Genomic DNA, 118138 nt, shown 5'->3' with positions numbered 1-118138 from the left:
ATGGTGGTTTGATTCAGGCGCCACAATCCATGTTTGTAAGGACAAGTCCTTATTCAAGACATATGAAGAAGTGACTAATGGCCAGGAGGTACAGATGGGAAACCAAACATGTGCCAAAGTTGCTGGAAGAGGCAACGTAGAGTTGAACTTCACCCCCGGAAAGACACTAACTCTCCTGAATGTTCTCCATGTTCCTGACATTAGAAAGAACTTGGTCTCAGTAAATCTTATTTGTAAGAGGGGATTCACTTTGAATCCAACAAACTAATCATATCCAAAAACGGAATATTTGTTGGAAAAGGGATATGGTTGTAATGGTATGTTCAGATTAAGTATTAATGAAGGAAAAGTTTCTGCTTATATTGTTGATTCTTTCTCTTTATGGCATGATAGATTAGTACACTTGCATTTTAAATCCATAAAAAACATGAGCAAACTAGGTATAATTGCTTACAGTAATGAATCAATTGGAAAATGTGAAATATGTGTAAAATCTAAAATGGCTAAGAAACATTCCCCTAGTGTTGAGAGAAATTCTCGATTTCTATAACTAATCCATTCCGACATCTGTGAACTCAATGGTGTATTAACTAGAGGAGGCAAGAGATATTTCATAACATTTATAGATGACTTTTCTAAGTACACCTATGTCTACCTTATGAGAACTAAGGATGAAGCTTTTGACTTGTTTAAACTATGTAAGACTGAAGTTGAAAATCAACTAGAAAAGATGATAAAAATCCTTAGAAGTGATAGGGGTGCTGAATACTTTAAAAATGAGTTTAATTCTTTCTATGAAGAATTTGGAATAATACATCAGTGTTCTGCTCCTTATACCCCTCAGCAAAATGGCCTGGCTGAAAGGAAAAATAGAACACTTACAGAAATGATAAACCGCATGTTGTTAAAAGCTAATGCACCATTAAACCTGTGGGAGGAAACACTCCTAACAGCCTGCCATTTACATAACAAAATTGTTTCTAGAGTTAATAACAAATGCCCATATGAATTATGGACAGGAAGAAAACCTACTTTAACATATCTAAAAGTGTGGGGGTGCTTAGCATATTATGGAGTTTCAGATCCTAAAAGAACGAAATTTGGACTCTGAGATAAGAAAAGTATGTTTGTTGGATTTGTAGAACATAGCAAGGCCTATAGGCTTATAGACTTAGAGTCCAACATAATAATTGAAAATAGAGATGTTGAATTCTTTGAAAATAAATTGTATTCTGAACCTGCAGAAAATGAATCCAAAGAAAATGACAGAGAAACTCAGATCTCAATACCTGTTGATAATAATGAGATTGAAAGAAGAAATGACACAACTATAACACCTACAATAGGACTTAGAAAAAGTCAAAGACAAAGAATAGAGAAACACTTATGTTCGGATTTTATCTCTACTCAGTCAATTGTATTTTTGGTTGAGGCTGATAGAGAGAAGATTTTAAATAAAATACCCATTGTCCTAAACATTGAAAATGATCCAAAAACCTATAGTGAGGTCATGACCTCTAGAGATGCTGTCTTTTGGAAGGAAGCTATAAATGATGAAATTGATTCAATAATGTCAAATAACACATGGTACTAGTAGAATTGCCTCCAGGATCAAAACCAATAAAATGTAAATGGGTGTTTAAAAGAAAATACAACATAGATGGAACTGTGCAAACTTTTAAAGCTAGATTGGTAGCCAAAGGATTTAGCCAAAAGGAATGGATTGATTACTTTGACACCTATGCACCAGTGGCTAGAACAACTTGTATTAGAACACTTATAGCATTAGCATCCATTTATCATTTATTTGTTCACCAAATGGATGTTAAAACTGTTTTCTTAAATGGTGATTTAAATGAATAGGTTTACATGGAACAACCAGAAGGATTTGTTCTTCCTGGAAACGAGAAGAAAATCTGTAAACTGGTTAGATCACTATATGGATTAAAACAAGCACCTAAATAGTGGAATGAGAAATTTGATTATTGCATTTCTAGCTTTTGGTTTTAAACATAATAGTGCTGATAGATGCATCTACTCAAAATTCACTAAAAATTATGAAGTAATTATGTGTATTTATGTGGATGATATGCTTATTGTGGGTACAAATATGGTTGGCATAAATGAAACTAAAAACTACTTTTCCTCTATTTTCAAGATGAAAGATTTAGGAGAAGTAGATACCATCTTGGGAATAAAAGTTAAAAAGCATAGTAGGGGCTATGCACTAAGCCAATCACATTATATTGAGAAAGTACTTGAGAAATTTAAACATTTAGGTTTTAAAGAATATAGCACCCCATATGATTCTAGTATAATACTAGTAGAAAATACTAATAGAGCAATTGCACAACTTGAGTATGCTAGTGCAGTAGGGAGCTTGATGTATGCTATGCTTTGTACCAGACCTGATATTGCATTTGCAGTAAGTAAACTCAGTCGGTTTTACAAGTAATCCCGGTGCAGAGCACTGGGAAGGAAATTGGGAGAGTTCTTGGGTATTTTAAGAGAACCCTGGAACTTGGCTTGTTATATTGTGATTATCCAGTTGTACTAGAAGGGTACACTGATGCAAGTTGGATTACCGGTAATGGAGATAACAAGTCCACATCTGGATGGATTTTTGTCCTTGGTGAGGGTGCGATCTCTTGGGCATCCAAGAGACAAACTTGTATATCTCACTCGACCATGGAATCCGAATTCATAGCCTTAGCGGCTACTGGAAAAGAGGCTGAATGGATTAGGAATTTATTATTGAATATAAAACTTTGGCCTAGTCCTATGCCTCAAATTTCCATTTACTGTGATAGTGAGACAACTCTGTCAAGGGCCTACAGTGGTACCTACAATGGTAAATCCAGACATATAAGTCTGAGACATGAATTTGTTAAGCAACTGATTCAAGATGGAGTCATCACTATAACCTATGTGAGGTCAAGTAAAAACTTGGCTGATCCTCTTACCAAGGGTTTAGCCAGAGAATTGGTAAGAATAACAACCAAAGATATGGGATTAAAACCCTTTACTTAGTCACCTGTAATGGTAACCCAACCTGAACTGAAAATCCATTAGTATTGGGTTTAATGGGTAACAACAAGTTACAACAATGTGACTGTTAGCACTAACATTAAGAAATTTCCCATCACAACATAAACATTGTTGTCCGTTATGATGAAAGGTTGAGATAAACTCTTAATGAAGTTCTGAAATGTGTCAAATAACGAAGCACATAGTGGAACTTCACCTATGTGAACATAGAAGTGGTCCCGCTTCTCATGAGGGTTTGGGTTTGCTCTTGGGATTGTTCATGAAACCAGGAAAGAAGCACATGGCCATAACAGTGCTGAGCAAAATTTGAAACTCTTGCAGAGACTGAACATTTTTATGTGTATAGGTGTCTCCGGTCTGTCTTGAGAGTAGTTGGTTTAAGGTCTTACTACCAATAACTTTGACAAAGCTCTAAGATAACTATACTAACAAGAGATTTAAGTTGATAAACACCTTTTGTATGCATAACTATGTCATAGTAGTTTGGATTGAGAGAGAACTATGTAATTGATCAATCAATGTAGGGGATTGTTGGATTTTAATCTCATAAGAGATTAAATCCAATGGGTTTGATTGGTCAATTACATGAGAAATTGCACCTGTACACTTGTTTGAAAAAATCAGTTTTCTCTTACAAAAACCCAGTTTTGAACTTGTCCCACATTGGAAAATTATAAGTTTTGTTTTCAATATTTCAATAGGAGCTGATTTACACTCCTTAGAATTAGTAGATGAGAGTATGGGGATTCGATACCGTGCAACACGCGCGCATGCGTGTGCGTGCGTGTGTGTGGTGCAATGAGGCGCACTTTGCTTGCACCCGCGTGGCTTGCGATGGGCGGCTCTGGTTTTGGTACGTTGATGACCGTTGATTACCATTGATGAGATCAGCGGTCACGATTCGATCGGGTGTGATCAAGATGCACAATTCAAAGTTAACAGTCACCAACTGTTAACAACTTTTTAAACAGTCACAATGGTTGAAATTGTGATTGTTCAAGGTGCCTTCTCTAAACCAGCACCTACCTTTTCCTCATACCTCTTCACAAGTTATTTAAGGAGCATGAATCTGACTCCAAAAACAGAATTTCAAAATTCACTATCTCTCTCTCTCTCAGTCCTGTCTGTTACAGTCTCACAGAAGGTTTCTTAGGAGACTCTTCAATTTTGCTGGTTGCAGATTCTCGCCCAAGGCTCTGTTGTATCCTGGGAACGAATTTGCCTGTAACCCAACAGCAAACTCAGTAAAACTGAGTGGGGGCAAATAACGTTCTAAAGATAGTGTCTTCAGACGCGCCTCAGAGCTTCTCCTCCTAAGTTACAGTGACCCCATCTTCACCAACAACGTCACCATCGTGGTCATGGTACTCGGCTTTCTGAGCATCGGAGGTGTTAATGCTGTTGAGGTTAACACCAACGTGATTTCCATTCGGATCGTTGGTTCCTGGGGTGTAGCCAGAATCGAATTCAACGGCTAGGATAGGAGCAAAGGAATGCCTGGTCGAATTGGTAAATAGACCTAAGTATTGGTGCGACATGTCATTATCGCTGATGCCGCAAGAGGTAGAGTTGCAGAAAACGAAGGCAAGACCATAACTAGGGCTTGGACCAGTTGGAGGGAGTATGGAAAAAAAAAAACACATGACACATCCAACCGGTCCAAGCCCTAATTATGGTCTTATATTTAGTATTGTTGATATATTTTTATGATTTATTAAAACATTTATAATATTTTCAAATACATTTATGCTTATATTAGTTTTTCTATAATAAACATGTATATCCAAAACTTATTTTGATACATATCTTAAAATTATCTTTTTGATACATTTAATATTTCCGATCCTTTAAAATCATGGTTTAAATTCTTTGTTTCTTTTTTGACATCTTACTCAGAAATCGAAGGATGGATATTTAATATTTTTTATAGTCGAGATGTCAGGTAGAGACCATATTCGTGGATACATCTCTCTCTATCTGTCTCGTGTGTCAAATATGCAAGCTTCTGTTGCATCCATCCATCATTAACTTTCGTTCCCCTGGACGAGGAGGGTACGCGTTCACTCCAGCCTCTCCACTTGCTGGACCCAGTACAATTTCTTATTTATATACTTGTTTAAAAATTAAAACGGTACCGAAAAAGAAAGGACCCTAGTTGATGGGATTCGAATGATATTATTCGTCAGATTATAATCATTTGGCCAAGTGGCAAGAATTAGAAGACGTAACCAGTTGGGCGTGGCGAAAATTAACAAAATTGAGAACCAGAATCTAATTAATTAAATATATAGTTAGTTTCCTTTTGGAGAAGGAAGGAAGCTAGTCTTCTTACTTATACTTAGTTGATAATATTAATTGAAAAGGCTTATGTTATGGTGCATGGCGCCTCACTAATAGTTCTCAAACACCCTCAACCTTTCAAGTTTCAACCAAGTCCAAGTTACTTGGATGACTCAACACGCTACAGCTTAGTATTACAACCACCATAACATTTTTGTATTCCACAAATTACGCTCTCCTCTAGCGAATATTCTCTCTCTCACACTATCATCATCTAGATCTTGAAGATAATTCTATCTTCCATTTAAAGCCTGTAATGTCAGGTTGCAAGTTGCAGCTTGGAGGTCCAGCATGGCAATTCTAATATCTATCCTTCATAATCACAAATGAAAGAAAGAAAGAGCATTGAGTTTTGACCGCCACTACCACGTGGACTCGTAAATGTAAACTCCGTATTCTCTATGGCTCCCCATGATGGTAGGCGTAGGGCACTCATAATACGTCCGTCAATTCAGCTTGACGGGACTCAGGAGAGACTTACCACGTTAAATTTGAATTTTTTTTTTTTTTTTTTCTTTTGAAAATCCATGTAACATGGGCCATGTTAAGGTTCCTTTGGTTGGGTCACTAGTCTCTTGGTCAATACCATGTAATCCCTGTAACCAGTTCGGACTTCGGATCATGGTGTTTCTATTATATATATTGGATTTCCATTCCGTTTCGTGTGGATCATGTTGTTTTTGTCCATGTACTAGTTCCATCTTCCGTCATAATGTGGTTCAGTGATGCAAATTCGGACCTGGACTTGGATCTACTTATATTCCACCTCTTTCATTCTCGCAGTCATATTCGACTATTACACCGAAGGTTTTAAAAGTCGACCTGAATCGGAACTGTTCTGATCATTGGTTTTTGGGTCGATGATTTTACCATTCAATTCAAATGGGTGATTTATTTTAATTTAAAAAAATAATTAAAATAAAAAACAGTTATTGAATGGATTGAATGGATTAATGGTTTGATCACCTAATCAATGAATCACTAGTCAAATCAATGGTTTTTGTTCAAAGACCAGGGTTAGAGTGAAGTGAAACCTATTGCTAAATGGTTCTTTGGCTGAATGGTCTGACCATCTAAATCAACGGCAGTTGAAAAACGCTGATTAGACCAGTATATTATTGCATGTTAGGGGGCTGAGCTGGACGGTGCTATGTTTGATGAAAAGTCTGGACAGTCCAAATCAGCTGTTCAACAGTTATTTTTGGGAGTCCGAATCATCTGTCCCACCCAATAGAATTTGAACACGTCCTTCATTCGCTTGAAGCCAAGAGTTAACGGAGTCCGGGCTTTAACGTAAAAAAGAAAAATTAAATCTTGATTGTTTAATTGTTCTAAACTTCTAATTTCTTGCCTTGCCCGCCCAGATTCATTCCATCTCAAACCTCTCTCTTTCTCTCTCCTTTCTTTCCCCGGTCACCTCTAATTCCGCCCTTGCTATCGACCACCAGAGACCTCTAGTTCCGCCCTTGCCCTTCCCAGCTACAATTGCTGGAAGAGAATAATTCATAGTACTTTCTCGTTTCTTGATATTTCTTTTCATCTTTGGATATTTGAAGGGATGGTCTACATTTCCCACTTGAAAACGGAAGCCCTGAGAGGCCGGCCTCCTCTCCTTTTCCCACTCTCTTTTTTCTTTTTCATTTTTTCCCGTTATGGTCACAATCAATTGTGCAAGGTAAAAGTCACAGTCGAACTTCACACATTGGTGATTTCTGCTACTTTCTCTGAGTGACAAACAAAGCAGGTGCTATGCACTAGCTCGCTGAAGATGGTCGGGGCTGAATGACTTCTCCTTCTAGGTTTCAGTCTTCACCTCGTCATCAATCATGTATTTTCAATCTGTGGATCATCCTTGTTTTAATTCCAGGCACCTGTTTGGATAAATAAAATTTTCCAAATGGGTATTTTATTTGCCTTGTGATGACTGATGAGCCTCATCGGCTACTTGACTGACCATGCCACGCCCAGACATTCACCAATCGCATAGATAAATTGCTTGTCATCAAGTGTCAACTCCTAATTATTGCTTAAAACGAGTTAATTAAAGATAGTTAAGATGTTGTTGACTCCAGTGAAAAAAACTTGGAAGAAAACTGGTTAAAACTTGCCGAGTAATTGACTGTTTCGAATTCATCCCTTTACTCTGGTAAGTTAACTTGATTCCCACTCAACTGGATCAATTTTGCTGGTTTCCTACATCCAGCCATGTCGTTTTTCTGCAGAGTAAGGCCGCCATTCACGACTGAACTTGGGGTAGATACCACTTGTGCTCAGGAATAGGTGGTTCATTGTGGGAGAGAGTTTGCACACGCAATAAGGCCGAGTGAGGGATATAAAAAAACAAAAAAACAGAACTGATGAGTGCTGATTTGGCTCTCCAATGACATTGTGACACATGGCACATCGGAACAAATAGGTGACACCCAGAATCACTTTGGCAACAATTTGTCTTAGCTAAGTTGATGGTGTCCCACCTAGCAGCCTGGCCCTGACACGAGCTGGCAGCCTAGCATAGGCACCGATCTGGTGGCCTGACGCAGGCACGACCTGGCAGCCTAGCACAGGCACGACTTGGCGGCCTGGCACAGGCATCGACCTGGCAACCTAGCACAAGCGCGACCTGGCGGCCTGGCATAGGCACCAACCTGGCGGTCTGGCACATGCGCCGACCTAGCGACTTGCAAGACGTGCTTGCCGACAAATCTAACATGCATATCCAAACACTCCCACGATCCTTGGAAGTTGGTTCACATGCCGAACGATTTGGAGGGTGGTCAACGTGCATGGCGGTTACCTCCAGGAATCTCGGACTAGTTAAACACGACCTCCCGGAGATCTTGGGGGCGGTACATGAGCAAGGCCTATATAAAGGCACCAATCCCAATGAAAAGGGGCAAGTGAGAAAGCAAGCAAGTAAGCAAGTTCTAATTCTCGGACTTTGTGATTTTTAGTTCGCAATCTACTATAAGAATACTGACTTAAGCATCGGAGTGACCTCGTCGAGTAACCACCCCGGGTCCTCTGATATTTGGTTCCTTGTAGGTCTCTAAAGAGCAACGAACCTCATCAATTCAGCTCGCCACCAGGCAGATCGACACCTGGTCAGCCCGGCACCTCACAGGTAACTTGACACCTCATAGGCAGCCCTGCACTTGATCAGCCCGGCGCCTCACAGGCAGCTTGGCACGTATCACTTCAGCCTCTGAGTCATCGGCCACTTGAAATCAGACCAAATGACGAGATATTTATCCAAAAAATCAATACTTAACCAAAAATCGATTCATCGATAACCACCACCAAAGACTTTGGTCGGAGTAGACAACTCATTTGTTCTGAGAATAAACTTCTAGAAAAAGCTCGTGGGACATCAAACTGCTTTGTTCAATTACGACTCAGCTCCAAGGAAGCAGCCCTACGACTCAAGCATGTTTGAAATGCCGAGGACGAGAGACGAGAGGAAAGAGTAAAGAAGCAAAGTTTCTGGAGATAGAGAGAGGGAGGGGGGCTTGAGATGGGGAATGAACGGCAATTGAAACTTGAGAGCCGGCTGTTCCAGCAGACGAATGTACCGTGGTTGGGGGGCGCGGAAGAGGAAGGAGATGTATTTTTTGAGTTTCAAATTTGAACGGATTAACAAAATTTGATAAGTTTTGAATTCCGATCGCAGTTAAATACTTGACTCCGTTAATTTTGAATTTGGAATGAAGTGGTTTCGTGGATACTCCTTATTGGCAAGAACAGAAAGTTTTGTACCTCCTAGGGACAGAGGATGCAAGCTCTATTTTTGGGGCCGTCCACTTCAAACTTTTTAAATAGTTTATCTGAAGCGCATCAAATCTGCTGAACCACCCTGGCCATCAGCTAAGTTGATTCAGCCGCTTTGAGGCACTTTAGATAGGCTATCAAAAGACCGAGTATATGACAGTAAAAATTGATTTTTTTTGGATAAAAGAAAACTTCTATTGCAAACGAAAACACTATCTAGAAAAGGGGTAGGTTCAAACCACAATTCCTCCCTAACAAAAGACCTGGCCATGGAGGCCAAAGTAAGAGACACAGAGTTTTAAGTTTTTTTTTTTTTAACAAAAACAAAAGAAATGGAGGCAAAGTTCTTAGAAAGTGAAAAATATCGAGTATAGAAAAGGAAGAATTAAGAGAACAAGGTAAGGAATTGGGATGCCCATTGAGTGCCTAGGTACCTTGAAGACTATCTTACCACCGAGGGATAGGGCTGTCAAATGGACGGTTTTAGGATGGATCCAAACCGATTCAAATCTTTATCAAATCGGTTTTGGACAATTCATTATAATTATTGGGTTGGGTCAACCCAAAATAAAACCGTATGTATTATTATTGGTTTGAGTCAGTCTAAAACCAAAACCCAGTAGTTGAATCACCATCTTGCCAAACCCTACAGATTTGACTCAAAGCCAAAATCAAAACCATTAATGGTATTTGAAGATACTTTCGAGCTGTGCTCGTTTTTGGAGGTCTGCAGCTTTACTGGGACTGGAAGCCCTAACGAAATTGCTGAGAAAGGAATACGAAGAAGGGAGAGAAGAACCTCTAACGGCATTGTTAGCGGTATTTGAAGACTGTGAGGAGAACCCAAGGCCTTGTTTGAATCTAGCAGTGCCTTAGCCTTTCCGTGTGAGCTTGTCATAATATGAGCGTGTTATGGGACAGCGCGTAGGATCTCGTCACGGGGCGGTCCAGGGGAAAACTCTTAGCCTTCCCTTGCCCTTCCCTTTGCATGCTGGCCCTATTGTGGCGAACTGGGGGGTGATTTGTCCAAGAGATCACCCTAACTCTCCTAAGCTCTTCTCTTGATCGAAAATTCAATGCATTTTCATTAATTTGTGGCTCCTTAAATAAGAGATTACAAAAAGAAATTCCTAATTAAACTCAAACTCCAACTTGAAATCAAACTCCTAATTACCTACTCCTAATGGTAATACAACTTTTATTTAAGATAAGATAAGATAAGATAGAGTAGCTGGTGGCAAGTTGGCGAGAAGAGATAAGTGTGGACCCACCCTGATGAGCTGTCGTGTGGGTCCCGCTCTGCTGTTGCTGCCAGGCGGTGTGCACGTCTCACAGTGCTGCTGCCGTGTGGTGCGTGCCGCTGCCGGGCGGTGCATACTGCACGCTGCCAGGCGGTACGTGCTGTTGTGCGGCGCTGCCGAGCGGTGCGTGCTGTTGCGCAGCCTGCTGTGCGTGCCGCTGCCTGTGACTGCGCCGCAATGTGCCACCAGGCGGTGTGTCCATAACATCACACCCCTCCTGGACAACGAGCTTGTCCTCAAGCTCGAGAGCTGGGTAGACACTGTGAAGGTCGGTCCAGGGAATCCAGGTGGCCTCCGCTGAGGGTAGTCCTTCCCATTCTACGAGAACCTTGAAGGTACCCTGATTGATGCGTGACCAGACAAGAGCTCGAGGGTGGAGGATGGGTCTGCCATCCTTTAGAGGGGGTAGAGAAGGCACGTGCTCAGGGGGAGTCCCTGTCAAAGGATTCAGTAGGGACACATGGAAGATGTCATGGATTCTGATGTGCTCCGCTAGCTTGAGTTGATAGGCAACCTTCCCAACCTGCCGGAGAACCTTGAAAGGCCCGTAAAATCTGGGGGCTAGCTTGGGGGGGCCTTGCCGCCCGAGGGAGAGCTGGCGGTACGGTTGGAGCTTCAGCCAAACGAACTGACCTGGCTCGAAGGTGACATCGCAGCGGTGTTGATCGTAGGTTTGCTTCATACGCGCCTGCGCCTGCTGCAAGCGTAGGGATACTTCGGCCAGGAGGGTGTCGTGGTCTTGGAGACTACGATCTACTTCTTCCAACCGTGTGGAACCTGGTTCGTAAGATAAAAGACGGGGAGGGTCTCAGCCATACACAACCCGGAAGGAGGTCATGCCAAGGGAGGAGTGGTATGACATGTTGTAGTAGTATTCGGCCCAAGGAAGACAATCTACCCAGCGTCGTGGTTGGTCCCCTACGAAATAGCGGAGGTACATCTCTATGGTCCAGTTGACAACCTCCGTTTGCCCATCCGTTTGTGGGTGGTAGGCGGATGAGAAAGCCAGGGTAGTGCCCTGTAATCGGAACAGCTCCTTCCAAAAGGTGATGGTGAAGACTGCGTCCCTGTCGCTGACGATGGACTCTGGCAGCCCATGTAGACGGAAGATGTGTGTGAAGAAGGCGTGGGCCACAAAGACTGCACTGTATGGGTGGGACAACGTGATGAAATGGGCATACTTAGAGAAGCGGTCTACCACTACAAATAAGACTAATTTTCCTCCGATTTTAGGCAAGTCTTCAATGAAGTCCATGGAGATATCGGCCCAAATCTATGTTGGGAGTGAGAGGGGCTACAGGAGGCCAGCCGGGTGTAAATTCTCCCATTTTTGTTGCTAACATGTAGAGTAGTTTTGGATGAAATCCCTAACTGAGCTGCGCATACCATACCAATGAAAATCGGCATAGACGCGGTGCAATGTCTTCTAAATCCCTTCGTGGGTGGCGTTATGGATGCTGGCGATGATGGCTGGAATTAATGGGCAACCTGTCGGGAGATATACCCTCCCTTTGTATAGCACAAGTCCCTCATGAATGGACCAGTTCGGGCTGGTTGCACCTACTTGTAATTCTTGCACCCGATCCCTCCAAGTTGGTGATTGGGACAGTACACTCCTTAGGTTCTCCAATAGGGTAATGCAGGGCCGGGAGATAGCGCAAAGGTGGATCGTGTCTTCATCACACCTTGATAGTGCATCGGCGGCCCGGTTTGAAGTCCTTGCCTTGTGGTCTACGCGGAAGTCAAACCCTAGCAGTTTACTTGCCCAGTGCTGCTGGGGTGGGGTAGTAAGCCGCTGCTCTAGAAGGTACTTGAGGTTGTAATGGTCTATCTTGACGACGAACGGTCTGGCCCACAAATATGGCCTCCGGTGTTGGACGGCCTTGGCAAGGCCAATTAATTCATGCTCATAGGCGGGTAGCTTTAGGTGCCGGTCTGCTAGCTTGCGGCTGAAGAAGGCTATGGGGTGCTCTTGCTGCTGTAGCATTGCGCCAATGCCTATGCCAGAAGCATCACACTCAACCGTAAACTCCTTATTAAAGTTTGGTAGCTGAAGCACGGGGGTAGAGGAGAGTAACTCTCTTAAGTTTGTGAAGGCGGCGTCCGCTGCTTATCGCACTGGAATGCATTCTTCTTCAACAACTTGGTTAATGGGGCAGCCAGGAGTCCGTAGTCTCTTACGAACTTGCGGTAGTGTCTCGTGAGACTTAAGAACCCGCGGAGAGCCCTAGTGGACTGAGGCTTAGGCCACTCCCGAATGGCCTGAATCTTGGAGTCATCTACCGAGACTCCTTCCCTGTTGATTATATGTCCTAGATAAAGAACATGTTGCTCTCCGAATGAACACTTGGTTCGTTTTAGAAAGAGCTTATGTTGGCGAAGCAGCTCCAGAACTGTTTGTAGGTGACGAACGTAGGATCTCGTCACGGGGCGGTCCACGGGGAAAACTCCTAGCCTTCCCTTGCCCTTCCCTTTGCATGCTGACCCTATTCTGGCGAATTGGGGGGTGATTTGTCCAAGAGATCACCCTAACTCTCCTAAGCTCTTCTCTTGATCGAAATTTCAATGCCTTTTCATTAATTCGTGGCTCCTTAAATAGGAGATTATAGAAGGAAATTCCTAATTAAACTCAAACTCCAACTTGAAATCAAACTCCTAATGGTAAAACAACTCCTATTTAAGATAAGATAGAGTAACTGGCGGTGAGTTGGCGAGAAGAGATAAGTGTGAACCCACCGTGATGAGCTGTCGTGTGGGTCTCGCTCTACTGTTGCTGCCGGGCGGCGTGCGCGTCTCACAGTGCTGCTGCCGTGTGGCACGTGCCGCTATCATGCGGTGCGTGCTGTGCGCTGCCGGGCGGTGTGTGCTGCGCGCTGCCAGACAGTACGTGCTGCTGTGCGGGGCTGCCGAGCGGTGCATGCTGCTGCGTGGCCTGTGACTGCGCCGCAATGTGCCGCCAGGCAGTGTGTCCATAACAAAGCGGCCTTCTCCTCCATTGATGAATTTGGGAGATTGAAAAATTATTTGAATGAGCAGCATCTACAACCAATGCATAGGCTCATACATAAGGATTTGAATGTTCGAGGGTTTCGATTTTACAGCAGAATTTGTTTCACAAATCACAAATCAGGGTGGAAGAGGGAAGGCGCTGCGGTGAAATTTTGGAATTTAGCTCTGTGAAATTTTGTTACAGAGAAACTAAGCCATGATAACATTCATGCCTCCATTATTGAGGTGTTGTACTGATTTCTCTTACATAGAATTTACTTGTTGATCGCCTTACAGGAACCAAGCTTTCAACTGCAATACTTTTTAAGTAAACATGGTTTTCAAAGTATGTTTCGGAGGCTTGAAAGAAGAACAAAATGCTTTGGTGGCAACATTGATGTACCTTTATCATCAAGATGATCAGTGCCTTAGACTATTATGTCTGAGTGGGATGATCTGTCGTCCCAAAGCACAGCCAACGCAATACGTTTGATAGCTAATGAAGGATGATTTGACCTAACCTAGCAAGGGGGGACACGTGGATATGATCCACCAGCAAACTAACAACTTAGCGAGGAGAGACTCATCAGTAGGTCGGGAGCTCGGTATGTAGCCACTGTGGAATTAGGTCACCTCGGTGTCCCGACCAGTTCGCGACATAGGAGTCGAAATGACACGTAATCGGCTCTAATCGACTCCAAACCCCTCAAGATCATGCCACATGACGATAGACCTTATCCTCTCCCCATTCGGATCTGATGGTAACGATAAGGATCGTGAAATGGCACGATACCCTCCGGATAAAACAGGAATAGACCTCATCCATCCAGGCCGAATATCCCATAACTGTTCCGTAAGGTTCACGACAACTCTGTATATAAAGGCAGCAACACCTCTGGGGCCCAGGTACGCATAATATTATCTGCACAGTGGCACTCTAGCTCATTTTCAACTTGCAGTCTATCACAAGAATACTAACTTAAGCATCGGAGCGACCCCGCCGGGTTAGCCACCCCGGGTTCTCTAAACTCACTGTTTTGCAGAACAACCAACTCGTCATGCAACGAAGCTCTAGGTCACCCTACAGAAGGGAGCATCCAGTTCGTGCTCCATCAATAGCCTTCAGATTGAAAATTTGGAACAGGTGGTGGGACCCTCCAGCTATTAAAATTTTCAAATAGAATGGGGACTTATTGCTCGTTTGCTTCTATACTCCTATCCTTTAAGATTGAGATATCACATCAATCACTATTAATCCTTGGCTTGCGCATACAAGATGTATGAAGCCATTTATGTGACTTTTTCACATTTTTTGGATTTTCAAGTATTTTTTGAATTTTCATTTAGTTTGAACAGGATTGGACCCAATTCAATCCATTTGCATTTTAAATAAACTGAATCCAATCCAATCCAATCTATATAGATTTGGATTGAATTTGATCCAATCCATTTGTAAATGGACCAACGTTAGATCAGAGTCCGATTGACACCCCTACCGAGGGGGATTTAAGATCCACCACGAGGGAGACTGCCCTCTCTGTGGCCCTCAGCTCTCTCTATTCACCGGGCCATTCTTTATCACATACGATGCACTATCTAAAAATTGATTGATGGACAGAAAATTTGGGCTCTCCGATTTTTCATCAAATATAGTTTAAAGGCCATTTATGTAGGGCCCGTCTCAGAATACCAGAAGCCAGTGTAATAAAAATAAAAGATTTAGGCAATTAGCGGTGCGAACTTACTCATTTGGTAAGGCGTTCAAACGGTGTTTTAGCTGGCCGAAGATGCCACGTGGTCGTTTTTGTGATTGACAGCTTTGGACTACATTAGTGTTCATCTAAACAGTCATGCTGCTGAAGATTCCACAAAGAAGCAAAGTCACATACAGATAAGGAGATGCACCCCTGTCGGGGAAGGTGGAGCCTCCCGAGAACACCGGTGGGTGGTCTGATCCCGAAAACCCCGCAAAAAGCTTGTCTAGCAACAACATGGACATTCATCTATTTAAGGCATCTCCTCCTCAAGGTCAAAGATCTTTAGCTCCTTAACGCTCTGGCTGTCTTGCCACTTAATTGTTCTCTTCGGCTCACACCAATTCATCCTCTAAAGCTCGGCCCGACCAATTCCATCCTTTTACTATGAATTAAGCGTTGGAATACTTTCTCAGGGATCATTTCTTCGGGCCTCTAATTCTTTCTCTGCCTGTAGATCTCTTTCATGCATGACTTTATCCTTCCACTTCGGTTCCGTTTAATTGGTAAAATCTTACACCTCGAATCTTACTAGCTAGTAGTGTCAAATTGCTTATTTGGTAAGGTCTCTCGCTAGTTGTACTAAAGGCTTGGACCAAATCCCAATGATTAGTGGGATTATGGGTGCGGGGACTAGAGCTGTAAGTTAAGTGGGCTGGGTCAGATTTAAGCTCAACCCAAGACCAACCCTAGGAATTAGACCTGAGGTCCGAATCCAGAATGATATGCATATTGCGTTGCTGGGTTATGGACTCACTGCATGTTTTCTTTGAAAGAAAACAATCGGTTTATAATTTATTTGATGGTTCGGGGGCATCTTGATTTAGTGGTTTTTTGATCAAGAAAAAAAAGAGAATTAAATTGATGATTCATAGGGGTGGACACGAGTCAAACCTTTTATAAATTATTCGAGTTCGGCTTGTGAAAAACTAGATTTGGTTCAGCTCGATTTAAATCAAGTTTCGAGCTGAGTTCGAACCCAATATATAGACTCATTTGTTAATCGAGCACAGCTCAAACTCAATAAAACTCAGCTCATAAGCCTCGCGAGCCTAGTATAAAATAAATAATTTTTATTATATACATACATACATACATACATAAAAATATATATAATAATAATTTTATTATATACACAATAATATTTTTATTTTTCATGTATAATAATATATAATTTTACAATTATTAATTTTTGTCTAAAAAATTAAAAAAAATAATTTTATACATATAATATTTATTTTTCAAAAAAAATCAACTTATAGTCGAATTCGAACCAAGCTTCAACTTGCGAACTATAAATCGAGCTGAGCTCGAATATTCTAAGTACTCAACTCGAATCCACTATTGAGTAGTTAATGCCAATCTCCGGGGAAAAAGAAAATAATTAAACAAACTCTCGAGTCTCGTGCACCAAAAAGGATAAAACCAAAATACTCCACTTAATAATTATGCATCGACATAAAACAAACTTTTTTTTTTATCAAATGGTAATTGTCTACACCTTGTAAATCTTTTGCTACAAGCTCTTGGGATGTTATTTGTTGCTTTTAATCCAGAGGGGGGAAGCAATCTTCGGCGGCTCATCAAGGAACGGAGAACCCTCCATGAGTGCTTATTGATGGAGGGAGATTTGGCCCGATCCCTTGGCCACGCGACACGTGGAAACAATTGAGAGTGATCTGGCAGAAGTGCCAGTTTGACATGACAGCGGGCCTACAATCCGAGCTCCGAGAAGAGGAGTCTCAAACTCCCCCAAAAAAGGGGACCCACGACCCGAGCTCCCTAGGGAAGAACCCGAGCTCTCCCTTAGAGGTCCTGAGCCTTACAAGGAGCGCAAAGGGCATAAACCCGAGCTGACCCACCCCAGGGCAGTTCGTGCCACACTTCTATCCGAACTCAAGATGTCACCTCGCGCACCACTTCAGCTCCAAGTCACCTAACTGAACAATTGTACCTGACCACAAGGAAGCCCGTACACGGAGGCGGCGCGCCTGACTGATCAGGGGACCGACACATGACAGCTGCCCTCCAACGGCCACTTGCCACCGCCATCTCAGACGTGGCAGAGTCGGCCCTGACAAGGAAGACAGTGGCAGTTATGACACCCGAGCTGGCAACAGGCAGAGGTTATGACATCTGAACTGGCGTCTGGCAGAGATAATGACACCCGAACTGGCGACTGGCAAAGGTTATGACACCCGAACTGGCGTCTGTCATAGATGATGACACCCGATCTAGCGGAGGTGATGATACCCGATTTGGCAGAGGTATGGGAGAAAGTGTAGAGGGTGATTATAAAAGGCCCCCATCTTCCAAAGAATGAGGTATGTGATTCTTGTGCTTTCTGGTCTTAAAGTTCCTCATTTCCTTTGCCTTCTCTAGAGCATTAACTTGAGCTTAGGACTGTTCCAACCGGGTTCCTCCCCGAAAGTCTCCAATTTCTTCCTTATTTCAGGCACCTTCAGCTCCATCAAAGGCGAGGTAACTAGCAGCTAGGACCGACCAGATTGTGCATCATCAATTGGCACCGTCTATTGGAAGACTTAAAAAATCCTCCCCTAACCTCTAACTCTCTCTCTCAAAGAAACCTTAGCTTTCATGGCTTCCTCCAACAGCAACAGGCACAACGCCGACTTGAATGCTGTAGGGGAACACCCTCGACTCGCCACTGTATGCATCGGACAGTTCACCGTCCCCCTCTCGACGGACGAAATCCCCAGCCTCAATGCACCAAGCATGGTGGCACCTGTGAATGTTCCCCTTCTCCTCCCTATCGAGACAACTTTCTCTGAACCAACCGTTGTCCCTCTGGCGACCAGCTAGAACCAGTTTGATGACTTGATGCAGTGCATGCGGGCAATGCAAGCCTAAATGCAGCAGTTTCAGCAACATCAGCTCCATCAGCAGCAAGTACTGCACCACATTTCTCAGTGTCACTGTCAACAGCAGTTCCCCCAACTGCCTCTGAGCCAACCACAACTCTCACCTCGGCACCCCGCTCCGAAGCCAGTCAAGCCCTCCCCTCAGGGCGGGCGCCTTCACCAAGGAGAAGCCTCCCAACTTCAGAACCCCTCCAAGAGCCAGGCCTCATCCCCGATCATGAGGGAATGACTAATTACCCCCGCCTCGCAGCTCGCCGGTGGATCGGGAACCTCCTTACCAATCAAGTCAGCACCTCGGCACTCTAAGTTCGAGTTCCCGCTCACAGATAACCAATTCGGCGTCCTGGCCGCTGAAGAGATAGATGAACTTATCCGCGCGGGTACCTACAAAATTTTGTACAACAACAACAACAACAACAACAACAACAACAACATAATAATAATAATAATAATAATAATAATAATAATAATAATAATAATAATAATAATAGCAATAAGACAAGTCAGCAAGGAGAGCACAACAGAGACGCTCCCGAGACCAGCAGCCAGCCAGCATAACCGCAGAAGCAGCCCCCAGAGGAAAGACCAATTCGGGGAACAATCCACGTGATCGTTGGAGGACCGATCGTAGTAGGGAGCACCTTGGCAGTAGCCCGGCTATCAACCTGGGAGGCTGCTAGATAAGAACAAAATCCCCCAAAGCGGCATAGGACAGAAGACCCCATATTCCTCACCGAAGACGATGTGCACGGGGTCCACTACCCCCACGACGACGCACTCATCATAAAGATGAAGATCAACGACTTCGAAGCCCAGCGCGTACTCGTTGACTCTGGCAGTTCATCAGACATCCTTTTTAAAGCAGCCTTCGACAAACTCCAATTCCGAGAGAGTAACTTAAAGCCCGCGAACATCCCGTTGGTCGGTTTCAGCGGAGAAGAGATCAGATCCCTGGGAAAGGTCACAGTACCTATGGAAGTCGATACGTGGCTTAGCACGGTAAGATTCAGTCCTTGGTGGTCGCGACCCCCTCCCCCTACAATGCCATAGTAGGTCGGCCGATCACCCACGCTTTAAAAGTCGTGGTATCCACATACTATTTGGCCATGAAGTTCCCAACGGACTTCGGGATCGGGACAGTGCGGGGCAACCAGCTCGAGTCCCGTAAGTGCTACGTAGCCGCCCTCAAGGGAATGGCCAAGGTAACCGATGACCTCGAACTGGAGCGACCAGTGGAACAGAACGAGGAGAGAGTTGTGCCAACGGAGGAAACTGTTCCCATCCCTGTCTCGGTAGAGGACCCAACCAGATCGCTTTAGGTCGGTGCTTCCCTGGAATAGCCCTTGCGATCCGAACTGGTATGCTTCTTACTCAATAACATAGATGTTTTCGCTTGGTCCGCGACAGAAATGCCCGGCATAGACCCTAAGCTCATAACTCACAAGCTCAATACCGACCCTGTAGTTAGACCCATTAGACAGAAGAAACACAACTTAGCCCCAAAACGCTGAAGGGCGATCGATGAGGAGGTCGAGAAGCTCCTCGCTACAGACTTCATAAGGGAAGTTCATTACCCGAGCTGGGTAGCCAACCCCGTTCTGGTAAAAGAGGCAAACGGCAAGTGGCGCATGTGCGTCGACTACACCGACTTGAACCGAGCTTGCCCAAAAGATTGCTTCCACCTCCCCAGGATCGACTGCCTAGTGGACGCGACCTTGGGACACGAGTTGCTAAGATTCATGGATGCCTACTCGGGCTACAACCAAATCAGGATGGACCCATCTGATGAAGAAAAAACCGCCTTCATAACCGAGTTCGGCATGTACTGCTACAAGGTTTTGCCCTTCAGACTGAAAAATGCTGAAGCAACCTTTCAAAGGCTTGTGAATAAGCTGTTTCAACCCTTAATTGGCACAAAGATAGAATGTTATGTAGACGACATGGTCATCAAGACACAGTTTTCGCATGAATTAATACAAGACATGCATTCTGTCTTTCAAATTCTACGTCAATTTAGCATGAAACTAAAATCAAACAAGTGTGTCTTCGGTGTCACCTCGGGTAAGTTCCTAGGGTACATCGTCAACCGACGCGGTGTTGAGGCCAACCTGGACAAAATAAAGGTCGTTCTAGATATGAAACCACCCTAAAAAGTAAAAGAGATTCAAAGATTAAATGGTAGAATAGCTTCTCTGAGTCGTTTTATGTCTAAATCTGCAGACCATTGCCTGCCCTTCTTCAAGGCAATGAAAAGAAAAGGGTTCGAATGGAACCCGGAATGCCAGCTCGCGTTTGACGAGCTCAAAAGATACCTCGCCAGTATCCCAGTGTTGACCCGACCCGAAGAGGGCGATGTTTTAGAACTGTACCTCTCGGGAAGCGACGAAGTGGTCAGTTCGGTACTGAAAAAGGAAGCATATCGGGTCCAACGACCCATCTACTATGTTAGTAAAATATTGCAAGGAACAGAAACGAGGTATCCGGAGATAGAAAAGCTAGCCTATGCGCTGGTCATTGCGGCCCGCAAACTCCGTCTGTATTTCCAAGCCCATACCATCATCGTGCTCACCGACAAACCCTTGAGGCAAGTATTACTCAGGCCCGAGGTTTCCGGTCGATTGACAAAGTGGGCCATTGAACTCAGTGAGTACGACCTCCAGTATAAGCCACGAATCAATATCAAAGCTCAAGCCTTGGTGGATTTTGTTGCTGAATGCACATTTAGCTCCGAGGTCCTCAGCCCGGTTGAGCACGAGACCCCCGGTTCGGGTGAGCTCGATGCTCCCAAGCCGGTTGAGTTCGAGCCCCGTAAGGTCGCACCCAGTTTGGAATCTCTCCTGGTTAGGCCGAGCGAGAACTAGGATGAAGAGCCCTAGATCCTTCACGTAGATGGCTCCTCAAATCAGTAGGGCAGCGGAGCCGATGTAGTTCTCCATGGCCCGAGTGGCACGAAACTGGAGTACGCGTTATGCTTCGAGTTCGCGGGATCCAACAACGAGACAGAATACGAGGCATGGATAGTCGAGCTAGCCCTGGCGCAAGAGGTAAAGGCAAAACACATAGTTATCTGTAGTGATTCCCATCTTGTGGTCAACCAAGTTACAGGGGAATACAAAGTCCGCGAGCCAACTATGATCGCTTACTTGGCAAAGGTAAAAGAGGCTCTACTTAGCTTTCAGTCACACTACATCAAGCAAATCCCGAGGTTAGAGAATGTTGAGGCCGACGCCCTGTCTCGACTAGCCAGTACCAATGACAACACCATGAGAACTATGTACATAGAGGGGCCTAGCATTCTCCAGGGGGCAAAGGAGGTCGCTCATGTCGCCCAAGCATAACCGAGCTGGATTGATCCATTCGCGAGCTTCCTACTACACGGAACTCTCCTCGCAGGCCACAATGCCACCAGGAGGGTAGAGCGCCAGGCGGCCAAGTACGTCATAATAGACGGACGGATGTACCGAAAATCCAACACACTCCCCTACTTGTGCTGTTTGCGGCCTCCCGAAGTCGAGCTCGTACTCCACGACATTCATGAAGGCCTATGTGACGGACACCTAGGGGGTAGGGCCGTCACCCAGAAGACACTACGACAGGGGTACTATTGGCCAACAATGAAAATAGACACCGTCGGGCTAGTAAGGAAGTGCGAGAAGTGCCAAAAGCACGCCAATATTCACCACCAGCCCGCCGCCGACCTCAAGTACCTCACCAGCCCATGGCCCTTCGCACAATGGGGTATCGACCTACTCGAGCCATTCTCGCTAGCAACAGGAGGAAGGAAGTTCCTAGTAGTGGTAGTAGACAACTTCACCAAGTGGGTTGAAGCTGAAACTCTCGTAACCATTACAGCTCGAAATGTCTAGAACTTCTTCTGGAAGATCATAGTGTGCCGCTTCGGGCGACCTCAGGTGTTGATCTCTGACAATGGCAAGCAGTTCGAGGACATCAAATTCCAAGAGTCGTGCCAAGACATGGGGATCCGGCAAAACTTCACGTCGGTTGCGCACCCACAAGCAAACGGTCAGGCAGAAGTCACGAACAGAGCTATCCTCCGCGGACTAAAAGCCAGGCTAGACCGAGCTAAAGGGTTATGGGCAGACGAGCTGCCCAACGTCCTATGGGCATACCGAACTACAAAGAATACCACCACTGGAGAAACTCCCTTTAACCTCACCTATGGCATTGAGGCAATCATCCCAGCCGAAATCGAAATCCCCTCACTTCGTTTGGAAGCATACAGCGACAATACTAATAACGATGAGCTACATACCAACCTCGACCTACTTGACGAGGTGAGGGACCTCGCATACATCAAGACCGCAGCATACCAGCAAAGGGTAGCTCGGTACTACAACGCCAGAGTTAAGAGACGAAACTTCCGCGTTGGCGACCTGGTTCTCTACAAGGTCATGGTACTCGAGCCCGGCGTTGGAAAACTCGGGCCGAACTATGAAGGACCCTACCGAGTAAAAGGAGCACTCGGGGGAGCATACGAGCTCGAGACCCTGGAAGGTAAACAGATACCCCGGGAATGGAACATCGTCAACTTAAGACAATTTTACCTAGAAATGATCAAACTAAGCAGACCATGAGCCACGACCAGAGCCTAAGGGCTAGAATGTCGAGCTAACAAAGACCTCGGCACCATAAGGCACAAAATGCCGAGCTAACAAGGACCTCGGCACTGTAAGGGCCAAAATACTGAGCTAAAGATGACCTCGACACCTCATCAACGAAGCAAGCTGCATGAGTATAGATCCCGAGGTGCATTGCCCATGGCCCAATTCATCTTATGTTAACTAACCCGGGCAGAGAAAATGACTAACCAACACTTTGCCAAAAAAGGGGGACTATTCATTGCAAAATAATCTTGTTTACACTTCATCCAAAAAACAAAAAACAAAAAACAACAGCAACAAGCTCATAGGCCCGGAGGTCCCGCATCATCTTCAGAGTCTGTGTCATCATCAGCTTCGGTAGCCATTTCCGGAGTGATGCGTGAAGTGGTTATGGCGCTAATGTCGAGCTCGGGGCACATATTCCTTATCATCCATCGGCTCAACTTGAAACCCCTTCTGTACAAGCCCAGCATCATGTCGTCAAAGCGCGGCAAAGCGATGTAATCACTAACGGCCTTCACCTTCACCTCCTCGACAGCCTGAGAGAAGATCTCAGTCTTCTCTCTGATATCATCTTGAAGATACCCGACCTGATGCTCTAGGTCCAGCTTTAGGTCCGCCATGTGTTTCACCACCAATCCTAAGGCCTCGTTGTCCCTCCGAGACCTCGTCAACTCGACTCGCGCAGTGCAGGAAGCCTCTTTTGCAGCTTGCGCTCGCTTCAAGCCCCTCTCCGCCTGGATTACCAAAGTGTGGATAGAGGAGTTCACCTGCCAAAACGAGAACAAATCAACTCGGTAAAAAAAAAAAAACTACTTTGACTTACCATTATGGCGTGAGATGCAGCACGCTCACATATGGGATTCGTAGGAAGATCGGCCCACACCGCGACCTCCTCAGGGCAAGTAGCCTTCTTACTATTTCGGAGAGCGTAGGTCGGCGTCAACACGCTCCCAACCTCATCGTGACTTCCCTAGCCTGAAGGCACAGCCCGGGTATAAGCAGCATCGGCATAGGGGAACTTGGCTACTTCCTGAACTGGAGGGGCCACCTCGAGCTCCCCAGGAGGCTCCATTCTCAGTGCCTCGGGCTCCGTAACCCTGGAAGGATCGGCAAGGACCCGCTTAGCGGCTTGCTTCCTCCTCCTCATACCGTCAAACAAGTTCACACCTCAAGTCTTCTCTGCCTCCATAACACCTGCAAAAAAGAGCTCAATGTCAAAAGACGAGAATAAAAAACAACAAAAGAAAGGCACTGAATAAGAAACCTACCCGAACTTAGACTAACCTGGATAAGCTTGGCCTCCGATAGGTATACTTGGCATTTGAGTCCAAGTCGGGCCCAGTCCTGGAGGCCCTTCACATGTTTCTTCATCTAACGTGGCACCGGGATCAGGAACAACCAACCCCCACTCAGTAGGAAATGGCCACCCCATAGCACTTTGAACCACGAAGTAGTCCCTCTCCCATGTCGGGACTTTATTTGGAAGTTCGTGCAAGAGCTTGAACCTCGAACGAGGTGACAAGTAGTAGGCACGCCTACGCCCGAGCAGGGAACCCGCTTGTTTCTTGAGCATAAGAATGGCGGAAAAGATTTCCAGGTCCAAGGGAAGGCAGTGCTCGCAGCAAAGGGAGATGGTCCCGGCAAGGTTGCAAATGGAGTTCGGGTGGAGCTGACCTCGACGATAAGGGGATGGAAGGGAAGGCACAACCTAGCAACAAGCTGCTTTCAAAATATCACGATCTCGTCCGGACCGTGATCCCAAGGAAAGTCGCCCGAGGGTAAAATATAAGTATACTCCCCGGGCAGGTTATACTGAGTGATAAGAGACCAAAGCCTCTCGGGCATCATAGTGGAAGGCCCGAAATTATCTGGCACCCGACCTCAACAGGAGGTGGATGCCAAGCTACCCGAGGTGACTCGGCCTAAGCGATCGAACTTGAGCTCTTCCTCGAGCTCTACCTCGGGCCCCGCCTCGAACTCAATAAGGTTTTCAGGGGCAGCAGCTCGGTTCATAGAACCAGCATCGGACCCCCTCAGAAGACTATCTAAACTACCCGAGTTAGACATTGAATAAAAAAGAAGGCTAAGGACTCACCCGGGAAAAGCTACCGGACTACGAAAAAGTGACACGAGCTGACAACCTTGGACGCGAGCTCAATGAACGAATGCTGAAGAATGGCGAAGGAAAGTGACTAGGGCCCCCCCACTATTTATAGCCATTGTACTCGCGCATCAACGACCAAGATCAAAACCATCAAACAGCTCCCCGCAAAACCAGTTTTACGTTCAAAATTTTAAAATCGTTTGGCGTCCACGCAAGAGCTGCACGCAACCCGGTATTAACCCCTGGTCGAACTAAGCCAACCCTGATTGGGCCAAGAACACAAGCAGGTCAGGCCGGAGAAGTTCCAAACCAAGGCCAAAGCGTCACGAGGCAAATCCACCCGTCATCCCGTGAACTCCTCACGCCGGGTCAGGACCCTGGGCATGGGGAGTGGGGGGCAATTGATGGAGGGAGATTTGACCCGACCCCTTGGCCACGCGACACGTGGAAGCAACCGAGAGTGACATGGCAGAAGCATAAGTTCGACATGGTAGTGGGCCTACTATCCGAGCTCCGAGAAGAGGAGTCCTGAGCTCCCCCAAAAAAGGGGACCTGCGACCCGAGCTCTCCCTTAGAGGTCCTGAGCCTTACAAGGAGCGCAAAGAGCATAAACCCAAGTTGACCTACCCCGGGGCAGTTTGTGCCACACTTCTATCCGAACTCAAATCTTCACCTCGCGTGCCACTTCGGCTCCAAGTCGCCTAATTGAACAACCGTACCTGACACCAAGGAAGCCCATACACGGAGGCGGTGCGCCTGACTGATCAGGGGAGGTGTTGTCAGCTTGGCCGAACCTTCAATTTCCTCGTCTTCACCATCAATTTCCATATCTCCTATTAGTAGTTTCTGCTCAATCTCAGTTTTAGGAAGCATGGAGGCATGTCCGTAAACTTCATCCGTGGAAACTTCCGCATGAAGCTTGACGTCGACGACGCGGCAGAACATATGAGGCGGAAGATTTTAAATCGTCGCCGGAAATTCCGAAATATGCTCCAAGTGCCCCTACAGCAAGTAAACAACATCACTTCCTTTCTTCGGCAACGATATAAGCGTCCCTGCATAAGCATGCCAGAGCTCCAAATGGACACCTGCCAACGACGACAACGAACATAATGAAGCTGACGTGGAAGACGCCAATAACGAAGAAGAAGGCGACGAGAGCGAAGCGGGTCCGCTCTCCGCCACCACTGCCGAAGCGGCGTACTCGTCGTCGGTGACGGTGTTGAGATCAATAACACCCCCATGAAACTAGAACCTCTAGAAATCAAATGGGAGCAAGCAAAAAGCAACGGAACAATAGTAGTGGTGGTGGTGGTGGGTTGTGGGGAAGGTGATGGATAAGGCACCCAGACCCTGAGAGGCCGCTGCTAAACCTGCTCAATTGCCGCTTGAGCATGGAAAGTTCTCTAATTTGGATAAGCTGCAATTGCCGCTTGAGCAGTCTAAATTCTTTAGGTATTCAAAGTTCTAGGTGTAATTTCTGTTTTTTTCATTTTATGTATATATTTTATATTTTTCTAAGAAGGGTAAAATGGTAATATACTTAGTCCTTTAGTGACATGGTGAGTTTTAAATATTTTGAAAAGTTATAGTGAGTTTAAGAAAAATGTTGAACATTTGTGGTGAATTTTAAACAATTTCCCTTTATCAAAAGATTATGAGGTCCACTGCCCGCCGTAGAGATTATTAGGAAATAAGAATATCCTCAACAATTTACCGGGCTGCTAAACCAATAAGACCCAGACAAAACTAACAATTATAACGGGGAAAGAAGAAACAACAATTCCTAATATAGTTCCCTCCGAATATGATGCCTCTGAATGTAGAAGGTTCGGAGTGAAATTTGGCAATATCATTGTGAAACTCAAAAGAGTCTTTATCTATAATGGATGTAAATGTGAATTTCAATAAAGTATATACTTTTTTTTTTAAAGAATGAGGCCCATAGTCAAAATTTTTAGGCTTAAAGTATAATTGGGGTGGGTGCCAACTCGAAATTGACGCCATTTCATGGTAACTCTGCAATGGAAATAAAAAATTTCCATTGAGCCTGTCTTACTTCTCCCATTTTTTTTTATCAAAAGCCTATTTTTTTTTTATTAATGTACTTTTACATATTATTATCAATGTAAATATATATTGGTCTATCATTTGATGTAATTTTACATATTTTTACATCTTATTATCAATGTAAATATATATTAATTTATCATTTGTTAATGCAAAAATTGATATTTGACAAATACAGGCAAAAGTGAACCAGAATTCAAATGTATCCTAAACCGGGATTTACACTCTTTGTATGTTTCCAAACGCGGCCTATAGAATCCGGCCTTCTGAGTATTGGAGGTGTTCATGCTGTTGAAGTTGATACCAACGTGGTTCCCATCCGGATCGTTGGTTCCTGGGGTTTGGCCGGTATCGAATTCAACAGCTAAGATAGGAGCAAAGGCCGGCCGGGTGGAGTTGGGAAATAGACCCAAGTATTGGGGCGAAGTGTCATATAAAGTGATAGAGAGGAAGAGAGCAAGACCAAAACCAGGGCTTGGGCCGACTGGAGGGAGGATGGAGAAAACAAATGAAGTCGAGAAGGATAAGAGATTAGAGTTGTTTTTCATGCGGATTGGATGGAGTAACTCATGGGAGGCCTTTGTTAATTTAATGACAGAGGAATCAACTCGGGCATCCCCAACGAGTGTACGATTCGTTGTGTCATTGAAGGATTTGAAGACAAGAGGAAATCAACAGAGAAAGCGGAGGAGACGAAAAAGTGGACGAGGAGCAGACGGTACAGGTGCAACATCATCCGTCATTTCTTCTTCACCATTCACCAGAGAGAGAAAGAAGTCATTGGGCAAATTTTTATCAGCGTTTGTGAAGGGAAGGCATGGTTCATACATGGTATGAAATCAAAGTCTTCTTTAACATTTGGGTCTCTAGCCGTACAGATGTCAGGTATAGATCCATCGTGGTTGCACTTGTAGTTCCCCTCTCTCCCGTGCGTCAAACATGGAAGCTTCGGCTGCATCATTCGTCAACTACAATTTACTTGTTTAAATTGGTATTTAAGAAAGGACCTAATTGTTGGGATCCCAATGGTTGTTATTCATTAGATTGGAACCATTTTGCCAGGTGGCAAGAAAAGACGAAACCTATTGGACAAAAAATTAACAAAATTGTGAACCAGAATTATATATACTCGCCTTTTTTTTCTAAAAAGAAGGAAGCCAAGCTTTTAAGTCTTACTTAATATTTAGGCTCCGTTCACTTCTTCCTATAACTTTTCAAAATGTCTAAAATTCATCATGTCAGTAAGTTTTTATTTTCCAAAGCTCACATTCAGTTAGTGCATCGTTATTGATTCTTAATAGAGGTGTCCATGTCAGCATAAATAACAAATTTCATGACCAAATTATCCTTGAATGGTGAGTTAGAGGAAAAATGGTCTTTTTCAGTTTTCAATTTTCTTGTTTTTTTTTTGCATCTTTATGTTTTGTTATAATTTCTAATATTTTTTATAATTTCTGTTTTTTTTTTACATTTTTATTTTCTACAATCTATAAATTTCTGGTTTTTTTTACAATTTTTATTTTTTGATTTTATTTTTCAATTTCTATAGTTTCTATAATTTGAAAATAATTTCATCACCAAATTACCCTTGAATGGTGAACTTTTTCCTTTTTTCTTGTCAAAATATTAAAGTGGTAGTATATTAACACCCATTAATTTATTTTGTATATATTTTATATTTTTTTATGAAGGTTAAAATGGTAATATATTAACACCCGTTAGTCTTTTTAACATCAAGTTAGTGACTTGATGAGTTTTAGACATTTTGAAAATTGTGATGAGTTTAAGAGAAATGCTGAAAACTCACTGTGAGTTTTACACAATTTCCCTATTTCTAAAGTAAATAAGACAATAACCGTTTTAACCACAAAAATTCATTATTAAAAGGGGCATTTTTGTTTCATTCAAGTATTGACAATTTTTCCAAGATAGAAAAATTATTTACCATGAATAAAAAAAAAAGAAAAAAGGTTATTTACCTACTTAAGAAATGTGTATCACTTACCCAAATTGAACAGTAAAAACCCCTAAAATTGAAAGGTTTATGATCCATGTTGTTTCAATTCTCAAACAACTCTCAACTTTTCAACCAAGTCCCAAGTTAATTAGACGACTCGACTGCGAAATAGCGTAGCATTACAGACACCATAATATCCACATGTTAAAAGCTCCAATACTATTCTCTCACTATTAACATCTAGAAGTTAGATAAATTCCATTTTCCATTTAAAAGAAAGCCTTAATGTCAGGTTGAAAGTTGCAACTCGGAGGTCCAGCATGACAGTAACATATATTCTCTATTCCTTACAAATCATAAATGAAAGAACTTAAAATTTTGACCGCCATTAGGCGTGGACTCAGAAACATACGCCCCCTGGGCTTTTACGCTTGGATTGAGTTCCAAACTTCTCTGAGTTGTAGACTTGTATGAGTTGCAGAGTTCTCTGAGGTTGGAGACTGCTCTAAATGTGAAGAAACATTGAAAATTTGGTTAGATGAGATTTAAATGGGAAGAAACATTAATAGTTGGGATAATAAACTAACCGAATGAAGGTTTCCTGAAGTTCAAATCTCTCTGAGTTGCAGACTTCTCTAAGATACAAACCTCTTTGAATATGCAGAAAGATAGCTATTTCGGTTGGATGAAGTTGCATATTGTTTAGAGATGAAAATTGAAATAGTTGCATATTCTCCTTTTTTTAGGAAATGATTGAGAGTGGGAGTTTCCCACTTCTCACATTTTGTAAAAAAGAGTTAGAGAGTGACACACGACTCTGCATGTAGGGGTGTAAATGGATCGAATTCCAATCGGATCAGGCAATATCTAAATTTGAACCCGATTAAAAAATTCGATTCAAAATCCAACGGATATTGAAAATTAATATTGGAATTCGAATCTGATTAAATATTTGAATACTCGATTCGATTCGAATTCGACTAATTAATTATTTTAGGTAATTAAATATATAAAATAAATATTTCATTAATATAAAGTATATAAATCTATAAATTATTTATATAATTTAATTATTTTATATATAAATTCTATAAAATATTTAAAAATTTTATATATTATATATAAGAATTAAATAATCGTTCGAATTCGAATATTGAATCGATTCAAATCATATCTAAATTCGAATCCGATTAACTATTCGGTATAAATAGGATATCTGAATTCAACCGATTAGATATTCGAATTATATGAATTCAATTCGATTATATTATATCCCAAATTCAAAAATCGGATTTTTAAATATTATTAACACCCCTATCCTTATGGTGATAGGCTGTGTTCTTGAACAGCCACTACTTAGATTATTAACACGTGTTTATTTTTTCTCAGAAAATTTGAAAGGCTGTGTGTCTGATTGAATTTTACCCTGAAAACCTTCCTATATGGCGTTTGAAACATTGGCTTGGACTTTCTAGATTTCCTCCATATTCTCTGCGGCTAAGGATGATGCTTGGCCACTCACAATACGCAAGTCAAATTGGTTTGACCGGAGGACATAGCATGTGAAATTTGAATTATCAATATATATTAATATATAAAGGCATAAGTATTAAGTATATTATATATTATGTTATATAATAAAGTTTGGTTAATTTAAATTATCAATTAACAGAATTTTTAATTCTGAAAATCAAAACTGAAACCCAAATTTTTTATTCGATTATTTGGTTACCGAATAATACTCACGTCTAATTAAGCTGATTCAGCTGGTGGTGCCAACTGTCTCCTTAGATAAGGTCTAGACTAGCTAATTGTAGCGGATAATTGGGATAAAATCCAGCTGTCACGAGGGTTGGGGGCTATGGGGTTGGGAGACACGGGCTACCCCGGTTGTGTTGTGTAGTCTAAATTAATTATTCTTGGAAATTCAAAGTATTGTTGAGGCGAAGATTAACTACTAAACGACGTTTGTTAATGAAAGCATAAGCAAACTTGAACAAATCTGATTTTGGCATACATCCATGATCCATGGCCGTGCTGTCTCAAGGCCTGCTCCGGTAGATAGGAAGCCCATGTCCAGTATCAAGCCTAAGTTTGGCCCATTTATAATTTGGGTGGAGCCATCATATTTTGTTAGGTCCGATGAGTCACGTATAAGCCCAATATTATTATAAATATCTGGTTAGAAATGTGTATTTTCCTTTGAAGATATTAAATAGGCCAAGCCACATATACACTTACTGTTACTGGTTCTGCTGTGGCCAGACAATTTATTGATTTAAGAGCTGGACTATGGAATCGCTGCATGTTTTATTTGAAGAAACTATCGATTTATTTGATGGTTAGGGGCATCTGATTTAGTTTTTAGCAGATGGTCTACAACATCAATGGTTTAATTTAGGGGGGCCATTTTACAACACCAATTGTTTTTTTTTTTTGTTGCTGGTTTTAAAAATAAATCAAAATCATCTTGTTTGGAAATAGATTGTTTCTTAAAATAAAAATACAAAAATCATTTTCTCGGTTGTACATTTATTTCTTGTTTTTAAAACTTAAACAAAAAATATGTTCTTGATATGGTTTCAAAAACATGTTTTTATCTCATTATTCAACATCATGTTTCATGAATCATATAATTTCTATACTAAAAATTTTGTTTTTATTCTAAGAACCAATATTTTATTGGTTCATGATGAAAGAAGATTTGGCCCGACCTCGTAATTACGCAACACGTGGCAAAGGCAACAGTTTGACACAACAGTGCGCCTAAGGCGAGAGCACCAAAGGGAGGAACCAGCGGTCCGAACTCCCTACCAGCAGTTCGAACTCCCTACTGGGAGCTCGAACTCCCCCTTAGGACCCAAGCCAAACTCAAAGGACAGTAACCCGAACTGGCCTGCCCTATGGTAGTTTGGGACACTCCTCTCCGAACTGGCCTGCCTTATGGCAGTTCGGGACACACCTCCGAACTGGCCTAACTTATGGCAGTTCGAGACATACCTCCGAACTCAAGAGTTCACCTTGCTCACCACTCTAGCACTTCGCCTCCAGGACGCCAAACTGAACAACCATACCATGCCTGACACCGAGGAAGTTCGTATCCAGGGCGACGCACCTAACTGACTTGGGATCTGATGCTTGACAGCCGCACTTCAAACCGCCACCTGCCACCGCCATCTCTAGTTACAGAGACGGCTCCAACAAGGAGCATTGGCGATTCTGTCCCAGTAGAAGGGATGACACCCGAACTGGCAAAAACACAGAAGTAATCATACCCGACCTGACAGAAGCCTCGAAGTGAGTGCGCGAAGTGGTTATAAAAGGCCCCCTACCCCCAATAACAAGGTATTGAAAACTTTGCGCCATCTGGTTTTATCTTGCCTTTGAGAGAATACTAACTTGAGCTTCGGAGCAATCTCATCGGGTTCCCCCTGGAGTTCCTTCATCTTCTCCGTTTCAGGCTCCCTGTTGCTCCAGTCAGAGGCAAGGTCGTTGACAGGTAGGATCGGCCGGATTGCGCACCATCAGTTCCAAAAACATGTACTGTTTTTGAAACAAAATCAACTTGTTTTTTTTCCCTTTTAAAACAAAAACAGAATTCAAGAATATATTTTTGTTTTTGACTGATGTAATGATTCCAAAAATAAATGAAAACAAAAACATTCATTTTGCAAAACGCCCCCTTAAGGGGTTGTTTAAGGGGTTGTTCAGTGCGATGGTCGTTCTATAAATAGTAAAAATCATTTGATTTCAAGTCACACTACCTTGCAAAAGTCATTCATTTGAGGCATAGTTCAATTGACTACACAGTATAGAATGAATTGAATTTCCTGGACTGATTCATAATAAGTAGAAATAGCCATTTTTGTAAAGTTTAGTAATAAATTATTAAAATACTTTATTCAAAATTTTGTCTAACAAAGCATTCAGACTATCCCATCAATATGCAAAATGCCATAACGAAGTGTGGTTTGGTTTCAACCATACCACAATGGGATCCAATGAGTTAAAATAATTCACACTTATTTGAACCACAGTACCGAATAACCCCTTAATTTGAAATGTCTCCGATGAATTGTCTCAAATACAATAAATTAGTTTTGGAAATTAATAATGGTAGTCCGCAGTCGCTGCCTATGGGCTTATGGATCAACGGTGTATGTTGGCTTAAAAGTAATTTGTTGGGTTGATGTATGCCATAATATTCAGGTTTAATGTGTTAAGCTTCTTATTTCTTTTTATATGGTGCATGCTGCAGCAATAAATGGACCTCTTCATCGATTATTACTGATAGTTTCACTCCAAGGTCCAAAATTGACATGGGATTTGGTGGATTGAGATAAGAGGTTCAAGGAAATTTCTTCATAAGACAAAACTGTGCTGGAATTGAATTATACTTATTCCAAGAATTGCGTTATTAGTTTTCAAATTTGGAATCTAATTATATATATAATAACTAAAAGTAAAATATCACAATGACAATTTGCATAATCAACTTGGGATGTGGTTATCAATTTCAGGACTCAAAGTTGACTAGGACGAAGTTTATCAGGTCTTTTCAAGCTGACCTGGAAACTCGGTCAAGTTGAAGGAAATGAAGCCAAGTAAATTAAGCCGAGTTCTGAGTTTTCAAAATGTTTATGAAACAAGATCTTCCTTTCAAAGACTTGGATATTTTAGTGCATTACAATTTACAAATTTAACAAACTTGGATGTAGCACTCTCCATGCATCTAATTACATTACATCAAACAAAAGCATAAAGAGCAAATTAATTAGTTGCGTCCTCCTTGCGAAATTGTCCTCAAATAATTAAATATTACAAATTTTATAATAGATGTAATTATTGTTTAATTTATACATTTTAAAAGATAAAAACTTGGACTAGCGTTCAATATGTACAGACAACATATCAGTAATTAAAAAAAAAAAAAAAGAATTTCGTTCCGCTGTAATCAATGGTCTTACGTAACAAACAAATTAATGACAGGGATTAATAAGTTCTAATTCAATTTCTTTAATTAAAGAAACAAATAAAAATAAAAATTTCGATTTCCTACCACTCTAGGAAGAGGACAAAATTTAGAAGACTACTCTGCAACTTGTATATTATATGTATATATGGACAAGATACCCTTGTTATACTATTTTAATTTGAATGGATATTTTTTCAGCCACAAAATTAAGGTGGGAATGAAAAGTTAAGAACAGGTCTAATAACTAAAATAAAATGAAACAAAAAATTTAGATAAATAAAAATATATTTAGTTGTTTATAAATTTCAGGCTGTCAAGTGTGAGAATGCAGATTGGATTTATATTTTATGCGAAAAAAAATGCCAAAAGTGGAAAAGATATATAAAGATCTTCGTAGCATTTATAATTGAGGGTGCATGCTTTTATCAATTTGAACATACATGCATACATAATCCAGAGATGTAACGATGAAGCATAAATAATCTACTCTTACTCAAGTAATGCTACTATGAGGGTGCCCTCTTGTCATGACAGCAATATATAATAAGCTGTCATATGTTGTATATGGTAAAAGACCCTGAACCTGGCTACTGCGATAGCTCCAACTAGTCAGCGGATGCAGTTTTATATATATATATATATATATATATATATATATATATATATATATGCTTGTGTATAGATTTGTACAAAAAGACGAATAATTAAATCATATATAACAATAGAATTCTAAAAATATGATGGGTGTCAACTGGATGGTTGAAATATAATACAGATGATAAGATGGGGTATTAGGTGGGGTCCAATATATTCAAATGGCGTTGAAATATAATACAGATGATAAGATGGGGTATTAGGTGGGGTCCAATATATTCAAATGGCGGGGTCAGATCATATATATATACATATATCCTTTATTATTACATGCAGGAGACAAATAGTATTATATTAGTGGTTCAAGGGCGGCACCTCACACCCTCTGTTAAAACCTGGTTCATATATATAAAAGTGCTAAGAAAGCTAGAAAAGTGGAAGACAAAAATAAAACTAAGAACAAGTGCACGTTCCATTAATATTCTCGTGTCTTAATTAGTTCTGAGTAATTAACAGACAAGAGTTACGAGATGGTTGGTTTCTTGGCAAAAGGCAGACAAGGTTTGATCGCTCCTGGGTCTGGGTGAAGTCCTTCCCCATTACGCCTTACACCTAACTTTCTTCCAGTGAGATGTAAATGTAAGGTCGGTACGAGGCGCTTTGTGTGAGGAGAGAAGATTCCAATTCCCATTGCTTTCCCTAAACGAATCCACGTGAAAGGTGGAACCACAAATATTTATTTCTTTCTTTTTTTCTTTTTAAGTCTTACCAAACAAGATTTCCACCCAAATAAGCATCCATCACAAACATTCGTTCCCGGTGCTTGTTGCCACAGCTACCTGGCCCATGCAGTGTCATCATCACTTCTTAATTAGTAAGTTGTTTAACCATTATTCTCTATTATCTCTCTTCTGACATTATTATTATTAGGGGGTGTTTTTTTTTGGATTGAGAGGGGAAAGTTGATCAATGGAATTTTGGTTTTTATTGACTACGAATTTTATGTTTTTTTTTTAGATTTATGTGGGAATAAGGAAAAGTTTATTTTCCTAGGTAAGTAAATGATACCCATGTTCTAGGTGGATAAACAACTTTCCCACTTAAGGGAAAAGTTGTCAAAACTTGAATGGGATAAAAATATCATTTTTAATAATCAATTTTTATGACTAAATTGGTCATTGCCATATTTACATGAGAAATAAAAGAATATGGGTAAATTCAATTACCTGAATAAGTGTTTCCTAAAAAAACTTACTCAGATAATTGCATTTACCTCGATAAATAACTTATAGAAAAGCAAATGAGGTCTTAGAATAAGGAGAACTCTTCTACGGTTAGAGCGTGGCTTTTCATACTCTTTTAAACTGAAAAAAACAAACATGCAAACAAACAAAACATAAAGTACCTCTGTCGATTGAATGCTTTAGTGGATGAGTGGTGCCGCGGCCAGCTGACACTGTTAGAGCATTCTTCACAAAATCAGTTCCTCTGGTGTTTCGGAAGAATTCCTCTTAATTAGGAGTCGTGGGCAGTCGTCCTTGAATTTTATCTTTAGATTTTTTTTTTTTTTGAGTATGTCATGCTCACCTATATATTTTATCATTTGGTTACAAATTAATTATGATCAGAAAAGAATGAATTTATACCTTATTTAGGAACTAGTAAGAGAAAGCTAACTAGATTGCAATTCGGTTGAGAATAATGGACTCAAATCATACGGGGTTCACTGATGCACATAGGCATGCATGCATTACTGAACCACGTTACGTTAAGGTTGCATTTATCTTTTTTTTTTTAATTAAAATGTTCTATGAAAACTGAATTTTTAAAGTAAGAAGGAGAGAAGTCCTTAAAATAAGTAATGCCAAATGCAGCCTAAATTTGGTCCTTTAATGCGTCTATTACTTATTAATTTTTAAAGTAAGAATGAATTTATATCTTATTACCATGGTTTTTAAAAACGAACCGGTGATCGAATTGGTCAGGGGTCCAGTTATCGGTTCGAACAGTCTGACGGTTCGACCCAAATGGCCGACCCATTCTGATCAAAAATAAAAATAAAATTAAAAATTTGAAAAACGGTCAAAACCGATCGAAAGATTAACCGACTAATTCCCAGTTTTTCCGATCCGACCGTCCAATCCAGTCTGGATTTAGAGTCAACGGTCTTTAAGACTGCCGCCATAGAGAATATTAAGGTGGCGGTTTTGCAAAGACCAATGCCTAGAAAATCAAAACATTTACGAATGCATATTGGGTGGTGGTCTTTTTGTTGTTTATAACTTTGAACCAGTTCATCCCTATTGTATCACAATGACATATTGACTAGGGATGCAAATAGATCGGATCGAATTCAAATCAGGGTATATAGATATTGTTCATATAGGATCCGATCAGATTTGATAGGACTCAATTTGAATTCGAATCCTATCAGTAAGTTAGATCTTTGGATCTGATCCGATCCGACTTGTTTTCTTTAAAAATTAATAAATTATTAAAAGAAAAATATATGTACTAATTTAAATAAAGTAAAACAAAATATACAAGTATTTCTTAATTATTTTCATCATATATATACATGTTTTTTATAAAAAATAAATAATATAACAAATTTATAAAATATAATATAAAAAGTATATTTATAAATAAATAAATAACATATATAGGTAATTATGTATTATATATTTATATTTATAAATATATAATATACATTGGATTGGATATTCTCGGATCATATTATCTGATCTGAAGATCCAAATAGGGATGATCTGAATTCGACCAAATAGGATTGGATCTGATTCATTTGCACCCCTAATATCGACTAAAGCAAAATGCCAAATAGAGTAGGGGTGAGCACTATTCGGTTAAAACTGAAAAACCGAACTAAAAATTTTGATTTCGATTTTTTTTTGTTTGACTTTTTGGTTTTTGATTAAATTGGTTAAGTTAATTTGGTTTTCAGTTTCAGTTTTTAAGAGTTAGAATTTCAGTTAACTGAATTAACCAAACTTTTTATTATTATGTGTATTATATAATATATAATATATAATTTGTAACATATAATATATATTATATATTATATGTTATAATATATATAATAGAGTATATATTATTAAAATTCAGTTTTAATAGAAATAACCAAAAATTTTGATTTCGGTTATTTTGGTTTTTTTAAATTTTAGTTTTAATTCGGTTTTTAAATTTTGGATTTATTCAATTCAGTTTTTAACCGAATAAACCGAATGGTCACCCCTAAAATAGAGGGAATCCCATGCTCTTCTCATTCGTGCCTTGCGTTCTAAGTCCAAAGAGAGGGAATATAACTTTTAATCCAAGAGGGAATCCAAGAGATTGATCAAGTAGGGAAGAATATGTCTACTACTTCCCGCGTTCGTGAAGGCGCTTCATACGATCATCTTTGGCTCAGAAAGATTGACTGAGAAAACGTCTAAGAATGAGTGAGAAATTGAGATTGCAAATTTGAGAAGGTTCCAATAATTTCATGAATCGACCGATTGAGAAAGCTCCAACATCGATCCTTGCATTTTGTTCGACCTAAAAGCCCTAGAAGAAGATGGAGAAGAAGGAGAGGACAACTGAACTCTGAACAAGAGGACATAGAAAAGCCCTAAAATGAAACTTAAAATGTAATAAGGAGACATGAGATTAATTTGTATTCCGGCTTTTTATTTGATAGTTCATTTAATCATTACAAAGCACCTCTAGAGTGTAGAGTAAGCATGCATAAAAAACAAAAAAGTGAAAAATATATATTTCATCAACATCCCAAGAGTCAAGGAGCACAACAACACCCCACAAAGGTATATCAGGGCACACCACACGAGGTATCTTATCTTCCTTCAGCTACAATTAGTTCGAACAAGCTGAGTTTTCTTTTCTTTTTTTTTAACTAATTTGAGCATCAGAGTGCTCCTCTTCCAGAAACCACCTCAGGGCTTCTGACTTCAGTATTTATAAGTAATCCAGATCCAACTCAACTTGTCTAACTTACCAAGACATCATCAGCTATTCAGTCACCTCAGTTCAAATATATATATACCATCAACATCCTTCATCCTATTCATTTTATCAGATCTAGTACCTCAATTTTATAATAAAAAAAAAACCCAATAGTGAAATTCAGATGCAACTAATTTAGGCAAGAATAGTCAGTTTTATCTCCAAATGGTGAAGTTCTTTGTACTTTTCCTTCAACTTGATTTATTGATGTGGACCATCTGAACATGCCACCTGGAAAATGCGCTTGTCCAAATCAACCATGTTTTAGAGATTCCTCCAATTAATGCCTTGTCTAGAAGGTTCCCCTTCTTTCATTATGAGATAGGTGAAAAATTTTGCAGGTCTAAATATTTTAGTGATTTCTAAGTTAATTTGAGGGTGAATAAAAATAAATCCACTCATTGTAGATGGAAACAAATGCAACGTACAAAAGTTTGGGTTCTGATGTCAAAAACTGATGCCTGCTATTGATGCCAATCAGGTCATTATTCACTGGCAACACAATATTTGGAACTCACTGTTGTAGTGTTGTTCATTCATATGAAATGAACGGTGATAAACACAATTAATCCCCCTTGTATGAGGCCGTATCTGCTTACAAAAAAATAAAAAAAGAAATGTTTCAACACATTTTGACATACATATATATATATATATATATATGCACAATGCAGGCATGGTGGGTTATAGTGATCATGTTGAAATCGTGTTGAGACAGTTTTTGTTGTGAATAAATCCCAGCTCCCCTTATATTGGTATGCTTCTTACTTTATTATCTCAGCTCCAGGAAGAGACTGAGCTATTTTCCTTTTTGTGTGATAAAGGTTCAAAGTATCGATATGATATACATTTTAGTGGTATTATATGATACCTAGAAATGACCAAAATATATATATTTTTTAGTATTTTTTCAAAGTTTGATTTTTTAGGGAGCTTAAAAAAACAAACACGCCATTAAAATACATACAAAAGAATAATAAATCTTCAGCACCCAAATTCATATTCTGTGGGATCACTTGGTTCTGAAACACGCCATATTTGTGAGGTATTCATTCTCAAGTGTGTAGCATGCTTTCAAGTCATTTAGAAAATTGTTTCAGGCCACCATAAAGTCGCATTTTGATTCTGTCCACATTATGGTAAATTGATTAATGGTGCAATAAATTTAATCACACCACACTACCAAACAATGCCTTCATTACTCAATCCATTAGATAGAGGCTTGGGCAACGTTGGAAGCTCACTTGGTAGCGGCAATTGGCAAAGTTTAGAAGGATGAATGACATTCAAAACTGATTACCAATACTCTTTTATGGTATCTTGGAGCCTCCATGGAACTTTGGCTGTTGGTCATGCCGTTGAGAATATTCTTGGGAATGTCTCGTTATCATGAGTGGGGTAAAATAATAATTGCCTCTGATCAAGGTCTAAAATTTTGATATGATATACTCGATTCTGATCAAAGTCTAAAATTTCAATATGATATACTCGATACGGGCTGGGGCATATTGTAGCATACTAGTGGCTTAACAATACACCCCTACAGGGGTCGTATCAGGGTCTGACCTGATTCAGGGGGTAGACTAGCCTTAAACCAATCCCCTTGAACCAGTTTCAAAGAAAAAGGGGGGAGAGGGAGCTCCAATCAATATTTTAAACCTTACTTCCAATTTTATTTTGACCTAAAAGATGGACATGAGTATGAATGAATAAATGTGTCCAGCCCAAACACGTTCTCTCAATCATGGTTTTAAAAGGCTATGGAGGCGAGGCTGACCAAAAGGCTTGGCCTCAACAGCCTTTCTCTCCACACTGCCAAGGCTTAGGCCTTGAGTTGTTAGAGGCCTACGCCTTTTAAGCCTTTAGCCTTGTAATGTGCAAGGCCTAAGGCTTAAATAAGGACATTTTTCAAGGGTATAGTAATTTATCCAACATCAGTTTCTAACCATTAAGGAGTCGACAACCTCTTTAAGAATTTATTCACTAAAAGACAAAGCAATAAGCTTTTTCAATTCAGCATATTCAACTATCATCAAATGACAATAATGGAGCTACAAAGAATAAACCAACCTAGATGCTTTTAGACGATAATGAGAAAAAAAAAAAACAATCCAAGGAATAAAGTATTGGAGAAAACACAAAATGAAAAAAAAAAAGTTTGACACTTTGGATATATGATTATTTTTTTAATTAAAAAAATGTTAGCTTGGTCCCTAATATTAGGTCAAATTCAAATTAAGCTGGGTAATGTAAATCTAGAAAAAATAAACTTGCATTTCCTTCATTTGTTTTTTCTAATAAATATAAATACATAAGCTTTATTTTCTTTTTTTTAACACCTTAAGGCTTAGGCCTTGCCCCTTTCGCACCTAACTGCCTTGCCTTCGTCTTTAGCCTTCTAAAACTTTGCTCTCATATGTTGTTGGCCCCCAACAAGCCAAATTCCCGATCAATACCCTATACTTTTTCTCAAGTTACAATTTGGTCCCCAAACTTTAAAATGCAGCAATCTAGTACCTAAACTTTGAAAACGTGACAATCTAATACCTGTCATTAATTAGTCGTTAAGTAGCATGTGAAAAGATACAAATGCCCTTCAAGTATCATCTAATTTTCTTTATCAACCATCCGCTAAAATCAAAACCAACCCTTTGAAGATCATTTTCAGACTATCACAAAGAAGCTAGGGAAGGTTTTGTGATCAATTTACCTTCTTAATTCAACACCCCAACAACAGCAACGGCGGTGGCTGCTTGTTTAAGATCGACGCCCGTGGTTGTCATTGTCTGATATCGGGGCACTACACCTGGCTGCACTTAGGGGTGATCATTTCAGCCCGGCTTGGCCCAGCCCACACAAGCCCGACCTAGAAATTCTGGGCTTGGGCTTTGGTTTTGTGTTTAGGCCGGTCTTGGGCTTGGGCCCACATCAGGCCTGCAAATTTTAGGGCCAGGCTTGGGCTTAATACTTCAAGCCCGACCCACATATTTTTAAACTTACACATTTTGTGTTTAATGTATACATATGTATGCATGTTATTTTACATTATATTATATATTTTATATATAAATATTATAACATGACATGTATAATTTATATTATATGTAATATTTTATATTATAAAATGTATAAAATAAGTTTATACGCATGTTATGTCTTTTAACATATAGATATGTAATGTTTTATGTATGAGTGACATTGGCCCGGAATCAGGCCCGGCCCGGCCCAAACCCATATAGACCCGGTCAATGGCTTATGTTTTTGGCCCAAAACCCCAGTCGAACCGGCCCTGAGCCCGGTTCTCAGCTATAGCTCTTATCATAAATTTAAAGCCTGGCCCAAGCCATAGCCCATTATCACCCATAGCTGCACTATTGTATAGTAGTACACTTGCCTCCTATGCCATCGTAGGCGATCTACGTATAACCTGTGAGAACACTCCCGCAAAGTCCACTACGTCTACAAACAAGAAGGGACCTCGCTCCTCCACACACTGCCAATCCTATTCGCTCCCTCCATGAACATTCCCATGAAGTCCACTCCGTTGATTGGACCCCTGTTCGGCATGACTCCTTCTTGACCTAATCTTGGGACGATACTATGAAGCTCTGGATTGTTGATCGCCCCGCCTGTGTTCACACCTTCATAGAACACCCCTATTGTGTGTATCATGGTTTTCAAAATCAGACTGGACCAGACAGTCAGATTGGAAAAACCGAGAACTAGTCAAGTGACCAATTTTGTTTTAACCCAAAACACATAATTTGGTCAACAAATCGTTGATTCGGGCGGTCAAACTGTTCGAACCATCCAATAATTTTTTCATTTTTATTTTTTTGCTAAAACGGGTCATCCATTCGATTTGAATGGTCGAACCATTTTCCTCGAGAATCGGACCCAGACCGATTCATTGTTCGGTTTGGTTTTTAAAACCTTGGTGTGTACTCCTCTATCTGAAACCCTTGCTACGCCGACGTATTCACCTTTGCCTCCGGCGGTTGTACAGTTCGCATCTAGGACGTCTAGGAGTCGACCTTGACCATGATACTCCCCGCCCATGAGTTCGAGATTCTCTCCTGCAATTGGAACAAGTACGAAAATTGCATAATTTCCATTGCCTCCGTCAACAAGTCTATCAAGGTTTGGGATGTGAGGAGTTTTCGTGTTCCCATCTCCGTGCTTCAAGGGCACACTTATGCCATCTGGAGGGTGAATTTTTTGCCACACCGAGACAGCCTAATTACTTCTTGCTTGTATGTAGATGTGTCAATTGGACTGGATTTGGTCCAACCTAATCCAATCCAATGTGAGTCCACTTATAAATGGACTAGACCCAATCTAGTCCAAATCCAATCCAATCCATTAAAATGTAAATGGACTGGATTGGATCCAATCCAAATCGAATGAAATATCGAAAAATTATATAAAAAAACAGAAATATAAAAAATTATAAAAATATATTAAAATGAAGAAAATATGAAAATTACAAAAATATACTTTTTTGCCTTTTGGCATTGAAAATGCACTTGTAAAATTACTTTTATAAAGGTACTTTTGTAGAAGTGCTTTTATAAAAGTACTACTAAAATACTTTTATAAAAGTACTTTCATAAAAGTGTTTTTACAAAAGTGATTTTGTAAAGGTACTTGCATAAAAGTGCATTTATAAAATTGCTTCCATAAAAGTTCTTTTGTAAAAGTGATTTCTTGAAACTGCTTTCTTGTAAAAGTACTTTTATTAATGTGCTTTCATAAAAATACTTTTGTAAAGTGCTTTTATTAAAGTGTTTTCGTAAAAGCATTTTTGTAGAAGTGTTTTTATAAAACTGCTTCTGTAAAAATGCTTTCATAAAAGTATTTTTGTAAAAGTGCTTTTATAAAATTACTTTTCGGAATGTGTTTTTGAAAAAGTTTTTTCGTAAAAATGCTTTCGTGAAAGTACTTTCATAAAAAGTGATTTTATGCCAACTTTAGATTTGACCGGTTTCAAATTGGATAAGGCTTTGGCCTCATAATCGAATTATTGAAATTTTAATTTAAGCCCAATTGAAACCAATGAAAATATAAACTAATTTATTTTGGATTTGACGCAATCCAATAATTATAATGAACTATACAAATCCAATTTGATAACATCCAAAACCGGTCAATTGACACCCCAACTCGTATGCCATGACTGTTTGCTTGTGGGATTACCGGGTGGAAGACGCACTTGTTGGGAGGTATGATAATTACACTGAGTTTGCAGTGGGCGCCTCTTGTGGAGGGGCTTTTGGCGACCACCGGCACGAATGAGCTTGTTTATATTTGTCAGCACGGAACTGACCCAAGAGCGCCTTGAAGGGAGAATCCTCTTTTCCTTCTGTTGTTGTTAGAAGAAAAGTGGAAATGAACCGAAGTAGCAGCTGCAAACATGAAGGGTAACTGCAATTCTCGCAGTTGATCTCTCGTGATCGCGGCGAGGAGTTAACGGAATCCAAATAAGAGGAGGAGGAGTTATCCATGGAAAGTCCAGATTTCAGAGCTGGGACTTGGAGACCGAGTGAAGTAATTCAGGTTTTATAGCTCTGTCGTAAGCTTTTAGGATTTTGAATGTCTCTGAAGAGAATGACGAACAGTGATTTTATTTTTAAGAGCATTTCCAAAAATTTTAAATTATACATAAAATTATATAATATATATTAAATTACCGTATTTTGAAAATTCAAATGATAGATTATCGCATTTTAAAATTTGAAATCAAATAGTCACTCGAACCAAATACGAGGTAGTGATCGGGAATTTTCCCTTTCAAATATAGGCCTCAAGTTGTGATACATGGGTCGGTTTATCCCACGTGGTTTGTAATTTATCCCGAGCATAGCAAAAAACTGTGCCTGGTATGTTTTTTACGTGGCTATGAAATTTTAGAATGCTTTCTCAATGTTGATTTATGCTATGAAGAAAAGTTTCAAAATACACCACTCTTTGTGCAACTTCCAACAGCTACATCACATGGACTTATTATATTATTTATTGCCCACATTAAATGAATTCCCCTCTTTACAAAGCTTGTAACCTTTCCTTTGAAACACTTCCAAAAGAGACACATACCCTAACTCAACAACATAACCGAGTCTGATGCTCAGTACATCACATTTTGTGCTGGACCGGATCTAGTAGGTACAACAAATGGATACGTTAAATGGGCATTTGATAAATATTTTGACAACTATGAAAAGTGAATATCAATTTTTTTTTAAGGATAGGCTGGGAATACTTTACGGGACAGGTGTCTAGAAATTCTTAAGTGCTCATTTACCCTTTTTACAACATTGTACCTACCTGACCCAAAGTGATTTTGTGCCATCTATCCACAATGTTGAATTTCAATATATCCCCTCTTTACAAAGCACTTTTTTTTTTTTTCTTTTGCATTTGGTAAAAAGTGCTAAAAGCATATGTATCAATTAAAATGCAAATTTGATTAAAACGTAGGTTGAAAATGCTTTGAGAAATTTGTATTGCATTTGGTTGTAATGTGCACAAATACGAACCTTTAGGCTGAAATCTAACCAACTGTATCAAACGTCTGCAAAATTGGACCAAAATATAAATTTACGTTTGATTTGCCTCGGATGTATTTCTTAAAAGGCCAAGGCCGTAGGACTCCCTCACGACAGCCAGTATGTTTTGTTTTTTTTTTTTTGAAAGAATAACAACAGCCAATGGAACATGAACATGCTAGTAATTGAAATGAAATAAATTTAGAAACGTTGGTGTGTCTGTTTTATTGGTGGGTCGCAATCGCAAGGGAGTACTCCTGAGAATCTGGTTACAACATAAGAAGTTTCAGGGTCATCTGAGTTTCCCCTCCTCACCGCACTGCATTGAGACGAAACTTCTTTGTTATATATCTTTGTTGATGAGAACTTTTTTTTTTCGTCTTACTATTTACATACATCCAAACAAATTAGAATTTCGAAAGGGAGGAAAGCAAAATTACACCACAGAATGGATGGACATAATAACTCAACTATTACCCTAGAATTAGAGGCGGGAGGAAAAAAACGTGACGTGTACTACTCTCGGCTTTTGTTATTGGCATGAGTTTCATACCGAAAGCTTCAAGCGACGAAATTAAGCCTTACTCTTGTAGTTTCAGTTTGTTCTCCACTCCATCGCCATGCACATGTTTCATACGAGAACCGACTTTGCTCCGTGACAAAATTCGAAGAATTTATCAGAATTTCTAAGTTAAAAGACATTAGGAAATCTGTCACATGCATGGGATCACCAAAGGGTTATCAGATATGGAGGTAATTAAACTGCAATACAAGATGGAATATAGAGACTAGGCTGACCTTGTTCCCTCTCTCTCTCTCTCTCTCTCAGAGTGAGCAGCTAAAGTGTTCCCCATCTGATGGGAGGGCTACATCGTCTTCCCAACATATATGGCCGAATAAAGCTTATGTCAATGATTTTGACTAGGGAACCTTTTTTGCCTTTTTGCTTTTTTGCTCAAAGATAGGGAGATACCATCCATGTTACTAGCTAGCTAACATCATTTTCTCTTTTTTTATACCCCCTCCCCTCCTCCTCCACCACCACCACCTCCACTTTCTCTTTCTTTAAGTTGGAACGCAGCAGACTCCGAATTTTCAGCATCGAAATTAAGGCTTGGAGAAGTTGGGAAGTCCGTCGTTGAATCGTTAGTTGAAAACGTCTATGAAGAAGAAGTTCCCTCTTTGTTGAATCGTTGACCATTTCATTCCTTGCAAATTTGACTTTCAACACCCCAAAAGCAGAGACTTCTAACAAAGATAGATGACCACATTATCCTAATCTCTTTCTCACCCTTTCGTTTAATTTGTGTTTGGATTCATTTATATGAAGAAAACGCGAGGAGAGAGGTGGAGTGGAGGGGTGACTATAGTTTCTCTGGTCCTTGTAGTGGGTCCAGGCCCAACCTTTCAAATGATACAAAGATAGTATATTCTTTTGTGCCACTCGGTCACCCACCTAATTCACATATCGTAATGGATTGGAATTGGAACTTGGAAGAATCATTCTCTTTCTCCCATCTCTACGGCGAATTAAGTATCTCATTCCCTCTCTCTCCCTCTCTCTCTCTCTGATTGGAAATATTGAATTAATCACAAGTTTAATAAAGTAGTACCAGATGCGTTCCCCCAACACTGTTTAGGTGACGACCCACTTGTCTAATGATTCATGCCCACCTCCACCTGACCTGATCCCATGGCCGATTAACGCTTATTGCTTCAACCGTCAGGTGGCCTCCTCTCAACCAGGGGACCCACCTTCTAACCGATCTAGTTGCTAGCGCCAGCTGGCTCCACCCCAACGGTAACGGCAGAGGCGTTCCGTCTCAGATAGGGTGCGGTACATGGTGAGCTGAGCATATGTAGCAATAGGTGGATACCGCTCTCTACTTGACACCGATTTTCGAATATTATCCTCAAGATTTCTGATTTCCCCTTTTTTCAGTCTCTCTCACACATTTAATTTCGCCATTATACGCTCCGATAATGCAGGCTTTGAAAACTCGGAAGGTGATAAATTAAATACGGAATTTGAGCTTCTAACGTAAATACAATTTCTTGCGATTGAAGTAATGCGGTTTCTATTAGTAGAGGGTGATAGCCTGATGGGGGGTCAGACTCAGAACCCAATTCCCAACCCTTGCCGGACGAGACACGGATTGATACCAAACGTTTAGGAAAAGGCTTTGGTAATTGCGTTGTGTTGTAAAACCTTTGTTAATTAAGGTTTGATCAAGGTCCCCATCACCCACTAATGGCTAATCCGCTATGGGTGTCCCTCTCCCAACTCCCAAGTCAAATTAATTAACAGATATGGCCCTCGCTTCTCTTCTTTGGCCAAGCAGTTGACACGACTGATTTGAAGCCTCATGAAATCTCACAAAAGGACAGCCGACCCTCCAAGTCCAACACCTCCCAACTTGTATGGTTGCGTGTTCCAAAACTCTCACAAGTGTCTACACGGGTCCACGCCAAGTGTGATGAGCAGATTGAAGATGGGATGGGATTATTAACCGCCGCGCATATCCGGATGCAGGAAAAGGGATTAAATTAAAGATTAGAGAGATGATAATTGGGAAAAATAGAGTTTTGGTTCATTTTAATAACTTTTGCTCTTTGGGGGACCTTATGACATGACATGACTGTTTATTTGTTTTTACGATCCATACATATATATATATACGCATTATCATCATCCATGTTTGTGACTGGACACTGGAGACAAGCCAAGAGTGGTCTGGTCTGCATTATTCCCCTCCCAAAGAGGATAAGGAGAAAAAAGGCGGATATGCTCTCCCTCTCCCACTCTCCGCCCCTTGAACAAATTAATTAAAATATACATAATACAGGGGATCTTTAAGTTGAAACTTGGCTGGACACGGATAGATTATACACACTCACCCAAATAGGGGGCCCATTTCGCATCTTCGTCTAATTTGCCTTGCCTTATTTTAATTGATATATCCACCGAAAAAATAAATATCATATGCTACATTACAAATTGAAAGAAGCCTGGTTCTTTCTTTAAACCTATTCCCAGCGTACTGTGTGTTGATATTTGTATCTTCACTTCTTCAGCCTTGGGTAGTTTGTAAGGGGGTGAAGTCGTGAAGAAGAACCCCCCGGTGTAAACACGACACGGCCTAAGAAAAATATCGGCAACAAGTAGAACGATTCCACGTAATTAAGAAGGCCGAGTGAAGACATTGTTACAATTAAATTGGATCTTGACATCTGTATGAAAAGTAGGGCCCCAATGGTAAAGCCACTAGAGTTGGGTCCCATGCCCGTCCCCCCTGCCGCACGATGAGATTTTCTTCTGCCAGCAGCTGGGCATGAAATTGTGAATACGAGTCGTGGCCTCGTGGGTATGGCTTCGCCATAAAAACTTGTGATGGCAAGGGGTGGGTTGCAGGGAGCAAAGATAAGTTTAGTTTGGATCTCCGGCCCACGGTGTGGAAGGGGAAGGCCAGTCCAAAATTGCAAGTCGTTGTTGAATTGGGAGGAGACGATTTACAAAGATATATATATGGGTGTCTGGCCGTTTTCTTTCTCAATCTGTTGAATTTTAAGTTTGAACGGGTTAATCTGTGGTCCGAGTGTTTGTTTTGTGTGCTACGTAGCACCATATCGAGACATGCGGGAAGTGGAACGCAAAGCACCCTGAAAAAAAAATTGGCTTCTTATTTAAAAAAGTGTTTATGAGTATGAGTGCATCGATATCCATCCTCCCTCCTAGGTTAAGCTTTATAACCTAAAAGAGATCTGTCTTTGCACAGTAAACGCATCTCGTCAACATCCAATACCCAACCCAGGTATTCTATCTCTCTCCAATCTCCATCAGGTAATTCATTCTTAATCCGACCCACCTGGGTCTGGGTGTTGTCTAACTGAAAATTTTCTGGTAGAAAAATTAACTTGTGTTAAAGGGGTGGGATTCTTTTTTTGGTTTTTTGGTAGAAGTGTTCTTTTACAATCCATATCTCTTACAAAATGAATTAAAATTAGTTTTAACTAGCAAAAGATTACATGCATATAATGAAAAATATTTTTTATTTAACTTTTTATGGCCTGGACGTGAAGCCAATGTAAAGACGAAGATATTGTGACATTCTCGTTATTTCGTGAAATACGATGGGCTATAATTTTTCCTTTTTTCTTTCTAGTCTTAAATAAATAAAATACTTTTCTTCACAAATACGAAAATCTCTTGATTTATAGGCTGGGACACATTACTGTACTGCTACTGCCTATAATAATCTTCCTGCATTCTACCTTTTTTTCTTTTTTTTGTTTCCTCTCTGAATTCTGCGAATTCTGGTGGTGTACACAGTTAACCACTTGACAAAGGCAGTTGCTAGAAGTATTCAGAATTCAATTGTTTTCAAATGGAAGTAATAATACACTGTCTCGGCGGATTATTGAGAAATATGCTCCTTCTGCCTTCCGAATCTCCATAAGACATAGACAATAGACCTTGACCTTGGTCCGTCGACTTGCTTGAACGGGCACAAAATCATTGACTGAGTGAAAAGCTAATAAGCCTACGATTTGAGCGGTCAGGATTCAGGGATGATCGGTGGGTCACCCCACTCGTCGTAGATAAAAGAATATGCTTTGGAAGCGATGACCACTTCTCCTGACCGCCTGATGTGGATTTCTCTTCTTAACGAGTTTTCTTCTCAAGTTTTAGCTTTTAACCCGATTCCATTCCGTGTGGGGTTGGTTCCTACTTCCTAGAAGGTAGCCGGCGTTAAGTCTTTCTTTACGGTTTACTCCCACCCCCACTTCAAAACTCTATAAATAAGGGACAGAGGGTGCCAAGAAGAGGCTTGAAGGCGCAGTCCGGGCATTGGTTTCCTCCTCGCCTTCTCTCCTATTTCTCTTTCGTATTCTCAACTCGTAAAAACCTTTCTCTTGTAAGTTGTAACCTCAACTGGACCCAATCTTTTCTCTCGTACCCAGAACACGAAAAGCATGGTCGGAGCGTCTCTGGAATCCAACGACGTCGCCGTCAAAGCAGCCAATGTCAACCATAATCATGACACCGTTAAATACCTCTGTAGCTATGGTGGCAAGATTCTTCCCCGTTTCCCAGACGGCAAGCTCCGTTACGTCGGTGGAGAAACCAGGGTTCTTGCCGTTGATCGTTCCACCCCATTTTCAGGTTCGTTCGTTTAATTCATTTCATTCTATTCACCCTTTATCTTTTCTCCCTTTTGGTTTAGATAAATTTCGATTTTTTTTTTATTTTGGTTTAATCAAAAAGAGAAGATGGTTTGGAGGGATTGTATTTGCATATTTTGAGTGAGATGTTTGGATTATTTGCACACAGAACTCTTGGTGAAGCTGGGAAAGTTGTGTGGATCCTCAGTGAGTCTGAGATGTCAGTTGCCGAACGAGGATCTAGATGCCTTGGTTTCAGTTACCTCGGACGAGGATCTCGCCAATCTCATCGAGGAGTACGATCGAGCCAGCACGAACCGAGACAGAGACGCGTCGTCTCGTCCTTATCTAAAGATCAGAACCTTCCTATCGCCGCCCAAATCCATCAAACAAATATCACCACCTCCGTCGGCGAGCTCCTCCACCACCTCCAGTTTCGAGGCTAGGGCAGCATCGAAATCATTGAATTCGGTCGCTGGCTCTTACTCGCCTACTCCAACCATGGTGATTGATCGATGCGTCCATCACATTTGTAATACACCGTTGGGATTTCCCGTCTACCTAGAGAAACCCATGGGAAAACACCATTATTATTGCTACCATGCTCAAGGAAACCACGGCGGTATCTACCTTGTACACAATGGAAATCACTGGCAATAGTCCTAACAAAGGCAAGACGAAAGAAAAAGTAAAAAAAAAAAAAAACAGAATTAAAACACGTACAGAAAAAAAAAATGGTTCTTTGAAAGATATGAAGAAGACCTACCGGATGAAGAGGAAAAGGAACCGGGAACCGAATAAGTTATTTGATTTAATTGGACTGTAAATCGTAAAAAAGGATTTTCGAATCCGAGGCCATTAATGCATTTTCAGTCCCAATTTGATGGTGGTTTTCTTCTTCTTCATTCATTATTTGGGTTTGGCGCCACTGTTCCAGAACAATTTCCGTTATCCTTGGCGCAAATCTCGCCGTTAGGGTTCCATGAATGATGAAACGTCGTTGGTCGTTTATTACAATTGAGCGGAATGGCAGGTGTCCATTTGCATTCCTGTGCAGTATATGCCACGTACACCGTTGGTTCTGACTTCTGAGTCATTCACCTCTTGATTTCTGCACTTCTCTTTGTCTAACACGTGTCGGTGAGATTCTCCATTTGACACGTTTGTCTTTAAAATATTTTTGATGTGTGTTTTGATAAATGTGTTGTGATGCGGCACGTCTCATCTCACGCTCCTTCTAATTATTCTGACCCTTTTTTTTATAATTTTTTTGTGCTATTGAATTTTGCAGGACTATGATATGAAATGGAGGAGTCGGTACACTGGCTAGTTGAAGCCCTGAATGGATGGATGGATGACGATGATGCCATGATGGCAAGCAAAAGATAAGACTTGTAAGAAATTCGGTGATACTTCTTTTTTTTTTTATTTTTAATTTTTGCTTGATTTTATATCCCTTTACTTTATAGGTTCATAATTCATATCTGGGACTCTGGCCCACTCGCTAAGTTGCGTTGTTGGTGTACACGTATGTCTCCGGATCCAAGAAAAGTGATATGGCACGGTCACGGTGATGTTAAAAATACAAAGAGATTAAGAGAGAGAACTCAAATTGGAGAAAAAAAGAAGGGTGTAAGAGGGTGATTGGTTTGGCTAATTCTTCTCCCAAGAGGCGAGGCCTGATATTTCGAAGCTACTGCCTACCGGAAAGTTTTGGGAGATGAGAAGGAAGTAGAGTGGAAAGGCAGAATTTAAGAAATTTGATTTGAAAAGTGAAGAAAACAACGCCAATAAGATGAATGTATGGATAAATTCCCCCCTCTCTAATATCCAACGCTCCGTCTCTTCAGTAATGATCAGTATGACAGCTGTTTAATTCACGAAAGCCAAGGGGATATGAAGGTCCTGCTCAAAAGAGATAAGCGGACTCTGGGACTTAAGAGGACGAGAGCGATGGTCTAATAACGAGAGGGAAAAGAACAGTCGCGCAAGGACTCATAATATTAATTCTTTAAATTCATGATCCCATTAATCTGAATACAGAGAGAAAGAGAAAGAAAAAGAGAAACATATATTAACTTAAAGAATGAAAGTGGAACAGAGTCAACAAACTAATTGAGGAGGAATTTATTTATACCGAAGACTAAGATTTGATTGATTCTGAATGGGGGGTAAAATCCCTTCCAATCGAGAAACACAAATAGCCTCTGCTTGTTGATCGTCCTTCACCTAGCTTGCTTTGGCAGGTTCCTCGGAGGTGGATCCTGCTGTTCAGTCGTGTTTAGGATGTTGATTAACGAAAATCCATTACGTTGTACGTACCCAGGATAATGGGATCCGTCCTAGGAATATTATCTAAAGTGGGGATTGACAGTACGACACAGACACAGTGAGAATTGATGCTTTCTTAGCAAGAGAAAGGGTCAAAGGGAGAACTGAGAAAGAAGCAATTCCATCGTCTAGAAAACAGGGCTGTTTTTCTCTCCACACCCCCTCTCCACCAAAAAAAAAAAATAGAAGACCAGAATCAATACATCTGTCTGTAATTCTGTATGTATTGACGTACATTACAAGGGTATGAAGGATCAAGAAAATAGGTCCTCTCTCGCATGGGGATATTTTTATATGTGGTTTGGACGGTTGAGCGCCCTATCGATTTCGCCATATCGGTGGTCCCCCAACTGGGTGATATACAAGAACAAGAATAACGATCGATGTCTGCAACTGCAACGAAGGCCACCATGTCCTCCTCCGTCCTAACTTCTGACAACCCTCTATCATCTAAATTCCAAATCTACCCCGTTGGTGGTGTCTCTTTTCAACTTTCAACGTTAACCCCATAAATAATGGACACACACAATGTCAGCCATTCCAACTATCATCAGAAACCAAATCTTGAGTTCCGCTCTCTCCTGAGGCTACAAATCTTGAGTTCCATTTTCAACTAAGCTCACAATTAAAAAGTGGGTGGGGAATCATGACTTGTATCGAATCAAGAAACAAATGGGGAGTTTTTTGTGGATCAAATTCAAGTTTGAAAGATAGTGAGGAAGAATCCAATGTTGGACCTAAAACAGTTTTGTTGAATTTTATTTTAAAAATTTTAATAAAAATGAGGGAATATCAACATCTCAGCCAAGGCCCAATAGTATTTTTTACCATGAAAGGGTAATTTTAGAATTTAAAAATATTATGTAAGTTCCGTAGCATCACAAGTAAGTGGATTGTAACGGTGCGTTAATGACAGGGGAAGAATTTGTCGATTGTCAAAAAAACTTAGGGATGCTTTAAGTGATTTTTCGAACAATAGAATGAATAGAACAAGTTTTAGACCATTTTGTAAAACTTAGGTGTAGTTTAAGTATTTTATCCTTTTCTTTTGCGTTTGTAATCAGCAACAAAACACTGTAGCTGTTGATTCTAGAAGAAAAGTTGCCCAAACCTGTATATGCAGTCTGTAAAGCAATATTGGTATTGAAAAAAAAAATCCTCCATCTCATAAGATTTTATAGTTTTATACAGTTGGGAACATTGACCGATGGGGGAATTCACATTTGACAATACAAAAGAGCTCTGTACCATAGGTGGGGATTTGGGATTACACATTCAGAAAGCCAATAAAAATTTATGACGGAAAACAAACCATAAATTAAAAAAAAAAAAAAATCCTAAATGAGCCTACTTGTATCGAATATGGGTATGCAAGGTTTTCATCAAAGAAACGAGCTCAGATCTACCCACAAACTGTTCCCACATCAATGCAAACTAGCAAATCTGTTTCCCAATTATCTATACTCCTTAAAATGTAAGGACTAGATATGCACCAAAACCTTTTTTGTCATGCCATACAAATTGGCATATGACACCATCAATGTTGTTCCTCGTACCAAAAGCAAAAGACCCCGACAGATATGAATATTTTTGCAGTATTTAACTCAACAATAGACTGCAATATAATGAGAAAAAGTATCTATAATGACTAGCGAGAGGTTTAGGATGGGCAGTGGGTAAAGCATATACACCAGATGAGTTCCTTAACTTGCGGAGAAAATAGAAACTGTAAGGAATAACCAGTTGGAAAATAATGAATAAATGACAGAGGGATTAGAGTCTTTTTATTCATTTGATATAAGTTCATATCCCCAGATTTTGGGACGAAACAGATCTAAACAGCCACAAATTTGGAAGTCCAAATAGTTGAAAAATCGGAGTATTTTTCCTCATTTTATTTCCAAATCAAGTTCCTGCTTTTGGAAATCCGTTGCCCCAGAAATAAAAACTTTAAGAATGGAACCTGGGTATCTAGTTTCTACTAATAGCACTGAACCTCTGGATCAAGTACCATGGATCTATTCTAATCATTCCTTTCGTTTTATTTCCCAACCGGTCTCTCCTCAGCTTAAGCAGTTACAGCTTCATCAAGTTATTTCTTCAGGTATGTGGAATGAAGATTTACTTGGAATTTCTGTTACACCTGAGGAACTCCTGGTAATTCGCAATAGTCAAAATTTTCCAGCAGAAAGTACTTTGCGATGGATCTGGCTTCCAAGTCATACCGATGTTTTCTCTTGGAAAATTGCTTATGCAGTCCTACAACAACCTTTATCATCTAACATTTCTGATTCACACAAAACCTGTATCCGCTGGATATGGAAGCTCTCCATACCCCCCAAGACATCAGCTCTTTCTGTGGAGATTAACTTTTAATTATCTCCCTATAAAAACCCAACTCTCTCTGGACCCCCAGGATCAGTACTGTGTGTTTTTTGTTATCAACAGTTAGAAACTGCCAAGCATCTGTTCCTTGAATGCGATTTTGCTAGATTAGTCCTGTTTGCTGCACCACGGAATATTAATCTTCTTACACTTTTTAATACCTCTTGGATTGACTGTGTCCATACTCTCTTATTGGTTCCTTAGCTACCAAATCTTTGATACTTGATGTGTTAAGTTGGTATGCTGTTGCTTTCTATTATATCTTGTATGCTGGTAACGAAAAATGTTTCAGGAATAGGACTTGCTATCCTCATACCATTTTACTAATTAATAATATATATTTTCCTTTTCCTTAAGATACAGCAACTTTCTACCACTACGATTCAGGCTAATGAGCCCTTGCCAAAATTAATTCCAGCTACATATTCATGGCTCATCAGATTTAATCATCTTTACGGATGCTGGGAAATGTTCTAACCAATCCTTTTCTTTTGGTATTGTTATTTGTTCCCCAACCCTTGATTGTATAGGTATTTGCGGAGGAAGGATGAATTCTGTTTCTTCTCTTGACGCTGCTGAATTATTTGTGATTTTGCAGGCACCTCAAAATGTCACTTTTTTGGCTCCCTCAAATCTTATTGTATGTTTGGAGTCTCAGAAAGTGATTATTCACGTGTTAACCAGCAGTCCACTCTCTCCTATCCACAAGAACTCTGTCTATATTCACCCACATAACATCGCATACACATATCACATATGGAGAACATCTCATCCTCCTGTATAGTATTATATATGCATGGGGATAGTATGTTTTGGATAGACGGGTGGATAGAATTCTTATGGGCGGGAGATCCGGAGTCGTCTATTTTGGTCATGCCATGGGCTTTTGTTTCAAACCAAGAGATTTTGCTCCAATTTTTCTTCTATTTCTTTTTGTTTTGTAAATAGAAGCTACAATCTCCTAGCCCATATAAAGTAACGCAATTAGCGAAATCTGGTGGACAGGATAACTTCTTTTTGCCTTGTCTCCCTCGAGAGAACAGATGTAAAAAACTTTGTAAATGTCTCGTTATTATAATATAACTAGTTTATCTTTCAAAAAAAAAAATCCAAACAGCCATGAGACGAGGCCCACAACCAAACCAGTGCAATATATGAAGGTTCGAATTCGTGGAGCATGCTACATAGCTAATACGTCTCTCTACTCACACGAATTGAAACTGACCAAAATAAGATTTGACGCATCTCCTGATTCCTGAAGGAGGTGTACACCACCACCATATTTGGGATGGAATGCTCAAGTCATGTTTCCCACCTTATCCCAAGGTATAACATAAAAAATCAAGGCCTACAGAAATTTAGATCTTCTGCCAATTAATTACATTCCAACACCCTACCGTTCTGCTTTTATAATGGGTCTCAGTTTCACATCGAGATGTGTGGTGTCAGATCAATTTGATAGGGTTTTAGAACGTATTCAATTGACCTCAACTCCAACCAAAGAGAGATATAACAACCACATGAAACAATTTGAGCCTACTTGTGATCTCGTCAATGCCCCAAGTAAAACCATTGATGCCATATCCGATGCCATATCAAGTTGTTTCCTTGACATATCTAAGTAAAATGGTTGAATAATAGCTTGATTATCAATTTTTTTTTTTTTTTTTTTTTTTTTTTTACATTTGCTCATAAGTCGGACCTGAAAAATAACGAAAACAAGGGAATAGGAAGTGATAAACATGGTTATAAGGAAGGCGCAAGCGCAACAATGACGGGTCTAGACATGACAACACTTCAACACTTACAATGATACTTTCTTTTAGCATGCTGATGAAGTGTCTAAACAAGGTTTCATAGAAAGAATACATACAATAAGGTGTTGAAACTTCAATATTTCGATGACACTTTCTTGTATTTTTAGTTCTTGTTTTGGAAACCCGGGCCCCTTCATTAGGCCTATGGCAATAACTGATAACAAACTATGGTGAAATTTCTGCTGACATTTACTCATGTAAAGGTTCCCCATGGTGCAATAGAAGTTTAACACAAATGGATATTATAATACAGTTCTTCAAACTTCAAACCTCACATATCGCCTTGGCAAAGAAGAAGAAGGCAAATATTTAACAGAAATTCCTATGCATAATGAAAATCAGTAACTCAAATACAAGAATTAACTTCAGATGTTGCATGGTGATCAACCCATGTTACTACTTCACTTAACCAGTTTCCTGCTCAAAGTCATCACCTTCTGACTCCTCTGCATTATCAGCATCATCATCATCCGCATCATTATCCAAGTCTTCTTTGTCATTGTCAACAGTTATTTTCCCAATCACAACAAGGTTATTATTTGCCTTTTTTATTTCGTTGTACTGCAAAAAAAAAGAGGATCCATATAATTGAATATTGACCAGATTAATTTCTAAAGTCCTTCCAACAAACAGACAGGAAAAAGGGCATGAATACGGCCCAACTAAATGAAGATTCTATTCCTGACAAAGGACTTCAGTGTGGCTTAACTAAGAACACATTTTCTTTTGATAATTTGTTGGTAGATCTTTTATAGTTCAGCTGGCAGTTCCCACAAAAATTTTCATAATGGTGCAAACCATGACTTGAAAATATGAAAATTGGATTGTGTCTGTGTTACTTTTCTTTTAGGGGGAAGAACTCAGAAGCTATCACTTGAACCAGTGGTTCCCTATGAAATTAAAAGGCCTACCCACCTCCATAACATAAGAAAAGAAGCAGCGTTGTTATTAAATGTAGAAGGTGCTCCAGTTGGATCCTTGCAAACAGAAAAAATATCACAAACAGTTTCATAATGATCCTGTTACACTACTTCAGTCTGAACCAAGGAATTCCTTAGATATTAAAAAAATAATAATGGATCTTGTCCTATCACTGATCAGAGACTTCTATCAAGAAGGATAAGGGGCCCTCAAGCTGCAAAACTTGTTTCTTCTATATTTTGGACCTTAGAAACTACCTAAACAAGAATTCTTGAATGGTGAACAACCAAACCTTATTACTCGATACATCAAAAAAAAATCCCATTAATAAGACATGTAAATCAATTGGAAGTTCAAAAAAAAATATGCATGTTGAATGAAACAATCATTGCTATCTGCCATCAGTTCAACTCAACAACTAAATAAAATAAATTTCACTTCATCTCAAGTTAATGGATCCTCTTGACCAGAAGATCTCCTAAACGACTCCTCATGCCAGAGTCCAGGAATTATAGTGTGTGTGTGTGTGTGTGTGTGGAAACTAATGGCACCATCTTTCCAGTAACAAGAGTAGTTTCTCATCAATGTTTTGATATACTGATAAATTTATCTCAAAATGCAACTAAATGTGATTGGCGCCTTCCTATAGCATATGTGTGTGTGTGTGTGTGTGTGGTGTGTGGAAATTAATGACACCATCTTTCCAGTAACAATAGTAGTTTCTCATCAATGTTTTGATATACTGATAAATTTATCTCAAAATGCAACTAAATGCAATTGGCGCCTTCCTATAGCATATGTGTGTGTGTGTGTGTGTGTGTGTGTGTTGTGTGTGGAAATTAATGACACCATCTTTCCAGTAACAATAGTAGTTTCTCATCAATGTTTTGATATACTGATAAATTTATCTCAAAATGCAACTAAATGCAATTGGCGCCTTCCTATAGCATGTGTGTGTGTGTGTGGAAACTAATGACACCATCTTTCCAGTAACAAGAGTAGTTTCGCATCAATGTTTTAATATACTGATAAATTTATCCCAAAATGCAACTAAATGCAATTGGCGCCTTCCCATAGCACATGTGACAGGAAATAAAATGGCTTACATCCTACTTGTCTCACTAGGTTGCCAGAAATATCTTTCACTTATATAAACAAGCTATAGATGTACATTGTTTCATCTTACTTCTCCACATGATCAAACTTTTGAAATTGGATCACAGTCATCGCTAGGCACAATAAATGATCTCCAGTTGTCACCAGGTCCACAGTGATGTAAGTGTTAACATAAAATTTTATTTGGAGGCAACAAACATTCTTCTTAGACAATAATTAATACAGTTTAGATTCTGTAAATTGAACTAGATAAGCTTTCTATTTTGTTTACTTGCAACCCCAACTGTACATAAACACCTGGAAATGTAATAAAGTATCACACTTCCTCACGAGTATGTAAGTGGAGAAAATATCACATCCTTGATGAGCTCCTCTTTGATACTAGGAGCCCAATGGTTCTAAGAAGTTGGAGCTTATTAATGTTTACCACTAATCCTATTATCTTTAAGCAATTCAAATGGGAATATGCTACGGACAATGGTATCCATTTTTTGTGGTGGTGGCAGTTAACTTCTGCTAACTTCATTAAATTAAACTTTTTCTAATCAAGGATATTCTGGGGTCGTAGAAATTTAGAGGGTGTTCACTAATATCCATTATTTATTATTTTTGAAAACAAAAACAGATGCCACATTAGCAAAAAAAACAACAAAATTAAAATCACCCATATTTGACAGATTCAATGCTTTGAAGGACAGAAAATGAAAAAATAAAATGTAGGAGTGAGACAAGAAACTAATCGCGCAGGCTACTAACCTATAAGGCTACAACTGATGAAGGATTGAGGTGTATCAGACCGGGCAAGGCACACTATGTATTTCAGCAACATGACTTAAAAGGGTAGACATAATATATCTTCAAGCTTCCACTCGAAGGAGATCTTTGGAGATAGATACCAGTATACCACTGTTTGGCGAGTATTCTATTTTTAGAAGGAAAGAGAGACATGATCGTTGCGGGTAATGGTATTTTCTGACTTGGAAATCGCAACCAACTTGATGGAATTGATTTAACTCAGAATATTATTAATTAATTCCATTCCAGTTAGACAAATGACAGAGATAAAGTGATCTTCAAAGTTCAAGAAAAAATGGAAAAGAAAAGAAAAATAGCAGTCAGGGTGCCTGCTGAAACGCCAAGGAAAGCACAACTTAAAATAGAGTGACAACGATGCAATTGAACCTCTTATATGATAATTGGATCCCTAACACTAAAACAGAGAAAGAGGTGTTGGATTCTTGTCCGAAAGTTAGCCCTAATACGGTGAAACACCAATAATTTAAAAAGAAAAATTGGCAAGAGAATTAACCTTGTCTTCGAGATCAGACTCCTCCATCGCTAAGAGGATTTCGTCGCTTTGCGGATGGGGCCATTGTGATGGCAGAAGAACGGAGGACGGGATCATGCTTGTAGCCACCGGGTATTGTGTCATGAACGCCGGAAACTGTAACATCTCCTCTCACTCACCTTCTCGTTTCTCTGCTGGCTTCCCCAGTCGGCCAGTCCCACTCGGCTACTCCCAACCCCAGTGCTTCTTCCAATCAAATGTGATGATGGATCAGCCCCCGTTAATTTTTTTAATACTTAAAATACCCCCACACGAGGGTTTTATTCCCTTTAGCCGCGTCTTCAGTTGTAGGTCAACTGATGGCGATCAACAATGAGGAAAAACGACTGGTTGACCTGTTTGTTTTGCCCTTTTCTGTGCTTTTGTGAAGTTTTTCTTTGATTTGAAGCTAATTTCTTGAGTGTTTTTTTAAGTATAAAACTCCCATTTTCTATGTGTTCATAGATTTACTTTTAGGTTAAGTGAGGGCTAAAAGTGTTATTTATGTCGATATAAGTATTTGTGGGAAAAGTAGTTCACCAAACATCCCCACCCAATAAGTGCTTAAAAATATAATAAGTGATTTGGCAAATAAATCACCAAACAACCTTAAATGGTTGTTAAAATAAACACTTCTAAGAAGTACTTGTGCTTTGAACAACCTCTTATTCACCAAACATAGCCTAAACCTTGCTCCTTCCACGAAGGCCTCCTTCCAAGTAGGACGGTCAATGGGTCAAGCAAACCCAAAACTGAATTCAAACAATGTATGTACTGAACTACTGATTATAATTGGCTCCATTATGATTTTTTATATTTTGTCCCAAACTCTCATTTATAATTGTATCGAGATTGGTTTTGGTTGTTTTGGGTTGATTATATATAATTTATATTATTTATATGTATGTTAACATAATATCTAAAGGAATAATACACGCACACACAAACATACATACATACATACATACATATATATATATAAGAAGGATCTACTTGACCTAGATCAGACTCGACCCATTGATAGCAATGCTTATGGACATGCGTAACCATGGAAGCTCACATTATCCTATAATGCGTAACCATAAAAAAGGTCTAAACATCATTAATAAAAAAAAAAAGGGAAAATTATAGTTAGAGCTGACTATATATTTAACTTTATGATGTAGGTTGGTTCAGAAACTAACAAAACTCAGCCGGTTGTTCGTACATTTCAAATTATAAAAACCCCCCGCCATATCAATGAAGGTTTATATGGATATTGCCAACATAGGACTCTTAATCCATCTAGACACAACAAAAAAAATTATACCAAAAATCATAACATCTATCTCTCGATCTCCCACTCCCCTTGTCTCTCCCACTCCCTCTACCTATCGATCTCCCACTCCCTTTGTCTCTCCCACTCTCTCATCTTTGGTCTACAGCCAAATCAAAATCTTTGTTTCTCTCTCTCTCTCTCTCTCTCTCTCTCTAGATCTCTCATTCTCCCTCAATCTCTCTCCCGCTCCCTCCCTCATTCTTTTTTTTTCATAGAAACTTATATAGTATTAATTGGACCATACAGGTTATAAGTTAGTCAAGGGACCAACAATTTGCATCATCAAGTTATAAATTTCTATCAAGTTAGTGTAAACTTCATAGCCAAGACTTTCTTGTGAATTTTTATCAAATTGGACCGATGGAGTTAGAACCATACCAAGTTGGTCTTAGGTTCTTTAATACGATATGGTTAATACCGTATAAGTGTATAAGAAAAATAATAAAAAGGGAAATTTTTTAAAACTCACCATCAGATTTTAACATTTTCCTTAAATTCACCACAACTTTTCAAAATGTCTAAAACTCACCATGTCAATAAGTTTTTATTTTCCAAAACTCAACTTCTGTTAGTGCACCATTAATGCTTCTTAATAAAGGTGTCTAGACCAATTCATGGACCGGGCTCGGGCCTTGCTTTTGCCAAATTTTGAATGGAACCCAACCCAAAGCCCGAGCCCAACACAGTGTAAGTCAGGCCCGAAGCCCGACCCATGAACAGGTCTAGAGGTGTTTATGTCAACATAAATAACAATTTCCATGACCAAATTACCCTTGAATGTTGAGTTACGGGAAAATGGTCTTTTTTAGTTTTCAATTTTCTTGTTTTTTCTTTTTGCATTTTTAGTATTTTGTTATAATTTCCAATGTTTTTTATAATTTTTGTTTGTTTACATTTTCTATTTTCTACAATCTATAAATTTTCCTGTATTTTTTGTTATTTATTTGTAATTTCTGTGTTTTTCTATAATTTTTGGTGTTTTTCTAAATTTTTTATTTTCTTATTTTGTTTTTCAATTGTTATAGTTTCTATAGTTTGAAAATAATTTTTTATTTTATTTGAATTTTTTATAAATTTTCTTTTTTTTCATGTCTAAATATTAAAATGGTAATATGTTAACACCCATTAATTTATTTTGTATATATTTTATATTTTCTATGAAGGTTAAAATGGTAGTATATTAACACCCATTAATCTGTTTAACGTCAAGTTAGTAATATGGTGAGTTTTTAGACATTTTGAAAAGTTGTGGTGAGTTTAAGAGAAATACTGAAAACCCATGGTGAGTTTTGGATAATTTCCTTAATAAAAAATAACAAGAGAGGGAGCGGGAAAGAAATTGAGAGAGAACGATGAAGATTGAGGGAGAATGAGAGATCGACTAAGAGAGAGGAGGGTGATGATGCGCGATCTAGGAGCTCCTAGTTGGAGGATTTCTTAGGCGTACTCGCATGGTGAGATGGACCAAACTGCAAAACAGGGATCAAAGTGACTGGGGTGGATGACCCGGGAAGGTTGCTTCGGTGCTTAAGTCAGTATTCTTGTTGTGGTTGCAAGCTAAAGTTTGAGTGCTAGGGAGCTTGAATGTAAGTAATCGCGTGTACCTAGACCCTGGAGGGATTGATGCCCTTATATAGCTGAGCTATCATGGATCTCCCGAAACGGTTCCGAAATCTACGACCTAAGTGGATGAGATCCATTTCCACTTTAGTCGGGGAGTAATGTATCAGTCAATGAATTTTATCGTTGCCGCCCGATCCGGGCGGGGAGAGGATAAGGCATGATCCCATGATATTCAGAGTCCGCTGGGAAGCTTTTGGAATCGATTACGTGTCACTTCGGTTCTTGGGCCCCGAACTTGATTAGGCACCAAGGTGACTCTATGCCAAATTGTCCTTATGCCAAGGTGACTTTATGCCGAGGTGGTGTTATGCCGAAGTGGCATCACGCCGAGGTGACCTTGTGTCGAGGTGGTGGAACATCCAAACTCTATAGAATGCTGACTAGGCTCCCCTTGCTGAGTTGTCATTCTACGGGCAGATCGCGTCCACGTGACTTTTACTTACTAGGTCGTGCCAAATTACCCCTCATCAATTGCCCCCCACTCCTCGTGCCAGGGGTACTGACTCAGCGTGGGGAGTTCATGACGAGCCTAGGTGGATTTGGCACGAAGCCTAGGTGATGTGGAGGGTGGATCGTTGGTCAGACCTGTTCGACCGTTTGGCTCAACCAAGAAGTGACCCAGATCGTGTATCAGGTACATGCGGATGTCAAGCCAATTATAGTCTCTGTGGACGTCAAAACGCGCGCTAAACCGATTTCAACCTCGGGAGGCGTGCAACCGATTTTCCTAGGAGTCGTTGGATCATGTTGATCTTGACCGTTGATTCTCGGATATACTAGTTATAAATAGAGGCCAAAGGACCCATTTTCTTCACCACAAATCTGCGAATCCAAAATCCTTGAGGTCACATTCAACTATCCCAGTTAGGTGTCAGCTATTTTTGGGTCCGAGGTCGTCTCGCTTTCTTCAGTCTTCTTTTGGTGAGTCTGTCTCCCCTTGCTTTTTTATTCCATTGTCCTTTCCATTAGCATGTCTAGCCTTAGCTTAGATAGTCTTCTAGATAGGAGCGGCGAGTCCGCTGGGGCCGAGGTGGGCACCTCGGCACAGACCGCGGAGCCTCATCCTACCGAGGTGGGCACTTCGGCACAGGATGTGGACCCCAATCTGTCCAAGGCAGACTCACCTCGACGAGGGCGAGAAACTTCTAGCAAACCGGCCTCCACTTCACACTGAGGTCGCTTGCGAGACAGCTTTGGCCCATCAATAATGACAACAGATAGGCTCCTATCCTTAGTAGCTCGGTACAGACTCCCCAACGACTTCGTATATAGCATTCCCTTAGACAACTTTCCTTGGGACCATGGTCACAACGAGATCGTGGTCTTCAAGGAGAAGCTCATAGCTAGTCGGTGTCTTTCACTCCACCCTTTTATATTTGAAGTCGTTAAATTTTCTTTGACATTGCCATAGACCAACTACACCCGAACTCCATCCGTAATATCATAGGTACCATTTCCCTTTACCACGATTACAACCGTCCCCTAGACCTCAACATCTTCTCTTCGATCCTTTCCATCAAGAAGAACTCAACCTGTGTTCTACCCGGGCACAGGCGAAGTTACTACTTGTCTCCTCGCCCCGGGTACAAGTTGTTGCACGAGCTCCCTAACAAGGTCTCGACCTGAAAGAGGCACTAATTCGTGGTCCGCAACACCAATGGGTGGCCTTTTCCAACTCACTGGAGGCAGCTATCCGGGACCCTGGCATCAGACCGATCCCGAAGACAAGGGAGGAGGTCCGATCTTTGGCGCAGCTCGGCTTGAAGTTCGAAAACTCCGTGATTGAGGAGAAACTTGTGTAAGCCAGCCTAAGCCCTCCTGGTAGGTTGCTACTTGTTGTACTTTTTTCCGTCTATTTTACTTCGGTGTTGTATCTGACTTAGTTCGTTACTTGCCGCAGTTGCCATGGATGACATCCCTGCCGATGAGCTCTTTGGGAGCATGCAAAAGGGGAAGAAGAAGAAGAGGGCCTCCAAGAAGGCTCACCTCCATACTAAGACTACCACCACCGAGGTCGCCACTTCTGCACCCGAACACACACCCGTCGTCAAATAGTCTCCCATAATTGATTTGGTTGAGGACCCGGGCAAGGCCACTCCACCCCTTGTACCCGAGGAGACCACGTCTTCAGAGCCCATTCCAACGACCGCCACCTCTTCGGGCAGCGATACTTCGGTCCGGAGCATTTTGACTCCAAAGTTTGGCCTTCTAAGGGCAAGGATGCAGTGTTCACCGAGGTCACTCGTTGGGCTGACTTGCTGGTTGCTCAGCTCGGGGCCTGAGTAGCCACACATTGTATGGTGGTACGTACTTAAACTTAGCCTTCAAGTTGCCCCATACTTAGATTTTTCTGCATACTGATGCTTGTTTTCTTCTTTTGGCAAGTGAGCGACCATACATGCATAATAGGTCAACCTATTATTGCATTGTAGGAAGATGGAGTCGTGACCACCAAGAATGCGTGTTTGAACCGGACAATGTTTGGCCACGTGCCCGCCTCCACTGACCTTTACTTACTAGGCTCCCCTTGTTGAGTTATCATTCTATGGGCAGATCGCGTCCACGTGACCTTTACTTACTAGGTCGTGCCAAATTACCCCTCATCAGAGGGAGAATGGGAGATCAACCAAGAAAGAGAATGAGGGAGAATGAGAGATCAACCGAGAGAGATTGAGGGAGAAGGGTAGATTGACAGAGAGGGAAAGAACAAAAGAAATTGACTGAGATAATGTAAAACTCTGTTCTCAAATCACACAGTCGTTGAGCAGGGAGAGACAACTGTTAGAGTGAGAGAGTGGGAAGGAGATTGAAAGATAGTGGGAGTGGGAGAGAAAGTAAAAACCTTTTTTTTTTCAAATAATCCATGTTGCGTCCAACATGGATTAAGAATCCCATGTTGCATCCAACATGGATTAAGAATCCCATGTTGGCAACAACCACATGAGCCTCTCCAATGACATAACAAGGTTTTTATAATTTGAAATGTACAACTAACTATCAAAATTTTGTTGGTTTTTGAACCACATGAAGTGTCATTTTAAATGTTGAACTAGCTTGACTATAATTTTCCCAATAAAAAATCAGCACCATCATATAAGCCCTAAGCATGTGGGGATTGATTATATGTAGGGGTTGGACCTAGCAATTGGGTTGGGTGGGTCGGGTTCATGTTAGGTCAAGACACTTCGTGTTGATTTCGGGCCGGGTTGAATTTCAGGTTAGATTGTCAAATGCTAGACCCTAACCCTAAATGTCTGGATCCATGGGTCAATTCGCGTCATCCAAAAATAACATAAATTTAAAAATATAAAGAAAAATATATGAAAATTGCCAAAATTAAAGGAATTAACCTTTAAATTTCAAATATAAAATAAATATAAAAACTTGAACATTTAACAATTCAAAGAGTAAAGATTAAATAGAAAAAATTATAAAGTTGAAACTTCTAAAAATACATAAATAGTCCCAAATTAGACCTGACAATTGGGTCAACGGATTGACCCATGATTCAATCCAATGCACCTCAGTTTTTTGGGTCGGGTCTGGTCAGGTCATTTTCTCATTCATGTAGTTAAATATGATACCCTAACCCTGTTTTTTCATAGGTCGGGTTCGAGGTATAATAGAGGTGTGAATGAACCGGTTTTGGGTTCGACTCCGTCCAAATCAAGTGTTAAGAAGTAGTGGTACTTTAGTATATTATAGAGCGATAGAACATCAGATTTATTTTGGTTGTCCATGTAACTAGAACTACGATTACGACTAACGGTTTTCTCTCTTCCCCTCTCTTCCCCCGCTTGCAATCACGTTGTTGCGTCCAAGCGGTTACTTGATTTTATTTCAGTCTTCACTCCTTCCCGGCTTCTGCTCCTGCTTAGAACTTTTCTTCGCTTTCATTCCATTTGATTCTCTCTCTCTCTCACACACACACACATCCACGATCTAATCCTTTCTTCGCTTTCAGTCTCGTACCTCTCTGCTGTTTTTGTTATTGCTGCTGTAATCTCGTCAATCACAGAACAATGGATCCCAACCCTGAAAATTTCCCGATTCTCTCCTATGTCATATCCCAAATCAATTCTAACCTTCCTCTGTTCGAAACTAAACCTGCTACTAATTCCGACTCGCTCAAGATCGACGTCGAGCAGCCCCCTCTACCGTCTGATGACTCAAGCTCGTACCATATGGACGGTGTGTTGATAGACCAGATGCCCTATCTGAAACACCCAAAGGTCCTCGCCTCTATGACCCTAGCCGTTTCCAACTTTGCAGAGGCCCGAACCGTCCTCCAGACCCTCGGAGACCGTCCCCATCACGAGGACGTCGATACATGCCGAGCCAAGATCGCCGACATTGATGCTAGGTTGTCGAAGCAGCTCGAAGAGATTGTCTTGGCACCTCGTCCCGAAGGTGTCGATCGGTTACAATGGCGGGCTCAGAAGGCGGAGAAGGAGAAGAAATTTCGAGAGGCGGCGGAGAAGGAGAAGCACATTTGCAAGGCTGTGGTGCAATTGGACGAAATGCACGAAGCCTACGAGAAACTTTTGAGGGACGCCGAGGAAAGGTTGGTGAAGATTTATGATTCCGCCGCAACGATAGACGGGCAGCTGGACGGCTCTATACCGACGGCCAGAGAAGAAGTCTGTGAGGAAGTTGTTGGGATCTTGCAACAGGCGCCTGGGAAGGGGTTGCAGAGGGTGGAGCTTCCCGAGCGCCAACTGAGGTTTCTTCCTGAGGCATTCGGGAAGCTTCGTAGCTTAGTTGTGCTCAATCTCTCAACTAATCAGCTCGAGGTTAGTTTCTCTATAATTATCCGTATAGCTCTTTCTCCTTTCTGAAACTCTGGAATTTAATTATTTTGCAGTATTTACAAATAAAAACAGAGAAAATCAAAGAAAAAAAAAGTAGCGATCTAGGCACAGATGATACTTTGCTATAGTTGCTCTACACAGATATTGTCATTTGTCTAGTTTATGAAAAATCCAATAGAAACACTTTTCTCTTCTCTTGTTATTTATCACGAATTCACGATGGGGAAATTTGGTGATCTGTACTATCGTTTCCTGTTATTCTTTGTCCACTGTATTGCACTTGTTGAAAACTTATTATTATCTCTTTAGTCTTGCTGGTTCTGATGTAAATATAATCTTTCAATAAGATCGTGAACAAACGATTGAACTCTTTTTTAATTTTCTATCACATGGACGAGAGGTTAACATGGCATGATTAGACCTCGAGGAATGGTGAGCACAAAGAAGGAAATTTGATGACATTCTTTTATCCACACCACATCTTTCAGAAGGCGGTGGATTATTGAAGGGTTTTAGTATTTCTTCTTTTGATATTACATAAGTAGACCTTAATGGGGAATTGGGGGTGGGGTCATAGCAGGGAGCCAAGGAGACCCAATGGCCATACCAGTGACAGTGTTCCTCAGGTTTGATCCTACACCTTCTTTCTTGGAGTGACGCGAGTGTCCATCTCAAGTTCTCAACTACTGGGTCAATGGAATTAAAACATTCCTACATTTGATGTTCTGATCTGTACTTCGGCTCCCAATGTTACGACCACTGGCCCTCACGTGCATCCTGCTCCTAATTACTGCTGAGTGTTGACTAGAACCAATAGTAAAGAATGCTCAGTAACGGATGCAGAGACTATTCCACCCTACATATTTCTGTAAAAGAGATTCTCAAGGCTATTTACTTTATGGATTTGTGGTTGTGGCCCTTTAGGCTTTTAATGTGTGGGAAGAGATGGCTTGCACCAAACTGGCCATCTAAACAAGCTCTCTCGAATTCTACTTTTGCCTTTTGCCGTTGGGAGCTAACCTTTGGTGTTTTTAGTTATTAATATTCCCAAAGCCACTTCATTGTCCCCTTCCCCATCTTTAGATGTGAAATAAGATATTAAGGCTCAATTAAAGCTCAGTAGAAATTAGAAGTGATTATGGTTTACATGAGAGTTGGGTATTATCTTCCTCAGTTGCTCTGACGCTCTGTGAAACGTATCTTTTTATTTTCTGTGGAATAATATTAAGTTTGATATTATGATTTCCTGCTTCATTTCTATAACTATTTTGGGGATGTCGACTCTCTCCTATTATTATATCAAGTATTATAGATTAACATTGATATCCCCTTCTAAGTTTAGGCCCTGTTAGCTTTTCGGTAAGTTATTTATTCGGGTAAATACAGTTAGCGGGGTAAGTTTTTCCTGGAAAACACTTATCCAGGTAATTACATTTACCCATATTCTTTTATTTCTCATGTAAATAAGTCAATGACCATTTTAATCATAAAAATCTATTATTATAAGAGACATTTTTGTCCCACTCAAGTGTTGGCAACTTTCCCCTTAAGTGGGAAAGTTATTTACCCACCTAGAAGATGGGTATTACTTATTCGTGTAAATGGTATACAAAAAAATAAACTTTACCTGGTCCTCACATAAAACTGAAAAAAGAACATGAGATTCTTGGTCAATGGGAACCAAAATCCCATTGACCAACTATCCCCCTCTCAAAATCTGAAAAATAAACACCCCTTAATGTTAAAAAGAATATATATATATACTCTCTTCCTGTTTCCTTGAGCAGCTAAAGTTTTGATAGCATTTTTCCTTGAGAGGACTTCAAACAACTTTGCGCTGAGCCAATGCCCAGGGGAGTAACAGTGCTACACAATAATTCAATGGACATCCAACCGCATAGAGAGCATTTGGAAAACATTAGATACGCTCAAGCATGCTGAGGGGATTTAGAATAGGTTTAATCAATTAAAAAATACAGCAAGTTCATGCGGTTAACTGTGTCTGTCAGAAGCTCAAGGATTCCGACAATTACTTTTCTAGGAAGAGAGCTCTTCATTTCCCTTCCCTGTAGAGAAAGGAACTTGTGATGCATGTAATTGATAAATTGATATTTTATACTAAAAAGGGATGTTAACCAATGATGGTATCAGCTATCTGGAGCGTGGATACAGACCTAACTTTTGGAATTTTCTTGCACAAACTTTCAGACTTGAACCTTCATTCTCAAGTACAGCATGCAAAATGAATTGCTATTCTGTCCAATTATAGTATTGTTTTGGCAGATCTGCTGATTTGACATCCGCTCATTCTACAATAAGAGTTCTGTTGAATCATGTTGTTCTAGTTTCAATACAATGCAAACGTTTTTACTATTTCTAGATTACACAATAGCAGTGCCTAAAATGGCTTATTGCTATTTTAACATGTGAGCTTATGTTTTAGTTATCTGTTTTAAAATCAAATTTGTTCCATAATATCACTGATTTTGTTCAGGTGCAGAATCACCCTGCATGTTAAGGGAAGCTTCTACAACTAAGTTTGTCTACATGATTATCCAACTAGTGTCTAATACGATACGCAAACATAGATAGCTTATATCATGCTTTTGCTTCTACTTTTGAAGGTAAACTGTCATTTCTGAAGGATTATGTTCAGCCAAATTTAATTAAATTTCTAACATACACAATTTTTATGGTATAATTTGTTAAAACATACCATTTTACATATTTAATATTTTAAAACTGTTAATGCTATATCTGGAAGTGCCGATGCAGTATTCCATGCTATATTAGCTATAGGTAGGGGTGGATATAAGCCAAGCCAAGCCGAATATTTGACTATTCGAGCTCAGCTCGACAATAAAACATCAAGTTTGAATTCGGGTTCGAGCTTGATTCAAACTAGAAATATCAGTTTGAATTCGGCTCGAAAAAAAACATTTATATTCGAGTTCGGTTCGGTTCAAGCTTGAAATGAACCAAGCCTACTCGAACTCGAATCCAAGCCTATCCAAGCTCGAGTTTCCGAATGAATGTTATTATTCTTGAAAAAAATCGGAACTATCCTCATTTCTAATTAAAAAATGACTTGTAGAAAATCAGAATGAATGTTATTATTCTTCAACTAAAAATTACAGATTTCAAATACCTTTTTTAATGGCATGGATGCAACTTGCAAGACAAACCAAAATCACAAAGTCCCTGTAGAAGCCATAAGAAAATTCGAAAGAAGAAGAAGAAGAAGAAGAAGACCTGGAGTCGCAGACAGTAGGTAATCAGTCCTCTTCGGCGATGACGTCTTCACTTGTTGCACACTCGCACTTGCTCTCTACTCGTTTTTCACAGTTGCAGACTTGCAGTTTCATCTCTAACCAGTTTGAGTTTGGCAGTTCAAGTCTTCAAGATTCAATCGAGGGTTTTTCCTTTCCCTCCCATCCTACGCATTAGATAATGTAAGAAAATATAAAATACAATAGGGACCACAATATTATGTACACCAATAAATTTAAATATAAATTATATAATTACATACGAATATTATATATAAATATAAAAATTATATATATACAGGGTTTGAATAGGCTCGCGAGCCTAACAAACCGAATTGCATAATATTCAAAGTCGACTCGACTAGTAAATGAGCTCGGCATTCCAGCTCGAATTCAGTTCGAAGCTCAGTCTGGATCGAGCCGAGCTCAAGTAGCTCATGAAAAACTCGGTTCGCATCCACCCCTAGCTATAGGTTGTGTCCAAAATCAGTATTCTAGGCATGTAAAGGTATTCAGATATCATATGTGGCGAATATACCATGAAAGACAATGCAGAATTTCGATTCCCCTTAAGGCGGTTGCCTAGTTGACAATTGACACCCAATTGCAATTTAAGTTTTTGGATCATTTGAGATGGATCCATGTTATTTTTATTAAATTATCATCATCATCATCATCTAAGCCTTGTCCCAACTACATGGGTACATGAATTTTCTTTTTGCCATTCCGTTTTGTACTTTTGTTTGGTGTCATATCCATTATTAAATTATGGGTACTTTCATTTCTTATTACTTCCATCCAAGTCCTTTTCAGTCTCCCCCTAGCTCTCTCTCCAGTAACAAATCATTTTTTTTCTAACAGTTTTTTCTGTATATGGTTTTCTAACTGATCATTTCATTGAATATAGATGGTAATGACTTCTTTTTTTTCTGCTGATCTTAGTCTGTTTTTTAGATTGTTGATAATTACTTGGTTGGAACATCTCACTTTTTCTCCTTTTTTTTTGTTTTGGTTACCTGGGGTATAAGCAGGTTATTCCTGATTCTATAGCTGGGTTAGAAAATCTGGTGGAGCTTAATCTTTCTTCCAACCTTCTGGAGTCCCTGCCAGACTCCATTGGTTTGCTACTTAACTTGAAGGTTCTAGATGCATCAGGAAGCAAGCTCGAGTCCTTACCTGATAGCATTTGCCATTGCAGGTAATTCATTATTTTCTTTGTCATCTGGAGACATGCTCTCTTATTCTGAACCACTGTTATCAGAAGATTCGGAACTCTTTAGAAATTGTCTCTCATCTAGGGAGTATTTTGGTCCAGATCATTGGTAGAACTTGATGCAAGCTTCAACAATCTAACATATTTGCCAACAAACATTGGGCATGAGTTATTGAATCTAAGGAGGCTCTTGGTCCACCTCAATAAGATCCGTTCCCTTCCAACTTCCATTTGTGAGATGAGGTCTTTGAGTTATTTGGATGTCCACTTCAATGAGCTCAGTGGTCTGCCACATTCAATTGGGAAGTTGACGAATCTCGAGATCCTGAATTTAAGCAAAAACTTTAGTGACTTGACAGAGCTTCCTGACACAATTGGTGATCTGACAAATCTCAAAGAATTTGACATTAGCAACAACCAGATCCATGCCCTCCCAGATACATTTGGTCGGCTGGAGAAGCTAACCAAGCTGAACTTGGACCAAAACCCACTTGTCATTCCTCCGATGGAGGTTGTGTCTGGAGGGGTTGAAGCTGTCAAGGAATTCATGGCAAAGAGGTGGCTTGACATCCTTCTGGAGGAAGAACAGAAGAGTATGTTAGAACAAAATAATGAAGAATCTCAGACTAAATGGCTGAAGCGTAGCACCTCATGGTTGAATAATTTGGTTTCTGTTGTTTCGGAGAGTGTCACGGGATATTTGGGAGAGGGAGAAAGAGACCCATATCTGGACCAGCAATTGTGATGATCTCAATATCCTCCCTCCGTGTGACTACTTAAAAGTGTTAGTTGCATGTACAGCTGATTATGAGGTGACTACTTGTGGTGTAGTGTAGATATCAATCACTTGATTTATTGTCTTGTCCAAATAATTGTTTCAACATTTTTTCTGCCTTGATGAATGTTTCAGATTTATTAGACGCTTTGTTAAGTGCCACAAGTTTTGTTGGAAAATAAACAATGTGCCCAGTTTGAGATTGCGATCTTTTTATTTGAACACGCTATACATTTGCCTATGGTTAGTACTTCCACAATTTCAAATGTCTGTTTGAGGGCCGTTACAATTTCAAATAAATACTAGTATTTATTTTGATATCTTTCTCATAAGTAAGGCTCTCACATTTACCAGTTTTGCAGATTAAGGGCAATGTTCAAAGTATCAGTATGATATTGGGTGGCGGGTCACTGATGCATCGTTTTTAAGGATTTTCCAAAATCTCATGTTTTTAAATATTAAATAATATTTAGGGTAAATTATAAAGACGTGGGGTCAGTGACAAGTACCCCCTTAACTTTCATTTGCTACAAAGATCACCCTGTATTATGAGGTCAGTGATAATTATCCCCCTAAACTTTTTTTCTTTTTTTTCTTTATATTTTTCTCTTAAACCTTAATTGATCCAAAAATATCTTTATTTTCTCCAAATAAAATTAGCTAAAAATAACAAGAATTATTTCACTGACCCCATAATCAAAGGGGTAACTGTCATCACTAACCCCATAGTACAGGACGTCTTTGTAATTTACCTAATATTTAAAATTGCCCTCACTCTTGAGTTTAAATATGTATAAAAAATAAAAAATAGATTTTAAAAGTCTCAAAACACCTTGTCTGCGTGTAGACTATGGGCATGTGTCATGGTGGGAAGAGACTAGATCTCCCAACAAAAAGAAATGTTCCAACACTTCTCAACATGATCTGTGTGTCTACAACTGTATATGTATATCTCGTACATGACGGGTTCCCTTCTTATAGAGAGATGTGCGGACACAGACCATGTTGGATTCATGTTCGGACAGTTATTATTGTTGGGAAGAGATCCCAACTCCAGTAGGAATGCACCAGCTTTGGTGCATTTCTTACATAGGGTGTAACTCAGGTTGGTTCAAGTTGGCATTTTACACTGCTTTGGGGTTTGGGCCTTCGAGACAGATCCATTCATATTTTCACAAAAGCCCAACTCAAGCCCAAGTTGCACCCCTAACATCGAAAGGGCTTTGACCACTTAAACTCCCTCTCCTGGTGAATTTCCTGATTGGTTACATCTCTTGTGATACTAGTCCATTGGTTAAGTCTTTCTAGAATTATCATAGTCAAATCCATAAACTATGTTTTAGGTCCTAGTTTTTTGACAAATAATAAGAAATATATGATTTTTTTTTATAATTCTTTTTATTTGAATAAGCACTTACAGTAAGTGGTAAATAAACATTTATTTGCATTTGGTGAAGATAATGTTTGAGGTTGTTTCGTAAAAAAGTGGGGCTTCTTTAAAAAAATGACTTCAAATTGGCGCTTTTTTAAATAATTCCTTCTTAAAACAAACAATGAGACGAATCGGTTCCTGATAATTTTGTATAATATCTAAAATACCCCAACTAGTGACGATTGGCGGTGAGGAACAATGAACGGCAGACCTGTCGTTTGGTCTCTTTCTTCTATGTCATTTGTTTCTCGCTTGTCCATTATTTCCGACTTCTTCCGGAGATTCCACGTCGCGAGAAACGACTCAAAGGATTTAACAATCGATGCCATGGAATTGCTGATGGTGGCCATCTTGGCCTACGTGTCGAGGCGGGCGGCAAGTGCAAGAAGTGAACTAGGGTTTCGTGTGAGATCAATGGAGAACTCCCGAAGAAGTAATAGAGGAATCGAAGAGAATACACTAGCTATCCTCGACTCCTCCGGATTTAAGGACGCCCGAGACGTTAATGATGATAGTACTCCTCTAACTCTTATTCTTCCACTTTTGGTTCCTATGCTTTCTTCTTATTCTTGTCTTTCTTTTTACTGGAAAACAGGATTGGCATTTCTTGATGCTGTTCGCGCTTCTTCGATCGTTCCAGAAATTGGAACTGCTCCAACCAGGTATGTAAATGTCGATCGTTTGTGTTTGTGTCTTGGTTTTCTACATTTCTGTCCCTGTGGCATCAAACTGTGATTTACGGGTTTTTCTTGTTGGACATTCATAACCATATATTTGTTCTTCTCGACTCTCTGTTTCTTTTGTTCGGGAAATACTTTAATATTGTTAATAGGAATAACAGTGTAACATATTGTTCATATTGAAATCCCTCAATGGTCATAGCACTGTCACTTGTGCAATTAAGAGGGTCGAGATATTTTCCTTCATTTTCCCATGGATTTGTCTGAGAAGCTTCTGTGTTATTTCTGGGCAACTAGGAGAAATTCTTATCATTCATTATTTTGATTTGTTTTGTCATCTTTCATTCAGCATTTCTTGAATTGCATCTTTCCATACATTCCAAACTGCTACTTTGGTTGTTCTCTTGTCAATGTAATTAATTGCTTTTGCAAAATTGGTGGAGCAGCAAAATGTTGAATGCAATATTTCAGATCCTCAAAGATGGAACGTCTCTAGAACTGATTATCGAAAGTTACCAGCTTCTAATTGAATTAGAAAAGGTAATTAATTATTCTTTTGTTGCCCTTTGTTTTTTAAGCTTAGCATTCAAAAGTTATTGACAATCATTTTCCTTTGGGTCTTTTTCTCTTCTTTTTTCTTGATGTAGAGACGAATCAATGAATCAATCACGATCGATTGATTAATCTGTTAGGTTAGGGTTTCGGTGAAATGCCAAATATTTATTATTATTTATTATTTATTATTGTTATTATTTGAGTCCACATGGCAATTCACGTTTGGGTCCATGTGGGTTCCCAGTTGAAATGTATAGTATAACATGTGAAAAGTATTGAATACATGTACGAGTTAAGTGAGGGTTAAAATTGTCATTTGTGTCAATATAAGCAATTATGGAGAAAGTAGTTTACCAAACATTTTCACCCCAATAAGTGCTTAAAAACATAATAAGTGATTTGAAAAGTGAGTTACCAAACAACCTTAAGTGGTTAAAATAAGTATTTCTAAGAAGTACTTGTAAAACAAGTACTTTTAACAAATACTTAATCATCAAACAGGGCCGAAAATGAGCAGTTAAGTGCTTATTTTTTAAATAAATAATTAAAAAAAAAAACAACCCAGGGGCTGCTTATTTTTAGCACTTCATGGCTATAATTGTAATTTCTGCATAGATAAGTTCTTATTGGTTTAGTGGCTCACCAATCACTGTAACCTAAATAAGTACTTAACAGTGTTGGTAGTGTTTTATATGTCTTGTTGCTTGGAATGTATGGATATATTGACTTCTTATTGAATCTACGACTACCTTGGCTTCTTACTTCACACGTCTATGGGTTTTCCCAAGAAGCTGGAGACAATCATAATTTACGGGAAAAAAAAAGAGTTACTTTTCTTATGTTTTTCATGATTTTGAATTTTTTTTTGACATTGAAAGACTTATATAATGAGTTGGTAGATTCTCTATCTGCTTGACCTGGGATCAAATACTGTTGCCACCAAGGGTTGGGGAATTAAGGGAATGGGGGACGGGCTACCCCTCCCCCCGGTTGTGTATCCCCATGGATCTAATATATTTTTAAGATTATATATTTCTGTAATTAACAATTACCTCCATCTGATGAGCATTCAACCCTGTTTAAACATGTCTAATAAACAAATTCATGATCACATCCTTTTGTTTCTGATAAGCATTGGAATTTCTACTTCATGTCCTTTTCAATAAAGGAGAGGAGCTGCTCTGTCTAACCCACCCTGTCCCTGGTTGGATGAAGGTTTTCTTGTTGATATATCACATCAAGTTCTCTCCTACGTGTGGTTTGGAGGGTTTTCCTCAAAGGAGGCCTTGCATGGTCTCATCAACCATCATTTGTCATCCCTTAGCATCAATAATCTGGTAAATTTGGCTTTTTCTTGTAAATAAAAAACACTATAATGCGATTGTTCTTTCTTCCTTCACAAATTGCAGAAGCCAGATTCCTATACATAACAACAAAAAAGTGTAGTAAATATTTTCCCCGTGCAAAATTTGGTCATGTCATTGTGCATGGATTTTTCATTCACTTGTCTGAATTGTCTATGGCGTGGGTTATATTCCAATACAATGAAAATATGTGCAAATCATCCTGTAAATTAAATGATCCTGTTACTTACAGCAGCTTGGAATTCTGATGGTACAAATCGTCAGTTCTCATGTCCGGTCTCTTCACAATCCCAATGAAAAGCATTGATAAGGAATTGAATCCAACTGAAATTAAGAGGCCATGCAAAAACAAGTTTAATCATGACCTTTCATTTTTCACCTTATAATAATTTCCTACATAAAATATGAAAGCAAAATTACGTCAAATTGCTGCCAGGAGTTAAACCTTACAGGCATAAATCCCTCCATAGTGTCAACAAATGATCCCTTCACAGCTAATGGTAATCCATGCTCCCAGCCTTGAAAGTAAATCACAGGACTTTGGCCCCTCTTACATCTTCACATTTCCATCATGTAGTGGAACAGTCATTTTCCTCCATTAGCCCTGCTGTTATATGTATACTGTCTGAAGCTTTTCTTTATATTTATAGTTGCATTGAGTTCAGTATGTTTTCTTTCCATTTTACCTTTATCAAGAAAGGAAACCAGTGATAAGAGTTTATTTTTCCAGCATCCGTGCAGCGCTAATATCATTGAGTTGCCTTTCTTTCTACAACTCCTTTCCATACAAGAAGCTTCATGTCAATCAAGCAGAAAGCAAGAGAATTTTTAATAAACCAATGACAATGCCTTGGTAGTAGGTGGCTGAAGATATGCAAAAACTTGATGGAGGAGAAAGCAGCGATGCATAAAATCCTGTCAACTGCAATTTCATGACTGAAAACAACTTCCGGCATTTCTGTGTTAAACAACGCACGACCAACCTAAGCAGGAAGTACCTTCTTCCGTTACCACTCAATTGGTAATAGTTGCATTACCATCGCCTTATCCCAATCACATGGAGTCGGCTACATGAATCTTGTTTTGCCATTCCGACCTGTTTAATTCCTAAATCAACTCCAAATTGAAAGTAGATTTTGAAATCTTAATCAAATAAGCTCTTCATAAAGCAGTTTTTGTTTCCTTGAATCCTCTCGATCTCACTAAGAATGATACTTAAAACCACTTTGGACATCATACCTCACACCCATGGTTTTTATTACCAGTAATCGCTACAAGAACATGCACCATTCTCAAAATGGTGGAAACGATGCATATCCCTCACAATGATGATCCGATTCACGATCTTTGAAATGAACTTGATTGCACTGTGACAGTCCCCACAGATCCTAAGGTTCTTTGTGATACGAATTGGAATCCCAGGATTTGTGTTGATGAGGCCAAATGCAATGGCCAGCTTCTCACTGTGGTATGAGAGTGCCACTTCTTTTGCTTCATCTTCAATATCATGAAGCACAAAATCTGTTAAAGGGACATAACCCAAATGTCTCATTGGAGCTGCCAACTCTTCTAGATAAGAATAAATTTTCTTCGATTGAGGATGCGACCTATCTCCTACCCCAAACTTGAAAACCTGGTTGTTAAACTCGATCAAACTAAAACCTTGGATCTTATTGGCTCCTCTTCCAGCCATCAGCTCTCTTACCCTCTCAACATCGACCCATCTTGACTTGGCAGCATAGGTGTTGGATAACAGAACATGATATCCTGCTTGAGTGGGGTCTAATTGGAAGATCTTATCCGCTACCCTCTCTCCTAAATCTAAATTACCATATATTCGACAAGCACCGAGCAGAGATCCCCATATGCTTGTATCAGGCTCAATTGGCATACTCTCTATGAGCGTTTCAGCTTCCAAGAGTTTTCCTGCACGACCAAGAAGATCTACCAGGCATGCATAATGGTTTAGCTTTGGGACAATCCCAAACTCGTTGCTCATTGATTTGAAGTACCTCTGCCCTTCTTCTAACAACCCCGAATGGCTGCAAGCAGAGAGCACACAAGTGAAGGTGACATGATTTGGCTTCACACCCTGTTCTACCATTTGACCAAAAAGATCAATCGCCTTCCTCCCATGCCCATGCATTCCATAGCTTGCAATCATCGCACTCCAGCAGACAACATCTTTCCCAAGCGTTTGATCGAACAAATGCCGGGACAACTCCAAGCTTCCACATTTGGCATACATATCCATGACGGCAGTTGCAACGAGGATATCGGACCCAAACCCCGTCTGTATGACATAACTATGAAACCACTCTCCCTTTCTAAGAGCTCCTAGATTAGCACAAGCCAGAAGAACGCTCAACAAACTAACGCGATTTGGTTTTACATCGGAATACCTCATGAGATCGAAGAACTGCAGAGTCTCGCCATTGTAGCCATTGTGGGCATACCCGGAAATCATGGAAGTCCATGAAACTAAATCTCTCACTGCCATCTTATCAAACACCAGGCGAGCAGCTTCAACGTCTCCACATTTCGAATACATATCCACCAAAGCGGCATCAACGAAAAGGTCATTACTGCAACCGCAGCAGATCAAATGTTGGTGTATCTGTTTCCCCGTCTGCAATGCGGATAATCCAGCACAAGATTTGAGAGCGAAAGGGAAAGCAAATTTGTCGGGCTTGACGCGCGCACCTATCATTTTGTTGTATAGTTTCAAGGCTTGGAGGAAGCGGCCCTCGGTGGCATATCCCCTAAGCAAAATATTCCACAAGTAGGTACATGGATCGAGTATCTTTCGGAACAGGAGATTTGCAGAGTCGATGCAGTTGAACGTGACATACAAAATGGCGGTTTTGGTCGATAGATGAGAATCATATTGCAGGCTGTGGACAATAATCTTGGCATGGACTAGCTTGAGACGGTTCAGGTGGGTGCATCCCTGCAAGAGAGAGGAGATTTGCAGAGCAGTCTTAGTATTTGATTTGGTATGAAGTATGTTGATTGAAATCGAAGGAGAGATGATGGAGGTGGGGAAGAGGCCAACATATGGAAAAAGGTTAGGGGGTGCAACGAGTCTTTCGAAAGGCTTAAGAAAATGGAGGGGGATTCTCATTCATGCTGAAATCTAGACTCTGTCTGTGTAACGCGGTCGGAGTCGGAGAGACAGATATAGAAATGGCCAAATAGATATAATAGTTGAGAATTGAGATGATCAGATCACCGATTCACTAGTAGTCGTGCATCACTCTAAGGTAGACTTGGTAAGGTTTCCCTACATTTTCCGGTTTCCCTTCCTTTCCCTATCTTCTCTGTCAAACCAAACACAGCTTAAATTGTAAAAGGCGCGAAATCAAGTCGGCGGCACTGCAGATTCTCCGTCCTACGTCTGGTATGGCCAAAACAAGAAGTCAAGAACCTCATTCACACAAAGACAGGAAGAAACGTCTTTCCCTATGGCTATGGGTCCACTGTCCACCCAAGAGAATATTGTAGATCAAATCAGAATCAGATGATCAAAGTATTTTGATGAGGAATTACTTTGACACCATCAGATTGGCATCAGATCATGCCAATCCTAAATGGGCCCTAGGCGGATTCTAGTAGGTAGTAGCTTTACTAGGGGTTTCACTTGAAGTTAAAACTTGGGGAGAATTACGGTTCAGCCTAGGATCAGAATTTTTAGGCTCAAATTACAATTGAGGTACAGACGTAGGTACCAGTTTGGAATTAATGTAAATTCACAGTCAAGCATTGATGTATAGAATGGGTGTACTTGAAATTTAGAAATTTGCATTGAATCTGTCAGATATATTTTTTGTAAAACTTCTGTTCTGATCAAATTGAGTGATTAGCTCAAATCAATATTCCAGGGCTACCCTGTAGCCCCATGAAGCGAACAAAAGAAAGGACCACAGCAAGAAAAGAATGACTTACGGACTAGTTAGGTAAACTCGGTAACAGTCTCCCCAATCCACTAATCCAAGTACTGTCCAAGGAAATAGATTGACACGCAAGTGGTTTGATTGAAATAGTAAAGAATGATAGAAGAAGAAACAGAAATATGAAAACCCAGACTCTCCTTAATGTAAAAATTATAAATATACATCCTTTCCTTTTGTTTAGTTTAGTTTCATCGAATAATTTTGCGGATTCAAAGAGATGGAGATGTTGCCGTTTGAGTCCTAATTAATCGAAGGAGTTAAGACATTTCTTTGTATATGTTTATGCAACGGAAGACAAGAAAGGTCCCGTTGGAGAACATTTAAACAAGTACTTATTTTAAGACATCAGACTACACACTAAATGGTTTTTAATTACTTATGAGTGTTTAGTTATCTTTGTGTCTTTGGGGGTCCTTGGCATTGTGGGTTCTGTTTTGAGGTGCTGGGGACCCTCTTGTATTTGTTATCTTCTTTCTTCTCCTCATGACGTTACCTTTTATAAGTTTTATTTTATTCCTAAAAAAGGTTTTATCAATTAATAACAATAAAAAGGAATATATATGGGAACAAAACGCAACAACAATAATACAATCAATAGAAGCGGTCAGTAAAGGTCTAAATTATTTTAAAGCATCTGGAAGTCAAGTCAAATAATACATATATATATATATATAAAATAACACTTGTTAATGATGAAGATGACGATTTGCTTGATGCATTTAAGCGCGCGGTATCTAAATCCCTTTTTAACACTAATGAAACTAGACGATCAGAAACAAGATGATGCACCCTGCTCCCAGGATGCTCAGAGTCACCCATCATACACGACTCGGCGTTGATGAAGTTTTGAAATCACTGCAGCAAACAGGTTCAGCTTGTGGAAAAACTGAAACACTGAAGAGGAAATTTGAAAGCCCCATGAGAAAATATTCCACAAGGGTATTAGATGTGATGGTTTTTATTGGCATTGATCCCGGGAAACTGGCCCAGGTTCAAGTCCAATGTGCAAGATCAGGAGATTCCTCTACTTTTGTTAATATGTCATGGATGATATAATTCTCTGCAAGTATTGTTAATACCATTATCACTGTGCTTGATAAGTTCTTTTGACACTTCTATGTCTGCATTGAAGAATTAAACCTGTGCAGCATTTACTTCTCATAAATTGGCAGCGAGGCTGAATAATAAGAATTAATTATTATCCCTTGATTTTATTTTCCATTCTGATGATATTACTCTATGCCAATTGTCATAAAAAAGATTTGAACACACCAACCATGATGATTTAATTTGATATGATCACACCACATTTTGTATCTTGTAATGTGGAGTATTGATTTTGATGCAAACATGAAACAAGACTTTATTATTCAGGATAGTACTGCAAATGGATGATAGGTAAACCGAATTTTGATTCGTTGATATTCGAAATAAAACTTAACTTTGCCTCTTCACAAGAGAGATAAAAATGATCAAATTAATCCTTAAAATTTATGATTAATACACAACACGAAATGGGAACTAAAGAGTAACAAAGGCAATTGATTCTAATAATGGATATTAAACAAGAAAAATATAAACTAGAGGCAAATCCCATGATTACCTTCACTTTTGCAAACAACTGAAGTCATTTCAAGCTCTTGAGGTTCTTGCTTATGCCATACTGATAGACGCAATAATGGTATATTCGATTGTAATCCCTGTTTTGAGCTAATCAACAAAGCTGAATCTTCATTTATCTTGAAGAAAAAGAAAGCCAAAAAAAATTTACAAACACCATTAAGATTTGAAACCTTCTATACAATACACAGATAATTGGGGTTTTTTCGTTGCATATTGTGTCATCAATATATTGTTAACTAAAAACAAATTGATCTGATGAAAAAAAAAAGAGAGAGAGAGAGAGAAAACTCGAAGAAACAGATTTCTAATTTTGTTTTGACAATAAAATTGATTCCTAGATTGGCTCTTACAGCATGGTATGGCTTCTCTTCCCTCTAACAAGATCAGGAGACCTTAACAGTTAACAGTCAGCAAGCAGAATAGAAGTGAAATAATTAGGTGATGGTAATTAGAGAAGATGATCAGAAAAGCAAGTCCAACAATCCAACCCAATCCAACTGATCAACTACAGAATCAATTGCCTGGACGATTCTCAGGATTGAAAATACTGATTGTAATCATGAATGATTGTAGTGTAATGAGGTTATAGTGGTAAATGTGCAAGTATGTGATGGGAACCTAAATTTAGAGAAAGAAGAATACAGATTTAGAAAAATAAAATAAAGCAAGTTTGACAACAGTAACCGGTAACCATCAATACAATACAGATCCGCTTTACATTCGCCCATCTCTCTATAATGGTGGTCCTAATGGCTGTCGGTTCAACCATGAATAAAATGAAGATGGATATATAACATATAAAATAAGGTGGAAATGATCCAAAATGGAGTCATGTATCTGCTTGCAGTTGCCAGAGACTACAGATTAAGTTAGGACAATGTAGAGTTCAAATCAGCCCCCACGAGATTGTCTTCCACAACGTCTCACAGTGCATCTCCACCAGAGAGCATCTCCCGATGATGAAATCATCATTTTTAAGATTATCACCGGGAAATATTCTCAATACACGGTGGTAATATGTTGTGGGACATTGTAGGGGCAATCTTGTGTGGGGGGGTTGATTTGGTCTCGACAATGTGGTGTTTGGCGATTAAAACTTTGAATGTTTGCATAATACAGCCCAGGCTGTTTGTTTTCTCCCCAAGTATGACACTTAATCAACCCCAAACGTTCAACTAACCCTAACGTTAAAAGCTCATTCTGCTTTTTCATTTTTCATTATGTTAATAAAATATAAAATATTTATTTTTGTCAAAGAAAACCATTGCATCGTAATAATGATTTTCAGTTTTTCACTCCCCCAAAACCATTCCCGCCCATCCCTCTCAAGTCTCATCTCCACCGATTCCATCATTGTTAACTGCACCGATGAGAAAGACTTCTAAAGTGACTTGGTAAACAGTAAAGTATCCCACCGGTGAGAACAATCTCTCAAACTGCAGATCAAAGAGAGGACTAGCAGATGCCTTCAACGGTGCATAGTATCACACCTCTGAGAACAATGGTGAAAGATCTCCCAAACTGTCGACCAGAGAGAGAACTACTTTAATGGTATTAAACGATTGATCTAGTCTGGCACCTTCAGTAACATTAATTAAACGATTGCCCAAAGTGATTGAAGTGAAGAACCTTTGTATTTGACAATAGAAACAAACTCCACCAACAGCTTGCAGCAATGGCGTCGTCTTCGGCTACTGTTCTTGACCCTGACATGAACCCACGTCTGGGTTGCTTTGCCCTTGCTGAACTCTTGACTCGGAATGAGCATGGCCATCATGTGGTTTCCAATCCAAAGAGATTGGTTCGTGGGATCTTTGGATACATGGCATCGGAGCATATAGAATCTGGTGAAGCAAATACCTCGGCCGATGTGTATAGCTTTGGCATGGTGATGTTTGAAGTTGACTGAACGGATTGTAATCAACTTCCGGTGGCCTGAGGTACTACTGGTGAAGAAGGTTTGCGAATTCCAGGCACGGAAGAGGCCATTAATGGAACTGGTGGATTGGAGGTTGGTTGGTTGGAGAATATGATCACACGGGGTTGAGATTTGAGAGGGAGAGAAGAGGGATGGACGGGAATGGTTTTGGGGGAGTGAAAAACTGAAAATCGTCGTCATGAATTTATGATGCAAAGGGTTTTCTGAAAAAAAATATATTTTTTTTTATTTTTTGTTTTTTATTAACAAAACGAAAAAGCAAATTGAGCTTTTAACACTGTCACAGACTCACAGAGGTTAATTAAACGTTTAGAGTTGATTATATATCATACTTAGGGAGAAAGTTTTATGCAAACTGCCAAGGTTTTCCCGCCTAAATATAGGTGGACGAGCATGGTTAGGAATTAGGATGGTGGGGTTAAAGTCTGGTTGCAACTGCTTTATTATCCTTTAGATGACTGTAGCAATAGCCCTTGTTTTAATTATGGTTTTGTGTCCGTTGCAATGTATGTAAAATTTGCATATTGATATTTTTAGCTAACTAAAATTTATATTTTTTTATATTTTGTTCTGATAAATTCATAAAAAACTTATATAATCATTCATTATAATGTTAAAAAGTCAAAATATTAAGGCCCCATTTGGTTTGTAGGAATAGGGCTTTGGAATTGGAATCTTAATGGACTATTCCCATTCCAACTGTTTGGTTGGGTGAAATCAGTTTTTCGTTTCCATCCTTCTGTTATAGCATTCCCCCATTTGAAAGAATGACCATTCCCTTTCCCTTTCTTGGAAATAAAATCTCATTCCCGTTGATTTTATTTCTCATTCTCAATCTTTTCTAAATTAAATAGACTATGAGAATATATCATTTCAATTCCGATTCTAATTCTAATTTCAATTATGAATCAAATGCACCCTAAAATTCTTAATACAATCCAAATAAACAGAACATGCCATATTGATACTTAAAAGTTAAAACCTTGCTTCAACTTGCAATAAATCACTTTTCCAATAAACCTATTGGTTAATATAATAAATACTGCGGATCCCAATTGAGGACATCCGTGTTGAATGTTGACAAAGAATTGGCACCAAAACGACTTGGGCGCTGTATATGGTGTTACAGGTATTATCATTGCTTTCTCAGCCAGAAATTTAAGTAGTGTGTTTTGGGTTCTCATCCTGGTTTTGCACTGACGCTAGTTCCTTTCTTTCAACTAGTAATACCATTTTTCTTTGCTCTTGGTGCAGGTGGACAGTTCTCTAACGACTTGAACTTGCTTCCTGAATGTGGAGCCCACGGATGGCAGTAATCTATAATTCACTATCTCTATTCTAACATAGTAAAACCAGTGGTTGATGAGCACCTAATCAAAGACGGTGAGTTCGAATTTCCTCTATATAATGGCTTGATTGGTGGTGATGGGGCTTCAGATAATGTTCCCATCATCAATTTCTTTGGTTGTTCTTACCCCTCCGTTAAAAAATGGAGGTCAATGCGGGTAGCATGGTTGAGCACATTCTCCTAAAGGCGCTTTAAGAAATGGGTTCCAAGTGGATTGACCTGAACAAAAGTTGCAGTTTGCTGGGAGTTTTATCATATCATCGTCATCGAGGCTGTTTTTTTTCAATTATGGGCATTTTTCTTTTTGGATTTTGAGAGAGAAAATTGGTGAATGGGATTTTGATTCCTATTGACTAAGATACCCATGTTTTGTTATTTGGATTTATGTGGGGTTCATAGAAAATTTATTTTCCTTGAGTATCACTTACTCAAGTAAATGATACCCATCTCCTAAGTGGGTAAGTAACTTTTCTACCTACGAGGAAGAAGTTGCGATAATTGGATGTGATAAAATTGTTCTTTTAATAATGGATTTTTATGGCTAAAATGGTTATTTTCTTATTTACCTAAGAAATAAAAGAACATGGGTAAATGTAATTACCTAGGTAAATAACTTCCCAAAAAAATGAACAAGACCTATATGGGATCAATTATATGAATTTTATTTCACCATTCCATTCTGTTTAGTGCCACATCCATTGTTACATTATTGGTACTTAAATCACTTCTTACTACTATTCATGTTATTTTGGTCTACCCTTAAATCTTCAAGACCTTTCAACTCAATGTTCAAAGTATTAATATTCTTGACACACAAAATTTGTGTTTAGAGAGTTTTAGCTAACCAAAAGTTGTACTTATTTTATATTTTGCTGATAAATTGATAGGAGACATATCTAATTATACATTATAATGTTTAAAAGTATAAATATTTAAATTCTTGATAAATAGCATTTCAATAACCAAAAAGATGTGGAGCCTATCATATCAATGCTTGGAACCTTGCTTCAACTCTCAACAAATTACTTTTTTCTTACATGTCATTGATGGCTTCTTTGCATGTTATGAAACCATCCAAATCTACTTTCTCTAGTTTTATGGAGCTATTCTCAGATTCCTTTTAGTGACTTCATTTCTTATATTTCTTTTCTAATTTTTTCACTCATCAATCTTAATTAGCTAACTTAATACATACATTTACTTGCACGAGAGTCCTTAAATCTTTTAAAGCATCTCAAATCACCTTAAATTGTTATTTGGTGCTTTACTTCCTCAGCGTAATATGATAAATAACCCTTCACCATCCTCCTATGCTTATATACATAAGTGGGTTGGATTAAGTTGGGTCGGCCAAGCCTAATCCGGACCCGCCCATATTTATACCGGGTTTCTATTTTCCAACCCTAAGCCTAATATCCTATCATTCAATTCAATCCAATTCCCAAGTTGCAAACCTCACAACCCTTACCCAGTTACCCCAACATGTCCGACCCGGACCCCGAGATCCTCAACACACTCGTGAAGCCAATAAGAAGGACGGACAGCATTGTATTTTAATACTTATCTCCATGCATACATATGGTCCACATGTAGCAACACTATTGGATCAACAGCGAGATGGATCGATCTTCCTGCAGATGAAAGGATATCCATTTGGTTATAGCGCAGATGGAGTCAACGCAGATCACATCAGACATCACATCTGCTGCTTCAGTAAGGATTAAGGAAGGTCTCGGATCCGACACGGGAAACCCAACTATCAACCAAAAATGAAAATTAACTTTTTTTTTTTTTTGAATTATAAGACAACCAGCAACTTGTCCTTGTCAAGGTCGCAACTCACAAGAAAGAAAGAAGACATGATATTTATTAGCGATCAATGATCAAACCGTCGCTACCTGCCATCGTATCGTAATGGTTATAGACCTTCTGGTGGTGGTAGGGACTAGGGAGAGTGTCCACTTTCCTCCGTATGTATTGTGAAATGGCCAATGGCCATTGGCCGGTGTCACTGCTTTTGAGTTTTGGCTTCAAATTTCAAAGCTCATTCATTTACTTTAATGAATTGTGATTGTGAATTGTGGTTGTGAAGCGATCCTTTCTATGTATGTGCGTGCTCAGGCGGCCCAGCGCGTTAATCGCCATCAGCTGGTCAGCTCAGTCCAGTGGTGGTTGAGCATGGAAAAATGGCTAAAATACAGATCAGAAGCAAGGAAAAGTGGAAAAGGAAAAGAGAAGAGAGAGATGCTGACTGCCGACTGTCGAGAGGGCGAGAGGGAAGAAAGAAAATAACTAAGTCATCCCAATTTTCCCACTTCCCAAACTTCTTGTCTTCTTCTCCCGATCGAATAAAGGACGTCCACCACCACTTAACAGTAGGATTTATTGATTGGAAGGAAAATAAAAAAAAGGATAAAGGGACAAAGAAATGGATGACCTTGGTTGAAAAATATTTCTATTACTTGTATTATTTTCTTTTGTCATAAAAATAAAAGGAAAAATTTCTGGTTAGTGAATGGAATCCTCTCCAGATGTTCACGCTCGTTAACGGAAAGAGACACAAATGAGAAGGGCATCCAGTGAGAGGATACAGTGATTCTCGTTTAAGGAGAGAGGCCCCATCTCTATAACTCTCTCTCTCTCTCTCTCTCTCTCTCTCTCAGGAAAATGGGGTTCTTGCAAGCTCGAAGTGGGTGGCCTGTTCGTCAGACTCGAAACCGATATTAATAAAGAAAAAATAAAAGGTATTAGCTATTCAGTCATTCATTTATATATTGTGGTAATAATTTTGTTCATGATTTGAGCCTTTCTTATTTCCATTCTAGTTGGTCGAGGCCTGATAAGGCTCGCCGTTCTGCAATTAGGGTTTCAGATATAGGATTTTCGAGTAAATTCCTAGAATTTTTAGTTGTTTTGCTGTTACTGCAACTGTGATGGTGTATGGAGTTATAAGGCTTTTGTGTTGCTTTAGCTGGAGACTGGAGTGGAGGAAAGGGAGAGTCCATCTACTTGTTAATAGTTTAAGAGCGAGGTTGCGGTCGGAGCAGATGCCGTTGAACATCATTCATTACGCCGATGGACTACCCCGGATTATATTGACGGAGCCCGGCGGATCATCAGCTGAGGTCCCCCTCTCCATCTCTTTTATCTAATTTAATTAATTAATTAACAAACTAATTAGTTAAATCGTCTTAGTTGATGGGAATAAAACGTTCTGATTGGTAGGTAGTATTTACTTCAAGCTACTCCTTGTTTCATTTCTTGAAACCAGATGACAAACACTTCACAATATCTAGATCTCTAGATGCTATCTATTCGCAGACGCATCAGAAATCCTTCTATTTATTTATTTATTTATTTTCATGAACTGTACGCATCAGAAACTATTTGAACATTACCTTCCTACAACTTCCTAATTTTAGGATTTCCATTGTGAGGCTTATATTGTAAACGGCCCCAATAATATTTATTTAATATCAAAGTGGACTCTGATGACCCACCTTAAGATCTTAGTTGCATTAAGTGGGTGTTGAAGGAGACAGATCACCTGGGTGCTGATTAATTGAAATCACTCGTTACACATAACAAATTTCATATTCTGTGTACTGCATCTAGTTACCCCAAAAAGAAATTAGGCTTATCCTTATTTTCTTACCAATTCAACTTAATCCTGGAGTTTTATGGGTTAATACCTATATATAGAAATTTTCCTTTTGAATGTTCATTTTGGCACATCATAAATGAGGTGCATCCCCTGTAAAAAGACACAGAATATCCTTGTTTTGTAAGGACAAAATTTGAAAATATAGAGATTCTTTTGGTCGTTTAGAACATGTACTTTTGATTAATCTCAAACATAGGATGTGCCCAAATCAATGCCTTTCCTTTTTCATATGTTTAAAAACATATTCAGATCATTCTAAAAACATATTCAGATTTTGGAGATATGATTTGTTTTGGTGAAATCCTCAATATTTGTCTATTTGGTTCTCATCTAGTTTAACTCAAAATGACTGTAGGTGCTCTTGTATGGTGGGCAAGTTGTGTCTTGGAAGAATGAACGTAGAGAAGAATTACTTTTTATAAGCAGCAAGGTAAACTCATTCTGATGAAACATCTCGAATTTCATTTCTTAAATTTTCTTTTTCAATTATTATTCAACTATACTGGAGGACTAGGATGGATTGGCTTAAACAATGCCGCAAGCATGGAAATGTAAATTAGGATAAAATGTTTTTGAACCAAAACTTTCTAGAGGATTAAAGTAGGTTTGGTTTGGTTTGGTTTGGTCAGTGTTTTAAAATGTTATAGAATCCCATCATGTTTTTCTGGTGTATATTTTTTTTTAAGAAAATCAGGATAAAATGTTCATCATCTATGTTCCTGGCTAGGTTTGGTTAAACCCTAATTGGATATTTACAAACATTAGAATCATTGAGGAAAATTATTTGGCCCAGATGGTTTGACCAGCTTTCCCTGTGTTTCCTGCAATGGTTCTCTGGAAACATAAATGTAGCTCTGAAATCTCTATTTTGAGTTTGAATATTTTTGGGACTCTCAGAGCAAATACTTTGTGCAAAATAAATAGATAAAAATAAAAACTGAAAGGTTAGGTCTTTATCCAGTTCACCCCTCCCAAGACCCCAGCTTGCACCAAATAAGTGTTTCTTTGATGGTAAAATATGATTAAGAAAAGTGGTGGGTATGATTTATGCACTTTGGGATATTTAACAAAGGTATAATTGTAGTGAACATCTTGGACGACATGGAACCCTGTTTGGACAAAGAATTAGGATTTTACCTTTAAAGGATATCCTGTAGCATGCATCTACAAGGTTGTATCTTTTTTTCTTGCTATCAAAGCATTAAAGCAGTTCCCAATATCTGCCAACTTATTAGCCAGTCAATTTTTTTTTCTCATCAAGATGAGTAGGATTCTTAAATAGGAGGATCCCTGAAATGATACAAAAATCCCTGTTTAGGATACTTCTTGAGCAAAAAGTAGTTGGCATGCTTACAATTCAAATTTTGTTATCTTTTTCCCTTTTCAATCTTCTGAATGTCTTTTCTTTATCTCATTTAGTTCTGTCTTTTCATTCAAATCTATTATATATTATTTTGTACATTAGTTGGGCATGTGCAGACATCCCATATGTGTCTCTCAGAGTAGTTTTGGGGCACTTCACAATGCATCAAACTCTGACTGGGGTGTCTATGTTCAAGTTTTAGTGTGAAACTTTACACAGGTTGCATATCTTTTATATACTATTTTTGATTTAGAAGAGCATTGTGCTTCTAAATCCTATTAAATATGGTGGGTTCTTCTGTTCCACAGGCTTCTTGGAAACCACCTAGAGCCATTAGGGGAGGAATACCCGTTTGCTTTCCCCAGGTTGGTTAAGCGGATTGCCAGGGACCTATTCAGCTTTCTTTCTGTGTCTGGACATGCTTCATTTCCAACTTTCCGTTTGCAGTTTGGTAATTTGGGATCACTAGAGCAACATGGATTTGCAAGGAACAGATTGTGGTCATTAGATAGCTGCCCATCACCACTTCCTCCGGCTAACAACCAGTCAACTGTGGATCTCATCTTGAAGTCAACAGAGGAGGATCATAAGATGTGGCCACGGAGGTAAACCATTGGCAGCTCGGTTTAGTTAGACAATGATAATATGGCGAATATACCAGCATTTGTTCAAGCCCCTAGCCATTTTTTCTACTTGAATTCATGCAGTTTTGAATTGCGGTTACGTATTTCACTTGGTGCTGGCAAGCTGACTTTGATCCCTCGGGTGAGGAATACTGATAACAAGGTCTTCTCATTTACGTTTGCTCTGCGTAATTACCTATGTGTATCAGATATCAGGTTTGCCCTTAATCCAGAACTGTTTCTCATTCTGTGATGAATGGTTGAACTTTGTTCGTTCTGTTATTCTTTTCTTTTCTTCTTCTTTTGGCTGCAAGTTAAGATGTTTACATGACTTGAAGTTTTTTTCTTCACCTCTTTTCCTATTTCATCCATTCCTCTTCCAAGCTCTATAGTTGGGTTGGTTGAGTTCTCTTATTAGGAGCTTAGTGTAGAGTATATTCACTGTTGTCTTTTTTAGAGCAGTTGCATGATGCAGTTTGATTTGCAGTGAAGTGCGTGTTGAGGGCTTGGAGACGCTTGATTACTTTGATAATCTAATGCAGAAAGAGAGATTCACAGAGCAGGCAGATGCAATTACTTTTGATGGAGAGGTACTACTGTCCTGCCTTTCTTTGCCATTTCCATGCATGTGTTTTGATGTGGAGATTAGACAAGCTGAGAGTATAGCAATATGCTCCCATCTTAGGAGAGGATGATTCATCTCTCTCTAGCCCGCTTGAATGAAGGAAAGCAAGTCATCTTTGAGTGGTGCAAAGAATGGAACCAATACACCAGCAATATAGTAAAGTGATTCTGGGTATACAATGACTTGAATCTATTTTGCCTGTCACAGTTTTGAGTTGTAACTTTCTTGAACAGGTGGATCGTGTGTATTTGAGCACACCAACAAAGATTGCCATCATAGACCATGAGAAGAAAAGAACCCTTGTACTCAGGAAAGAAGGCCTGCCAGATGCAGGTTTGCTTTGATATCCCTTTAAACTTGATTGCCTTGTGCAGTTTTATCTGATAAACCTCAGAAAACAAAATTCTTCCATGTGGACAAAATCTACATTCAACAATTTGATATTTTGACATGTTATATTGCATGGTCTGTAGTTGTATGGAACCCATGGGACAAGAAGGCCAAGGTTCTACCAGATTTTGGGGATGAAGATTACATGACCATGTTGTGTGTGGATTCAGCTGCAATTGAGAACAAAATTGTCCTTAAACCGTTTGAAGAATGGAAGGGCCGCCAAGAGCTTTCGGTCGTATCATCAAGTTACTGCAGTGGGCAGTTGGATCCTCAGAAGGTACTTTATGGCTTTAGTTGACCCTAGGATGTGTGGTAAATGGAGGCTTACCTGTATGATATAGGACTATTTTCTTCTTTGATGTGCTATATTTATATGCACCACTTTTCTGTGTTTTGTTTTAGTTGCGGTGGTTAGGAACTTAGGGGTTCCTGAAGGTGAGTGTAGATGACCAAAGCACTTGCTTTTTAATATTTGACATAGTAACCTACCTGCCTTTGTTTAGTTTTGTGAAGGTTACAAAGGCATTGAAATCTTGTATGCATATGGTGCAGTGCCAATAGTCATGGGTTAATCTGTTTTTGTAGTACATTGAAGCCCTAATCCTGATTATAGAGTTGATATTCATGGAGTCACCATGTTTATTGGTTCGAAATGACATTGTCGTCGCCCACCACTAGGGCTTCCTGAGTACACATTCGCATTCAAGTTTTTCTCTCAACAAGATGCACTTCCATTGTTTTCGGTCTAATGTTGAAGACAACAAGAAATAAATCCCGGTTAAATAATAAATGCATGAGAACGTTGATATGAACGTAATTTTCAGGCAACGGAAAATTGTAAGGAAATTCTGCAAGTTTCATAATTAATGATCATCAAGCTGCCAGATGCAGGTTTGCTTTGGCCTCGTTGAAGGGCTCCAAAGTTTATGTTGATCTAATGATGTAGGTTTTGCATAGAAAATTAGCAACCTTTTTCTTTTGTTTTTGGTTGATAAGATTTTCTGAAGTGGGAAACTACAATCTCCTTGCACGGTTTACCAGTGCACTGCAGCTTGATGCTTTTGATTTTTGACGACGATGGAAGACCAGTTGATAGCTTGATGATATATCGTCTGTCGCTTAGTCCATGGCCCCAATTATCAAAACTACATGATAGCTTGATATCCTCCGGCTCCGGCTCCGGCTCCGGCCTCCTCTTTCACTAACCCGGAAAAATCTGAAACCGGATATAGGTTAGGAGGAGACATTCTGGGCGCAACAGCAACAACATTTGGCTTGCCATCATAAATTCATAATAATAATAATAAACGTAATGGAGCAACGGCAACAGAGGACAAAATATTCCACGGCCCACGGGAAATGACGATGATCCTTTTTTTTTTTTTTTTGTGAGATGAAATATTGAAATTAGATGTGGAACATCAACTTCAAGAGTGTTGATAATTACATAGTGAGAGTACTTAATAAAGTGTCTACCTTTCTTCTAAAGCTTTTACAAATAGAACAGTCTTGTGACACCTAAAAACAACACTCAAGCAACAAGAAACTGCATGGCAGTGCAGGACGTGAGAGGGTCAAGAGAGGAAAAGGTTTGAGCTTTTCTAATTAATTTGTTAGGAACAACTGCAACAATGCATCGGCAAATTAAGGTATTCATGTGCCCAAAATAAAAGATTTGAATACCATTTTTTATTTATTTAGGGTCAGTTTGGTTTGTCATTGGAATCAAAATCTTTTAAAATTGAAATCGAAATGGTCTTTTTCCATAAACTGTTTGGTTTAGATAGGAATGGAAATGAAAATTGGAATCAGCAGGAATGAGATTTCATTCTTAAGGAAGGAAGAGGAAATGATCATTCCCTCAAATGGGGGGAATAGAAATGGGATTTTAATTCCGTCCAGCCAAACAGTTGGAATTGGAATAGTCCATTCCAATTTTGATTCCAGACTCCTATTCCCATGAATCAAACGTGGGGATTCGGGTGGGAACAAAGTTGGGTGCATGTAACTATCTTAGCCTTACCACGGAGAACCTATGGTTAGATAAATTTGATCTCAGTCTCCATTTTAGGTGGGATATAAAGTGACCATCTCACCTACTGGGTCATCAACATTTCAACAAGATCACTTTAATAATAAGTTATCATTATATTTAATAGTTAGTGATGTATGTTTTTAGTAAATTTCTTTCAACAACACTATTGTCCAATAAATAATTTAGAATTGGATCACTACATTTAATCGAATTCTAGGTTCAGGGTATTTATATGTTTGTGCCCTATATCGTTTCTTAGGCCCCTTATTATATCAGGCATACTGTATTTTTTTTTTGGATTAAAGATATTTATATTATAGAAGAAACAGAAGATACAAAGTCTTATTGGGCAAGCTCTAAAGATAATTACATGGGCTGGATCTTAACCATGTAAGTTTTTCTATATGATATGAATGAAGGATCTTTCTTTGCAAAAAAAAAAAAAAAAAAAAGAAAAGAAAAAAGATTCAGTCCAGCCAAGCCTGAAAAAAGACTCAACTATTAAGGCCTTTAGCTGCTAAGCTATGAGCCACACTATTTGGTGATCTATGAACAAAGGAGAAAACAGCATTGAAGAAAGCATCCCCAACCACTTCAGCATTTCCTTGGTTTATAGCATTCACAAGAAATTGACAATTACTTTGGAGTTTGGATCACAAAAGATAAGACCTACAACCTCAACCTGGGGATAATCTGGAGATTGGAGAATAGCACAAGGATGATCATTTGAATGATCACATTTCCCAACCCAAAATGAGCCACAACCACGTTTCCATATTATGATCATCTGAATTGAATTGATTTGACTGGAACCACGAATAGAAAGGGCTTGCCAAAAAAAACAAGGCTGCCATCCTTGTGGGGAAGTCAGGCAGCCACTGACGTCTGCCTCAGTTTTAGAATTGCACAATCTCTTAGTCCTAGCTGCAAAAATAACTAGATTTAACAGAAAAAAAAAAAAAAAAACACAATTTCACCAATATGATTAATATGAAGAATTATAATATTAACTTGAAATTGATCCAATTTTTAATCGGATTTTATTATCCCATCCGAAAATTCGAATTCGAATTCGGATCGGATCATGATCCGGTCTATTTACACCGCTGCTAGCCTACCAGTAGGTTACGTATTTTCGACGGTCCAACCGCTGATTCTGGAGGAGAAACCCCGCCATTATTCGTTCCCACTGGACTGAACTCCGAGGAATCCTAGAACCTGGTAGTAGCACCGGTAGGACGGTAGACCGGAGAGCCTTTCTTCACTCTCTTGAGACCGGGGGCGGAGGGGCCGAGGGGGAAGGAGCCGCGGTCCGCCGGACGGAGAGCAGAAACTCGAGTAACCACCAAAGGCAAACAAAAATCAACTCCTGAAGGCCAAGCCCCGAGGATGGAGATCGGGAAACGGAAGCGGGAGAGGAGGAGGCGACGGAGAGCCCGAAAATCTTCCCGCCAACACAACCAGAAGAGGAAGAAGGAGGAGGAAGTGGCTCACTTAGAAGCCCAAGAGGAAAATTCCGCTATTGAACCCGAATCGAAACGGCGGAAAACCCACACAATAGGGCATTCCAACGCCTCCAGCTTTCTCGACAAGGTCGTCTCTCTCTTTCTGTGTGTGTGTGCGTGTGTGCGTGTGTTGGGGCGATTTTATAATGGTTATGGGTAATGCACAGATGCGAGCTAGGTTGTCAGGAGGTCATTTCAGGATGTTAAATGAGAAGCTGTACACTTATAGGTATAAAAACTTCACCGTTTGTTTTAGGTTTTCTGATTCATGTCCCTATAGTCTATATTTACTTTATATTTTTTAAGTTTCTCATACTGGTAATCTTCATTGGGGTTAATTTGAACGAGAATTTCAATCTAGTTGGGAATAGAACCTTATTAATGGTACTCGTGGTTTTGATTTCTTTCCCCCAGCGGAGACGAGGCTCTTAAATTTTTTCAAGAGGATCCTGCGCTATTTGATGTTGTAAGATCTTGTTCTCCATAAATAATTTATTTACGCTTTCTGCTTTTCTTGCTTTGGTTCAAATACTAAGATGAATACATGTGTCGTAGATCAAGTATGTGAATGCAGAATCCTGAATTATGGTTTATAACATCCTTTTTTTTATGGGTAATTAACATACTGTTTCATTATGAACTCATACTTTGCTAACTACTCGGATATATGCTACTTAAAAAATAAGCTATTCGTTTGGGACCTGCAAGCCTGCAACCTGTTTTGTTTACTTTATTGGAATAACTACAAGTTCAGGCCTCAATGTTGACTTATGCTCTTGAAATAGTTTGAGCTCCTGCTTTTTCTGTTAACGACTGGTGCCTCCCATAATAAAGATAAAAAGAAAGAAATATCATCTTGTTGCATGTACAAAAATGTGTACATCAATGAAGAAAGGTGGTGTCAGCGATCATCTCATTTGTATGATGGACAGGACATTCCTTGGCAAGTGGCTTTGGCACATTGAGACCAATACTGTAGGATTCAGAAGTGAACAATTAGCAGTAAATTTGATTGTTCTGATCTGGACTGTGAATCCTCTGCAGTCATTAATCATTATGTCTAAGGGGACGATTATATTGAAAGGAGTAATGCATATTAGGGACAAATTCTTCATAGCATTCATTCCAGGTGAGATTACTGAGATTACCCATGTACACTTCTGGAGTGACAGCTGGTATATGGCAGATCACTTGCCTCAGTTTATGGTTTATTCAACCTTGCTCTTCTACAGGATGCCACCATAGAAGACCGCTACGAAGTTTGCAGGTTAGGTGGTGTGGTCTTCTTGCTTGCAATGCCATGTGAATGATTGGGAATCTGATTCATGGTAACCATGTTTGAGTAGTTAACCAGAACTAGAGTTAGATGGGGAGGGGAAGATACTAGGCTGTGGAATGCAACAACAATGGAGCTCTCTTCATGGTCATCTTTTTATTCTCACCTAGGCCAGCTTATTGTATGGAATAGACTGTTGGGTAGTTAAGAAACAGCATCTCCAAAAAATGAATATGGCAAAAACGCATTTCTAACTAGAAAGGAAAAAGTTAGAAATGAAGTCATACAAAGGAACCTAGGAGGTGGTTGTAATACCAAGACCCATATGTAATGACTTCAAACTCTTTTTTTTTTTTCTTTTTGAAAGTAAATTTCTGTTGCTAATCAAAAAAAGAAGGAACCTTGGAGTAGCTCCAATGGTAAACTTCTGTTGCTGATTAAGAAAAGGGTACCTAAGAGTAGCTCCAATAGAGTATAAAATGAGAGTAGATTGAGATGGTTTGGTCACGCGCATGGAAAACTATATACAGCACCTGTTCAAAAAAGTGATCAGTTATAAGTTGAAAGGACTAGAAGAGCTAGGAGCAAACTGAAAAGGACTTGGGTGCAAGTAATAAGAAATTATTTAAGCACCCATAATTTAACAATGGATATGGCACTGAACAGAATGGAATGGCAAAACAGGATTCATGTAGATGACCCCATGATCTCTAGGGGGAGAGTTATTGTCTTTTTTGTTTTTTTTTTATCAATAACCACAGAATTCATTAATATTGGAAAAAAGTTACAGGGAAGAGGAGCTAAAGAATCTTAACTCCCCAGAACAGAAATACATCTAAATTAAACACTCAAAACCTTACAATTGAGCCCAAAACCCAGAATTTCTAAAAATTCCTTGTCTAGCCAATCCATCAGCAAAGGAATTAGCATTTCTTTTAACCCAAGTACATAGGACTTCCATATCCTTAATCAGCCACTTGAATTTTTTTTTCTCATTGTTGTTGCTCCACATCTTGGAAGTGTTTTCTTTCAGCCAATCCACAACAACAGCAGAATCTCCTTCTATAATCAATTTCTTAATTTTAATTTCTTTGGCTCTTTGCACCCCTTCCAGCATTGTTAGCACCTCAGCCCTCAAGGAGTCTCCCACTCCAATTGGACTAGAGAACAAAACTATTACATTACCTCTCTCATCCCTGAGGACCCCCTCCCCCCCAATACACAAAGGCCCTGAATTCCCCATGCTACTGCCATCAAAATTTAGTTTGATAAACCCAATAGGTGGAGGGTTCCACATGAGATTCAAATTCTTCTTCCTTGTAACTGAGCTAGCAACTTCTTTCCACTTTCTTAGCAAATTGTTTGTTGAAAAATCTGTAAACTCCTTCATTGTCTTCAGCTAGTGTATTACTCTTATATGAATCAATTCTACCATATTTTCCAAGCCTCTCTCCTTTTCCAAGAAGATTCTTGCATTTTTTCCTCCCATAATGTCCAACAAGCAATAGCTCTCATTCATCTCCACATAATTCTTGATCTTTTCGTTGAGAATTCAATAGGTGAAGAGGAAAATAAGCTTTGCGGGCTAGTTGGAGGTGTCCACTTGCACCCAAATAAAGAAGCAAACCAATCCCAAATATTTTTTGCCAAAACACAAGATATTATTAAGTGGTACCCAGACTCACCAGTAGCTTTGCATAAAACACAACAGTGTGGAGATAAACAGCTATTGGGTCTTTTTCTTTGAAGTAGGTCACCTGTGTTGATTCTTTCAAGGAAAACTTCCCAACAAAAGCTCCCAACCCTCGGAGGTATAGGTGTACACCACATTTCCTTGACAGGGAATGATAGTCCAATAGGAATTTCTAGTTGTATCAGGGCTTTAAAGAAGCATGCACAAGTAAAGGATCCAGAGGGAGACAAAGACCAGATCTTACTATCTGTCTTTGTGGGTTCCAAGAAAACCCATCAAGAATGGACAAAAGAGAAGAAACATTATCCAGTTTTGTGTCCCTGAGTGCTCTTCTCAAACCCAAGTTCCAACCAAACCCGAAATTTGAGTTTGAGGAAACGAGGAAATTGGTAATTGGTTCATTTTTTATGGTGGAGATTGCAAATAGAGTCAGAAATTGTTCTTTCAAAGGGGTCTCCCCAACCCAAACATGTTCCCAGAACTTTATGAGATTACTTGAGTGTAAATCATACCCAATCCAAGGAGAGAAGAGAGGCAAAATATCTTGAATGGATTTCCATGGTGACGCTCTTGTAGCCATAGCCAGAATCCTAGAGTCCCAACCATTCTCTGCAAGCCCGTGAATACTACAAATTATCTTAGTCCACAGTTTCTCTCTCTCCAAAGAAAACCTCTACAGTCATTCCCCTAGCAAAGCCAAATTCCTCTTCCTTATATTCCCAATGCCTAGCCCTCCATTCTGCTTATTCCTACACACCATTTGTCATCTAACCCTATGATCCTTTTTTTCCTCTCCCGGCTACCACAAGAAGTCCCTCATTATTTTTTCCAACTTGCCAGCCACCCCTACGGGCACCTTAAAGACTGAAAGGTAATAGATGGGAACATTTTTTAGGGTGGAGATTGCAAATAGAGTCAGAAATTGTTCTTTCAAAGGTATCTCCCCAACCCAAACATGTTCCCAGAACTTTATGAGATTACCTGAGTGTAAATCATACCCAATCCAAGGAGAGAAGAGAGGCAAAATATCTTGAATGGATTTCCATGGTGATGCTCTTGTAGCCATAGCCAGAATCCTAGAGTCCCAACCATTCTCTGCAAGCCCGTGAATACTACAAATTATCTTAGTCCACAGTTTCTCCCTCTAAAAAGAAAACCTCCACAACCATTTCCCTAGCAAAGCCAAATTCCTCTTCCTTATATTCTCAATGCCTAGCCCTCCATTCTGCTTATTCCTACACACCATCTCCCATCTAACCCTATGATCCTTTTTTTCCTCTCCCGGCTACCACAAGAAGTCCCTCATTAATTTTTCCAACTTGCTAGCCACCCCTACGGGCACCTTAAAGACTGAAAGGTAATAGATGGGCAGATTAGCTAGGGTAGACCTGATTAAGGTAATTCTTCCCCCAAGAGATAGGTAGTTTTTCTTCCAAGAAGCAAGTCTCTTTTCAAACCTCTCCACTATAGGAGTCCAAAAACTTTATTTCTGAGGATTATCTCCTAGAGGAAGACCGAGGTAAATCAAAGGCCAATTCAATACTCCACACCCCAAAACATTTGCACATTCAAGGATCTCACTTCCCCCATATTCGCACCTACAACACTTTTATCAAAGTTAACTTTCAGGTTGGACATTTGCTCAAATAGTTGCACTGTAAGTTTCATATTCCTAATCCAATTCATGTTCCCCTCCGCCCCCTTACAAAACAAAATCGTATCATCTGCAAACTGCAAGTGTGTTAATGGTATACTTTCCCTGCCAACTCTCCATCCCTTAAATAGCCCTCTAGAGTTTTGTCTTAGAGATTAAACTCCCTAATACTTCAGCAACCAAGGTGAACAAAAAAGGAAAAAGGGGGTCTCCTTGTCTTATTTCCCTCAATGCTGGGAAGAAATCTACTACCGCTCCGTTCACCAAAATAGAGTAGTGGCAAGACCGAATACACCCCGACGCCCATCTACGCCATCTATCTCCGAACTCAAAATTAGTCATCACCTCCAACTAAAATGACCAATTTACCAAGTCATAAGCTTTTTCCAAGTCTAGCTTACAAACCACCCCCTTCTTCTTAGATCTCTTGAAATCCTCCACATTCTCATTCACTATGAGAATTTGATCAGTGATTTGCCTACCCCTCACAAAAGCTCATTGATTATTTGAAATGATGGTATTGAGCACCTGTCTAATCTTGACGGACAAAACCTTTGCAATGATCTTATATAGACTGTTCACTAGGCTAATAGGTCTATAATCCCTTGGATGTGTTGCCTCTCTCTTCTTGGGAACCAAAGCAATAAATGTGGAATTCAACCCTGGGTTAATCACTCCTCTTTTGTGGAACTCTTCAAAGACCATCATAAGCTCTTCCCTCAAAACCTCCCAACAATCCTGGTAGAATACCATCGTAAAACAATCTGGGCCCAGAGCTTTTGATCTATCCATGGAGAATACTGCCTCCTTAACCTCCTCCACCTCAAATTTTCTCTCCAACCACTCCCTATCTTCTGATCTCAGCCTTGGCCAATCCATCCCCTATTACTTAAGGGTTTTCTGTATATAGCCCTAAAGTGGTTAGCAAACTCCCTAGCAATCTCTCCCTGATCAGATAAGGTTATCCCCTCTATTTCCAAGTTTGAAATAAAATTCTTCCTTCTTCTCCCACTTGCCAAGCAATGAAAAAATTCTGTATTCCTGTCCCCCTCCTTCAACCACCTACACCTTGACTTATGTTTCCAACTGATTTCTTCCTTAAACAATTCATCCTCCAATTGTTTCCGTAGATTCCACCTCTGTTCTTTGTCCTCTTGTGTTAAATCTCCCCTCCCCTCCTTCCCATCCAGCTCTACCAATTGATCAATTACAGTTTGCTCTCTTTCTTCCAACCTCCCAAATTCTAAGTTGTTCCATTCCTTGATTTTACCGTTCAATAGTTGTAATTTGTTATGGAACCTCATTCCCTTCCATTCTACTTCAGGGTCACTCTCTAACCACCACTCCTTGATTTTATTTATAAAACCTGGGTGAAGTAGCCACATGTTCTCAAATCTGAACGGGGCAAGCCCTGTGCTTCCTATCTCTTCCACACCAATCATGATAGGCCAATGGTCTGAAGTTACTCTTGGAAGTGCTCTAGAGGCCAAGCTACCCTAATGTTCCTCCCAATTCATCGAAAAAAGAAACCTGTCCAACTTAGAGCAAATGGGATTCACTTGTTAATTGGACCAAGTGTAACTACTGTAGGCCAATGAAATCTCTTCAAGTTCAATGCTTTCCACAAATTGATTAAACTTCCTCATGCTCGTGGTCACCCTCTATCTAAGATTATTTGTTTCTTCCAAAAACCTAATTACATTGAAATTGCCTCCTAAACACCGCAGTCCATCCCATAATCCCTTTACATCCCCCAATTCTTCCCATAGATTCCTCCTCTCTCTATAATCATTAGGTCCATAGACATTTGTTAACACCAGTAGAAGATCAAGATTGTAATCAGTCTTGAATCCTAAAAGGTTTTAGGTTTGCAAAACAGAAGAGAAAGTGAGAGAAAGGAGAGATAATAGAAGAGAAACAAGAGAACACAAGTTGTTGAAAGGAGGGACAGATTCTTACTGATCTGCCGCCGCCACTCTCTTAATATTTATAGGTTATGTTTAGTACATAATGGAAATGACACATCTGCCCTTGGTACTTACATAATAAATAAAGTAAATAAAAACTGAAATAAATAACAACTGAATTAACAAACTGACTCAAACTGACACTATTATAACTGAAACAAATAACTACACTGTTGTCCTACGAACACAGTGGGGACCACTGCAGTGGGGCCCACATCAGTGTTCTCTACACTCCCCCTCAAGTTGGGAGTAGATATCTATCATGCCCAACTTGGATAGGTCTGTCTCTAACTTCTTCCTTGGTACAGCCTTGGTGAGGATATCCGCGAGCTGCATATTAGATGTGATGTACGGAAGACACTTCTTGTGATGTGACCCTTTCTCGCACAAAATGTCGATCAACTTCGATATGTTTAGTTCTGTCATGTCGCACTGGGTTGTGGGCTATATTAATGGTTGCTTGATTATCACAATACAACATTAAGGGCTTTTCATAGTCAATACCCAACTCTTCAAGTAGTGATCTCAGCCATAAGATTTCAGCCACTCCATTAGCCATTGACCTGTATTCCGCTTCAGCACTGGAGCGGGAAACAACACTCTGCTTCTTATTCCTCCAAGAGACAAGGTTACCTCCCACCAGGGCACAATATCCAGAGGTAGACCTTCTGTCATCAACACTTCCAGCCCAATCGGCATCTGTATAGACTTCCACCCTCATGTGATTATTGTTCTTGAGCAATATACCTCTACCCGGGCATCTCTTCAAATATGCTAATATTCTCTCTGCCGCAAGAAGATGAAGGTTCTAGGGGAGTGCATGTACTGGCTAACAACACTAACTGCATAGCTGATATCCAGCCGAGTGAGGCAGAGATATAGAAGCTTTCCAACCAACCGTTGGAACATAACTTTGTCTTCAAGAGGCTCCCCACCCTCTGCACTAATCTTGTGATTTTGTTCAATGAGTGTATCGGCCGGCTTAACACCCAACTTTCCAATTTCCGCCAACAGATCTAGAACATATTTTCTCTGAGAGATAAAAATCTCCTGTTTTGATCTAGCAACCTCAATACCCAAAAAGTGCCATAGTGCACCAAGATCTTTCACATCAAACTCTTGATGAAGGAGCTGTTTGAGGGACTCAATCTCATGATTGTCATTTCCTGTCATCACAATTTTATCAACATATACTGCTATTGTGTCAGAGAGGACTCCACCCGTGAATAGTGTATGATCTGATTGGGCCTGTACATAACCAAACCTTCCAAGGGCTAATCTGAACCTATCAAACCAGGCTCTAGGTGATTGCTTCAAACCATACAATGCCTTGTTCAGTCGGCAAACCTTCTTACCTGTCTCTGTATCATAGAATCCAGGAGGCAACTGCATGTAAACCTCTTCTTGTAAGTCTCCATTCAAAAAGGCATTTTTAACATCCATCTGAAACAGGGGCCAAGAATGATTTGCTGCAAGGGATAACAAAACTCGAATGGTGGTCATCTTGGCTACTGGGGCAAAGGTCTCCAAGTAGTCTATACCATAAGTCTGAGTGAACCCCTTTGCAACCAGCCGGGCTTTGTACCTTTCTATAGAGCCATCAGCATTATGCTTCACAGTGAACACCCATCTGCATCCCACCGGTTTCTTTCTTTTTGGTGGGTCAACCAGTGCCCAAGTATTATTCTTCAACAGGGCATCCATTTCGACTTGCATTGCATCTTTCCATTCTAGAACTGATAAGGCTTTTTGCACTGTTCTTGGAATAGGGACATCGGCAATGGAAGTGAGATAGGACCGGTAAGATGGTGATAGACGGTCATAGGATAAGAACTGTGAGATGTTGTGAGCTGTAGAAGTGGTGCAATGTCGTTTCCCTTTGCGAATGGCAATAGGGAGATCAAGGTCATCCACAAGAGGGGAAGTGGCAACAGTGACAGGCATCTCAGTAGGCTCTAGATCTGAAGGCGCAGAAGGAACTGGAACTGGCCGGGACTGCCGAAAACTAGGATCAACCTGCCTGCATCGCCTGATAGACTCTCAACTCCGGTTCCCTCTGACCACCCTCACCACTACAACCTTCATTACCTAGTGGAATAGGTAAAGGAACAGCCCCACTTTCACTCTCACTGCTCTCCCCCTGAGGAAAGAAACTCAAAACAGCCCCACTCTCACTGCTCTCCCCCTGAGGAGAAACCCTAGGATAATAGGGTGTCTCCTCAAAGAAGGTGACATCCATGGAGACAAACCGTTTCCCTGAAACCGGATCATAGCAGCAATAATCCTTTTGAGTTTGTGCATAACCAAGGAAAATGCATTTGGAGGCCTTAGGTTCAAACTTGGAATGATGGGGCTCGAGAAGCTGAATGAAATAGGTACAACCAAAGGTTTTAAGGGGAACAATGAACAACTCCTCGTCTGGGTATAGAAGGGAAAAGGGGGTTCTCATATCAAGGACCCGGGAAGGAACTCAATCAATGAGATAAACTGTCGTGAGGATAGCATCACCCCAAAAGCGAATAGGTACATTGGAGGAAAACATAATGCTTCTAGCCACCTCCAAGATATGCCTATTCTTCCTTTCGGCAACACCGTTCTGCTTTGGTGTATAAGGGCAAGTGCTCTGGTGAATAACTCCATGGCTAAGAAGGTAGGAGGTCAATGACTGAGCAAAGTATTCCTTTGCATTATCAGATCTAAGGACTTTGATTTTGGTTTCAAACTAAGTGAGAACCATCTGATGGAAGTTTTGGGTCAGAGCAAGAACCTCATCCTGAGAACGCATAAGATAGACCCAAGAAAACCGGGTATGGTCATCAACAAACAGTAGAAAATATCTGTACCCACCCATAGAAGAGATATGATATGGCCCCCAAACATCAGTATGCACAATATCAAAAGAGGAATTACTCATTTTATTACTTAAAGAATAAGAAGTTCTACAATGTTTGGCAAACTCACAACTCTCACACCTCAACTTTGATAATTCAACAGACTCAAATAAAGCAGGAAACAGACTCTTCAAAGACTTAAAAGACAAATGACCTAATTGGTTATGCCAAAGCATAACCGAACTCACAGATTGAGAAACAAAAGACTTCTTATCCACTGACGAGAACTCTCTCCAAGCAGATAGATCCTGTTCGTCTCATGGCCAGTCCCAATCACCTTTCTCGTCTCCAAATCCTGAAAAACACATCGGTCAGGGAAAAATGTTACTAAACAGTTCATGTGTTTGGTAATACTACTAACTGAAAGCAGGTTAGTATCAAACTTAGGAACATGCAAGACAGAAGATAAAGAGATAGTATCCGATAGCTTGATGTCCCCCTTGTCCGAAATGGGAACAAGAGAGCCATCAGCAATGGATACTCTATCTCGGCCAGAGGACAAGTGATAAGAAGTGAACAAAGATAGCAAGCTAGTCATATGGTTAGATGCACCTGAATCTATTACCCAACAGTGATTATTATTACCTGGAGCTGAAGCATGGTAAGCTGAGGCTCGAGTACCTGAATGTGCAAATGCATATGTGGCAGGAGCTGATGGTGACTGAGATGGCTGAGCTGAACTCCCAACTTTCTTTTCCAACTGTATGAGGGCAGCCCAAACAACAGCTAAAGTCTCTAGGGATGTGCTTGATGAGAATGTTGAATCAGTGTTCACTGCCATATGAGCATTACCCTTCTTATTTCTTAGTTTTGTTGGGACCAAGTGAGGATGTAGTTTCAACAAGTATCTTTTGTGTGCTTGGGTTTCTTGCAATGTTCACATACCAGATCCCGTTTATCTTCCTTCTTCCGGTCCCTTTCTGAGTCACCCCCTGGCTTGGGTTTAATAGCTATCAAGGCTGGGAAAGAGGGTTGAGGCTGCATCATGACTTTCCTCCTGGTCTCTTCACTATGCACCAAGGAGTATGCTTGAGAAAGAGTCACACTATCTCTTGTCAATATCTGTTGTCGCACAATGTCATATTCTGAATTCAAACCAGCCAGAAACTCAAATACCCTATTCGTCTCGACTTGCTTTTTGTGAGTCTGTGCATCTTTGGGACTCTCCCACTCAAGGGTCTCTAGATGGTCAATCTCATGCCACAAGGATTTCGAGGTAGAGAAGTAGACAGAAACTGGCTTCTCTCCTTGTTTAAGGTTGTTCACCTCACACTTCAGTTCATAGGCTCTGGCAACATTAAGGGGTTGGGAATATGTTTCTTTCACAACATCCCATATCTCTTTGGTTGTCTTTGCCCACAAGTAATTGCGGTTGATATGTGGCTGCACAGAATTACACAGTCATGCCATAACTAAATAGTTCTTTTGAACCCACTTGGTGTATGATGGGTCCTCCTTGGAAGGTTCTTTCACAACTCACAAGAGGTAACCCAATTTTTCCTTTCCTCCAATAGCCATCATGGCTGATTGCGCCCACTCCAAATAATTTGACCTATCAAATCTCATAGTTGTAATCTGAAACCCGGTTTCAGATACACTACCATAACTGTGGTTTCCAAAACTACTTTCTCCCTGACCCTTAAACTCCATCTTTGATCAAGATTCAATAGCTACAAACTGTTAGAGCAATTATACCAGAAAACAGAGTTAAGTCTGAAATTTGATCCAAAACCAACACAAATTTGATCTGATCTGAAATTTAATCTGATCCGATCTGAAACCAACCCAAATCTGATCTGAAATCAATCGCCTATCACAGTATATGCAAGAAATCAACTCAAATCTGATCTGAAATCAATCGCCATGCACAATACCAGGCAACCTATCAATCTAAGATGCTATTTTTGAAATCACTACTGTGGGGCCCACTGTTGTGAGAGCAAAAATAGGGTTTCAACTGTAGGTCTGAAGTAAGTGCTCAGCTGCACTCTCCAAGCAGTCTGCACAAGTGGGACTTGTCGTAGGGCAATATGAAACCCTAAAAACTAATCACCTTTGAAGAGGGGGGTTCGGCCCAACAGTTAAACTCTAGAAACAAACTTGAACACAGTTCGACCTCTCTTTCTAGATAGGTCCAACCTATCTCGACTGATTGCAGTCTCTGAAACTCAGTAAAAAAAACTTACTTATGTACTTCGGTTTACTGTCTTCTAGGGTTACCTGAACCCTAATCTTCGCTGCCTCTTCCTGATTACCAACTCTTTGCAAGCCGCGGCAAGTCTTCAACTGCTGCAAACTTCTCCTGGTAATCTCCAAGATTCAGCCACCGAAAAACTTCTTCAAAGCTTCCAGCCCTAGCTAGTCCTCATGTGGTCAGCTGGACTAGACACACATGAGAAGCCCTAGATAGGCTCTGATACCAAGTAGAAGATCAAGACTGTAATCAGTCTTGAATCCTAAAAGGTTTTAGGTTTGCAAAACAGAAGAGAAAGTGAGAGAAAGGAGAGAGAATAGAAGAGAAACAAGATAACACAAGTTGTTGAAAGGAGGGACAGATTCTTACTGATCTGCCGCCGCCACTCTCTTAATATTTATAGGTTATGTTTAGTACATAATGGAAATGACGCATCTGCCCTTGGTACTTACATAATAAATAAAAAAAATAAAAACTGAAATAAATAACAACTGAATTAACAAACTGACTCAAACTGACAATATTATAACTGAAACAAATAACTAGACTGCTGTCCTACGAACACAATGGGGACCACTGCAGTGGGGCCCACATCAGTGTTCTCTACAACACCCATTCAAAGCCATCCTCCACCTGCTTAAATTTCAACTAAACTGAGAATTGGCCTATTAATTCCTCCATTGCTATACACACCTCATTCTTCCATAAAGTTATTATTCCCCCAGCAGATCCCCATGAAGGTGCAGTAGCCCAACTAACTCCCCTAGCTCTCCATATACTCCTAACCTACCTAGCATCAAAATCTGCTCTTTTGGACTCCTGAATCATAATTATATCCGGGTTAATCTTTTTGATTGCCTCTTTAATTACTGCCCTCTTCCTAGCACTATCCAACCCTCTAACATTCCAGCCGACAATTTTCATTTTACTGTCTTATTTTTCCCCTCAAACCCATAGACTCATTACTTTACCCCCTTCCTCCTATTCCCCTTGATACCAGCATTCTTATCTCCTCCAATATCTCTCATCAATCTTTCAACCTCATTCAGTTTTCTCTTCCTCACCTTACCCCCCTCCTTTTGCAGAAAAAATTTGAGATTATTTGGGTCTTTTAATTTGCACCCCAGTTTCCCCACAAAGGCTGCCACAATATCCTCACTATTCACCTCCATAGATTCTTGCTCTTCAGAGCCCCCATCCTTACTTATTTCTTCACCTCCTCTTACCCCGTAATCTCATTTCCTATACTTAAATCTTCTGTCCTCTCCTTTTGTGTGTTATTTTCCCCAAGTTCATCCACTTACCTCCTAAAAATTTCCCAAAGTCTTGTATCTCTATCTCTACCTTCCTCTTCCCCTTCACCTTTACCCTCACCACTTCTAATCCTCTCCTTTGTTTCATCTTCTCCACCACGGGCTTCATCCTCTGGAACAGGAATGGGATCTGGCTCAGTAGGCAACAGATAATCATTAGTAACACAAAACGAATGGACGTAGATTCCTGAGTTTTGCTTAAGTCGAGGAGGGTTACAGGGTCTGAAATTGGAATCCGGCACTCCCTGTATTGCTTTGTGAGTGTGTCCTAAATCCTCGAGATGGAACTGAGCTGGTAAATTTCCTTTTGGTTGTAACTCACAGGGACTACTCTTTGTACCCAACTGTTTATTCCTTGCTGAAGCATTCCTGTTTTGCCACTGAGAAGCCTCAAGTCCTTCCTTACAAACATCCTGCCTAGCAAACTGGTTCGGCAAAGGAGCTTCTGTCTTTGAGAGCAGATTTCCTTCCCCTTGCATTTGATTGCACTCTGCTATATTGACCTCCTCTCCTCCTACAATTCGGGACTTCACACCAAAGAGAACTTCATTTCCAGCTTCTTCCAAAAAGAGGCGCCCTAGGTTTAGTGTGTCTTCCACTTCTTCTAGCTGCCAGGTCTCTTCAGTTACACTGTCTAGACTGGTAGAACCATCCGAATCATCTTCTTTGTCAACCCCCTCCACGCTGCAAGCCACCCAATCAATTTCCGCTACCTTCCCGGCAATCGCACTAGATTGAGCACTGGAGCTCGCCATCTTAAGACGGAATGCTCCGTACCTTGCGAATCTTCATCTGAGCGTGCAACCCACTTCAACTGGCGTCTGGGGCCAATCTGCAACGCCTGGTCGAAACCAGCCCTAACAGGCTTTGGTGGAGAAGAAGCTAGACTAGCCTTTCGGTCTAGTGTCGTACGAAATCTGCCCCTACCCACGTGATCACTTAAATAATCATGTGGGCCGGCTAATGCCTTCAACAATGAACCGGGCCTAATCTGGTTTGGTTCAGACTCACCCTTGCGCCCCTTAATACTGACCGGCCCACCCCTTCTTTTGGCCACGTCAGCATACGAAGCCCAGCCCACCTTCTCACCTGTTAATTTGAAAATTTTTGAAAGTTTTTCCTTAATAATTACTTGATGCTTGGTTTTCCTCTGCTAGCTTTTCAGCTTCCCCAGAGGGACTTCTCTGCGCGCCCCTGTTGTTCACTACCGAGTGTGCGCCATGTGTATACCCGCCTTCCATGTCAGTATCTTCAACCTTGGAACCTCTTCCCTAAAGAGACGCTTCCACTTCCGAAACTAGCCATACACGATACCAGCAACCTTTTGAAAGCACTTCAACCGATCTGGGCATCATTTCTGGTTTCACTCCTGCAACCTTGACCTCGGCAGCGACAAGATCTTGAAGATTAAACTCCATCACAGTTCCTCCCAGCATCGTAACTAGTTTCTCCAAGTTTGGCTCGCTCCACAAGTGAAACGGAAGGCCAAATAGCTTAAGTGTAAAACTTCCCGAGTGCCGTTCCAGTTCGTTACAGAGCGGTTTCCACTTCTGGAGCTGAAACAAACCCAGTTCGGATTCAAAGGTAGTGAAGCCCTATTCTTCTTCATCAACATCGATTAATGCTTTCCTATCAGAGAATGGCTTCAAAGCTATATTAGCCGAAGTGCCTACGTTACATGCCCCTGTATCCAGCAAATTCCTCCAGTTCTTCACCTCTTTAGTAGCTGTTATTACCATTCTCCTCTCCCAAACAGTTTTCTCCGCCTCAATTTGGAATCTCTTAACCTCCACCAGAGGATGATCTCTGTTTTGGAACTTCTTGCACTTCCTCACTTCTGTCCGCTGCTATCTGGGTCATGGGCTTATGCTCACTGGACACCTCCATGTTTGCATCCCGCACCTTTATCAGTCCACCAGCAGTATGTAATAGAAATTTCTGTAAATTATTTGCAACCTCCAACCAGCCCTGTCCCTCCTTCCCTTCCAGAAAACACACCAACTGCCTTCTATTATCAAATAACTCAGTGACACTAATGAACCAGCCTTTTCCATTCCTTCTCAGTTCTTCAAATCTCTTCCTATGAATTTCTAATGAGTTCCTCCAACCTTCTTTCCTTACAGAAAATGTAACTCCATCGATAAACCTTTCAACCACAGTACTGCTGCATCGGTTAGAATTACTGTGGCCCTTCTATCTTCTCTAATTTTCAGCTGGTTTCTACCTCCAGCCCTTCCAAGATCAAGCAAAAATCGCTTGGCCTCTACCTTCAACTCAGTTTTCCACCTGTTCACCTTCTGAAACAATCCTACACTTCGGCCTCTCTCCATCTCCGTCCTCCAGGACTCGCTCCCTCTCCCGTGTGCTGGCCGTCAGAGGGCTTTGAATCGTTTTCCAATGATGCACCCTTAGATTTCAATCCCATAACCTTTTACCTTTCCCGAATATCTAACAACCCAGAGATCTGATAGAGAACAAAGATCAGGAAATTAAGTTAAGTAAAATGGGGTTTAGGACTTGCCAAGACTTTGCGACTGCAGAGAAACGATAAAACTAGGGTTAGGGTTTCACAGATGCAGAATGGGGGAGAGTTATTGTCTTAAAGGGAATTCGGGCAATACCCAGAGATATCCACATTGTCATATACTTATGGCCTATAAGGTGGGGTTCAGTGGTTAGGCAGTACACTTTGGAACCTGCTACCCTATGTTCTTTGTTGGAGTTTGTAGAAGGAGTGAAATGGTTGCATCTTGATCAAAAGGAGCTAATTTTGTAGATGCTCATTGGCATAATTGAAAGGACTCTACCTCAGTCATGTTGAATTCTAAAAGAAAAAATTGAGGGCTTCTCTTCTAAATATTTATTTATTTCTGTGATTCATAGCTGGATATAGTTTTTGTATTCTTCTTTTTATGTATAGAAGATTTATGTGTGCATTGATATACATGTAACTCATGATAAGATTTCTTCCCAATAATCATTCTTGATCTTTTTTAACTACGGGCTCTTTGAAAATAGCAAGGGGAGGTTCTTGCAATCTACACAGGACCTGCAGGAATTGGGAATTCTACTAGAACATAAGTATTGGCAGTATTACAGGGTTTGAGGCTAGCAAAATACTCAGAAATTTTCTAGTGCAAGGAGAATCCAAGGTTGTAGGAAGCTGGTGAGGGGGAATAAACAGATTTCTTGACACTATAGACACATCACTAGGGAGGTAAGGCAAGTTAGCTACAGAACTGGTGGTATGTTTCAATTGGGTAGAAAGAACAGAAAACAACATGGAAGACTCAATGGCAAAATTGGGGGTGAATAGGGCACAATTTTATTGAGGAAATATACCACAATATTGTACACTTGGGGTTGTATAGATTATTCTAGTCCAACAACATCTTTGTACATGACATTCTTTTTCAATAATCAATTAAGTTAAAACTTTTAACAATAAAAAAAAATATTTTTTTGTCTATGGAGTGACTTCTCCTTTAGCCTGATATGACCTAGACACCATTTATAAAAAAAAAAAAAAGAAGATAAAAGAAAGAGAGAAGGTAGTTCAGAGCATTGCTGAACTCTTTGGTAAACTATCTTACTGTAACTGGAGTCAGGAAAATTGATAAAAAATATGAACCACTGGAAGGTGTTGACAATTATAGTCGGCTATTTGGAAAAGAAGTTGTGTGTGTGTGTTGTTGTAAGATGGAACTGAAGTACATTATATTGGATATTTTTCTCATTTTCTGTTTATTTCTATTGGTGTGACAACTTGGCTTTTTAGATTTGGTGGCTTCATCTTGGAAAATCCTTCAGGCTGGGTTTCAATCAAGTTAGGAGAACATTAAAAAAAAATAAGAATTTAGCCTTAAAGGTGAATGGGAAATACTGCTGAGTGGCGAGTGCTAAACTTAGTCATTGGGTTGACAGGCATGAGAGTGCTAGTTTGAGAATGAAAATAGCCACTCTGCACCAAGAAAAAAAAAAAAAAAAGCAAAGATTAGGTCTATATTTGATCTACCTCTTCCAAGGCCCCAGCTAAAGGTCCTTTGTCTGCTGTAGTTGTTTTGGAAGTTCACTGTATCATAAGACGTGGGACCACCCCAAATAGTTGTGTTTTTTCCCATCGGCCAACATTTTGTAGATCCCCAAGGTCCCTGATGTACTGAAGTTGGTTCTTTTTTATTCAATTGTCACAGAAACAAGTAAACCCATGATATCACCATTTCTATGCTTTTTTATTGTTGCAGAAACTGAAGTGGGTTCTTATTGATTCAATTGTCACAGAAATGATTAAACCCATGATATCAGCATTTCTGTGAAAAGGGCAGCCCAGTGCACAAGGCTCCCACCAATGTAGGGTCTGGGGAGGGATAGTCAAGTTCCCAATGATAAGGTGCATGATGGGATCAACTAGTTGTTTTTCTTCTCATTGCCAACATTTTATGATTCCCAAGGTCCGTGAAGCTCTGAAGTTGGTGCTTATTAACCCAATTGTAACACAAAGAACAATTAAAGCCATGCTATCACTATTTCTATTGGCTACATCAGTGTTTCCCACCCATCGTTGATCCAGCCAGTTGAACTGTTCAAACCATCACTGGGCCATGATTCTGGGTCTGGTTCTCCCAGAACCTGGTCTTTGGTTAAAAACCACCCGATTCGTGCAGTTGACCCATTCGACCTGGTCGCTGGGGTCATGGGTTGCACAGTCAATGTATGTGCAAGCTTTCGGAGCCCATAACGTTGTGCTCAGATATCCAATTGGGGTGATCTTTCTTTTTAACATTTTTTTAAAATAAAAAAATAAAAATTGAATTAAAAAATAAAAATTAAGCATAAAATAATATTTATGTATACATATATTACATCTAAAAATAATTTTACATTTTTTATTGATAAAATACACGTTTATACACACAGTGTGTTACATGTGCTGATGTGTAATGGCTGACCCGTTCGACCTCGACAATCGAACCAGTAACCTGCGCCTGGAGGCAAATACAGTTCAGCCTCCAGGTCGGTTTTTAAAACATTGGTCTGCATACTTTTTTGCTACTAGTATGAAAGATGTCTTTTTGCATAAATAATCCCAAATGATGATTACCTCACTCTTTATGTAGGTTACCACCTTGCTTTTGCATACTTTTTTTGGTTTGTTTCTATATTGTATTAACTTGATCTCTTAATATGAATGGCTGTACAATAACCTTATGCACCAGTATCATGCAGGATATCAAGAGCAAATGTCACATTGGCCAGAGCAGCCAGTCAATATCATCACTAATTGGCTTAAGGGTCAGAGTCCTTCTTTGACAGTTGCTGATTTTGGCTGTGGTAATAACTTTGAAACTATGAAGAATCATTATTTTACCTTTTTAAACTTACATGTGTTGGAATGGAAATTCACTCATGACATCCATACCTGAATGATTCACACACCGGCTGGTTACATCTTTTGGTTACTGTTTAAATTTGTGTCTTTTGATTGTTCCAGGGGATGGACGCCTTGCAAGAAATGTGAAGAATAAAGTCTTCTCCTTTGATCTTGTGTCAAATGACCCTTCAATAATTGCTTGTGATATGTCAAATGTATGTGCTTTCATTTGAAATCTTTTTAGATTGCTTATTGAATAATGTTTCACATTCAATCAATTGCTGTACATTCAGAAGACAAAAATTAGATATTAGTTCTCCTATTTAGTTTAGTTAATTCTTTTTCTCGTCAGTAGCTTAGGATTTGCAATTCACTCAATATGCCAATTCTTATGTTTATTCCTTAATATTCTTTATTTCTGTGAGATAGTATTAAGGCCCTTCCTTTTAAGACCTTTAGCACGGTCCCCTCCCACTGTTATCAAGTAAAATTATTAGGTCCATCTGACTTATTTACCTACATATAATCAATTTTTTGCAGTGGTTTAGCAAGGATATACTTTAATATGATAGTTTGGTGACCAGGGCTTTGTCACGTGCTTTTTCTATAGATTCTTTTGATATTTACTAGATAGGCCCTGTAAATGCAAGGCATGGACAGAGACTTGGTACTTTAGGGCATGATCCATTTAAAAGTGAAGTTGACAAAAATAGTTCCTTATTTGTTCTTGGTTCTTCTTATTAGAAGGGGATACAATTATAATTAAATGGATTCATTAGACAAAAGGGTATTGAACCAAAACTTAGGTCAATAAGAAGGTACTCGATATTCATTCTTTTTCTACAGGTAACAATGGGCTTCAGGATTTTCTCTTATTTCCATATGAATCTTAAACTGTTTCACCTGCCTTATGAATCTTACAATTTGAACCCTATGGTTCAAGTAGATGGCTCTAATAAAGCCAGGGGGGAAAGACCAAAGAAGCATGGTCTTAAGTTGATGATGTAAGTACTTGTAATTTGACATAAGACATGGCTCTCGATAGAGCACAATGGTGAAATGGGATTCATGTAGCTGACCCTAAATAGACTTGGTTAAGGCTCAATTGAGTTTGGCATAGAAACATTGAACTAAAGTATTCACTGTTGATTGTGTTTCTGGATTTCTGCACTTGGGCTTCTGACATGCATTTTCAAAATTTTTAAATCCGTACACACTTTGGTGCCTATTGATAGATGGTTTACTTTTTAAGAAACATTCATAATCTCTTCTACAAACATGTTCTGTTCTTCACAGACACCCCTTGACTCTTCATCAATTGATGTTGCTGTGTTCTGTCTCTCTCTGATGGGTACCAATTTTCCAAGTTATTTACAGGAAGCACACAGAGTTCTGAAGCCATGGTGTGCACCAGATTGATCTAATGCTTTCTCTTTTTCTCTTTTTTTATTAGATATGTTCTTCTCAAGTTGTCTATACTTTCTAGGTCATGACCAGAGTCTCCCTTTCGTTCTGCAGTGGCTGGCTTTTGATAGCAGAGGTGAAAAGCAGGTTTGATCCAAACAATGGTGGAGCTGACCCTAATGGGTTTTTGAAAGCTGTCTGTGAACTTGGATTTAATTCAGTATCTAAGGTAACAAGGTTATTCATGAACATGATGCTCCAATTTGCAACCGACTAGGCATTCCATTTAGGTGAGGTGCTAATTGGTCCATATTATGTGCAGGATTTCTCAAATAAAATGTTTGTCTTGTTTTTCTTAAAGAAGAAGGTATGACAACCCAGTCTTGTTTCATGTGATGACTATCTATGGTTTTGTATTTGAGATCTCGACTTTTTCATGGAATGGTAGGGATAACTGGAGATGGAATTCACCAAGTCGTTCTAACTTCTAACTCTGTTGCCTTGTTGCAGAAAAAGGCAAGTCCAGAGACAAAAGAAATTGAATGGCCTGAGCTGAAGCCTTGCATATATAAGCGTCGCTGAGGCAGAGTTGTCTACTTATTTCGCTAGGGTGCTGAACAGCTGAAGTAGAAAAAGCCATTCCCATTGCTCCAGGATGCTAACAAACTAATACAGATGCCAGCATGTGGGGCAAGTCCTGCATTTGCAAGCTTAATTCTTATAAAAGCATTGATGATCTATACTTACCTGCCTTTTACTAGCCAGTACTAGAATGATTCATGAGACCATTCCAATTGAAGGTCATTGCCTGAGGTCTGTCGATTATTTCGAAGAACCCGACCTTTTATCTCCTTGTTCATGTATTAAAATTCATTTACCAGGCCAGAAGTGAGTAATCTTTGGAGATGGATATAACCGTGTTCAACGGTTTGTGAGTGGACCAACCAGAAGATATTAAAAATCAGGCTACTTTCTTTTTTTGACCTGGCCGGGCTATATTGGTGATTACCATCTTACATCCCCTGCCTAAAAAATATTTCTCACATTTTTTGGCCTTTTTGGTGAACACTTAAAAAGTGTGTTTTTTTTTTTTTTTTTGGCCGGACTATACTGGTGATTACGATCTTACATCCCCTGCCTAAAAAATGTGTTAAAAAATATTTATCACATTTTTTTGGCCGGACTATACTGTTTAATAAATGGGGCGTAAAACTAAGATCCGTCTAGGAGTCGCTTGTCTTAGCAAAAAAAAAATAACAAACAAACAAATCTAGCAGTCGCTTTGCTTTGAATGGGGGCATTCGCGAATATGCAACTAGTCTCCATATTAATTGATTCCAATCATTTTTGAGAAACGGAAAACATTTGATGTGGCCGATACTCAATTTTCAAATGGCTCCCATTTATTGCATCAGCAAAAGAAATTAATAGTGCCCTCCAAAATAAACAAAAAAGAAGTTAATAGGGCAGCGATGGGAAGGGTTGAATCCGAATTTTGCTTGCTAGAATAAGATTATAAGACAGCGGCTATACTAATAGTATGGATCACTGATTTATTTCTGAGTGTTTATTAGACCGTTTTACACATTGGAGAAATATTCTGCATGAGGGAGATTCAGAACCACTCAAAGTCGAATTCCAAAAACCATATCTAGTTTTAGATGATTTTGAACAATTCAGATCTTAGCAATCACACGTTTGTGTAAACCTAGTTTACCCTTGAAACAATCCACCATTCCACTTGATTCAACAATTATAAACTATCCGCCCAACCATCGGAAGACACAACAGTTTGGGAGGCTAGAAGTTGAGAATAATTTCAAGCTGAGATCTATCAAAATGAACATAATATGCAACAGGAGCCCCTGAATGTAAGACATATCTTAGATTCTTAGGCCTTGTTCATCTCAGTAAATGACTTTTTGGGTAAATGCACTTATTGAAACACATGTATATAAGAGCATTTATCAATATTAATTTATTCCCCAAGTAAAAGTCTACATAAACTAATTTATCTAAAAAAATGATTATTGAAGGGATAATATTACCATCACATATAAGTGATTTTTGACATGGATGGGCAAGTGATTTACCCACATTTAAAAAATACTACCCGTTAATATCGAAAAACAAAGATGGGTCCATTTCTTTTCCACCGGACCTACCAACTCACCCACCCCTACTTCCAGGAAAACGAATGAGGCCTTACTACTTACTAGTATGTAACTAGAGGCGA

General features: G+C 39.8%; 6 protein-coding genes, 3 long non-coding RNA genes and 2 pseudogenes across 14 annotated transcripts; 6 read left to right on the top strand and 5 right to left on the bottom strand.

The window, feature by feature from the left end:
- Positions 1 to 24280: 24280 nt before the first annotated feature.
- Positions 24281 to 44096, top strand: LOC148853769 (peroxisomal targeting signal type 2 receptor-like; annotated as a pseudogene).
- A 1138-nt stretch (positions 44097 to 45234) lies between these two features.
- LOC148853768 (uncharacterized) lies at positions 45235 to 46005 on the bottom strand. Its single transcript, XR_016113266.1, has 2 exons — positions 45767 to 46005; positions 45235 to 45678 (listed from the first exon to the last, which is right to left on the bottom strand). It is a non-coding gene; the product is annotated as an uncharacterized LOC148853768 (long non-coding RNA).
- Positions 46006 to 49673: 3668 nt separating this feature from the next.
- LOC148853767 (uncharacterized) lies at positions 49674 to 51019 on the top strand. The gene is made up of 2 exons (XM_088985119.1): positions 49674 to 50132; positions 50301 to 51019. The coding sequence occupies exons 1-2, from the start codon at positions 49943 to 49945 to the stop codon at positions 50789 to 50791; spliced, it is 681 nt and encodes a 226-aa protein (XP_088841245.1). The 5' UTR covers positions 49674 to 49942; the 3' UTR covers positions 50792 to 51019.
- Positions 51020 to 56832: 5813 nt separating this feature from the next.
- LOC148853766 (transcription termination factor) lies at positions 56833 to 60260 on the bottom strand. Its single transcript, XM_088985118.1, has 2 exons — positions 60011 to 60260; positions 56833 to 57225 (listed from the first exon to the last, which is right to left on the bottom strand). The coding sequence occupies exons 1-2, from the start codon at positions 60152 to 60154 to the stop codon at positions 57070 to 57072; spliced, it is 300 nt and encodes a 99-aa protein (XP_088841244.1). The 5' UTR covers positions 60155 to 60260; the 3' UTR covers positions 56833 to 57069.
- Positions 60261 to 66845: 6585 nt separating this feature from the next.
- Positions 66846 to 73252, top strand: LOC148853765 (plant intracellular Ras-group-related LRR protein 1-like). Its single transcript, XM_088983109.1, has 3 exons — positions 66846 to 67762; positions 72081 to 72247; positions 72365 to 73252. Exons 1-3 carry the CDS (start codon positions 66992 to 66994, stop codon positions 73005 to 73007), a joined length of 1581 nt encoding a protein of 526 aa, XP_088839235.1. The 5' UTR covers positions 66846 to 66991; the 3' UTR covers positions 73008 to 73252.
- A 1340-nt stretch (positions 73253 to 74592) lies between these two features.
- LOC148853762 (uncharacterized) lies at positions 74593 to 80896 on the top strand. 5 transcript variants are annotated; one of them, XM_088985113.1, is made up of 4 exons: positions 74593 to 74983; positions 75065 to 75131; positions 75596 to 75689; positions 77799 to 80896. In XM_088985113.1, exons 1-4 carry the CDS (start codon positions 74668 to 74670, stop codon positions 77898 to 77900), a joined length of 579 nt encoding a protein of 192 aa, XP_088841239.1. In that variant the 5' UTR covers positions 74593 to 74667; the 3' UTR covers positions 77901 to 80896. The 5 variants fall into 5 exon arrangements, with proteins under 5 accessions (XP_088841239.1, XP_088841238.1, XP_088841243.1 ...); XM_088985112.1 differs by lacking the exon at positions 77799 to 80896 and adding an exon at positions 76920 to 77207; XM_088985117.1 differs by lacking the exon at positions 77799 to 80896 and adding an exon at positions 76873 to 77207.
- Positions 76987 to 77598, bottom strand: LOC148853764 (uncharacterized). The gene is made up of 3 exons (XR_016113031.1): positions 77519 to 77598; positions 77299 to 77392; positions 76987 to 77124 (listed from the first exon to the last, which is right to left on the bottom strand). It is a non-coding gene; the product is annotated as an uncharacterized LOC148853764 (long non-coding RNA).
- LOC148853763 (pentatricopeptide repeat-containing protein At2g01510, mitochondrial pseudogene) lies at positions 78203 to 80192 on the bottom strand (annotated as a pseudogene). Its single transcript, XR_016113030.1, has one exon. The product of XR_016113030.1 is annotated as a pentatricopeptide repeat-containing protein At2g01510, mitochondrial pseudogene (transcript).
- Positions 80897 to 87760: 6864 nt separating the features above from the next.
- On the top strand, positions 87761 to 93236 carry LOC148853761 (putative glucose-6-phosphate 1-epimerase). Its single transcript, XM_088985111.1, has 9 exons — positions 87761 to 88675; positions 88903 to 89056; positions 89951 to 90025; positions 91267 to 91323; positions 91406 to 91563; positions 91666 to 91797; positions 92069 to 92171; positions 92440 to 92539; positions 92680 to 93236. The coding sequence occupies exons 2-9, from the start codon at positions 88979 to 88981 to the stop codon at positions 92895 to 92897; spliced, it is 921 nt and encodes a 306-aa protein (XP_088841237.1). The 5' UTR covers positions 87761 to 88675; positions 88903 to 88978; the 3' UTR covers positions 92898 to 93236.
- Positions 93237 to 95642: 2406 nt separating this feature from the next.
- Positions 95643 to 116880, top strand: LOC148853759 (S-adenosyl-L-methionine-dependent methyltransferases superfamily protein). The gene is made up of 9 exons (XM_088985110.1): positions 95643 to 96227; positions 96307 to 96368; positions 96554 to 96605; positions 114344 to 114458; positions 114619 to 114713; positions 115795 to 115901; positions 116017 to 116131; positions 116225 to 116269; positions 116413 to 116880. The coding sequence occupies exons 1-9, from the start codon at positions 96024 to 96026 to the stop codon at positions 116482 to 116484; spliced, it is 867 nt and encodes a 288-aa protein (XP_088841236.1). The 5' UTR covers positions 95643 to 96023; the 3' UTR covers positions 116485 to 116880.
- LOC148853760 (uncharacterized) lies at positions 105624 to 107053 on the bottom strand. Its single transcript, XR_016113028.1, has 2 exons — positions 106206 to 107053; positions 105624 to 105915 (listed from the first exon to the last, which is right to left on the bottom strand). It is a non-coding gene; the product is annotated as an uncharacterized LOC148853760 (long non-coding RNA).
- Positions 116881 to 118138: the final 1258 nt, after the last annotated feature.

The sequence above is a fragment of the Nelumbo lutea genome, chromosome 4 (genome assembly GCF_056320005.1).
Source record: "Nelumbo lutea isolate HS-2025 chromosome 4, American lotus-T2T, whole genome shotgun sequence".
In the NCBI taxonomy this organism is placed as follows: domain Eukaryota; kingdom Viridiplantae; phylum Streptophyta; class Magnoliopsida; order Proteales; family Nelumbonaceae; genus Nelumbo; species Nelumbo lutea.
The sequence above is the reverse complement of the archived record's forward strand: the minus strand, read 5'-3'. Positions and strand labels throughout refer to the sequence as shown.

Excerpts from the sequence above, each read along its gene's own strand:
- LOC148853761 (XM_088985111.1), top strand. The coding sequence starts at position 88,979 with ATGCCGTTGAACATCATTCATTACGCCGATGGACTACCCCGGATTATA. Across the intron at positions 89,057-89,950 it reads CCGGCGGATCATCAGCTGAG|GTGCTCTTGTATGGTGGGCA; the intron begins GTCCCCCTCTCC and ends AAATGACTGTAG. Across the intron at positions 92,172-92,439 it reads CAATTACTTTTGATGGAGAG|GTGGATCGTGTGTATTTGAG; the intron begins GTACTACTGTCC and ends TTTCTTGAACAG.
- LOC148853762 (XM_088985112.1), top strand. The coding sequence starts at position 74,668 with ATGAACGGCAGACCTGTCGTTTGGTCTCTTTCTTCTATGTCATTTGTT. Across the intron at positions 74,984-75,064 it reads CCGAGACGTTAATGATGATA|GATTGGCATTTCTTGATGCT; the intron begins GTACTCCTCTAA and ends ACTGGAAAACAG. Across the intron at positions 75,132-75,595 it reads ATTGGAACTGCTCCAACCAG|CAAAATGTTGAATGCAATAT; the intron begins GTATGTAAATGT and ends TTGGTGGAGCAG.
- LOC148853765 (XM_088983109.1), top strand. The coding sequence starts at position 66,992 with ATGGATCCCAACCCTGAAAATTTCCCGATTCTCTCCTATGTCATATCC. Across the intron at positions 67,763-72,080 it reads TCTCAACTAATCAGCTCGAG|GTTATTCCTGATTCTATAGC; the intron begins GTTAGTTTCTCT and ends GGGTATAAGCAG. Across the intron at positions 72,248-72,364 it reads GATAGCATTTGCCATTGCAG|ATCATTGGTAGAACTTGATG; the intron begins GTAATTCATTAT and ends ATTTTGGTCCAG.
- LOC148853766 (XM_088985118.1), bottom strand. The coding sequence starts at position 60,154 with ATGTTACAGTTTCCGGCGTTCATGACACAATACCCGGTGGCTACAAGC. Across the intron at positions 57,226-60,010 it reads AGTCTGATCTCGAAGACAAG|TACAACGAAATAAAAAAGGC; the intron begins GTTAATTCTCTT and ends TTTTTTTTGCAG.
- LOC148853767 (XM_088985119.1), top strand. The coding sequence starts at position 49,943 with ATGGTCGGAGCGTCTCTGGAATCCAACGACGTCGCCGTCAAAGCAGCC. Across the intron at positions 50,133-50,300 it reads TCGTTCCACCCCATTTTCAG|AACTCTTGGTGAAGCTGGGA; the intron begins GTTCGTTCGTTT and ends ATTTGCACACAG.
- LOC148853759 (XM_088985110.1), top strand. The coding sequence starts at position 96,024 with ATGGAGATCGGGAAACGGAAGCGGGAGAGGAGGAGGCGACGGAGAGCC. Across the intron at positions 96,606-114,343 it reads ATCCTGCGCTATTTGATGTT|TATCATGCAGGATATCAAGA; the intron begins GTAAGATCTTGT and ends CTTATGCACCAG. Across the intron at positions 116,270-116,412 it reads TGTTTTTCTTAAAGAAGAAG|AAAAAGGCAAGTCCAGAGAC; the intron begins GTATGACAACCC and ends GCCTTGTTGCAG.